Here is a 144,179-nt window from a genome sequence, read left to right on the forward strand (position 1 = left end):
TATGAACTGATGTAACCTTGTCCTGAAAAGGACTGGAATTACAATTAGTCTTTACTCCCACAACCTATCTATTTAAGAGCACAGACCTGCCTGATAAAAGTCGTAGGAAATGCTGTAACCTAGTCCTTAAAGGACTGCAATCACAACTATTCCCTACTCCCAAGCTATCTGTAGATTTGTGCGAAAATTGGCTTGAAATTAACAAGGTATAGCGCACACAGCAACAGTGGTGTCGTCTAACACGCAGCTGCAGCAGTGAGAAAATGGTGGCGACGGGGAAAATGGCTTGGTCTTATAGGGCAAGGACATGTGACATACACTGCCAATGACACATGCCCTTGCTTGTGTGAAAAAAAGCACTTCGCTCCGTGTGTGCGCTGCTGATAGGCTGACAGATTGCACCTCCCCACTGTAAATGCGGGAAAGAGAAAAAAAAATGGAGATCTTCATCATTCCTGCAGAGATCCATCCCCTGCCCCTCCCCCCGCCCCGCTGTACACTCAAACTGCGTATTAACATTAATTTTCATCATTACTGAGAAAAATCCAGTTATGATTTTGGTGCACGAACAGTTATCGAACATAACCTCGAACAGCCAAATTTTTCTCAAATCGTTCGTGTTTGCCGAACGGCTCGAACACCGCCCAACACAGCTCGAATTTGAGATTGGCGAACAGTTCGAGTCGAACAACGCTCATCTCTACTGAAGAGCCACAACGACTTGTAGTCAGAGGCAGAGTTGTGTTTCAGGATGCAGTTGTTGCCGTGCTTCCAGTACTACGTCTCTGTCCAGGAAGGCATAACCGAACCTCGTCGTCACTAGCATCCTCCTCCACCTTCTCTGCTGACCCCATCGACTGGCTGACTGTGGGTTGACAGTAAGTGGCATCTCCAACCTTGTCATCATCACCCTGTGTGTTCTCACACCCGTCGTCCTCAGAGCCAACCTCTTCCTGCCCTGACCGAAAACTCAAGTTGTCTCTCCAATCAGGTATTTGAGTCTCATCATCGTCTTCATCATTGTCTACACCAACAGGAGTTACAGTTTGGGAACGAGGGTTTACATTATGCTCAGAACGTTCTTCATCTGGTCCTGGATCCGACTCATAAAGATTCTGGGCATCAGTGCAGATCATTTCCTCGTCTGGATTCACAGAGGCTCTGGAGCAGACCTCTGATTCCCAGGCAGTAGTATGAGTAAACAGCTCTGCAGACTCAACCATCTATGCTACCCCATACTCAGACGGGCAGCTGGAGACTTGGGAGCTGCAAGGAAGCAAGTGCGATTAGGGTGACACCTCGGAGGACTGGAGTATTTGTGATGTTGAAGTTGAGGTGGAGGAGAGCCCACTTAAAGGAGCACTTGATATCCATTGAAGAACCTGCTGTTTTTGTGCCTCATCTGGAATTTGTAGCGATGGGCGTGGCCATAAGAAAGGGATCGGATCACATTGTCCATGAAAAGAAGTAGACATCTTAGTTTGGCTGGAAGATGGTCTTTCTTCGGCAGATGTTACTGTTGCTTTAACACCTCCCCCACGGACACAACCTTTTTTTCCCTTCCCAACATGCCTTTTCCCCTTTCCAACAACAGCAGGCTTTTTGCCACTCATTTTGATGGTTAACTAATTGACAACTCTGTAGTTGTTTGCACAAAAAACAATGGATGGAAACCGAGCAGAGCTGAGTGGCCAAACTGTGGTACTAGCCCAAAAGTATTGGCTGGTTTAGAAGCAGTAAAACAATTTTATTACATACACAGGTGGTGGAGCTTAGTATAGATGGCCTAATAGAATGAGGACCACACACTGCTACTATGCCCAAAATTATTTTCCGGGCTAGATGCAGCTAAAAATTATTATTAGTTTCAAAGCTGGTGGAGCTTAGTATAGATGGCCTAATAGAATGAGTGCCACACACTGCTACAGGCCCAAAAAAATTTTCCGGGCTAGATGCAGCTAAAAATTATTATTAATTTCAAAGCTGGTAGATCTTAGTATAGATGGCCTAACAGAATGAGTACCACACACTGCTACAGGCCCAAAATTATTTTCCGGGCTAGATGCAGCTAAAAATTATTATTAATTTCAAAGCTGGTGGAGCTTGGTATAGATGGCCTAATAGAATGAGTACCACACACTGCTACAGGCCCAAAATTATTTTCCGGCTGGATGCAGCTAAAAATTATTATGAATTTCAAAGCTGGTGGAGCTTAGTATAGATGGCCTAATAGAATGATTACCACACACTGCTACTATGCCCAAAATTATTTGCCGTGCTAGATGCAGCTAAAAATTATTATTAATTTCAAAGCTGGTGGAGCTTGGTATAGATGGTCTAATAGAATGAGTACCACACACTGCTACAATGCCCAAAATTATTTTCCGGGCTAGATGCAGCTAAAAATTATAATTAATTTCAAAGCTGGTGGAGCTTAGTATAGATGGCCTAATAGAATGAGTACCACACACTGCTACAGGCCCAAAATTATTTTCCGGGCTAGATGCAGCTAAAAATTGTCATTAATTTCAAAGCTGGTGGAGCTTAGTATAGATGGCCTAATAGAATGAGTACCACACACTGCTACAGGCCCAAAATTATTTTCCGGGCTAGATGCAGCTAAAAATTATTATTAATTTCAAAGTTGGTGGAGCTTAGTATAGAAGGCCTAATACAGTGAGTACCACACACTGCTACTATGCCCAAAATATTTTTCCGGGCTAGATGCAGCTAAAAGTTATTATTAATTTCAAAGCTGGTGGAGCTTAGTATAGATGGCCTAATAGAATGAGTACCACACCCTGCTACAGGCCCAAAATTATTTTCCGGGCTAGATGCAGCTAAAAATTATTAATTTCAAAGCTGGTGGAGCTTGGTATAGATGGCCTAATAGAATGAATACCGCACACTGCTACAGGCCCAAAATTATTCTCCGGGCTAGATGCAGCTAAAAATTATTATTAATTTCAAAGCTGGTGGAGCTTGCTATAGATGGCCTAATAGAATGAGGACCACACACTGCTACTATGCCCAAAATTATTTTCCGGGCTAGATGCAGCTAAAAATTATTATTAATTTCAAAGTTGGTGGAGCTTGGTATAGTTGGCCTAATACAATGAGTACCACACACTGCTTCTATGCCCAAAATTATTTTCCGGGCTAGATGCAGCTAAAAATTATTATTAATTTCAAAGCTGGTGGAGCTTAGTATAAATGGCCTAATAGAATGAGTACCACACACTGCTACAGACCCAAAATTATTTTCCGGGCTAGATGCAGCTAAAAATTATTATTAATTTCAAAGCTGGTGGAGTTTAGTATAGATGGCCAAATAGAATGAGTACCACACTCTGCTAAAGGCCCAAAATTATTTTCCGGGCTAGATGCAGTTAAAAGTTACTATTAATTTCAAAGCTGGTGGAGCTTGGTATAGATGGCCTAATACATTGAGTAACACACACTGCTACTATGCCCAAAAGGTTTTACTTGGCTAGGTGCAGTAAAAAATTTGTATTACATACACAGGTGGTATAGCTTGCAACACAGATAGGCTACTCCACTGACTAACACACACTGCAAGTGGCCCAAAAAGATTTGCTTAGCTAGATTTAGCCAAATGCTGTGAAAAACACTTGCACAGCACTAAAACAGATCTGCCTGGCAAAAAGTCCTAGGAAATGCTGTAACCTAGCCCTCAAAACGGCTGCAATTACAACTAGTCCCTACTCCCAACCTATATGTCTATTTAAGAGCAAATTCACTTGCAATTCACACATTTAGAAAGTATAGCGCCCACAGCAGCAGCGGTGCCGTCTAACACTCAGCTGCAGCAGTAAGAAAACGGTGGCGACGTGGAAAATGGCTAGGTCTTATAGGGCAAGGACTTGTGACATACACAGCCAATTACACATGCCCTTGCTTGTGTGAAAAAAAGCACTTTGCTCCGTGTGTGCGCTGCTGATAGGCTGACAGACTGCACCTCCCCACTGTAAATGCAGGAAAGAGAAAAAAAAATGGAGATCTTCATTATTTCTGCAGAGATCCATCCCCTGCCCCTCCCCCCGCCCCGCTGTACACTCAAACTGTGTATTAACATTGATTAACAGCATTACTGTTATCGAACATAACCTTGAACAGCCGGATTTTTTTCAAATCATTCGTGTCCGTTGAACGGCTCTAACACCGCCCAAAACAGCTCGAATTTGAGATTGGCGAACAGTTCGAGTCGAACACCGCTCATCTCTAGTTAACATGTTAAAATGGAGTCCGTTGTTTGACACATGGTCTGTGTGTGGAGGGAGAAGGTCTCCTGTGTGGTATATTCAGACTGAGCCGGTGTACTGGATGCTATCCTGCCTTTGTGACCAGAAGTGGCTACTTTGTTTTGCCTGCACTGAAGGCTGTTTATTTTTCTTTTGTATATGGCTGGCTTAGGAAACAGCAATAAACCAAAATGGACATTTAAATGGAAACGCTTCCTGTTTTGCCTCCGGACGTACCCAAGTGAGTAGCATTCCCTACAATACGGATTACAAGTGAGAAAAAAAATAATCACACTTTTTTGGATGAAAGTGAATGATTTTTTATACTCTCGTGTGATCCTACCCTTAGATGTAGTGAGCCGGCTAACCACTGACCATGAAACAGATGGTACTCATGTACACAAATATGCTGTTTTTTTTCAGATTATAAAACACACTTTTTTCCTCAAAATTCTTTAGGGAAAATGAAAGTGCACCTTATAATCCGATTGTAGCTTACTGGGGGCCGGCAGCTGCAGTGGAGCAGGGTCCCAGAAGGCAGGGTCACTGCAGCAGGAAGCTGGCAGCAGCTGGAATGTGGCAATGCTGAGAGCCCTGTGAAACCCATACCACGGCTAAGAATATGGGAGCCACTAGGAGAAGCAGAAGCAAGACCAGCCCTGGCACTTGCTGTCTAGGGAGTAGTACTACTAAATGCAGGCCACAATTGTCCTCCTTTGTCTCTAGCAAGGTTATTAGTGGAGAGGAAGCAGAGGGTATTATTAAATATATGTCACTTGTCACAGCAGAATGATGTTACCTCTGATAGCGACACCATCAATTTGATTCAGTGTTGTGCACAAAATAATATGCTGATCACAAATGACTAAAAGGGATACTTTTTGGACTGTTTTTAATTTAAAAAAAAATATGAAAAGTCTGTCATTGTAGTATTATATGGACTCTTGGTTACTACTAGTTATCATCTGATTCTGTGGTGAGGTCACTTTGACTTTACGAAGTCTATGTTTGTATGAAAGAACATGAATAGTGTTACATACATTCCTCTGAGATGTCAGAGTGTTGTCCATATCTTTTAAGGGCAATTGGAGGTTTTGCAGTATTGCAATTTATAGCGAATCGATTCTCTACTAATTTAATTTTTTTTAAACATTCTGAAAACTTGGCAAAATTTAATTTCAAAAGATTCTATAATCTCTCTACCTATAAAATAATAAAAATGTGTTCAGAAGTTTAGTTATACTTCAACATTTTACATTTTAGTGCAACTGTATTGTATATGAGGTGACCAGTGCAGGCACACAGGGGTCACAAATTGTTAAGTGACCCACTGCCAGCTTCAAAATAACTGCTGTCTATTAGACATACAGTGGGGAAAATAAGTATTTTATACACTGTCAAGTTGGTAAGTTTTCCCACCTAAAAATACTCGAGAGGTCTGTAATTTTTATTGTAGGTACACTTCAACTGTGAGAGACAAAACCTAAAAATAAAAAACAGAAAACTGCAGTGTATGATTTTTAAATAATTAAATTGCATTTTTTGCATGAAATAAGTATTTGATCACACACAAAACAGCATGAATTCTGGCTCTAACAGACCTGTTAGTTTTTCTTTAAGAAGCCTGCTTACTCTGCAGCACTTATTACTTGAATTAATTGCACCTGATTGAACTTGTTACCTGTAAAAAAGACAACTGACCACACACTCAATCAATCACACTCCAACCTCTCCACCTTAGCCAAGACCAAAGAGCTGTCTAAGGACACCAGGGAAGAAATTATAGACCTGCACAAAGCTTGGATGGGCTACAGGACAATAGGCAAACAGGTTAGTGAGAGGGCTCAATTGTTGACACAATTATTAAAAATTGAAAGAAACACAAGATGCCAATCTTCCGTGGTCTGGGGCTCCATGCAAGATCTTGCCTCGTGGCATAAGGATGATTCTGAGAGAGGTCAGGAATCAGCCCAGCTCAACATTGGAGGACCTGGTCAATGACCTGAAGAGAGGTGGGACCACAGTCTCAAACATTACCATTAGTAACACACTACACCATCACGGATTAAAATCCTCGCCGTGTTTGGAGGAAGAAGATGAATCAGCACAACCCCAAGAACACTGCCCCAACAGTGAAGCATGGTAGGGAAGCATCATACTTTGGGGTTGTTTTTCTGCAAAGGGGAAAGGACAACTACACCGTATTGAAAGGAGAATGGATGGGGTCATGTATTGCGAGATTTTGGCTAACAACCACCTTCCTTCAGTAAGATTGGTCAGGGCTGGGTCTTCCAGCATGACAATAACCCGAAATAAACAGCCAGGGAAACTAAGGAGTGGCTTCGTAAGAAGCATATCAAGGTCCTGGAGTGAGCTAGTCAGTCTCCAGACCTGAATTCAATAGAAAATCTTCGGAGGGAGCTGAAACTCAATGTTGCTCAGCGACAGCCCCGAAACCTGAAAGATATGGAGAAGATCTGTATGGAGGAGGGGGCCAAAATCCCTGCTGCAGTGTGTGCAAACTTGGTCAGAAACTACAGGAAATGTCTGACCTTTGTAATTACAAACAGAGGTTTCTGTACCAAATATTAAGTTCTGTTTTTCTATTGTATCAAATACTTATTTAATACAACAAAATGCAAATTAATTATGCAAAAATTGTACAATGTGATTTTCTGGATTTTTTTAATATTTTGTCTCACAGTTGAAGTGTACCTACGATTAAAATTACAGACCTCTCCATTCTTTGTAGGCGGAAAAACTTGAAAAATCGGCAGTGTATCAAATACTGATTCTCCCCACTGTAGTTGCCAATATTTCTTAGGGTGATTAATGCCTACCCCAACCCCGTCCCTGGCCACTCATGGAACACCCCATAACCAGCCAGGAACAACTACTTTTGGGTTGGGAGTTACATAAACCCTGCCAGATTTTAGCCAAGGCATCCATGGAAATCAGGGACAGTTGAAAATAATGCTATTAGGTTGCCTGTAAGGCATTGTGCTAAAGAGTGTGATGGCTGACAATTGATAGGGTATTATTAGCGATATAGAAGGGGGCTCTCTATGATGAGATAATGGAGAGCATGGGGACCTTATTCTCACAATAATAATAATTCTATTTAAAAAGCGCCAACAAATTCCGCAGCACTTTACAATTAAGTGGGGACATGTACAGACAAGAAAGATATTGCAAAGTAACACATTGTTCACCAGTTACAGGAGGAGTGAGAGCCCTGCTTGCAAGCTTACAATCTATTAGGTAAAAAGTACTTGTCATGTATGGTACAGCAATCATTATAATAAATATGGCAAGTCAAATATGCTGTGTGATCCGGTCATCAGCCAGTATCTGTCTCAGTACAGTAACCAAGTGATATTGTGTGCATGGAGGATGTGGAGACAGATGAGTATGAAGGGCCAATGTCTGAGGAAAATTTGGAAAGAGGGAACAGCAAAAAGTTAGATTAGTGAAATGAGATGGTAAGCTTATCTAAAAAGATGTGCTTTTAAAGCACGCTGAAAAATGTGGGGGCTAGATATTATATGTATCGTCTGAGATAGAGCATTCCAGAAAACTGTTCCAGCACAAGAGAAGTCTTGGAGATGTTCTTGAAAAGAGATGTTTGCCATCTGTGTTTGTCTTAAACCTTTAGAATAAAACTCTACCAAGAGCAACCAGAGAGTGGAGCCAAAAACATCTAAATGTTTGCAGCTTTAAAAAAATGAGAAAATCTGTCTAAACTAAGCAAACAGGACATCTACTTTGCTTGCTGTTCAGGACCTCATTTTCTGTAGTGTGGGTTTACTTTATTGGCTGGAGTCTTCGGTTAATCTGAAGATCATGTATACAATCATTACACCAAGCAAGCAGTTTGTACATGTGAACTTGTAACCCCATCACATTTCTGGCTCTAAAATACAAGGTAAAGATTTTGAAGTGGGTCAGGGCTTGAGTCCTACTAACCGCAACCTCTCAAAACATATAATGTTTCAATCCCGAAGTTTGTAATATTAAACAATGAAAACATGAATTGACTGCAGATGTGGAAACTGTCTGTGGCTTTTCGTCTCTCTATACCATATTTTTTTTCCCCTCATTTCATTCTTCAAACTTTAAACTTGAATCTACAAACTGAAAAAGCATGAAAAAGCCAGACAAATAAATGGAGATTGTTTTAGAAACCACTAAGTGATCTTCTGCGGTATGGCATTTCCTTTCACGTACGATGGAATGTTTAAAAGATTCTTGAAGGGATATTTGAGATAAAAATCAAGCCAAATATACAGTAACATATAAAGCAGAGTAGAAAATTCTGAACTTAATCCATTCCTTAATTAACTTCTCAACATAGTGTGCTAGAAATATTAGCTGTTTACTGCTCTTTCCAGGGTTGAGTAGAGTGTACATGTACGGTAATCAATTTTAATGTGTAGGGTTATTACTCTATTAATAAGAATATGTCATCAGAAAATAACCTACTGTGTAAATCGGGTTTAATGTTAAATGTTTTTTTTTTATTATTTGGTAGTGTTCGTTTTATTTTTCTTATTACAATTTGTATTATATAAAAATAATAGAAATCTTGCTATTTTCACACTGGACAGTGGGGCTATTATAGACTCATGCTTCTTGTTTTTTAAGAAATAGATTGAGTCTAACTCTATCTTTTGTATCCAAGTATCTAATGAGCGTGCGAATGTAATTTTTATTACATGTCCACATTTCTGATGCGTCAATTCGACCAACAATCATTGAAGTTAATTACAGCCGTATATTCTTCACAAATCACTATGTTGCCTCCCTGTCCATTTTTGGGCTAAATTAGCTGTCAAGGATTATATGATACCCATAACAACTAGTGGCCTAGATTCTCTACACAATTTACCAATAAGTCTTCCACTAAAAAATGAGAAGTAAATGCTCCAACATCTTGAGGAAGCCACTAGTCAAACTGACTGGTCAACTATTAGGTCTAAAGGAAGGTTATCATCTACTATGCAGCCACAAATGACTTAGATGAACATCACAGATGTGAAGAGTGACACGCCATACACCAAACTGTGGTCCAATTTACTAAATTATCTTTTTGTATTTTACAATCTAATCTTTCAGTGATTGACTTTAATGACTTCTCTTTAAGAAGTTATTCCAATCAATAAAAGAGATAGAAAATGGATAGGATACGCCATTCCATTTCAATCAGTGAGTGAGGACCAATTTCTGAGAGGCTCTCAAGCAATATAAAGTCAAGTTTGTTAAACCCAATGATTTCGATGAGGCCGCATGACTTTCTTCTGTGTATAAAAGCCTCTTGATTCTGCCCTAAAAGATGGTGTTGGAGGAAAAAGGGATTGTTAAATTTCCACATGCTCAAACCTTTGTTCTCACATGAGATAGACCACGACCAGAGGTGTCCGTCTGGTCGCAGGTTACTCCTGTATCCAATGCACAGTTCGTTATGACGAGCATGAATGTGTATAGGGAGTAAAGAGGAAAAGCTGTTCACCGAAAATGCAGTCAGCTATTGAAGGTGCATTGGTACCTTTAAGAAAAGTTGAAATGTAACAGAGAATTACAGTTTAAGCAGAAACACAAAGAAGTTTGAGTTCTTGAAATTGCCTTCACTTGCATTAAACATAATCTAATTATATATCACTAAGATTAGAAAAGAACAAGAACATTCCTAAGCTCACCAGGAGACTAGCCGTTCTACAGGCACAGTGCACGTACAACCCAACAACTCTCATTATGAGTCAACTAGATTATCAAATTTACTTTTAAAGGAAAAAAATATATAAAATGTCCCATTTCTAGAGGAAAATATATTTACTATAGTTTTTGGGGAAATGTTTAACTCAATAAATATCTTTGGAGGCATCTAGCTTTGACAGTTCAACTAAAGCATGTGTATGGATATTGAGGTTAAGATGGTGTCACGTGTAAAGATGTCAATGCTTTTGTTAACTGTGATAGCAGTTGTGTAAGTTATGGGCTGACATATTATATTTCCAACCTGTGCAGCTACTTTGAGCCTTTATAGAGATTTGAGGATCAGTGTTACTTTCATCCCATTAAGGAGACAAGTTGAGTATAGAATCTTGCTGCCAATGATCAATGGGACAAAAATTGCAAATTAGCTCTCTCCTAGAGGAAAGAAAAATATGCTACCTATTGAACATAACTACTCTATAAGTCAAAATTGGACACTTTACATATTAAAGGGAATCTGTCAGTTGGTTGAACCCTTGTAAGTCATCTGTATGGGAATTTTAGTAATAGGAAGCTGAGTAAAATGACACCTTTATATCTGCAATCCGATGTCTTATACCAGAGACAACCATGTTGTCCTTATATGTAAATGAGCTGTTTAGAACTATGGGCCCTGAGAATCTGCCTCCAGAGCTTATTTTTAATAAAAGGTGGTGTTACAAGTATGAGACATGTAGCTAACACAGAACAGTAAAATTGATTTTTGTTTCCTTACAAGCATATTTGATGCCGCTCTCACAGCTCTGCTGTATTGTAGCACTGTCTGCCTATGAGCTGGAAGCTGAAGCTGAGAGGAACCTGCAGATATGTCAGGTATAATTACACACAGCTCTGCAGTGAGATCAGAAGAGCAGAGGGCGGCCATTGCACATTACATAAGTAACTCACCCTTTCTTGTAAAACAATCTCTGGAGGCAGATTCTCAGGGAGATCTTGTCCTCCCAATATATTTTAACTGCTTATTTACATTGTTTTCTATTTCCCAATGATGCAGACCTTGAGCTCTTTAGCAAACATTACATTACAGTGTAAATTTAAAGGATTCATTATATATTAGATTAAAATTGCCCAATTTTTTTAGTTCAGTAACTCAATTGTTATGTTCTCCAGTAGATCTATAACATGCAAATACTTTTATGCCTCTGCCTTGGCGTAGCAGGGCTTCATCACCTTCCCTTATGACCACCACCCTCTGCTGTGCTCCATGCTTGATCCAGTGTGCTACTTTGTGATCATCTGCTAAGGACTATAGAAGGCCCGTCAAGATACACACTTGTGTCTTGGTATTAAGACTCTTAGTTTGAATGTGCACCACTTCTTGCTCCATACCTGCTTTCCAGCGTCCTGTATGCCTGCAGCCTGCAGTGCTTCAAGTCCTTGCTCCATACATACCTTTCTGCGGCTGCATCAATGCTCTGGATCCTTGTGCCCACCCGGACATGGGTTTAGAGGATCCACCTCACAAGGTGAGGCCATAACAAATACTCTACTGAGCTGAGCGTTAATCTGTTTGGGGGACTTGGGTAGAGATACCTTATCCCAAAACACATAACGTTTCAACCCTGTGTGGGTCTTTGTCAAGTAATTGACAAAGACCCACACAGGGTCGAAACGTTGTGTGTTTTGGGATGGCGGAATAAACACCTATTTTACAACTGAGCACCCTGGTATGGACGCTGTCTTTTACTTTTACATGTTGATATTTCCTCAAGTGGTTTCCTTGAGGATTATGGACGTGCGTCCCTTGCAGTGAGTGTTGCTGACCACCATCTTTCTTGGGTGGAGATACATGTCAGCCGAAAACAGCTGTCGCATGTATATGGCCAATTTATGTGTATTCCACTTTTAAATATTAATTAGCAATTATTTGTTCATATTTTAAAAGGCCATTGGATTATATTGAACTTTATTGGGATAATTTGATTATTATTTGGGGCCAATGTGCAAATTAAAGATTAAATGAATGTCAGGTAAACCATTGATTTTGACAAGATCGGGCAAGCATCTAATAGATATCAGGGTGTTCTGATTTTACCCCGATAGCATAATAATCATAATCATTCTATTTCTTGAATTTTCAGTTAACGATGGATGGGAAAAGCAGGTGTAGAGGGAGGTAGGAGTAGCAGTCACACTTCAGAACCGGTGCATACGGGACTCACAACCCTCTCTACCACGTAACTAAGGTCTAAGGGGTAACATTTCTCCTTGTGCAGAGTGACATACCAGTTCTGGCCTCAGTCCAGGGGCTCTCACCTAGCCAAATCAGTTCTTATACTTTGTACTGATGAGGGGCAATACCCAGGAACACCGTGTCTGCAAACTGAGATTCATATTTGTCTTTTATCCTAAGTCATATTGCAAGACGCGTGTAAGGGTTAATTGTGACTTATAGGATCACTGCTTCCGACAGGTGGCGCTATAGAGGTCAAGTCCTCTTCCTCTCTGAAGAGACAATTTGCATACCACATAACTATACGATAGTATTATAAATGGCACAGAGTTATTAGGGGGTATTAGAGTGGAACCTCATTCAAGTTTCCCATGGGCGCCATAACTTCTTGGAATATGTTTGATCCACGTCTTACATCATTAAGTGCTTCAGAAGCACTATACACCTTGATCTTTGGAATTATTTTAAGGCATATCTAAAAAAAATACGAACCTTCTTTAAACATCTCTTCAGTTTTATTCTCCATTTTTATAATTATTCCTTATACAGATGAAACATTTTCCACAGCATTTTACAGTTGAGTACAAATCATTACTGGAGTTGTCCAGAATAGAAAACATGGCGGTATACTTCCAAAAAACCTATTCACAGGTTGTGCATGAAAATGCAGGTCAGTCTCATCAAATAGAGCTACGCTGCAAAACAAGACACGATTAATGGACAGATACGGCACAAATTAGTAGCAATTCTACAGAAATAAAAGTATTGTGCTCCCAATTGTCTAAAGAATTATAAGAGCACTTAATTGGGTTCATTGTTACTATTTTCTCTTTCTTTGTTCCCGTCTGTGTTTACGGCACTGTCGTCCTTATACTGTTACGTGGAATCTTTTATTTTTCAATACTTTAACAAAAGAAACCCCAATGGCTCCTCCTGATGTTTTCAGTGAATACATTGCCCTTGTTAACAGCCCCATTTCTGGCCTGTTAATTAATTGTGTAATTATGCGGGGTTAAATTAATGAATCATGCATTCACTTATGTTAAATCAATATAAGGTTAATGACCTGGTTTTCATCATACTGAACAGTGGAGTTAGCAGGTTTGTGAAGTAGATAGATACAGTAGATAGATAGATAGATAGATAGATAGATAGATAGATAGATAGATAGATAGATAGATAGATAGATAGTGTATAGTTAATAGATAGATAGATAGATAGATAGATAGATATGGGATAGATAGAAAGATTAGATAGATAGATAGATAGATAGATAGATAGATAGATATGGGATAGATAGATAGATAGATAGATAGATAGATAATGGATAGTTAATAGATCGAGAGATAGATAGATATGGGATAGATAGATAGATTAGATAGATAGATAGATAATGGATAGTTAATAGATAGATAGATAGATAGATAGATATGGGATAGATAGATAGATAGATATGGGATAGAAAGATAGATATGGGATAGATAGATAGATAGATAGATAGATAGATAGATAGATAGATAGATAGATAGATAGATAGATAGATAGATAGATATGGGATAGATATGTAGATAGATAGATAGACAGCCTATCCCTTTAATTTTTCTTACACATAGTGAATGACTTTTTTGTCTTACATAATTGTTTGTAGGCTCCTTTCCTTATAGCCTTATACAGTACCTAGGCCCCAATTCATCAAACCATTTACACAAAACTTCTGGCATGAAAAGCTTTGAAAAGTCACAAAATGTTTGTGCAACATAGAGTTTAGCAAAATAATTGCTTCTTTTGACAAATTCAACCCAGTTTTGTCCAGCTTCACCCAAATGGGTAGAGGACAGGGTTGCGGTTGGGGCATGATTCCATAGAACATCTAATTCATGACGAGGTCTGCTGTTCCTTACACAAGAAATGTTACTCCAGTCCCTGATTAGTAAGATTAGTGGTAAACCCTTAATGAATCAGGAGCCTCTGGCTCCAGCATGCTGGTTATGCTAATGTCTAGTGTTGAGCGAGTATGTTCTATTAACCCTTTCACCGAGTATGCTCAGGCCGAGCTCCGAGTATTTATAGCTGTTCGGTGATGAGGCTAAATCGCTCCCGTGTGCATGATTTGCAACTGTTTGACAGCTTTATTACATGTGAGGAATGTCTATTTCTTACTAGGGTTGAGCAAGTATGTTCTGTCCGAGTATGCTCGGGCCGAGCTCCGAGTAGTTACAGCTGCTCGGTGATGTGTTTGAATCGCTCCCGTGTGCATGATTTGCAACTGTTTGACAGCTTTATTACATGTGAGGAATGTGTAAGAAATAGACATTCCTCCCATGTAATAAAACTGTCAAACAGTCACAAATCATGCACACGGGAGCGATTCAACCATATCACCGAGCAGCTGTAACTACTCGGAGCTCGGCCCGAGCATACTCGGACAGAACATACTCGCTCAACACTACTAATGTCTCATTATACATACCTATATAGTGGTACTATTTATATTCCTTTTTTTACTCTACCATATAGATGTTTTATAGAGTTTAGCCTCTTGGCACTAGTGTCCTTATTTAAGATGGCGCTGCTTATTTTATTTTATAGAATGCAGACACAGTGTGAGTGAGATGGATTTAAAATTGCGCTGACTTCTCTTCCTAGATGTGTATAGCCGAGCAGCCCTTTAGTGACCAGTCCATGTATTTCCTTTCTTCCCCCATCACTATGAAGTCTTTGTGTGCGCTCATTTGGGCGCTTGGAACGCTCAATATTGTTTGTATTTGTTGCATTAGGGATATAGGGGGCTTTTTTGGGGGAAAAAATTGTATTTTTTTAGGATATTAAATTATCATTATCCATTGATTTATTACTGTGTAATGATGGCTCACTTATTAATTAGCACTATAGATATGTGTTCCTTGCTGGAGAAGGGCTCATTATTTTTTGAGTTGAAAAGTAAAGGATAATAATGTTCACCTTTTTGGAAATAATTTCTGGATTAAAGAATGCAGATGTGAATACATCCTAAAATACTAAAATATTGTAAATGTTTTGGAAGGAAAGTCCGTTTTCTGTATGACACATACATTGACTGGTCCCAGCAGGCGGACATGCGGCATGTGACACAACGTGCAATCTAATGCAAAGGAAAAGTAATGAAAAACATCTCAGGATGTAGCTCAGCACGGCTTTTCTTGAAATGTGGAGATGCAGCTGTCCATGGGGACAGGGGACGCAGACAGAAAAATAAATAATCCTTACCTCTTTCAGCAGAAATTATGGGTTTGGAAACATCTCTGGAATCTGTAAATGTAAAATAAATCAAAGTCCTAAACAAAAACACACACAAGCCGCCAACATAACGTTACGTCTGATAAGATTCGTGATACTAATATACCCAAGTGGAATATAATTGTAGAACTGTGTGTAGTAGAGAGTATTTTAGTCTTGTGCTTATTATGTGCTGTATAGTTAAAGGAGTTTTTTCAACATCATAAATGGATAAAATTGCAAAGTGCTTCTTAAAAACAAGGAACTTTTCAATTTACCTTAAAAATCCTTTCTATTCTCAAAAACAGAGGGATTTTTATCTCTATTGTTTACTTTTCATTGCTTAGGCTACCAGCAGTCTCTACAGGCTATCAGATGTGGCCGGTCTCTTAGGCAAGGAAATGAGTGCAGCACTTACAAGCTAATTGCTAAAGCGCTCGTAGGCGCTGCTCTGAAGCTAGATGAATCTCTGGATCGGTCCAGCTTCAACGCCTATACGCTCCTCCGGAGCAAACCTGCAACTGCTTGCAGCAACGGATAGCGCACAAATTCAGCTAGCCTTGCAAACATGCCTCTGGTCCAAACTGCCGATCAGTCAGGAGCACACAGCTCCCATCCAGCAGGATCTGGGAGTCTGGGGGAAGATGCGCTACTGAAGATTTATGTTGCGACACACCCTTTAACGATAAGAAGTGGATGTGACGTTGTGCAATATGGACGACCATAAATTCCTTACTTTTACATTTTCTATTCACAGTGCATTCAGGTTTAACTTTTAGCACATACCCTGGAGAACTCTATAGTTGCATTCATCACACAGAAGCACCTAGATCAAAAACCACATACTGCCTGTATACTATTTTGTGTGATCCGCAGTATAGAAAAGCTCAGCAGAATACACTTTTCTATACAGTTAAATAAAGGTAAACTCACATATACTGGCCCCATGGATGAAAAAAGGACACTCATGATTCGGGTGTATGCAACACATACTCCACTCACATTCTGGACTCATGCCGCACAATTGCAACCCGAAGTCAGGACACAAAGCACACAAAGGCACCATACCCCCATGCTGGACACAAATAACACACACATAGGGCACATGCTATGAATGCACTCGCAGACAGCACACGTGATGCACATCACCAATCATACACAGGACACACACTGACTACTTGTGCTACACATCACTCACACTTAAGCCATGTTCACACATTCAGTATTTGGTCAGTATTTCATATCAGTATTTGTAAGCCAAAATCAGGAGTGGAAAAATCAGAGGAAAAGTATAATAGAAACACGTCACCACTTCTGTATTTTTAACCCACTCCTGATTTTGGCTTACACATACTGATAGGAAATAATCTCCAAATGGTCTTACCAAGTTTTATTTTTACACTTGCTTAACCCTAGTAAAATACCTACAGGATAAAAAAAGTTCTTAAAGGGGATATCCAGGACTTTGTAAAAAAAAAATTGCTTAAACATTAACAAGCAGGTAGTTGCCACCTACCTGCCTGTTGTGCCCGGAGCCATTCTTCGCCGGCACAGAGCAGTCATAGGCGGCAATTTAGCTACTTCTGCTGACATCATGTCGACAGAGTGGGGACTTCTTTTCCACTCTGCTCTGTTGATAGGATGGTACTGCCAATGTCACGCTGCTTAAATGGGGGAGCCGGCTGTCAATCAGCATTATGTCTGCAGTCAAGCCCCGTTGACAGAGCAGAGCAGAAAAGAAGCCGCTGCTCTGTCGACATGGCATCAGTAGAAGCTACGGAGTGTGATTTTTTTCACAAAGTCCCAAATAACCCCTTCAACCAATAACCTAGGTTAACTTTATATTTCAGCCATGCCACTGTCACGCAAGGTAAGGGAAAGACTAAGTGCACAACAACGGGAAGAGGGGAAGGGAGCCCAACAACTAGGGAAAAGGGGAATGGAGACCCCTAGGCAGATCTAATATCACCCTGCCTGCCCTATCGTCCCTATATAGGTATCACACCTATCGCCGAGAGTTTTTAACTACCAAGCAAGGGTGTGTCAATCAGCAGCAGAAGGTGGAAGTCGCTGCTGGGTCCTAAAGGACGAAGGATATAACTGCCCCACAGGGATGAGAGGATCAAGAAGGCATCTGCAATGCCAAGCGCAGTGATCTTCTACAGCCGGATCCAGAGCGACTGTCTGTCACACCTGACACACCCTGTGACAGCCACCTATGACATCATTAATTTTGGAGTTATTTTCTAGATAATCCTGTCAAGACTCCGAGTTAGCTCCCCCTCCCTAGTCTTAAGACCCCCATGCACATTAGACTAATGTCAGCTGAACCCGCCAATATTGAAAAATTTGGCAGATTGCCTAATGTGTATGGGGGTACCAGCCAACTGATGGTTGGGAGAGATGCTGATAGTAGATGTCCAATTTCAGACTGCTGAACACATAATTGTAATAGAAAGTAATTGCCCCCCACAGATCATTCCACCTCGATAAATTCCAGCTTCTGCTCATTTACCTTTGCCAATAAAGGAATGTAAATGAGATCCTAATGATATGAGGGAATGAGCTGTCAGTCAACCTCTGTTGCCTAAAGCTATCTGACTACTCTGAGTGATAATATTTTCAGCACATATATAATCTGGAGGCTTCATTGAGGGAACAGTCTATGTCCTGATGGAGTGGTGACAAGACAGACTGCAGTGGCATAGGAATCTGTATTTCTCACTATCACTTATATACAATGGTTGGGTTAGGTATTTATATACAATAGTTAGGTTAGGTATTCATATACAATAGTTGGGTTAGGTATTCATATACATTGGCTGGGTTAGGTATTTATATAAACAATGGTTGGGTTAGGTATTTATATACAATAGTTAGGTTAGGTATTTATATACAATGGTTGGGTTATTTATTTATATACAATAGTTGGGTTAGGTATTTATATACAATAGTTGGGTTAGGCATTTATGTACAATAGTTGGGTTAGGTATTCATATACAATGGCTGGGTTAGGTATTTATATATACAATGGTTGGGTTATTTATTTATATACAATAGTTAGGTTAGGTATTTATATACAATGGTTGGGTTAGGCATTTATATACAATAGTTGGGTTAGGTATTCATATACAATGGTTGGGTTAGATATTCATATACAATGGCTGGGTTAGGTATTTATATATACAATGGTTGGGTTAGGTATTTATATACAATGGGTGGGTTAGGTATTTATATATAATGGTTGGGTTATTTATTTATATACAATAGTTGTTTTAGGTATTCATATACAATGGTTGGTTTAGGTATGTATGTACAATGGTTGGGTTAGTTATTTACAGTATATACAATGGTTAGGTTAGGTTATTATGTACAATAGTTGGGTTAGGTATTTATGTAGAATGGTTTGGTTAGGTATTCATATACATTGGTTGGGTTAGGTATGTATGTACAATGGTTGGGTTAGGTATTTATATACAATGGTTGGGTTAGGTATTTGCATACAATAGTTGGGTTAGGTATTTATGTACAATGGTTGGATTAGGTATTCATATACATTGGATGGGTTAGGCATGTATGTATAATGGTTGGGTTAGGTATTTATATACACTGGTTGGGTTAGGCATTTATATATAATAGTTGGGTTAGGTATTCATATACAATGGTTGGGTTAGGTATTTGTATACAATGGTTGGGTTATTTATTTATATACAATAGTTGGGTTAGGTATTCATATACAAAGGTTGGGTTAGTATTTATATACAAAGGTCGGGTTAGGTTTTGCAACTCTTTCTACACAAAAATAATGGTCAGGTTTAGGATATACTGTATTCATAGATACTGGATTTTTTTAATGAAAATGTAGATGTTTTTTTAACAGAACTGTCACCCTGTAAATATGGATACAAATTGGGTGTTATGTGCGTAACTTCATACAGTATGAAAAGCCACTAATGTTACAGATATTGCCTTACCAATGGTTCTTTTAGATGAGTCCATCAAGTCACCATTAATGAGCTCCAGTCGATTATACACAAGTCAATCAGCTTGTGGTTACTCACAAGTTGAACAAATGAATCCTCATATAGCATCATGTTTTCGGCAACACATCCCCTGATTTTTGCCAGCATAACCGATCATGTGATGAACCAGCGTCTTGCTTGCTCACTGCTGGGTGATCGCTGGCATGTTTGCATGAGAACGCTGGTGAATACTGAGTTCTATAAATGCAGCATAAGGCTCTTTTCACATGATATAAACAGTGAATTTTTTCTATGTCTGTCGGGAAAGTTCCTGCTGAGAAGATTAAATGGATCATTAGGGCATCAATTGCCAGATGGATGTAAAAAGAGTGTCTGTTCTACATCTATCTGGCCAATACATGTTAGGGTCTCTGTCTGAGTTTTGTGACCTGTGTTGGTAGATATAGCTGCCTTTTTACTGCTATGTTTTTTGATTTTTTTTTGTCCCTTTGCGGTCTTCTTACTTTTAATTTTAGGGTAGGACCCTTGACTATACTGTATACATTTTACTGTACATCTTTTCATGTCTATGGTTTTGTTTCATTTTTTTATACTTTGAACAAACAGGGCATGGCTCCCCTTTTGGGCTGTCTATTTGGTTTATATAGCTTTCCCCGGACGGATGGCTGAACAGTCAGGACCCAGGTCCTGTTCTGTTCTTATCTATTTGGATGTCTGCTGACACATAGTGAGGTGAACTACAATAGTTAGGTACTGTCCCGATTGGGTACACCTTGTCATGAGGGGATGGCTTTTACATTTTTTTTTATCAAAATAGTGTTACTTAAGTGCCCTTTGTTATTTACATGTACTATTACTATTATTTTACTTACTGCAGGCTATTCGCTCATATTGTTTTTATCTTAGGTTCTGTCAATTAAATGGCCACAGTGTGAATGCACACCTATGCATTGCACTTGTACCAACATATGCTCTGGCTTATTGTTTTGGTTTTAGGCTAGGATTTCTGTCTGAGTTTTGTGACCTGTATTGGTAAATATGGCTGCCTTTTTTCTGCTATGTTTTTTGAAATTTTTGTGTCAGTTTGCTGTATTTTTGCTTTTAATTTTAGGGTAGGGACTTGGGTAGGCAGGACAATGAGGACCCTTGCCTTGGGTTTCGACCTTCCTACTAAATATATTTTACTGCACATTTTTTCATGTCTATGCAGGATGCAGTCAGGCCCATCAAGGTTGGCCTTGTAAATTAGGGGGTCTGTCCTTATGGGGTGTACTTATATAGTGCTGGGCTGCCCACCTCATCTTATATTATAGACATTACTAAGAGGTTTTAAGCCAGACACTGTGCGCTACCTTTCATTTTGTTATTTTAGAGCATTCAGAGTTGTTGTTTTTTATTTGGGGGAGGACCATTCCTTTAAGATATATGCATCTGTATTGTCCATAGCTGACAACAATCCTGAATTTCCTGGGGCAGTCAAGAGTTTTCAAATACAATTCCAGCAGATTCAGGGCCATTCCTGGCCCAAAAAGAAGAGTGGGGTTTACATAACTTTGTCCAAAAGTGAGTGTTCCTGGGCAGGTTGAGGACGTTCCCAGGCTCGACTTCTTAAGACTTAATTGTCCCTATGTTACCAACTCTAATATTGCTAAGTATGCATTGTCCAATCAATCATTTCACAGTCTCTGCTTTTTACAATTTAGAATATACAATTAACCCTCTTTTTAAATTCCCTTAGATCTTTGCATTTTACACAGTCGTAAAATGAAATGGCTCACCCCATACGTCTTATTAACAATGCAGTACAGTATGATTTGTTGATCAATGTAGAGACTTCCTGAATAATGATCCTCCAGAAGGCCGCCGCTGCGTTTATGAATTACCCTTCTCTGACACTTGATACTTGCCATTGTAAATTATTGGTGAGACCCCATGTGGTGAGCTGCAAATATAAAGTGTTTTATCGATGGCTCCTAAACGCTCCTCAGCCCCAGAGCCACACTAAGTAATGTATCTAAAAATGGAGAAAGCCGGGCAGGCACGGGGCCATAAAGGATGGGTGCCATGAAGTATCGCATGCTTTGGATTAATCACTGTATATGTAGCACCCTGAGGATTCGGCTGCTACAGGGGTATTGCACCTCAACCCAGAGGTGTGATATTCCACTCCCGGGTAAGGAAGGAGTGTGGATCTGAGCTCGGTAGGCTGCATGCACTACACACATCCCATTTCCGAGGAGCAGACCGACGGTACTCCCACTTAGAAATGTGCAGGTACGACCGAGTCTGTTCCTGGCTGGAGTGGGAGGGGGGTGGTACATCCCAAGTAGTGTAGGGGCAGATAGGGGGAGCAGCCTGGGTAAAGATAGGAGCTCATTGGGTGCTGGTCACCTGAGCTCACACATAGAGGGTGTATATAAGGTGGGCACCAACTAAGAACAGGGTCAGTTGCAGAGAGAAAGTCAGGAGCAGAGGAGAAGAGAGACCCAGAGTGAGAGAGGAGAAGAGAGAGAGAGACCCAGAGGGGGAAACAGCAGAAAAGGACTCCAAGATCCCAACTTAAATCCCCGGGTGAAGAGTCGGCACCAGGGTACCGGAACCCAAGCTGGTGGGGGTAAAAACACTCCCCAGCCAGAGACCGGAGACTGTGGGCAGCGTTTGCCACGGTCACCCACCACATCCACCACGAAGGCATACCACGAGGAGGGTCAGGGAACCCAAGGCCAAGGGTGTCCCAACAGAAGGCCCGAGGGAGCTGGACCTGGGTGGATCAATAGTGGGGACGGCCAGAGAAAGGACTGAAGGAGAGCTCAGGGTCACGCTCCGGACTTATTTGGGAGTTGGCTGGATCCAGAACCTGGTGGACGCAGCACGGCTCGGGAGGTCACTCGAAGCTGGAGTGACCAGAACATCAGCAGTGAGTAAAACATCCTAAACTGCATAACCCGACTCTGTCTCTGATTGCCGTCTACACTGCATCACCACAACTCCCATCCTCTGCACCTGATCCCCTGAGGCTATACCCCACCCGTTGGGGGTTATATCACCAAAGCTGCACCTACACCAACAGCCTCAGCGGACCCTGCTGCAGCGGCGGCCACAGTGACCGCAACACAACGGGTGGCGTAGTCGACAATAAAGAACTTATAACATCTGTAGGACTGCCACATACAACTCAGTTTGACACCCTGGGCACGGACCGGGTCACAGCCACTCGGAAGACTACAACCCCCATCTGATCCGGCTCCGGATATTCCCACTAACGAATATGGCCCAGGGGGCGCGTCATATACATTGAACATTGTACAACCGTCTAATATACTTTGTGTTTTAGTTCATCATCATGTCTATGAGAACTACAAGAGTTAGGGACTGTCCTGATAGGGTACACCATGTCATGATGGCTTTTACATTTTTTTGATCAAAAGTGTTTACTAAGTCCCCTATGTTATTTACATGTACTATTACTAGATACATACTTACTGCAGGGTATTTTTTTATATTGTTTTTAGCTTCGGTTCTCCCTGTTAAATGGCCATAGTATGAATGTGCACCTACTCATTGCACTTGTACCAACACATGTTCCGCCTCTCATATTTTTGGTCTTACCATGTCTATGGTGTCTATCTATCTATCTATCTATCTATCTATCTATCTATCTATCTGTCTATCTATCTATCCATCTATCTATCTATCTATCTATTATCTATCTATCTATCCATCCATCTATCTATCTATCTATCTATCTATCTATCTATCTATCTATCTATCTATCTATCCTCATATCTATCTATCTATCTATCTATCTATCTATCTATCTATCTATCTATCTATCTATCTATCTATCTATCTATCCTCATATCTATCTATCTATCTATCTATCTATCTATTGATCTACCTATCTATTTATTGATCTATCTAGCTATTTATCTATCTATCCATCCATCATCTATGTATCGATATATAAAGACTAGTGTTGAGCGAGCACTAAAATGCTCGGGTGCTCGAAGCTCGGGCCGAGCTCACTGTGATACTCGGGTGCTCGACCCGAGCAACGAGCCCAATGTTAGTCTATGGGAGACCCGAACATTTTTGCGGCGGCTCCCCCGGCAGTCTGTAGAAAGCCTAAAAAGTGCCCAAAACGATAGTGACAGTGCTCAAATGACATGGGGACAGCATGGGGATCGCCCCAGGAAGCATTTCTGACCCCCAGGTCACTGCTGTCAGCAACGTGGTCAGAGGTATTAAGCCACTTTTACAGGCTCACAATAAAACGTTCAAAAACGAAAGTGAAAGTGCTTTCCTGTGAAATATGTTAACCCCTTAACGACCATGGGTCTTTCTGTTTTTGTGCTTTCCTTTTTTGCTCCCCTTCTTCCCAGAGCCAGAACTTTTTTAATTTTCGTTCTATATGGCCATGTGAGGGCTTATTTTTTGCGGGACGAGTTGTACTTTTAAACACCCTCACTGGTTTTACCATATCGTGTGCTGGAAAATGGGAAAAAAATTCCAAGTGCAGTGAAACTGCAAAAAAAATGCAATTCCACAGTTGTTTTTTGGGTCCTTTTTTTACCACGTTCACAGATTGCTAAAACTGACCTGCCATCATTATTTTCCAGGTCATTAAAAGTTCATAGACATCAAACATGTATAGGTTCTTTTTTATTTAAGTGGTGAAAAAAAAATCCAAAGCTTGCTAAAAAAAAAGAAAAAAAATGACGCCATTTTCCGAGACCCTTAGCTTCTCCATTTTTCGGGATCTGGGGCCAGGTGAGGGCTTATTTTTTGCGTGCTGGGCTGACGTTTTTATTGATACCATTTTGGGGTAGATCTGATGTTTTGATCGCCCGTTATTGCATTTTATTGCAAAGTTGTAGCGACCAAAAAAACGTAATTCTGGCGTTTAAAATTTTTTTCTCGTTACGCCGTTTACTGATTGTATTAATTCTTCTTTTATATTGATAGATCGGGCGATTCTGAACGCGGCGTACCACAATGTGTGTATGTTTTTTTTTTTTATATATATATATTTTATTTTGAATGGGGCGAAAGGGGGGTGACTTAAACTTTTATATATTTTTAATTTTTTTTATTTTTTTAAAAACTTTTTTTTTACACTTTCTGCTTGCTTCTATAGTCTCCAGAGGAGACTAGAAGCAGCAGTTGTCTGATTGCTTCTACTGCATACAAGCGATGAGCAGATCGCTTGTATGCAGGAGAAATGCTCACTTGCTATGAGCGCTGACCACTAGGTGGCGCTCATAGCAATTGAGACATGACAACCACAGGCGTCTGCTGCAGACCCTGAGTTGTCATGCCCACCCACGTGACGGGGTCACTGATGGGCGGGGCTTAGGACTCCCGGAAGCGCGAGTTAAATGCCACTGTCAGAGATTTAACATGTCAACAGCCGCGGGTGGATTGCGATTCCAATAATCAGCTGACATGTGCTCGCTTCAGTGCGGGCTCACCGCCGGAGCCCCCGCTGAACCGGCCTTCCCGACCTGGTGCGTACTATTACTGACCAGGTCGGAAAGGGGTTAAGGAACATCCTTTCCAGGGTAAAGACTTGTGTATAAGGTAAAATAAATAACCAAAAACAAAAATACTCCTCCACACCTTGGGCTATGTTCACAAGTAGCATTTTTTATGCGTTTTTGCACGTTTGTATTGCTTTCAACCGTGACAAGTGCATTCACCGGGAAATGTAATTTTAACATTTTACAACCTTATCTGGCCATGTGCTGTGTGACACATGCATTCAGTGCTAAAAAGACATGGGAACAGCATGGGGAAGACCCCTGGAAGCATCCCTGACACCCAGGTCACTGCCTAAAAGTGTGCCCATCAGAAGTGATCCTTGCCGCATCAGAAGATGCAGACTTGCAACTATCCCGGTGCAAGTCCTTGTCCCAGGGCAGTGTTCAATTGTACCTCCCCCATAACTTGCAATACAAGCGCAAGTATGCAGCCTGCCACCCACCCACCCCCAGGCTGCAATACCATACTGCTAGCTTGCTTGCACTTGAAATTGGGCCTTTTAGGCATGTGGAGGTGGAATCTGGCCACCACGTCATGGCTGCGTTGGTAGCCTGGTATTCATACTCAGTCCCCAGCCGCCCCGCGGCCGGGTGACCACACACAGTCCCCAGCCGCGTGGGGGTGGCCGGGTGTCCATAAACGGATCCCAGCCGCCCCTATTTGTCCCGGTGCACCTTATACACAAGCGCGCATACCAAAACATTACCTGTGCCCTCCCCAGTGCATTTAGTGGGAAGGACAGCCTAACCACAAACACGTGGACAAGTGAATGTGGCCAGGAATGGTCCATCTCACTGATGACTTCACACTGGGTTAATATTGTGGAAGCCGGGACACAGTTGGACACTGGGATGCAACACGTCCTCCAGACATAGAGGATTGCGGGTCCTGGGTCAATCAGGCTTCAACACAAAGTTCAGAAGGTAGACAGCAGCAGTGGTCGGCCTCCTACACAACGAGTAAATTATTCATGATCATGAGGTCATCCACCTCCTTAGCTTTCTGTTCCTTGGAATGCAAGCGCATGTATGTAGTAGGCTAGGCCTGAGGTGGTCAGCGTTTTGGCGCATATTCTACCTCCTTTGAGGATTGCTGGATGTTTTCCTGCTACTATCCCAGTTCTATGACTCCCGTTAAAACAAAGCTTCAGGTGATAAATGATGGATGAGGTGGCGGCAAAGGAGAAAGAGCAGGAGGAACAGGGACCATTCACATCAATATCAGGCCAGTCAACCAGATATGTCTTGTAGGATATGTTTCTGTAACAAAAGGAGCGGTTCGGCTACACAGTTATAGGGCATACAGTGAGTGCAATGCCTACCAAAAATTTAAAACCACTCCAATGCCCCTTGGAAATGACATGGAGGTCAGAGGGCGTTAACTAAACCTTTTTTTCGATTTATAGCAACTGGGTCTCCCGTGCACTGTTGGCCTAAGCAGTGAATGGAAGGCTTTCCAAAAATTATGAGGAACTGCAATGCCCCTTACAAGAGCCATGTGCGGCACCCCAGGGGTCTGGTCACCACAGTAATAGAGATATTACGTCGGAGTGCAAGCGGGCGGTTTCCTGGTCAGGATCCCTTAAACATGCAACATCCTCCTGTCCCAGTCCTGGGAGGGGAGAATTCTGCCCTTATAAACTGGATCTGGGGTGGGGTTGAGTGAGTCAGAGAACAGTCAGAGTCAGGGTGAGAGCAAGGGAAAGTAACAGCAAGGAGCTCAGTAGGAGCTAGGAGCTAAGGACCAGGGGCTGGAAGCTGAGCAGAGCTCGCCCTGGCAGAAGACAATAGGAACCGGACACAGGAGTCCGAAGCTGTGAGGACTTATATATCCAGCAGCAGAAACCAGCCGACAGGGGATTTCAGGTCCTCTGGCCATAGAAGCCCGGAGGCTCAGTCACAAGCAAGGGACCAGCACCGCCGTCGTGGAGCGGAGGCTAACAGAAGGCCCCAAGTCACCAGCCATACGGGTGAGCACTACACGGTACACTCAGGGAGGTGGGCTACTTCTACCCGCTTACAGCAAGGTAGCCAGTAAGAGTGCAGACAGACGGGGAGGCCTACAACTCCACCTGGCCAGGGGAACTCCTGCTTGCTCACAGACTGACCAGGCCTCTTATGCTAGCCAGTACTCCCGGGAGGGTCTACCTTATAATCATCAGTAAAGACCCTGAACTGTACTGCAAAGACTCTGAGTAGTTCCTGCTGCGCTCGTGCACCATCACCCCCATCATCCACACTCACTGCCCTGAGGCTATACTCCTCCTGAGGGGAGTTATCCCATTCTATGCTGCGCACACAACACCAGCCTCAGCGGTCTGCCTCGCAGCGGTGGTACTCCCTGACCGCAATCCACGGGTGGCGCAGTCGGACAATTAACCTCAAAACCTAAGAAAGACTGCCACTGGTTTGACCAGCCTGAGCCACGGGACCGGGTCACCGCCACGGAGACTACAGACCCCAGAGACCCGGCACCGGGTATCCCACACACGTGTGTAACGGGTCTGGGAGGCGGAACCTCTGAGCTACTATACAAGGGGGCGGTCCTTGTAAGGGAGCGGGTGGCGACCAGGGAAGACGGGCAGGCAGTCACAGCAGGTGACCGGGACAGTCTCTGAGTGAACGGGCTGGAGGTCACGGCAAGTGACCCGGGCAGTCTCTGGATGAACGGGCAGGAAGTCACGGCAAGTGACCGGGGCAGTCTCTGGATGAACGGGCAGGAGGTCACGGCAAGTGACCGGGGCAGTCTCTGGGTAAAGGGTAGGTATGACCTGTGATGGCAGAACCTCCAGGTAGGCTAGCAGGCAGATGGTAGATGTGTGCTCCCAGGTGAGCAAGCGAGAGTCTCTGGAATGGCAGGTGGTCACAGCACGTGACGGCGGAGCCTCCAGGTAGGCTAGCAGGCAGGTAACAGGTGTGCGCTCCCAGGTGAGCGGGCAGGAGTCTCTGGAATGGCAGGTGGTCACAGCACGTGACGGCGGAGCCTCCAGGTAGGCTAGCAGGCAGGTAGCAGATGTGCGCTCCAAGGTGAGCGGGCAAGCTGGTCCATAGACAGACTGACAGGAGTTGGAGGGCAGACTGTCGGACCTCAGGCTAGCAGGCAGGTAGCAGAAGAGCGCTCCCAGGTGAGCGGGCAAGCTGGTCCTTAGACAGACTGACAGGAGTCGGTAGGCAGACCGTCGGACCTCAGGCTAGCAGGCAGGTAAGCGGAATATCTGGCAGGAATCAGACAGCGAACTGGCAGGAATCTGGCAGGTAACTGGCAACGGGACCTGAGGGCTGAAGCAGAGTAGTGAACAGTGCAACAACATTGCTCGGGCACCTCCATTTTGGAGGAGGTGCCTTATATATGGTGAAGTCCTCCGGCCATTGGCCGGGGACTCCTTAGGACGGCGCGCGCGGCCCCTTTAAGAGGGAAGGAGCGCGCGCGCCCTAAGCACAGTGGCCGGGAAGGAGCGCGCGCTGCCAGCAGAGCGGGAGGAGGACGCCGGGCTCGGAGCAGAGGGGTGAGGGGAACAGCGTCCCTGCCTAGCAGAGGGCAGGGACGCCGGCGCTACAACGTGTACACACGGCCCAGGAGGCGCGTCACATGCAGTACAGCATATTACAAACATAAGTCCCATAATTGGGGAGTGGGTGTCCCATAGTATTTGCTTATGCCTTGCAAGCAAAAGCTGCCAAAAATTAGGACGGAGCAACTTGCAATACCCCTTACAAGAGCCATGCAGTACAGCATATTACAAACATAAGTCCCATTATTGGGAAGTGGGTCTCCCATAGCATTTGCTTATGCTTTCCCAGCAAAAGCTGCCAAAAATTAGGACGGAGCAACTTGCAATGCCCCTTACAAGAGCCATGCAGTACAGCATATTAAAAACATAAGTCCCATTATTGGGGAGTGGGTCTCCCATAGTATTTGCTTATGCTTTCCCAGCAAAAGCTGCCCAAAATTAGGATGGAGCAACTTGCAATGCCCCTTACAAGAGCCATGCAGTACAGCATATTACAAACATAAGTCCCATTATTGGGGAGTGGTTCTCCCATAGTATTTGCTTATGCTTTGCAAGCAAAAGCTGCCAAAAATTAGGATGGAGCAACTTGCAATGCCCCTTACAAGAGCCATGCAGTACAGCATATTACAAACATAAGTCCCATTATTGGGGAGTGGGTCTCCCATAGTATTTGCTTATGCTTTCCCAGCAAAAGCTGCCAAAAATTAGGACGGAGCAACATGCAATGCCCCTTACAAGAGCCATGCAGTACAGCATATTACAAACATAAGTCCCATTATTGGGGAGTGGGTGTCCCATGGTATTTGCTTATTCTTTCCCAGCAAAAGCTGCCAAAAATTAGGACGGAGGAACTTGCAATGCTGGCACCCTGGTGGTATAGTGGTGGTGGAGGCTGAGGATAAGGAGAAGAAGATTAAACAGCCGAAACGAGGAAGCATATACCCATGTGTGGGTGTGAAGCGGTGCGTGTGAATACACCTCCCGAAATAACACAGTGGATTTGACTTTATGTTACTCTGCTGTCATTTAGTGGTGATGAGAAGTCTGGCCCAATCCAGCCCTTGTTCATTTTGATAAGGGTCATCTTGTCAGCATTGTCAGTTGACAGGCGAGTGCGCTTATCAGTTATAATTCCCCCAGCGGCACTAAAAACACGCTCCGATAACACGCTAGCGGCAGGGCAGGCCAGGACCTCCAAGGAGTACAGAGCGAGTTCATTCCAAGTGTCCAGCTTGGATACCCAATAATTAAAAGGCACAGAGGAATCACGGAGGACGCTGGTACGATCGGCAAGGTACTCCCTCACCATCTTTTGAAACTTTCCACTCCTTGTGAGAGTACCCCGCACCTCAGGGCCTGTAAGCTGGGCGAGTGTCAGAAAACTGTCCCAGAACGTTGACAGTGTTCCCCTGCCTCTGCTGGATTGGAGTTGCATCTCTCTCGCCTGTACGCCTTGGTTGGGCAACAAACTGTGACCTCTGCCGCTAGCGTGTTCAGATGGGAATTTTTTTAAGAGTTCTGCAGCAAGGGCCTTCTGGTATTGCCCCATTTTTGTAGACCTCTCCACCTCAGGAATAAGAGAGTGAAAGTTCTCCTTGTAGCGGGGGTCTACAAGTGTCACAAACCAGTAATGACTGTCACCCAACATTTTGACAACGCGAGGGTCACGGTTAAGGCAGCGTAACATAAAGTCAGCCATGCGTGCCAGACTGGTAACGGGCAAGATTTCCGTGTCCTCACCAAGATGACGACTGACCATGCTCTCCTCCTCCTCCTCTTCCTCCTCCCCCCTGTCCTCAGGCCACCCACGCTGAACCGACGGTATGACACTTGTACAGGTACTACCGTCTACAACGCATGATAGCAGCTCCTGTTCTTCCTCCTCCTCCTCCTCCTCCTCCTCTCCCTCATTGTCCCCCAATGCACGTTGGGATGAGATGAGGCTGGGCTGTGTGTAATCGCCCGCTACGGCTTCTTGATCCATCTCATCATACTCTGGCTGCAATGCCTCCTCTTTAATTCTCTGCAGAGAGCGTTGCAAAAGACAGACAAGTGGGATGCTGACACTAATGATGGCATCATCGCCACTCACCATCTTGGTGGCCTCCTCAAAGTTTGTCAGGATGGTACATATGTCAGACATCCAGGTCCACTTCTGAGGTCTTATGTGTGGAGTCTGACCTGAATATCGATGGCCTTGTTGCAGCTGGTACTCCACAACTGCTCTCTTATGCTCACAAATCCTTTGCAACATGTGGAGGGTAGAGTTCCAACATGTGGGGACATCACACACCAGTCGGTGTGCCGGAAGCTGCAAACGCTGCTGCAACACAGCAAGGGCGGCGGAAGCTGTAGCCGACTTGCGAAAATGAGCTGACAGGCGGCGTACTTTCACAAGCAGATCTGGCAACTCAGGGTACGATTTAAGAAACCACTAAACCACGAAGTTAAGCACATGATCCAGGCATGGTACGTGTGTGATCTCACCTCGCCTCAGAGCCGCCACCAGGTTACGGCCATTGTCACACACGACCATGCTGGGATGTAGGTTCAGCGGTCTCAGCCACAGATCTGCCTGCTCTTTCACAGCTGTCCACAACTCACAAGCAGTGTGAGGTTTATCACCTAAGCTTATGAGTTTCAGCACAGCCTGTTGCCGCTTGGCGGAGGCAGTACTGCAATGCTTCCAGCTTGTAACTGATGTGGTGATATCTGATATGGAGGCTGAACATGAGGAGGAGGAGGAGGAGGATGCGCAGGAGCTGTACATTGTGGGGGCAACTCTGACTGACATAGGGCCCGCAATCCTCGGTGTGGGGAGGATGTGTTCCGTCCCAAGGTCCGACTGGGTCCCGGCTTCCACTATGTTTACCCAGTGTGCCGTCAGAGAGATGTACCGTGCCAGGCCACAAGCACTTGTCCACGTGTCCGTTGTCAGGTGGACTCTCCCAGTAACTGCGTTGTTGAGGGCACGGCAGATGCTTTGGGACACGTGCTTGTGTAGTGCGGGGATGGCACACCGGGCAAAATAGTGTCGGCTGGGGACCGAGTACCGAGGGACGGCCACCGCCATAAGATTGCGGAAGGATTCCGTCTCCACCAGCCTAAAAGGCATCATTTCCAATGCAAGCAGTCGTGAAATGTGCGAATTTAGGACTGTGGCCTGTGGGGCGTTAGCTGCGAATTTTCGCTTTTGTTCAAAGGTCTGGGATATGGACAATTGAACTCTGCGGTGGGACGTGGACGTGGACGTTGATGCTGTTTCTTGAGAAACTGCCATAACAAGTGAAGACTGAGAGGAGGGGGCATCTTTACATGCAGTATGGACAGGGGATTGCCTTGCACACACAACAGGGGGTTCTATTGCACGCACAACAGTGGAAGAAGCAGTGGTGACACCCGCTGACACTGGTCGTGGACCCTGGGTTTCGCCCCACAAAGTCGGGTGCTTTGCTGCCATGTGCCTGATCATGCTGGTGGTGGTCAGGCTGGTAGTTTTGTCACCCCTGCTGATGCTGGCATGGCAGGTGGAACATATGGCCTTTTTGGGGTTATCAGCAGAGTCTTTAAAAAAATTCCAGACTCTTGAAGACCTACCGCTTGTACTGGCAACGTCCCTCGTGTTGGTGTTACGGGGAATGGTTGCCTGCCTTCTGTCTGCGGCCACCACACTGCTTCTTCCTGCCTGTTGGGGTACTCTGCCTCCCTCCCCCTGTGTGCTGCTGGCCTCACTCTGCATGTCCTCCTTCCACGTTGGGTCAGTTACAAGATCATCCACCACCTCCTCCTCTTCCACTTGCGCACCATGATCCTCCTCCTCACTTCCTGGCAATTGTGTCTCGTCATCGTCCACCTCTTGTGACAGATTGCCAACGTCGACTTCCTGTGGCCGTGGCTGTTCAAATATTTGGGCATCACAACATGGGATCTCCTCTTCCACCACTTCAAGCGTATCAGGCGAGGGGTCCAAATATGGAAATGGACCAGTGAACAGCTCTTCAGAGTGTCCAAGTGTGGGATCACTTGCTGTCTGACGACACTCGGCATGGTGGGAGGAAGGAGCATCAGGGTGAGGAGGAGTATGCGGTTGAGACTCACGGCTACTAAGAGTTGACCGTGTGGAAGACAGACCGGAGGTGGTGGTGCCCAGGTAACTGGAAGTATTGTCTGCTATCCAAATAATAACCTGTTCACACTGATCAGTTCTCAATACTGGTGTTGTTCTGTGCTTCCCTAGTAATTCGGTCAAGAAGTGGGAGCGAGAAGATGTGGCTGTTGGTTGTGGCACATTTTCACCTTGGCCACGGCCCCGTCCTCTGCACGAACCATCACCAGAATGTCCACTTCCACGTCCCTTGCCACGCGCCTTGCCCATTGTAAATGAAGTAAAATAGCTTACACTTGCACTATCAATGGAAAAAGGGTAATAAAGAGTAGATTAGAACCGTGGAAGAGGAAAACCACAGTAATTGTTTACTGGGGTATACCACACTTTTTTAAATAGAGATATTTGCGGCTGAACAGTGAGCGACACACTCAAACTGCTTTTTTTTAAGATACCAAAGGCCCAAAACTGTATAGTACAGCGATTTGACCCGTGGAACTGAGAAACCACACTGGGATGTCGGGCCTACACAAGACTATTTTCAACAGATATATTTTTGTGTCACAACAGTCAGGAGACACTACTGTTTTTCTTTATGGAAAAAACTACCAAAACCTGAATAATAGAGATTTTTTACCGTGGGATGGCAAAACCACAGTAATTGTTTATTGGGGTATACCACACATTTTTAAATAGAGATATTTGTGGCTGAACAGTGAGTGACACACTCAAACTGCTTTTTTTTTAGATACCAAAGGCCCAAAACTGGATAGTACAGCGATTTGACCCGTGGAACTGCGAAACCACACTGGGATGTCGGGCCTACACAAGACTATTTTCAACAGATATATTTTTGTGTCACAACAGTCAGGAGACACTACTGTTTTTCTTTACGGAAAAAACTACCAAAACCTGAATAATAGAGATTTTTTACTGTGGGATGGCAAAACCACAGTTATTGTTTACTGGGGTATACCACACCTTTTTAAATAGAGATATTTGCGGCTGAACAGTGAGCGACTCACTCAAACTGCTTTTTTTTAAGATACCAAAGGCCCAAAACTGGATAGTACAGCGATTTGACCCGTGGAACTGCGAAACCACACTGGGATGTCGGGCCTACACAAGACTATTTTCAACAGATATATTTTTGTGTCACAACAGTCAGGAGACACTACTGTTTTTCTTTACGGAAAAAACTACCAAAACCTGAATAATAGAGATTTTTTACCGTGGGATGGCAAAACCACAGTAATTGTTTACTGGGGTATACCACACATTTTTAAATAGAGATATTTGCGGCTGAAAAGTGAGCGACACACTCAAACTGCTTTTTTTTTAGATACCAAAGGCCCAAAACTGGATAGTACAGCGATTTGACCCGTGGAACTGCGAAACCACACTGGGATGTCGGGCCTACACAAGACTATTTTCAACAGATATATTTTTGTGTCACAACAGTCAGGAGACACTACTGTTTTTCTTTACGGAAAAAACTACCAAAACCTGAATAATAGAGATTTTTTACCGTGGGATGGCAAAACCACAGTTATGTTTACTGGGGTATACCACAGTTTTTTAAATAGAGATATTTGCGGCTGAACAGTGAGCGACACACTCAAACTGCTTTTTTTTTTAGATACCAAAGGCCCAAAACTGGATAGTACAGCGATTTGACCCGTGGAACTGCGAAACCACACTGGGATGTCGGGCCTACACAAGACTATTTTCAACAGATATATTTTTGTGTCACAACAGTCAGGAGACACTACTGTTTTTCTTTGCGGAAAAAACTACGAAAACCTGAATAATAGAGATTTTTTACTGTGGGATGGCAAAACCACAGTTATTGTTTACTGGGGTATACCACACTTTTTTAAATAGAGATATTTGCGGCTGAACAGTGAGCGACACACTCAAACTGTTTTTTTTAGATACAAATGGCCCAAAAGTGGATAATACAGAGGTTTGAACCATGAAACTGCAAAGCCACACTTGCATTTCTCGGGCCTACACCAGACTATTTTCAACAGATATATTTTTGTGTCACAACAGTCAGGAGACACTACTGTTTTTCTTTACGGAAAAAACTACCAAAACCTGAATAATAGAGATTTTTTACCGTGGGATGGCAAAACCACAGTTATTGTTTACTGGGGTATACCACACTTTTTTAAATAGAGATATTTGCGGATGAACAGTGAGCGACACACTCAAACTGCTTTTTTTTAGATACCAAAGGCCCAAAACTGGATAGTACAGCGATTTGACCTGTGGAACTGCGAAACCACACTGGGATGTCGGGCCTACACAAGACTATTTTCAACAGATATATTTTTGTGTCACAACAGTCAGGAGACACTACTGTTTTTCTTTACGGAAAAAACTACCAAAACCTGAATAATAGAGATTTTTTACCGTGGGATGGCAAAACCACAGTTATTGTTTATTGGGGTATACCACACTTTTTTAAATAGAGATATTTGCGGCTGGACAGTGAGTGACACACTCAAACTGTTTTTTTTAGATACAAATGGCCCAAAAGTGGATAATACAGAGGTTTTAACCGTGAAACTGCAAAGCCACACTTGTATTTCTCGGGCCTACACCAGACTATTTTCAACAGATATATTTGTGTCTGAACAATCAGGAGACGCTATTTATTTTTTACGGCAAAAAATACCAAAAGCAGGATAATAGAGATTTTTTACTCTGGAACAGCAAAACCACAGTTATAATTTACTGGTGTATACCAGGCTTTTTAAAATATATATATATTTGCGGCTGAACAGTGAGCGACACACTCAAACTGTTTTTTTTAGATACAAATGGCCCAAAAGTGGATAATACAGAGGTTTGTACCGTGGAACTGCAAAACCACACTTGTATTTCTCGGGCCTACACCAGACTATTTTCAACAGATATATTTGTGTCTGAAAAATCAGGGAGACACTATTATTTTTTTTTTTTACAGCAAAAAATGCAAAAAGCAGGATAATAGAGATTTTTTACCGTGGAACAGCAAAAGCACACTTCTGTCTCTCTGGCCTACACCAGACTATTTTCAACAGATATATTTGTGTCTGAAAAATCAGGGAGACACTATTATTATTTTTATACAGCAAAAAATGCCAAAAACAGGATAATAGAGATGTTTTACCGTGGAACATCAAAACCACAGTAATAATTTACTGGTGTATACCAGACTTTTTTAAATATTTATATTTGCGGCTGAACAGTGAGCGACACACTCAAACTGTTTTTTTTAGATACAAATGGCCCATAGAACTGCAAAACCACACTTCTATTTCTCTGGCCTAAACCAGACTATTTTCAACAGATATATTTGTGTCTGAAAAATCAGAGGCACACTTTTTTTTTTTTGGGGGGGGGGACACCAAAAGGTTAATAAGATGGGTATTTGTACATTGTGAAGGAGGAAAAAAAAAAGAGGATTTAGATAAAAAAAAAAGATTTTTCCTGGCCCCCGGGACCTGGAGCTAAGTCCAGCAATTTCAGCAACAGGAGCAGCACACAGGACTGTAATGCAGCGTTTGCTGGTATAACCACTGCGTCTCCTATACAGCCTGCCTGCCTGCCTGATATACCTGGGATGGATATTAGTCCTGAGAAGGACTGTTTGTTTGTTCTGGCAGCCTTTACAGACCCTACACTAACTATTTTGCAGGATATATCTCTCCCTAAATCAGCAGTGCTGTCCCTACACTGTCTGATCCGGAGCGACTGTGTCCAAGATGGCGGCGCCCGGTTTTAAAAACTCGAGGTGACGCTGTGCGGCCAGCCAATCACTGTAATGCCCACAAACAACATGGCTGCGGCATTACAGTGACTGGCTGGCAATCCCTGCTTGTTCATTGGCTCTGTAAAGAGCGCCAAACATACAGGGCGGAGACACGAGCTTCCGCCCGAGTAACCCGGAAATGCTCGGTGCTCGCCGAACATCCCGAGTAGCGTGATGCTCGGGCGAGTACCGAGCAGTGTCGAGCATGTTCGCTCAACACTAATAAAGACCAAAATAAGGGCAATACAGATGTATATTTATAGTTTTATGTACTTGACATATTTGACCAAAATATTTATGCTGGAGGGTTTGACCGCCACAGGGATGCTGCACCTCTTTAGTGGGGTGTGGTGTTCCTCCTTCGAGGTAAGAAGGGTGCAAAGGTCAGGACCCCACCTCCACATCTAACACCACACATCTTCCACCAGAGGGGGCTAGTAGGCACTAGTGTGCTGCCCCTACTGGAAAAAGGGAGACTGGGGAACCAAGAGATAGGGGGAACCATGTAGTGGGTGAGGGTGGAGGACTCACATTTTAGTGACACTTAATATTTCATATTTAATAAACAGCCATCTTGGCTCATGGTTCTTTGATTGTGATCTCCATCCCTGAACGTGGCTTCTGGGTGAACCTGCAGCGGATGGAGACACGGCCCTCGTACTCTGGCTTTGGGTCGAGGGGCAGGTTGGAGTTAACGTACAGTATGTCTCAACCCGGTCAAGGACCATGACCAAGAAGGTCCGGAGCTTAGGATTGTAGCTCCACCGCAAAAGGATCCCAGGGGGATGCAGACAGAGCGGTATACGCCACCTGTCCTCGCTATTCTGGCCTAGTCAGAGGGATTCCGGCTGCAAGAGGGGTACCGGCCCCCGACACCTGACTCTGCTACTCCACGTCCTAGTCAGGGAAGTCCGGTAGGCTCAGAGGATCCCAACAGGTAACGGAAAGAGCGGAGCTGCCACCCGTACCCTTTTTCTGAGCGAAGTCCAGAGGGAGACCCGGCCTATCTACACACACACAGACAGGAAAGGACTCGGTCTGAAGTCTAGGAACACTCTGGTGCGGGGTCCTGATTGAGCACCTGAATTCCTTGGAGGTTGTCGGACCCCCGTCCCTGGTGACCACAGAACTCCGCGAGGAGCAGGGAGAAGCCTTGCAACTGTACTCTCCACCATGAGTAAAAACACTGGGAGTCTACCCCTATGGCCTCCAGACTCTTTATTTCGGCATTGCACCGCACCACGTAGCACCAGACCTCCTACACTACAACCCCCTCCATCCTTCTCTTTGCCCTGAGGCCCTGCTCCGCCTGTGGGCTGCCACAACATCCCGCCCCAGAGGACTGAAGCAGCGCTGGTGGCCTTCACCAGGTACCACAGGTGGCGTAGTCGTTAGCAACCACTCAACCCTGAAAGCCCATTACACCCTTTTTAATGTGACGGCCCTGGGCACGGAGCAGATCCAGGCCACGACTGCTTCCCCCAACATCTGACCCGGCTCCGAGTACCCCCATATCCAAGGGTAGGGCTGTGAGCGTCTCAGGAGCATTTTGTATTTTCAGCGGTATTTCTATAGGTACTTTCTAATGTGGACAGTTACTACTTAGAGGTGTTGTCCTATGCTCCTTAAGAAAGGCCATCAATATCATTTTGGTGGGGGTGCAACCATTTAGTGGCAGCAGCAGGGTATTGCAGATCCTCACTTATTCATTTGAATAAAGGGGTATTTGCTGTACCCTAAATTGCAGTCACTATCAGTTGATGGAGATGTGACGTTCTGCTCCGCAACTGAGCATATCCTGCTGGCACTTGGAACAGATGATCGGTGATCAAATATGGCTGACCTATCCTAATGAAAAGTCATCAATATAAAGTACTGGACAACCCTTTTAATATGGCGCTAGTATCCTGGGCTTTAGTTGCATGCATATCCTCACATGCGAGCACTAGTAGATATCATTTCCATTTCTAATATGATGCTGACGCGCCCCCTGGGCCGTGTATGCACGTGTGTGGGTTACCCGGAGCCGGGTCTCTGGGGGTTGTAGTCTCCATGGCGGTGACCCGGTCCCGTAGCTCAGGGTGGTCAGACCAGTGGCCGTCTTTTATAGGGTTTTTATGATTTAATGTCCGACTACGCCACCCGTGGATTGCGGTCAGGGTGTACCGCCGCTGCGAGGTAGACCGCTGAGGCTGGTGTGGTGTGCGCAGCAGAGGATGGAACAATTCCCCACAGGAGGAGTATAGCCTCAGGGCAGTGAGTGTGGATGATGGGAATGATGGTGCACGGGTGAAGCAGGAATGACTCAGAGTCTTTGCAGCGCAGTTCAGGGTCTTTACTGATGATGATAAGGCAGACCCTTCCGGGAGTACTGGCTAGCATAAGGGGCCTGGTCAGTCTGTAAACAAACAGGAGTTCCCCTGGCCAGGTGGCGTTGTAGGCCTCCCCGTCTATCTGCACTCTTCCTGGCTACCTTGCTGTAAGCGAGTGGAAGTAGCCCATGTCCCTGAGTATACCGTGTGGTGCTCACCCGTATGGCTGGTGACTTGGACCCTCTGGTAGCTTCCGCTCCTCGATGGCAGTACCGGTCCCTTGTGTGTGTGACTGAGCCTCCGGGCTTCCTATGGCCAGAGGACCTGGAATCCCCTGCCGGCTGGTTTCAGCTGCTGGACTTAGAGATCCCCACAGCCTCGGACTCCGTTGTCCGGTCATAGTGTCTTCAGCCAGGATGAGCAATATCTGCTTCCAGTCCCTGGCACTCAGCTCCTGCTCCTACAGAGCCCCTAGCTGTTGCTTTCCCTGCGTCTGGAACTTCACTCCAGGCTCTAACTGAACTAACCCCGTCCCAGATCTAGTTTATATAGGGCAGGTTCCTCCCCTATCTGGGACAGGAGGTGTTGCATGTTCAAGGGCTCCTGACCAGTGAACCTCCCACTTGCTCTCAGACGTGATATTTCTATCACTGTGGCAACCAGACCCCTGGGGTGCCACATTCCACCCTAGTGAATTTTAGTACTCCGGGACTAAACACATTTTTGAAACATAATATAACAGGGTATAAACAATAACAGGAAAAAGTACATTTTGTCTTGATGGTCACGGCATTTCCGTAACCGGGTGTCCATATCACCCAAGGTGAAGTCTTAGAACAAAGTAGGGGACCTGTCCAAAGCGAACCCCAAACGTTGGCCCTGGGCGTGGCTGCAAGGCGAAGCGAACTACTTTGGACCACACGGGACCACGCCAGACAGGTTTTTCTTCCGTGGCCTTCTTCGCAAGAGGCACCAAGTGCAACTATTTACAATGTAGTTCCGGTTATTCAGCGTCCATGACCTGTCAGTCCATGAACTAGGAAAACTAGAAAGACATAATTAATAACCAGGTAACAAAAACATCAAACATTTTCAACTTTTACGTATGTACAGGTAGATATATACTTCGCATTAGATTCTCCAGCGAGCGGGCATCTGTCCTCTAGTGCTCCTGGTGGACCTACGTAACCCACTATCTGGCTCTGCACTACAAGGTGTAGGAGGTGTTGCGGGTAGGCCTGGCAGCTTCCTGCGTACTCTTTGGCTTACTAGGGGCACGACAGGCTCACTACTAGCAAAGGGTTGATTCTCCTGGGCTGCTTGTATGGATCCTTCTGCCTCCTGGGCTGGCTGCTCTTCTGACACTACCTGTTCTTCTGTAGGCCCTTGAGGGGCTGGCTGGAGAAAGGTGATGACAGGTACCACGACTGCGTTGTTAATCTGAGTCCAGGACCAGGGAAAGTCTCCGAGTACGGTACTGATCATTTCTTCCTTTTCCTCTGCGGGTTGAAGGATATCCTGGTCTTCTTCAGCACCTTGTAGCTGCTCGGGACACTTCTTCAGGTGGTCTCTGGAGACAGTGGCTGTGGTCTCTCCTCCATCCTTACTGATGACACATACTTTTGGGTTCTCATGGCTTGAGGGCAGTACGGTGTATGGGTCCTTCTCCCACTGGTCATCCAACTTGTGGAGCCGTCTCTTCCTCTTCAAGACCTGCTCTCCAGGTGCCAGGGGAACAGCGGGAGCATGTTGGATATAAGTCATCTCTTGCCTTCCTCTTGCTTGAGACAGACTTCGCTCCACGGTCTCCTGTACTTTCCGGTACTTCTGCTGCCGTTCCGTGTCCCAGTCTGCTTCTGGTGAAGTGTCCTCGGGTGTCAGGACTCCCATCTCCAGGTCAATTGGCAGCTTACCTGGTCTTGCGCGCATCAGGTAAGCCGTGGTGCAATTTGTAGCATTCACCGGGATATGGTTGTACAAGTCAATCAGGTCTGGCAGCTTCTCCGGCCACAGGCTGCGTTCTTCCAGGGGCAACGTCTTGAGGAGATCAATGATGATATTGTTCATTTTCTCACACAGCCCGTTGGTTTGGGGGTGGTAAGGCGTTGTCCTTATCTTCTTGCAGCCATACAAGTTGCAGAACTCCTGGAAGACCTCCGCTTCGAAGGCTGGACCTAGGTCAGTCAACACTTGCTCCGGATACCCGTGTGGATGGCAGAAGTGTTGCTGGAAGGCTCTAGCTGCTGTTTGAGCCGTTAAGTCCTTGACAGGGACCACCACCAGGAACTGGGAGCAGTGGTCTACGATGGTGAGGGCGTAGACGTACCCGGACCTACTCGGAGCCAGCTTCACATGGTCCAGGGCTACCAGTTCTAGTGGTTGCTTCGTGATGATGGGTAGAGATGAGCGGTGTTCGACTAGAACTGTTCGCCAATCTCAAATTCGAGCTGTTTTGGGCGGTGTTCGAGCCGTTCGACGAACCCGAACGATTTGCAAAAAATTCGGCTGTTCGAGGTTATGTTCGATAACTCTTCGTGCACCAAAAGCGTGTCCTGCATGTCTGGCGCTATTTAGAGCACCAATCATGCAGGGATTGTCTGCCACTCACTGTAATGCCACAGCCATGGTGGTTGTGGCATTACAGTGATTGCCCAAATCGATGGGAACAGTGCTCACAGTGAAACATGAAAAGCCGGCAATTCAGCAGCGGCATACACCGGTACCCGACAAATTAGAACCGAAAGAATAGAGCTTCACACATAGATTAGATAGATAGAAACATGTCAGTCACATATATATGAAGTACAGTGACAGTGTTGCTTACTGTACTTGTCATTTAGTGTAAAGGATTTATCAAAAAAAATAGTAGTGTTTTCATGCACCGTCTCTTTAAAAAAGCCGGCCGGCAATTCAGCATCTGTACCCGACAATTTAGAATAGAAGGAATAGAGAATCACACATAGATTAGATAGATAGAAACATGTCAGCCACATATATACGAAGTACAGTGACAGTGTTGCTTACTGTACTTGTCATTTAGTGTAAAGGATTTATTAAAAAATATAATAGTGTTTTCGTGCACCGTCTCTTTAAAAAAGCCGGCCGGCAATTCAGCAGCGGTACCCGACAATTTATAACAGAAAGAATAGAGAATCACACATAGATTAGGTAGATAGAAACATGTCAGTCACATATATATGAAGTACTGTGACAGTGTTGCTTACTGTACTTGTCATTTACTGCAAAGGATTTGTTAAAAAAAATAATAGTGTTTTCATGCACCGTCTCTTTAAAAAAGCCGGCCGGCAATTCAGCATCTGTACCCGACAATTTATAACAGACAGAATAGAGCTTCACACATAGATTAGATAGATAGAAACATGTCAGTCACATATATAATAAGTACAGTGACAGTGTTGGTTACTGTACTTGTCATTTAGTATTAAAATAAAGGATTTATTATTAAAAAAAATTGGCGTGGGGTTCCCTGTAATTTTAGTCTCTAGCGGAGGTTAAGCAGACAGCTGGGGCAGATGTTTGAAGCCTGGGAAGGGGGTAATACCCACGGAGCTTCCCAGGCTACTAATATCAGCCCCCAGCTGAATACCTAGCCTTTACTAGCTATTAAAATGGAGGACCCCCCCAAAAAAAATGACGTGGGGTCCCCCCTAATTTAATAGCTAGCAAAGGCTAGGCAGACAGCTGGGGGCTGATATTAATAGCCCAGGAAGGGAGCCATGAATATTGGCCCCCTCCCAGGCTAGAAACACCAGCCGTCAGCCGCCCCAGAAATGGCGCATCCATAGGATGCGCCAATTCTGGCACTTAGCCTCGCTCTTCCACGCTGCCCTGGTGCGGTGGCAGGGGGTAATAGGGCTGGGGTTGATGTCAGCTTATAATGCCAGCTGACATCAAGCCCAGGTTAGTAATGGAGAGGCGTCTATAAGACACCCCCATTACTAACCCCATAGTCAAAGTTAAAAGCAAACACAAACACCCAGAATAAAGTCCTTTAATTGAAATAAAGACACATTCCTTTATTGTTTTAAATTAAACCATACTTACCATCACGCCCATTCCAGCTGAAGCCAACGATCTCCTGCAATAAAAGAAAAATAATAAAGCAACCTCATCCTTACCTTTCCATGGTTCCCACGACAGCTTCAGCTCTGCTACATCGAGATGACAGGCTGGACCGCAGCAGAAAGCTGCCATCCAGCCTGTCATCCCGCAGACACTGAGAAGCGCAGGCATGCTTCCGCTCCTCAGTGTCAGGCTGTGACGGCATAAAGATGAGACAAGCTCATGTCCAATGAACTCGGCGCACCTCATGCACGTCACTGACAGCGTGGGAAAATTCTCCTGCACTCAGCGCTTCAGCGTGAGAATTTTCCCACGCTGTCAGTGACGTGCATGAGGTGAGCTCATTCATGTCCAATGAACTCAGCTGACCTCATGTACGTCACTGACAGCGTGGGAGAATTTTCACGCTGAAGTGCTGAGTGCAGGAGAATTCTCCCACGCTGTCAGTGACGTGCATGAGGTGAGCTGAGTTCATTGGACATGAGCTTGTCTCATCTTTATGCCGTCACAGCCAGACACTGAGGAGAGCAAGCATGCCTGCGCTTCTCAGTGTCTGCGGGATGACAGGCTGGATGGCAGCTTTCTGCTGCGGTCCAGCCTGTCATCTCGATGTAGCAGAGCTGAAGCTGTCGTGGGAACCATGGAAAGGTAAGGATGATGTTGCTTAATTATTTTACTTTTATTGCAGAAGACATTGGCTTCAGCTGGAATGGGCGTGACGGTAAGTATGGTTTAATTTAGAACAATAAAGAGTTGTGTGTTTATTTGAATTAAAGGACTTTATTCTGGGTGTTTGTGTTTTTTTAAATACTTTACTAGAAATTCATGGTGGTCATGTCTAATATTGGCGTGACCCCATGAATTTCGGGCTTAGGGCCAGCTGATAATGCCAAGCTGGCCTTAACCCCTTTATTACCCAGTGAGCCACCGCACCAGGGCCCTGGATGAGTTGGGTACAGCGCCAGAAGATGGCGCTTCTATGAACGCGCCATTTTCTGGGGCGGCTGCGGACTGCAATTTGCAGCGGGTGGGGCCCAGAAAGCTTGGGCCTCCCTGCGCTGCAGATTCCAGCTCCCAGCTGCCTAGTTGTACCTGGTTGGGCACAAAAATAGGGCGAAGCCCCACGCATTTTTTTTTAAAATTATTTCATGAAATTCATGGAATAATTAAGAAAAAAAGGGCTTCCCTATATTGTTGTGTCCAACCAGGTACAAATAGGCAGCTGGTGGTTGGGGGCAGCCCGTCCCTGCCTGCTGTACCTGGCTGGACACAAATATAGTGCGAAGCCCCACGTCAATTTTTTTTTAATTATTTCATGAAATACTTTTTTTAAAAAAGGGCTTCCCTATATTGTTGTGTCTGGCCAGGTACAAATAGGCAGCTGGTGGTTGGGGGCAGCCCGTTCCTGCCTGCTGTACCTGACTGGACACAAATATAGGGCGAAGCCCCACGTCAATTTTTTTTAAATTATTTCAGGAAATTCATGAAATAATGAAAAAAAAATTGATGTGGGGCTTCGCCCTGTATTTGTGTCCAGTCAGGTACAGCAGGCAGGAACGGGCTGCTCCCAACCACCAGCTGCCTATTTGTACCTAGCCGGACACAACAATATAGGGAAGCCCTTTTTTAAAAAAATTATTTCATGAAATAATTAAAAAAAAATTGACGTGGGGCTTCGCACTATATTTGTGTCCAGCCAGGTACAGCAGGCAGGGACGGGCTGCCCCCAACCACCAGCTGCCTATTTGTACCTAGCCGGACACAACAATATAGGGAAGCCCTTTTTTTCTTAATTATTCCATGAATTTCATGAATTTAAAAAAAAAATACGTGGAGCTTCGCCCTATTTTTGTGTCCAGCCAGGTACAACTAGGCAGCTGGGGGCTGGAATCTGCAGCGCAGGGAGGCCCAAGCTTTCTGGGCCCCACCCGCTGCAAATTGCAGTCCGCAGCCGCCCCGGAAAATGGCGCGTTCATAGAAGCGCCATCTTCTGGCGCTGTACCCAACTCATTCAGGGCCCTGGTGCGGTGGCTCACTGGGTAATAAAGGGGTTAAGGCCAGCTTGGCATTATCAGCTGGCCCTAAGCCCGAAATTCATGGGGTCACGCCAATATTAGACATGACCACCATGAATTTCTAGTAAAGTATTTAAAAAAAACACAAACACCCAGAAAAAAGTCCTTTAATTGAAATAAACACACAATTCTTTATTGTTCTAAATTAAACCATACTTACCGCCACGCCCATTCCAGCTGAAGCCAATGATCTCCTGCAATAAAAGTAAAATAATAAAGCAACATCATCCTTACCTTTCCATGGCTCCCACGACAGCTTCAGCTCTGCTACATCGAGATGACAGGCTGGACCGCAGCAGAACGCTGCCATCCAGCCTGTCATCCCGCAGACACTGAGAAGCGCAGGCATGCTTGCGCTACTCAGTGTCTGGCTGTGACGGCATCCAGATGAGCCGAGGTCATGTCCAATGAACTCGGCTCACCTCATGCACGTCACTGACAGCGTGGGAAAATTCTCACGCTGAAGCGCTGAGTGCAGGAGAATTTTCCCACGCTGTCAGTGATGTACATGAGGTGAGCCGAGTTCATTTTCGGCTCACCTGGATGCCGTCACAGTCAGACACTGAGGAGCGCAAGCATGCCTGCGCTTCTCAGTGTCTGCGGGATGACAGGCTGGATGGCAGCGTTCTGCTGCGGTCCAGCCTGTCATCTCGATGTAGCAGAGCTGAAGCTGTCCTGGGAACCTTGGAAAGGTAAGGATGAGGTTGCTTTATTATTTTTCTTTTATTGCAGGAGATCGTTGGCTTCAGATGGAATGGGCGTGATGGTAAGTATGGTTTAATTTAGAACAATAAAGAATTGTGTCTTTATTTCAATTAAAGGACTTTATTCTGGGTGTTTGTGTTTTCTTTTAACTTTGACTATGGGGTTAGTAATGGGGGTGTCTTATAGACGCCTCTCCATTACTAACCTGGGCTTGATGTCAGCTGGCATTATAAGCTGACATCAACCCCAACCCTATTACCCCCTGCCACCGCACCAGGGCAGCGTGGAAGAGCGAGGCTAAGTGCCAGAATTGGCGCATCCTATGGATGCGCCATTTCTGGGGCGGCTGACGGCTGGTGTTTCTATCCTGGGAGGGGGCCAATATTCATGGCTCCCTTCCTGGGCTATTAATATCAGCCCCCAGCTGTCTGCCTAGCCTTTGCTAGCTATTAAATTAGGGGGGACCCCACGTCATTTTTTTTGGGGGGTCCTCCATTTTAATAGCTAGTAAAGGCTAGGTATTCAGCTGGGGGCTGATATTAGTAGCCTGGGAAGCTCCGTGGGTATTACCCCCTTCCCAGGCTTCAAACATCTGCCCCAGCTGTCTGCTTAACCTCCGCTAGAGACTAAAATTACGGGGAACCCCACGCCAATTTTTTTTAATAATAAATCCTTTATTTTAATACTAAATGACAAGTACAGTAACCAACACTGTCACTGTACTTATTATATATGTGACTGACATGTTTCTATCTATCTAATCTATGTGTGAAGCTCTATTCTGTCTGTTATAAATTGTCGGGTACAGATGCTGAATTGCCGGCCGGCTTTTTTAAAGAGACGGTGCATGAAAACACTATTATTTTTTTTAATAAATCCTTTTCAGTAAATGACAAGTACAGTAAGCAACACTGTCACAATACTTCATATATATGTGACTGACATGTTTCTATCTATCTAATCTATGTGTGAAGCTCTATTCTGTCTGTTATAAATTGTCGGGTACAGATGCTGAATTGCCGGCCGGCTTTTTTAAAGAGACGGTGCACGAAAACACTATTATATTTTTTAATAAATCCTTTACACTAAATGACAAGTACAGTAAGCAACACTGTCACTGTACTTCGTATATATGTGGCTGACATGTTTCTATCTATCTAATCTATGTGTGATTCTCTATTCCTTCTATTCTAAATTGTCGGGTACAGATGCTGAATTGCCAGCCGGCTTTTTTAAAGAGACGGTGCATGAAAACACTATTATTTTTTTTAATAAATCCTTTACACTAAATGACAAGTACAGTAATCAACACTGTCACTGTACTTCATATATATGTGACTGACATGTTTCTATCTATCTAATCTATGTGTGAAGCTCTATTCTGTCTGTTATAAATTGTCGGGTACAGATGCTGAATTGCCGGCCGGCTTTTTTAAAGAGACGGTGCATGAAAACACTATTATTTTTTTTAATAAATCCTTTGCAGTAAATGACAAGTACAGTAAGCAACACTGTCACAGTACTTCATATATATGTGACTGACATGTTTCTATCTATCTAATCTATGTGTGAAGCTCTATTCTGTCTGTTATAAATTGTCGGGTACCGCTGCTGAATTGCCGGCCGGCTATTTTAAAGAGACGGTGCACGAAAACACTATTATGTTTTTTAATAAATCCTTTACACTAAATGACAAGTACAGTAAGCAACACTGTCACTGTACTTCATATATATGTGACTGACATGTTTCTATCTATCTAATCTATGTGTGATGCTCTATTCCTTCATGTCTAAATTGTCGGGTACCGGTGTATGCTGAATTGCCGGCCGGCTTTTTTAAAGAGAGTGTCTTCTGAGCAGTTTGTCAGCTTTTGGACACCTTTGAAGGTATTTTCTATGTGTTCCTATGTGTTTTTGTTTGCCTGCCATTGGTTTTAACGGTGTTCGACGAACAGTTCGACGAACAGTTCCTCGAACATACCGGTGTTCGACGAACCGAACCGAACCGAACCCGAACACTACGGGGGTGGCTCAACACTAATGATGGGCTGCAGGGGGGTCTTCTGGCTGGCATGGTCCTTCCTCCTCAGGTTGCACGGGCTGCAGTCTCTGCACCATCTCTCAATGGCCCCTCTCATGTTTACCCAGAAGAACCGTTCACACAACAGGAACTCCAGCTTCTTCCATCCGAAGTGCCCTGCTCCGTCGTGGTATGCCTCCAGGACCATAGCCGCGTCCCGTCTCGGGACCACTACCTGCCAGGTCAGCTCATGAGTCCGGGAGTTGACAGTTCTCCGGCACAGCTTCCCCTTGTAGAGAAACAGTTTACTCTTCTCCTTCCACAGCTGTTTGGTCTCCTCCGGGGCGTCTGGGTCAAGGCGGGTATCAGCCTGTGTCAGCATTTCCTTCACCAGACGGACTGCGGGGTCACTGTCTTGAGTCTCTGCCCAGCTGTAGTGGGGTAAGGGATTGAACATAGCAGAGTGACTGTCCCTTACACGGTGGGAATACTGGGTAATCCCATGACGGTGGAACGCAGGGAGTTTGATCTCTTCCTGTTCCTCTGGACCTTCCCCTCCGTCCAGTAAGTTCGGCATCCTGGACAGGTCGTATGCGTTGGCATTTGAGCGTCCCGCCCGGTATTTGATGGTGAATTCATAGTTGGACAGGCGAGCCATCCATCTCTGCTCCAGAGCACCAAGTTTTGCAGTGTCCAGATGTGTCAACGGGTTGTTGTCCGTGTACACGGTGAACTTGAAAGAGGCAAGGTAATGCTTGAAACGTTCGGTCACTGCCCACACCACTGCCCGGAACTCTAGCTTGAAGGAGCTATAATTCTCAGGGTTCCTTTCTGTGGGCCGTAGTTTCCGGCTGGCATAAGCGATTACCCGTTCTCTCCCCTGCTGGATCTGGGACAGTAAGGCTCCTAGCCCGATGTTGCTTGCGTCCGTGTGGAGGATAAAGGGCTGGCCGTAGTCAGGGTACGCCAGGATTTCATCCACCGTGAGGGCCATCTTCAGCTGGCGGAAGGACTCCTCTTACAGCTTTTCTACCTGAAGGGTGGCTTCTGGTTTTTGGCCTTCTTGGACTGGCCTATCAGGAGGTCCTGCATAGGAGCTGCCATTCTGGTGAAACCGGGAATGAATCTTCGGTAGTAGCCTACCAACCCGAGGAACTGCCGCACTTCCTTTACGCTGGAGGGGCTTGGCCAGTCCTTAATCACGGTGATCTTATCGGGGTCGGGAGCCACTCCGTCAGCACTCACCACGTGTCCCAGGTACTGTACTTTAGGTTTCAGTAGATGACACTTGGAGGGTTTCACTTTTAGGCCGTAGCTTGCCAGGGCGTCAAACACTTCTGCCAGGTGTTTCAGATGGTCCTCGTAGGTCTTGGAATAGACGATGACATCGTCCAGGTATAACAGGACCGTCTCGAAATTCCGGTGTCCCAGACAGCATTCCATCAACCGCTGGAAGGTTCCCGGTGCGTTGCAGAGCCCGAACGGCATACAGTTGAATTTGCTGAGACCCATCGGGGTGGTAAAAGCGGTCTTCTCCTTGTCCACCTCTGCTACAGGAACCTGCCAGTACCTGCTAGTAAGATCCAAAGTGGAGAAGAAGTTAGCAGATTTTAATGCAGCTAAAGAGTCTTCTATCCTAGGTAACGGGTACGCATCTTTGTGTGTGATTCGGTTGACCTTTCTGTAGTCTACACACATTCTCATGGTGTTGTCTTTCTTTTTCACTAGAACTAGTGGAGCTGCCCAGGGGCTACAGCTGTCCCTGATTACCCCAGCCTCCTTCATGTCTCGCAACATCCCCTTTGCATGCTGATAGTGTGCAGGGGGTACAGGTCGGTATCTTTCCTTTATGGGTGGATGGTCTCCTGTGGGGATGTGATGCTCTACCCCCTTTACTCGCCCGAAGTCTAGCGGGTGTTTACTAAAGACTCTTTCATACTCCTGAACAACCCGGTAGACTCCCTGTATTTGGTGTGAGGGAGTAGAGTCAGTACCCAAATGCAGCTGCTGACACCAGTCCTCCATTTGTTTCTTAGAGCCGTTACCTTCCTCTGGTTGAGATGGATGCAAGGGTTCTACAGCCTTTACAGAATTTTGGTTTATGGTGAACAATTTGGCTAGCGTGGCATACCGGGGCAAGTACACTTCTCTTTCCCCAATGTTTAGGATGCGGACCGGTACCCTCCCATGGCGGACATCAACCACCCCCCGTGCCATCAAAATGGTGGGCCTACTGTCTGAGTAAACGGGTTCTACCATAGCTTGGTAGTTTCTACCCCTCAGACCAATAGCTGCCCGACACCAGATCATCATCTCACTCTTTGTGGGCACTGCGATAGGGAACGGGTCACTCATCCTAACGCTACCAATCTCACCACCCGACAGTTCTACCTGTTGCCGTTTCATCAGTGCCCGGATCTCCTTTTGTAGGACCCGCTGCTGGCAGGAGCTGGCGTTCATGGCAACCGGCTGTAAAATGGCAATTACTTCTGAAAGGCAATTCTCAATAACGTTAGCACCCAAGGTTATTTTAGGGTGACTTTCACGACGATCAATGTCCACAATAATCAGTCTTTGTGCCGCCAGTTCGACCTTACCGATTTTAATGGTCACCTCTTTGAATCCCACCTGCGGCACGGGCTGACCATTGCTGGCGATGATACTCAGGTCGTCATCTGGGTAGCGGGTTATGTCCGAGTCATTCCAGTACCGCTTAAAGAGCACATAGGGGATGGTAGTTACCTGTGACCAGGTGTCTAGTAGGACACTCATAGGAATGCCATCCAGTACCACAGGCAAGACTGGACGTCCCCTTACGTATTTATCACGCCAGTTCGATGGGCCTGATGATTTTATGCCTAGGGATTGGCCCTCTGCCCCAGGTTGTGCCCGTTTAAATGACAGCACCTTGCCATATGTCCGGGTTGATTGCAGCGGCGGCAGATGGGTTGTGCGTCCTCGTTGTATCTGTCGCTGGGTCTTCCTCTGGACGATGGGATCCTCCTCTGTCGGCGCCACGGGACGTCCTCCAGAATGGTGGCCAGCTTGATCCTTCCTGGAGAGGATACCTGTAACGACTGCACAGTCCTGGTTAATGCGGCAACGCTTTTGGTCAGTTCTTGGACCTGATGGTGCAGGTCTGCAGCCGGGTCTTTATCCAAAGCCTGCGCACCAGCTCCCACAGGCTCTGCAGCCAAGGGCGCCGCCTCCTGGTGATAGGTAATAGCAGGGCACAGGTGGGTTACAGCGCTACCCGGTGCCGGTTCTCGGAGCACCCGGATGGCCCTGTCTTTGAACTTTGCAAAGTCTAACCCGGGGTTCTGCAAGGCCATTGCATGTAACTGGGTTCGGTGGGCGTTGGACAGCAGACCCTCAATGAATTGCTCAGTCAACAGTTCATCTGCGTTCCGCACACTGTCAGGGTCTGCCTGTTTAATGGCTCCGAGGGCCTCCTGCAAATTCAAAGCATAGTCTCTTATACTGTCTTGGGCCCGCTGCTTGCACCCATAAAATCTCATTTTGATCTCTGCTGAGGTATGGGTATCAAAAGTGTCCTTCAGATGGGCTAAGATCTCCTTCACAGTCTCCTTGTCCCTGACTGACCAGGACTTTACTTCACGTTGGGCTGTGCCGGTTAGCTGGCCTACCAATATGCTCACTTTTTGTCCCTCCGTCAGGGCGTACACTTTAAATAGGTTGTACAGTTTCTCTTTAAAGTCGCTTAGGGTATGCGACTCCCCTGAGTATTGGGGAAGCCAGGCCACTCCATGGATGTAAGGCATTGTAAATCATTACTGCGGCAGCGGCCGCACTGGCGGTGGGAGCTCCCTCCATTTCTGGTATCTTCCGCCCCCCTAGTTAACCGTGGCCTACCTTTTATTGCTCTTCCTCCGTATGCCGCGGCTCCGCTGGTGCTGCTTCGGGCGAGGACCTTGCGTCGTGTCCTGGTGACGTCAGCGCCGCTCTCTCTCCTTCCAGGACCTTGCACAGCGTCGGTGCGTAGGGCGGGGCTTCAAGTCTCCCGCGGTTTGGATGTCCACGCCCCTCTTCTTCCTGAAGATGGCGACCGATGGCGGGAAAACGGCTGAAGACGGCAGGAAACGACTGAAGATGGTGGGAGACGACTGAAGATGGCGGGAAACGGCTCCAGATGGCGGGAAACTTCACTCAGGTAAGTGCAAAGTCTTTTCCAGGCACACAATACCCGTTTGTGGCGGGTTGGTCACAATCCTGCCGACTACGCCAAAAAGTTGACGCGCCCCCTGGGCCGTGTATGCACGTGTGTGGGTTACCCGGAGCCGGGTCTCTGGGGGTTGTAGTCTCCGTTGCGGTGACCCGGTCCCGTAGCTCAGGGTGGTCAGACCAGTGGCCGTCTTTTATAGGGTTTTTATGATTTAATGTCCGACTACGCCACCCGTTGATTGCGGTCAGGGTGTACCGCCGCTATGAGGTAGACCGCTGAGGCTGGTGTGGTGTGCACAGCAGAGGATGGGACATCTCCCCACAGGAGGAGTATAGCCTCAGAGCAGTGAGTGTGGATGATGGGAGTGATGGTGCACGGGTGAAGCAGTAATGACTCAGAGTCTTTGCAGCGCAGTTCAGGGTCTTTACTGATGATGATAAGGCAGACCCTCCCGGGAGTACTGGCTAGCATATGGGGCCTGGTCAGTCTGTGAACAAACAGGAGTTCCCCTGGCCAGGTGGAGTTGTAGGCCTCTTCGTCTATCTGCACTCTTCCTGGCTACCTTGCTGTAAGCGAGTGGAAGTAGCCCACGTCCCTGAGTATACCGTGTGGTGCTCACCCGTATGGCTGCTGACTTGGACCCTCTGGTAGCTTCCGCTCCTCGATGGCGGTACCGGTCCCTTGTGTGTGTGACTGAGCCTCCGGGCTTCCTATGGCCAGAGGACCTGGAATCCCCTGCCGGCTGGTTTCTGCTGCTGGACTTAGAGAACCCCCACAGCCTCGGACTCCGTTGTCCGGTCGTAGTGTCTTCAGCCAGGACGAGCAATATCTTCTTCCAGTCCCTGGCACTCAGCTCCTGCTCCTACAGAGCACCTAGCTGTTGCTTTCCCTGTGTCTGGAACTTCACTCCAGGCTCTAACTGAACTAACCCCGCCCCAGATCAAGTTTATATAGGGCAGGTTCCTCCCCTATCTGGTCTGGGACAGAGGTGTTGCATGTTCAAGGGCTCCTGACCAGTGAACCTCCCACTTGCTCTCAGACGTGATATTTCTATCACTGTGGCAACCAGACCCCTGGGGTGCCACAATGCCATCAGGCTTCATCTCCCAAGTGTGTACACACGTGCACTCTAGTGAGTTTCTGACCTCTTACCTCGGATCTTCCTCTTATTTACTACTAGCTATTGAACCCTAAGCCCGGGTGGCGAGCATTTTTATTGGTATATGCTCCCCCATCCTGTTACGTGTCGCCCCCATCCTGTTACGTGCTGCCCCCATCCTGTTACGTGTCACCCCCATGCTGTTATGTGCAGCCCCATCCTGTGCCCCCATTCTGTTATGTGCAGCCCCCATCCTGCTATGTGCAGCCCCCATCCTGCTATGTGCAGCCCCCATCCTGTTACGTGCTGCCCCCAACCTGTTACGTGCCACCCCCATCCTTCTATGTGCAGCCCCCATCCTGTTATGTGCAGCCCCCATCCTGTTATGTGCAGCCCCATCCTGTTATGTGCTGCCCCCATCCTGTTATGTGCTGTCTCCATCCGGAGGCCGGGGGAGGAGTGTGGCGCCAGAGTACGCGTGTACCCATACCTCGCTGTCGGGCGCCAATGTGTCTTCAATAAAATGGTGCCGGATAGCGCATTATGCGCATGCGCCGATTCAGACGTATGCAAGGCCTCCCTCATCCCTATCCTGGTATGCATGGCACCCCTCATCCCCAATCCTGGTATGCATGGCCCCTCATCCATATCCTGGTATGCATGGCCCCTCATCCCGCAATCCTGGTATGTATGGCCCCACTCATCCATATCCTGGTAAGCAACGTATTCCTCATCCCCCAATCCTGATATGCATAGCCCCCCTCATCCCTATCCTGGTATGTATGGCCACTCATCCCTATCATGGTATGCATGGTACCCCCTCATCCCTATGCTGGTATGCATGGTACCCCCTCATTCCTATCCTGGTATGTATGACCCCTCATCCCTATCCTGGTAAGCATGGTACCCCTCATCCCCCAATCCTGGTATGTACGGTCTCCTCATCCCTATCCTGGTATGTATGGCCCCTCATCCGTATCCTAGTATGCATGGTACCCATCATTCCTATCCTGGTAAGCATGGTACCCCTCCTCCCTATCCTGATATGCATGGTACCCCCTCATCCCTATCCTGGTATGCATTGTACCCTCATCCCTATCCTGGTATGCATGGTACCCCCTCATCCCTATCCTGGTATGCATGATACCCCTCATCCCCAATCCGGGTATGCATGGTACCCCCTCATTCCTATCCTGGTATGCATGGCCCCTCATTCCCCAATCCTGGTATGTATGGCCCCATCATCGCTATCCTAGTATGTATAGCACCCCTCATCCCTATACTGGTATGTATGGGCTCCTCATTCCCCAATCCTGGTGTGCATGGCACCCCTCATCCCCAATCCTGGTATGTATGGCCCCCTCATCCCTATCCTAGTATGTATGGCACCGCTCATCTCTATCCTGGTATGTATGGGCTCCTCATCCCCTAATCCTGATATGTATGGCACCCCTCATCCCCAATCCTGATATGCATGGCCCCTCATCCATATCCTGGTATGCATGGCCCCTCATCCCCCAATCCTGGTATGTATGGCCCTCCTCATCCATATCCTGGTAAGCAAGGTATTTCTCATCCCCAATCCTGGTATGCATGGCCCCTCATCCGCATCATGCTGTACACACACAAAAAAACAAACACTTCTATTCACCTTTCTTCTCTGTGCTCCAGCGCTGCGTCCCGTTCTGCTGGAGGTCGGGGGAGGAGTGTGGCGCCGGAGTACGCGCATGCCCATACTGCGCTGTCTGGCGCCATTTTATTGAAGACACAATGCAAATGTGTCTTCAGTAAAATGGCGCCGGATAGCGAGCTATGCGCATGCGCTGATTTCGACACCACAGTCAGCCCCTGGTCTCCGGCCAGAACAGAGGAGCCGCGGCAACACTTCTCCATTACATATCTCACACTGATAATGCCTCCTTTCATTTAAAATAGGCTCTGGAGTCAGATACTCAGAGAGATGTGTCCTGCCCATAGATCTTAAAAGCATATTTACATATTAAGAAAAATGTGGATTTCTCTGGATTAAAACATTGGATCACTGATACCAAGGTATCATTTTATTTAACTTTCTACGACATTCCTTCCTCTGTAGATGGCTTAGTAGACTTGATCCTACTGGCAGATTCCCTGTAAGACAATTGTCACTCGGAAAATTAAGCATGTACATTTTAATACATTAGGAGTTGCAAATGACAAAAGAGAACATTCAAACTAGCTCTACTGGAATAGCATACATGTATTTAATCGTCAAAACTATCACCGGCTGTGGATGGATAACACATCATTCCAGCTTGTGAAGAGTCTGAATTATTCCTTAATATTCGTTATGCCCAGGTGAACCATCTGTACTGCAGTGTGATACATAAAAAATTACTATTACTTACCATCAGACACCATGTGCTTAAAATTAAGTTGCTTCCAACAGGCTAGTCCAATATTCTCTTTCAATTAAAAACAAGAACAATGATATCTGTCAGAACTAGCTCTCGGGTAAGGTTCCAGGCACATTTGCATCATTAATTTCTTTTGCAAATGGTGCAATACAAATACATATAGATCAGGACCGGACTGGCTGTTTGGCATTTCTGGTAAATGCCAGATAGGCCGGTGCCAGCTGTGTGCCGCATCTTCACTCCAGGGACGCAAATGTAAACCTTTCCCCTGGCGCCCTATTTCTTCTTTTTAGATTCCTGTACTGTGCAGCGATTAACTCCAATGCTGACCTGACCTCCACATCTTCCTATCCACGTTCAGTACATGAAGCAGCCAGTCAGCTTAATAATGTTTAGTGACACAGTCAGAAGAGCAAGCGCAGTCGAGGCATATACAGAAGAGTAGCAAGGTTGAAGATCCTGCTCAGGTTAGTTCTGCAGATTACATACCCTTCCCACATTCAGGCCTCTGATTTCTCTGAATGTAAAACAGTTGTACTCTGGCAGCTCCTTTGTTACAATACTGGCGTAATACTGCTGGGAAGCAGTGGCCGTAGGGGCAAAAGCAAGAGCAAGCAGTAGTAGAAGTTCTTGAAGTTAGCAAGGAGTTGTAATAAATAATCTGTGGATGAATTTAGAACAGTCTGAGTAAGAATGTTCAGGAGCTGGAAGCTGAAATTAAGCTAATAGCTAAACAAAATACCCAAGCAATGAGTGAGAGGTCCATGTGGCTTTAAGTAGGCCCAAACAGGAAACAAAATGTATTCCATAGATCCAGAACCCGCCATCTTGTTAAAGGGCAATTGCAGAACACAACAGCAGCCTCCAGTGGTAAGGAGTGAAACTGGAGCACAATTATCAAAGTCAACAATAGCGGCCACTAGGGGTCAAACTGTAGAAGGCAACAGATATCCTGACATTCTGTCTCTTTCATCTGCTGCTCCCCTCAGACTCCTCTTATCACTGTCCTGTGTTTATAGAAGCTGTCTGATAGGTAGCTGAAGGGTTAATCTTGTGCCTGGTGTAATTGGCTTTTACAAACTGAAGATAGTGATAATATGTGAATACACATTAAGGCTGTGTGCCCACGATGCGTTTTTTAAACGTTTCCGCAGCGGCATTTCCACTGCAGAAACGCTTAAAAAATGCTTGGTAGAAGGACTGCCATGTTCCCCAATGATAATCTGCAAGTGCTGTGCACATGCGCGGAAATTTCCACTGCGGATTATTATTGTAGAAAAAACGCAGCACTACCAATGATTTTGCGGAAGCGATGCGTTTTCGCCGCCATTGACTTGCATTGGACTGCATGACATCCGCATCACTGCATCTGGAGATGCGCATTCCATGCGTTTCAATGTGCGGATGGTACCCGGGTTTGGAGAAGAGGAGACTCTCCTCCGGACCCGGGTACCATAGAACCTGTAAAAAAAAAGAATAAAATAAAAAATAAATATTATACTTACCTTCTGATGGCCCGCGGTGTGCTTGTCTCTGCTTGCCGGCAGCTCGCGGTGGACTCAAGGACCTGCCATGACGTCATTTAGTCATGTGATGGGTCATGCGACTGCTGACGTCGGCAGGTCCTTCAGTGTACCGCGAGCTGCCGGCAAGCCGAGAAGCATCGCATAAAGACACCGGGGGCCATCAGAAGGTAAGTATGATATTTATTTTTTATTTTTTACCATTCTTTCGGTCACACTATATATGCCGTTTGCATGGATTTATATAGTGTGACCAAGTTGACAAGCATTTTCCAAGTGATGTTAAAATCGCTTGGAAAGCGCTTGTCAACCCGCATGCGGAAATGCATGTGAAGAACGCTTCACTTCCGCTTGTCCCTGCCAGGAAAAACGCATGTACAATCCACATGTACTATCCGCATGTACAATCCACATGTACAATCCGCATGTACAATCCACATGTACAATCCGCATGCGTTTTTTCTGCCAGGGAGATGCAGAAACGCTCAGGAAAACATCCGGAGCATTTCCGCATCGTGGGCACATAGCCTAAAGGGAATCTGACTGCTACCCTAGCCCACTAAACCAGCGTCACCACTGACTCTTTGCAAATTTTGCACATGCGGACAATATTCTACTTCCCTGGAAATGTGCAATAAAGTTAGGTCTACGTACCCTGATTTGATTGCCCTGCCAGAAAGGCAGCAATGATGCGGGACTCGGCCAGCTGCTAAGTTTGCAAAGAGGGGGCTGTAACGTTGCTTTTGAAAAACATGTCACCCATACCCACAGGGTGGTGCTTACACAACAAGAGGGAGGATTAGTCCAGGGAAATCAATGCCCCCTGATTAGTGACCCACTGATTTACATAGCTCAAAAACAGTTTTAACCCCTTCTCAATCCCTATGTTCCCCCTTGTAATATAATAACACCTATACTCACCTCGGCGGCAGGAGGCAGTTCCAGTGGTGTAAGCATTGGCTCTTCTGGCAATTGTGTAACATTGTTATATCATGCAATCCCTGTGGCCAATTATTGCTGACTTTACTCTCCTCACTTTTGGACAAATCTTGACATCCAGAGGAAGTGAGAGCTGAGGCTGCTTTCTTCCCATCCAACGGATGTCAGTTATATCCAAAGGAGGGGAGAGTGAAGCAGCCGCTGAATTACCACAGTGATTGCCTGGAACAGAGTCGGCACCAGAGGTGAGTATAAGTGTTATTGTTTTAATGGGAGGAAACATAGTGATTGAGACTGGGTTGTCGGAGTAATGGACAATCCCTTTAATTTTACATTTATCATCAATCACTGAGCAGCAAAAAGGGGCTAATGAAAATGTAGAAAAGGGGTGTTATACAGTCATTGTAGCAGTTTAGAGAGTTTGGGCAGCTGACAGGTTCTCTTTAATGGTACATTTAGGTGCAGTCAATGCACCTTAAAGGGGTGGTCCGAAGCTAGTAATGATTTTCAGCCTAAATTACTATTTATTGTAATAATCTAATAGCCTTTCTATTATGCTTTAATTAAAAAGTCCTTATCATTCCCTCTCTAATCTAACTCCTTTTTGATAATGATCCATTTGAGAATCCCCATTGCATGCTGGGATACTTAAACAAGTCATCATCAGGAGACAGAGGCTGAGGTCAGTACCGTAGCCTCTGTCCCCACCCTGGAATGAGGTGTCAGTCATCAGTGACCTTCGCTTCAGGGGCTGGGCTAGTCCCTGCCATACTGAGCATGCATTGGTTGTCAGTTACGACGTATGCTCAGTAGGATCTTGTCACTGTGCAATATTCTTCTCAGTGCACAGTGACAGTGCGCAACCTCTCCAGCTGTAATGAGAAGTGACGAGCCGGAAAGAGAGCGCACTGTTAGTGTCCCGGGTGCCACACTTTCAGTACAGCAGCCGGGCACCTTCATAATGCAAGTAATATGCAGATTAACCCTATATCTGCCGGTATCTCGAGCGATCCACAAAAATCGACGAACATATCACATTCACTTCATAGCAAATGGACTTGTGTGCTCTCAAATGCCAGGGATAGAATTTGTGTCCCAGTCCGACCCTGATATAGATACAGCTGTATATACAGCTGACTATCTGCATCGCTGTGTACATCTCAGTGTCAGTTTAAGGGCACAATAAAATAAAAATATAAAAGAAATTTATTTTGGTCTCCTGTTCAGATCGATCCCTCACCAACAAACTTTAAAAGCCAAGTTCCGGTTCTTCCAAATGGTCTTTTTTTGGGCAGCCTTTTGTACAAATCCAATTAAAATCCACAGGCCATAGTTTCATTTTGCGTCCTGAATTAGAGATTTTCCCAGGAAATTCAATTTGCAGAGACGTTATTCTTCAGGAATTTAATGTTCTTTATTCTGCTCTGGTATTTCTCCAGACCCCAGAGAATAATAAGCATATGATGTAAGAAATAAAGAAAAGTCCTTATACTCACATTACTGCTCAGTGCTCACCTCTCCGGCACCTCCGCTCCTCACCATCACCCATCCAGGCCTTGCTGTATCTTGCAGTCACCGTTGTTTGTACTGCAATCCCCTCTGATGAGGCCCAGGAGGGTTTTGTGCAAGCACGCTAAAGGTCGTGATGTCACTACATGTGCCATGTCCTTGCACAAAGGAATCGGATATCCCTGCCTAGCGTGATAGGGTGGGGATTTCAGCGCTCGTGGTGGGGATCAGAAGATGCATTGAGGACTGCACGGATAATGATGAGGTGCTAAGGGATCAGAGAGGTGAGAGGTTAAGTGAATGTAATTATTATTATTTTTTTAATCTTTTGATGGCCCATTACAATTCAGAAAATGGTGGCCTTGCTGAATCCACGAGGATATGAATTACAAAATATCTGCATTTTGGCGAATGCAGATTTTTATCAAATTCAAGCAGATTATAGTTTATCTCAAATATATTCGCTCATCTTTAGTCCTGATTTTTCTTTTTAGTGATTCAGAATTTATAAGGTAAACATGTGGCATGTTCTGTTATTACCGTATTAAAGGGGTATTCTGCGCCACTCAGAAACCCCCTGTAGAAGTGAGAACAGACTTGAATCATAGGTTTATCTGGATGGCTCTGATGTAATACTACGGCGCTCGCTGTTTGGCATAGAGGTTGTAACTGATAAGAAAACTCAGCCCTTGCTGTACACAAGAAATATAGAGCAGTTTACATATATAACATATGAATGCACAAGGAAAACAAGCAAATAATAGTCATGAGCTTACATTGCAATATACTGGTTCAGAAAGAGAGAACCTGCCCATGAGGACTCACAAACTTCAGTGTAATATGGAAATTTAGTCTCCTAAACTGAGGACTAATAAACCTGCTGCCAAATAGTCCTCCATATTTATGATCTCTGTTTAACCCCACCCCTACCACTGATTGGCAGCTTTCTGCCTATGCACAGTGTACACAGAAAGCTGCCAATCAGTGGTGTGGGGAGTTTGGGGTTATACAGATCTCGGCATTCAGAGAACTGGTAGATCTGTAGATGATACAACTGTGATTTTATCAAAACTGCAGAAAGCAGCCCAGTAAGTTATACATCACTGGAAACAGGGTCTGTGACCCTACATTATGCTGCTCTCAGATGAAGTACGAAGAACCTGGTGAAAGACTCCATTTAAAATAAGCCTGACCGACTATGTTTTCCACTTCATGCTATGTAGTTGACAGTGTGGAGGGCCAAAGTGAACCTGGCTCAGGGTAACCAAGGAAATAGTACCCAAGTGATAGTTTAGTACATCATGAAAAGTTATGAGGAGTGAGAAAGCCCATTACAGGAGCATATAGTATTCATCCCTCATACATTTAGGTGCTATAATCAGTGGATAACAGTTTGAGTTTCATGCGACAACCTTTACTACTCCTAGAATACAAACATATTGCAAAAAAATGTACTCCCAGTGTACCACACATACTTGTAAAAATTACTGTTATTGTGAACAGTTAAACAAGTTGAAGATGAAATGATCTCTAAAAGGCCTAAAGTTAAAGATGACACATTTGCTTTGTATTTTAAGCAAAAAAATATATATTAAAATTACAAACAGGAAAATGGGCCAATGCAAAAGATTGGGCACCCTTGTAGATTTGTGTGCTCAGATAACTTTGACTAAGGTTTCAGACCTTAATTAGACTGTTAGGTTCATGGCTTGTTCATTATCTTCATTATGAAAGGCTAGGTGATGCAAACTTCCCAACTTTATAAAAACCCAGCCTCCTTCAACCTTGTGCCAAAAAACAGCAGCCATGGGTTCTTCTAAGCAGTTACCTAGCACCCTGAAAATAGTAGAGGCCCACAAAGCAGGAGAAGGCTATAAGAAGAAAGCAAAGTGTTTTCAAGTTGCCTTTTCCTCAATTCAAAATGTACTTAAGAAATGGCAGTTATCAGGAACAGTGGAGATCAAGATAAATTCTGGAAGACAAAGCAAAATTTCAGTGAGAGCTGCTCGTAGGATTGCTAGAGAGGCAAATCAGAACAACCGCTTGACTGCAAAAGACCTTCAGAAGGATTTAGCAAACTCTGGAGTTGTAGTTCATTGTTCTACTGTTCAGACACCTGCACAAATATGTCCTTCATCAAAGGGTCATCAGAAGAAAAGAACTTCCGCATCCTCACCATAGAAATCAGTGTCAGAAGTATGCAAAATAACATCTAAGGAAGCCTGATGCATTTTGGAAACAAGTCCTGTGGACTGATGAGGGTAAAATAGAACTCTTTGGCCACAATGATCACAGGTATGTGTGGAGGAAAAAGGGCACAAAATTTCAGGAACAGAACATCTTGCCAACCATTAGTCATGGGGGTGGATCAAGCATGCTTTGGGGTTGTGTTCCAGCCAATATCACAAGGAACATTTCACCTGTAGAGGGAAGAAAGGATTCAATGAAATTTCAACAAATTATTGATGCAAACATAACATAATGTGTAAAAAAAGCTGAAGTTGAAAAGAGGATGGCTTCTACAAATGGATAATGATGATCCTAATAACACTTCAAAATCCACAATAGACTACCTCAAAAGGCACAAGCTGAAGGTTTTACAATGGCCCACACAGTCCCCTGACCTGAACATTGAAAATCTGTGGCTAGACCTCAAAATAGCAGTGCATGCAAGACGACCCAGAAATATCACAAAATTAGAAGAATTTTCCAAAGAAGAATTGATAAAATTCCCTTAAACAAGAATTGAAAGATTACTAACTGGCTACAAAAAGCGTTTACAATCTGTGATACTTGCAAAAGGGGGTGCTATTAGGTACTAACCATGCAGGGTGCCCAAACTTTTGCATCGGCCTATTTTCCTTTTTAAAATGTAAAAATTGACTATATATATATATATATATATATATACATACAGTACAGACCAAAAGTTTGGACACACCTTCTCCTTTAAAGATTTTCTGTATTTTCACGACTATGAAAATTGTACATTCACACTGAAGAAATCAAAACTACGAATTAACACATGTGGAATTATACACTTAACAAAAAAGTGTGAAATAACTGAAAATATGTCTTATATTCTAGTTTCTTCAAAGTAGCCACCTTTTGCTTTGATGACTGCTTTGCACACTCTTGGCATCCTCTTGATGAGCTTCAAGAGGTAGTCACCGTAAATGGTCTTCCAACAATCTTGAAGGAGTTCCCAGAGATGCTTAGCACTTGTTGGCCCTTTTGCCTTCACTCTGCGGTCCAGCTCACCCCAAACCATCTCGATTGGGTTCAGGTCTGGTGACTGTGGAGGCCAGGTCATCTGGCGTAGCACACCATCACTCTCCTTCTTGGTCAAATAGCCCTTACACAGCCTGGAGGTGTGTTTGGGGTCATTGTCCTGTTGAAAAATAAATGATGGTCCAACTAAACACAAACCGGATGGAATAGCATGCCGCTGCAAGATGCTGTGGTAGCCATGCTGGTTCAGTATGCCTTCAATTTTGAATAAATCCCCAACAGTGTCACCAGCAAAGCATACCCACACCATCACACCTCCTCCTCCATGCTTCACGGTGGGAACCAGGCATGTAGAGTCCATCCGTTCTCCTTTTCTGCGTCGCACAAAGACACGGTGGTTGGAACCAAAGATCTCAAATTTGGACTCATCAGACCAAAGCACAGATTTCCACTGGTCTAATGTCCATTCCTTGTGTTCTTTAGCCCAAACAAGTCTCTTCTGCTTGTTGCCTGTCCTTAGCAGTGGTTTCCTAGCAGCTATTTTACCATGAAGGCCTGCTGCACAAAGTCTCCTCTTAACAGTTGTTGTAGCGATGTGTCTGCTGCTAGAACTCTGTGTGGCATTGACCTGGTCTCTAATCTGAGCTGCTGTTAACCAGCAATTTCTGAGGCTAGTGACTCGGATAAACTTATCTGCAGAGGTGACTCTTGGTCTTCCTTTCCTGGGGCGGTCCTCATGTGAGCCAGTTTCTTTGTAGCGCTTGATGGTTTTTGCAACTGCACTTGGGGACACTTTCAAAGTTTTCCCAATTTTTCGCACTTACTGACCTTCATTTCTTAAAGCAATGATGGCCACTCGTTTTTCTTTACTTAGGTGCTTTTTTCTTGCCATAATACAAATTCTAACAGTCTATTCAGTAGGACTATCAGGTGTGTATCCACCAGACTTCTGCACAACACAACTGATGGTTCCAACACCATTTATAAGGCAAGAAATCCCACTTATTAAACCTGAGAGGGCACACCTGTGAAGTGAAAACCGTTTCCGGTGACTACCTCTTGAAGCTCATCAAGAGAATGCCAAGAGTGTGCAAAGCAGTCATCAAAGCAAAAGGTGGCTACTTTGAATAAAATAGAATATAAGACATATTTTCAGTTGTTTCACACTTTTTTGTTAAGTATATAATTCCACATGTGTTAATTCATAGTTTTGATGCCTTCAGTGTGAATGTACAATTTCCAAAGTCATGAAAATACAGAAAAATCTTTAAATGAGAAGGTGTGTCCAAACTTTTGGTCTGTACTGTATATATATATATATAGCCTAAAATACAAGGGAAATGTGTCATATTTAACTTTAGGTCTTTTAGAGATCATTTCATCTTTAACTTGCTTAACTGTTCACAATAACAGTAGTTTTGACCAGGGGTGCCCAAACTTTTACATGCTACTGTAGTGTATCTGGTTAATCTTAATGGGCAGACCAGAACCAAAAAGTTCAATATGTTCCAATGTCAAAGTAAGCTTTACTGCTCCCAGGCTCAGATGTGCCACATGTGATATATTGTCATCTCACTAAATGGAGGGTCATGGTAACTTGTATATATGGAACACAATGTGGGAATATTCCCAATGTTATGGGAAATTTATAAAAATTTACATAAACAAAATTTTCACATTTTTAAACCATCATTGGGAACATAAATTATGTTTTAAGGAGTACTCTAGAAACATTTGCGGTTTACCTTCGTGTTTGTGCATTTCTACTCCTGCACTCACTGGCCATTTTTATGTTTCATTTACTCCAGAAAGAGTGAATGAAGATCATTCACACCTTCCACAGTTACTAGTAATAGGGTCTTGCCACTTGCAGTTGATGGAAATTTATGTATGGAAATTTTCGTCTTCTTTTCATCATCTGTAAGTCAGAGTTCCTGACATTTAACTCACGTGCCATTATAACTAAATTTGCTTCTTAATGTGTAAAGTTCTTATTTATAGTGCTGGGTAAGAACCTCGGGGGATTGCCAGAAGCTAATAATATATATGGCCAATATAGCAGAGTTGAGTTATTTTACACCTGCTTTATTTGTGTCTCCCGTGTATATTCGAGATAACCCATTGTGGCAGAGTTGCCAACTGTCCAGCTGTAAAAACTGGAGACTTTTTTTTCATTGTCCATGAAAAAAAAAATACATGAATTTTGCAATTTTTTTCAAAGCTGGTGATATCTGAGCAAGGTATTATCACCTTCTAGAAGATGTCTAAACCAGAAACATAACCCCCACCCAAGGCTGACCCCTGTTACAAAAAGCACAAGAAAGATAATGTTATCTCTCAGTGCCAAAAAATAGGAAAAAAAAGTAGAAAGAAAAATATAGTTATTAGGTCAAGAGAGTAACTGTTTTTTTTCTTCCATAAATCGATATTAGACATGAAAATAAGCAACTTTATAATACATCTTATAAGAGAAAAATCGGTTTCTTTCACCTCCTGAACTGATCTTTGACTCAATGGGTAAAATTTGTAAAATCCGTCTTCAGTGAAGACAGATTTCACCATTATTGAGATAGATGACAGTTGGTGCTTTTAAAAATCAATGGGAAGGGAAGGGGGAGGTGGAAGGAGCTAGAGGCAGAAAGATATTTTACTGAAATGACAGTTACAGTTCTCCATAGCACTTTATGAGCACTAACTGTCATCTCCTATCTCAGTAAATCTGCAGTCATTGAAGAGAGATTATTTTACCCATAAATTGAGGATTTAGAGAATGAATGATCAGTCCAGGAGGAGAAAGAAGCAGATTTTGCTAGTAAGATATATTACAAAGTTTCTTATTTTTACATGTACTATGGATTTATAGGGAAAAAATGAAGAAGATGTAGTCATCAGCCGAACACTTGTTCCTGTGTTCTCTATGAGCCCCCTGGCAGCAGCTTATCTCCTGGAGAACAAAAACATAGGCTGTTGTAATTCAGAGACCAGATCACATGTTGGGGGAGAGTTGGGAAGGCACCAAATCCATTAGACTGTCATCAGTCCCTACTGAAAAAGCACATGTGTGAAAAACGCGTCGGGGTGCAGGTATTCATTGATTGATTTGGGGTAACTGTTTACTTACTTTATTGATTTTACAATGGACTTGATATGTATATGACGCGCCCCTGGGCCTGCTGTGTCGCGCAGCGTCTCGCGCTCGGGGGCTTACCCGGAACCGGATCAGATGAGGGTTGTAGTCTCCGAGTGGCGGGGACCCGGTCCGTGCCCAGGGAGTCAAACTCAGTGTGTGGCAGTCTTGATAGGTGTTATTTGAGTGTCGACTACGCCACCCGTTGATTTGCAGCTATGGAGCTGCCGCTGCAGGGCAGACCGCTGAGGCCGATGTAGAATTGTGCAGCGTGATAGTATAACCCCCAACGGGAGGGGTATGGCCTCAGGGCAGCCGACGTGGAAGATGGGGGTAGCAGGAACCACTCAGAGACGGTGCGGTGTAATTCAGGGTCTTTACTGGTAAGAACGATAGACCCTCCCGGAGTACTTGCTAGCGAACGGGGCCTGGTCAGTCCTTGAGCAGATGGGATCTCCCCTGGCCAGGCGGAGTTGTAGGCCTCCCAAACTGACTGTACTCTTCTGGCTACCTTGCTAGAAGCGGATATAAGTAGCCCACGTCCCTGAGTGTGCCGTGTGGTGCTCACCCGTATGGCCGGTGACTCGGGGCCTTCTAATGGCTTCCGCTCCACAATGGCGGTGCTGGTCCCACGCGTGTGACCTTGCCTTCGGGTTTCTGGGCCTGAGGACCTGAAATCCCCTGCCGGTCGGCTTCTGCTGCTGGGTAAGAGTTAGTCCCCACAGCCTCGGACGCCGGGTCCGGTAAGAAAGCTTTTCAGTCAGGGCGAGCTCTGCAGCTGCCAGCCCCTGACTCGTAGTAGTATTGCTCCCACTGAGCTTCTGCTGTTTCTTCCTATGACTGTTTCTTGTCTCTGCTTCTTCTCTACTCCTAACCCTGCCTCAGCCCCGGGTTTATATAGGGGAAGTTCTTCCCCTCCCAAGACTGGGCAGGAGGTGTGGCATGCACAGGATCCCTGACCAAAGGACCTCCCACCTGCTCTCAGACATAACATTACATTACTGTGGAAACCAGACCCCTGGGGTGCCACATTCCCCCCTAGTGAAATTTAGTACTCCGGGACTAAACATATTTTAGAAAAACATAACAAGATATAACAACAATAATAGTACAATAAGAAGAAACACATAAAGGTGGTCACGGATATCCGTAACCGGGTGCAGTCTTTGAAGAAAGCAAGGTGTCCATTTCACCAAAACAGGGAGACGTAACCAGGTAGGGGTCTGTTCTGCCCCGAGTCCTTAACAGTCTTTAGTCCGTCCTGGGTTACGCTCCAACTATGTACACAGGATTCCCGGTAAATCCACCAAAGACTCCTATAAACAACTAGAAACACATAATTATACACAAGCAATAAGAAAAATAGGTAACCACAAATAAAACAACTTATACATTTCAAATCCTCCAACGTGCGGGTAACTGGCCTCTAGTGGCCCTAGTGGACCTACGGAGCTGACTGTCTAGCCCTGAACTACAGGGTGTAGGAGCTGTCAAGGGTAAACTGGGCAGCTGTCTACCGGCTCTTTGGCTCACTAGGGGTACGGCAGGCTCACTATAAGCAGAGGGTTGATCCTCCTGTTCTGCTTGTGTGGAGTCTTCTGCCTCCTGGACCGGCTGCTCTTCCAGCTCTACCTGTCGCTCCGTAGGTGCTTGGGATGCGGGTTGGAGGAAGGTGAGTACGGGTACCACAACTGCGCCATTGACTTGAGTCCAAGACCGAGGGAAGTCTCCGAGCACAGTACTAACCATGTCTTCCCTTTCCTCTACGGGTCGAGGGTCTTCTTGTTCCTCTTCAGGGTTCCGTAGCTGTTCAGGACACTTCTTCAGGTGATCCCGGGATACAATGGTTGTGGTTTCCCCTCCGTCTTTACTGATGGTACAGACCTTTGGGTTGTCGTGGCTTGAGGGCAGTACGGTGTACGGGTCCTTCTCCCACTGGTCGTCCAACTTGTGGAGCCGTCTTTTTCTCTTCAAGACCTGCTCTCCGGGTACCAGGGGAACAGCGGGAGCATACTGGTTGTAAGTTTTCTCTTGTCTTTCCCTAGCCTGACAGAGACTTCGCTCCACGCTCTCCTGTACTCTCCGGTACTGCTGCTGCCTCTCTGTGTCCCAGTCTGCTTCTGGTGAAGTGTCCTCGGGTGTCAGGACTCCCATTTCCAGGTCAACAGGTAACTTACCAGGTCTCGCCCTCATTAGGTAAGCCGGGGTACAGTTGGTGGAACCTACCGGGATGTGGTTGTATAGGTCCACCAGATCGGGCAGCTTCTCAGGCCACAGACCGCGTTCTTCCAGGGGCAACGTTTTCAGAAGATCCATTACCACCTGGTTCATTTTCTCACAAAGTCCATTAGTTTGCGGATGATAGGGTGTCGTCCTTATCTTCCGGCAGCCATACAGAGTGCAGAATTCTTGGAAGACCTCCGCTTCAAAGGCAGGTCCCTGGTCTGTCAACACTTGGTCCGGGTACCCGTGTGGACGGCAGAAATGCTGCTGGAAGGCTCTAGCTGCTGTTCGAGCTGTTAAGTCCTTGACGGGGACGACAACCAAGAACCGGGAGTAGTGATCCACGATGGTTATTGCGTAGACGTAGCCACTTCTGCTTGGGGTCAGTTTTACATGATCCAAGGCTACCAGTTCCAACGGCTGCCGGGTGACGATGGACTGCAGGGGAGTCTTCTGGCTGGCACGGTCCTTCCTTCTTAGGTTGCACGGGCCACAATCTCTGCACCACCTCTCGATGGTTCCCCTCATGCCTACCCAGTGGAACCGCTCGCGCAGCAGGAACTCCAGCTTCTTCCATCCGAAGTGTCCAGCCCCGTCGTGGTATGCCTCCATCACCATGGCTGCGTCTCTTCGTGGCACCACTACTTGCCAGATTAGTTCATGCGTCCGGGAGTTAACCATTCTGCGGCACAACTTCCCCTTGTAAAGGAACAGTCTACTCTTTTCTGCCCACAGTTGCTTGGCTTCCTCCGGAGCGTCTGGGTCAAGGCGAGCCTCTGGCCGAGTCAGCATCTCCTTTACCAGCCGGACGGCAGGGTCGCTGTCTTGCGTTTCCGCCCAGTTGTAGTGAGGCAAGGGGTTAAACGTAGCGGCTTGCTTACTCCCTACCCAGTGGGAACACTGGATAGTCCCATGACGGTGGAACGCAGGGAGTTCGACTTCTTCCAGTTCCTCTGGATCTTCTCCTACGTCCGGTAGATTTGGCATCCTGGACAGGGCGTCCGCGTTGGTATTGGAGCGTCCTGCCCGGTATTTGATTGTGAACTCGTAGTTGGACAGACGAGCCATCCATCTCTGCTCTAGGGCACCGAGTCTTGCTGTGTCCAGGTGTGTCAACGGGTTGTTATCCGTGTACACGATGAACCGGGAAGAAGCGAGGTAGTGCTTAAAGCGTTTGGTGACTGCCCACACCACTGCCAGGAACTCTAGCTTAAAGGAGCTGTAATTCTAAGGGGTTTCTCTCGGTGGGTCGCAGTTTTCGGCTGGCGTAAGCGATTACTCGTTCTTTCCCCTGCTGGATCTGGGACAGCACAGCTCCTAGCCCGATGTTACTTGCGTCAGTGTAGAGGATAAAGGGCTGGCTGTAATCGGGGTACGCCAGGATTTCATCCCCCGTGAGGGCCATCTTCAGCTGGCGGAAGGACTCTTCTTCTAACTTCTCCCATCTGAAGGGCGGCTTCTGGTTCTTGGCCTTCCGGGACTGGCCTATCAGGAGGTCCTGCATGGGAGCTGCCTTTTTGGTGAAACCGGGGATGAATCTGCGGTAATAGCCTACCAACCCAAGGAACTGCCGCACTTCCTTTATACTGGAGGGACTTGGCCATTCCTTAATTGCGGTGATCTTATCAGGGTCGGGAGCCACTCCGTCAGCGCTCACCACGTGTCCCAGGTACTGCACCTTTGGCTTCAGGAGGTGACACTTAGAGGGTTTCACCTTCAGGCCGTAACTTGCCAGGGCTTCGAACACTTCCGCCAGATGTTTCAGGTGGTCTTCATAAGTCTTGGAATATACGATGACATCGTCCAGGTACAACAGGACCGTCTCGAAGTTTTTGTGTCCCAGACAGCACTCCATTAATCGTTGGAAGGTTCCGGGTGCGTTACAAAGTCCAAATGGCATACAGGTAAACTCGCTAAGTCCCATCGGGGTGGTGAATGCGGTCTTCTCCCGGTCCGCCTCTGCTACAGGAACCTGCCAGTACCCGCTAGTGAGATCCAAGGTAGAGAAGAAGTTAGCAGATCTTAAAGCAGCCAAAGACTCCTCTATCCTTGGTAAAGGGTACGCATCCTTGTGTGTGATGCGATTGATTTTCCGGTAATCTACATACATCCTCATAGTGTTGTCTTTCTTTTTGACTAAAACTAGTGGGGCTGCCCAGGGGCTACAGCTATCCCGGATTACCCCAGCCTCCTTCATGTCTCTAAGCATCCCCTTGGCGTGTTGGTAATGTGCAGGGGGTACGGGTCGATACCTCTCTTTTATGGGAGGATGATCTCCCGTGGGGATGCGGTGTTCTACCCCCTTAACTCGCCCGAAGTCTAACGGGTGTTTACTAAACACTCTCTCATACTCTTGAACCACCCGGTAGACCCCCTGTTTCTGGTGGGAGGGAGTGGAGTCAGTTCCCAAGTGTAGTTGCTGACACCAATCCTCCATTACTTTCTTAGAGCCGTTACCTTCCTCCGGGTGAGATGGAGGCAAGGGTTCCACAGACTGTATAGAGTTTTGGTTGATGGTATATAATTTGGCTAGCGTGGCATACCGGGGTAGGTATACTTCCCTCTTCCCGATATTTATTAGGCGAACGGGCACCCTCCCATGGCGTACATGAACCACCCCCCGTGCTGTCAAAATGGTGGGCCTACTGTCTGAGTAAACTGGTTCTACCATTGCCTGGTAATCCCTACCTCTCGGACCAATAGCTGCCCGGCACCAAATCATCATTTCACTTTTTGGGGGCATGGCAATAGGAAAAGGGTCACACATTCTTACGCTACCAATCTCACCGCCGGAGAGTTCCACCTGTTGCCGTCGCATCAGTGCCCGGATCTCTTTCTGGAGCACTCGCTGCTCGCCGGAGCTGGCGTTCTTGGCAACCTGTTGTAAAAGGAAAATCACCTCTGCAAGACAATTTTCAATTACATTAGTTCCTAGCGTTATCTTTGGGTGACTCTCGTGTTTGTCAATGTCTACAATAATCAGTCCCTGTGCTGCCAGTTCGACTCTACCAATTTTAATGGTCGCCTCTTTAAATCCGATCTGTGGCACGGGCTGACCATTGCTGGCGATGATACTCAAGTCGTCGTCAGGGTAGCGGGTTATATCCGAGTCATTCCAGTACTGCTTGAAGAGCACGTACGGGATGGTGGTGACCTGTGACCCGGTGTCCAGTAGGGCACTCATAGGGATGCCATCCAGTACCACAGGCAAGACTGGACGCCCTCCGACATATTTGTCGCGCCAGTTTGATGGGCCTGGTGGTCTTTTTCCTGGGGGTTGGCCCTCTACCCCCAGGTTGTGCCAGTTTAAAGGACAGTACCTTGCCATATGTCCGGGTTGATTGCAGCGGCGGCAGATGGGTCGTCCGTCCTCGTTGTACCGGTCACTGGGTCTTCCTCTGGCCGGTGGGGTCCTCCTTGGTCGACGCCACGGGATGTTCTCCGGTCCGGATGCCAGCTGGATCTTCCCTGGAGTGGAAGCCTGTAAAGACTGCACAGTTCGGGTTAACGCAGCAACGCTTTTAGCTAGCTCTTGGACCTGATGGTGCAGGTCTGGAGCCGGGTCATTGTTCAAAGCCTGCGCATCAGCCCCTACAGGCCCTGCCGACAAGGGTGCCGCCTCCTGGTGGTAAGTGATAGCTGGGCGCCTGTGGGTCACAACGCCATCCGGTGCCGGTTCTCGGAGCACCCGGATGGCTCTGTCCTTGAACTGTGCAAATCCCAGATGAGGGTCGTGTAGGGCCATTGCCCGCAACTGGGTTCGGTGGGCATTGCAATATAAACCCTCTATAAATTGTTCAGTCAACAGCCTGTCCTCGTCTCCCACGCCGTCAGGGTCGGTCTGCTTAACGGCTCTCAGGGCCTCTTGTAGGTTCAGGGCATAGTCCCTTATACTCTCATGGGCCCGCTGTTTGCACCCGTAGAATCTAAGCTTGATCTCGGCTGAGGTGCGGGTATCAAAGGTGTCCCTCAGCCGGGTTAGTATCCCTGCGACAATCCTCCCCCCAGGTGGCCAGGACTTTACCTCCCTTCGGGCTGCTCCGGTTAATTGGGCCACCAGGATGCTCACTTTTTGCTCTTCTGTGAGGGGGTACACCTGGAAGAGGCTATCCAGCCTTTCTCTAAAGTCCTGCAGGGTATGTGACTCCCCTGAGTACTGGGGTAGCCAGGCTGCCCCCGGGATATAGGGCATGGTGAAAGGCATGACCGCGACAGCGGTGGCGCTGGCGGGGGTTGAAGCGGTGAAGCTCTCCTCCGTATCCGACATCCTTCTCCCCCCTAGTGGACCGTGGCCTACCTTGCGATGATCCTCTTCCGTAGGCCGCGGCTCCGCAGTGGATCGTCAGGGTTGAGGACCTTCCGTCGCGCTCCGGTGACGTCGGCGTCTGCTGGGCTCCTTCCAGGACCTTACGCAACGTCCGGACGTGAGGCGGGGCTTCAGTTCTCGCGGGCTTTTCGGAGTCCACGCCCCTCTTCTTCCCGCGCGGCGTCCTCAAGATGGCGTCCAACGGTGGGAAAACTCCACGGATGGCGGGAAGAAGGCTGAAGATGGCGCCGGATGGCGGGAATCTTCACAGATGGCGGGAAGAAGGCTGAAAATGGCGCCGGATGGCGGGAATCTTCACCACAGGTGAGTTTGAAAGTCTCTTTTTCAGGCACGCAGTACCCGGTGGTTGCGGGCACGAAATCCTGCCGACTACGCCAAAGTTGACGCGCCCCTGGGCCTGCTGTGTCGCGCAGCGTCTCGCGCTCGGGGGCTTACCCGGAACCGGATCAGATGAGGGTTGTAGTCTCCGAGTGGCGGGGACCCGGTCCGTGCCCACGGAGTCAAACTCAGTGTGTGGCAGTCTTGATAGGTGTTATTTGAGTGTCGACTACGCCACCCGTTGATTTGCAGCTATGGAGCTGCCGCTGCAGGGCAGACCGCTGAGGCCGATGTAGAATTGTGCAGCGTGATAGTATAACCCCCAACGGGAGGGGTATGGCCTCAGGGCAGCCGACGTGGAAGATGGGGGTAGCAGGAACCACTCAGAGACGGTGCGGTGTAATTCAGGGTCTTTACTGGTAACAACGATAGACCCTCCCGGAGTACTTGCTAGCGAATGGGGCCTGGTCAGTCCTTGAGCAGATGGGATCTCCCCTGGCCAGGCGGAGTTGTAGGCCTCCCAAACTGACTGTACTCTTCTGGCTACCTTGCTAGAAGCGGATATAAGTAGCCCACGTCCCTGAGTGTGCCGTGTGGTGCTCACCCGTATGGCCGGTGACTCGGGGCCTTCTAATGGCTTCCGCTCCACGATGGCGGTGCTGGTCCCACGCGTGTGACCTTGCCTTCGGGTTTCTGGGCCTGAGGACCTGAAATCCCCTGCCGGTCGGCTTCTGCTGCTGGGTAAGAGTTAGTCCCCACAGCCTCGGACGCCGGGTCCGGTAAGAAAGCTTCTCAGTCAGGGCGAGCTCTGCAGCTGCCAGCCCCTGACTCGTAGTAGTATTGCTCCCACTGAGCTTCTGCTGTTTCTTCCTATGACTGTTTCTTGTCTCTGCTTCTTCTCTACTCCTAACCCTGCCTCAGCCCCGGGTTTATATAGGGGAAGTTCTTCCCCTCCCAAGACTGGGCAGGAGGTGTGGCATGCACAGGATCCCTGACCAAAGGACCTCCCACCTGCTCTCAGACATAACATTACATTACTGTGGAAAACAGACCCATGGGGTGCCACATATATCCTTTATTTTTACTCTTCACTGTTCAGTATGTCAACATAATAGCACTCTTCCATGCATCCATGTGAATGTTTTATATTAATCATGGTTACTTATTGAATAGCCATATGGCCCACAATGTTTCTACTTATTGTTGTATTCATTGATTTTATCATTGAATACATGTTTTTCATTGTAACTTAATATTATCACTATATACCCTCATCCCATTGATACCAGATTATTCTGCTTACTACTTCTTTGGAATTTATGTATATATACAATGATAAAATCTAAAATATGTATTTTAAGTTATATAATAAAGTATATATATTTTTCACTTTCTACCTAAGTGTGGTGTTTCTTTTTTGTAGGGCATATGATTGATTTTTCAGCACACAGGTACCATTGTATTTTGTGTAAATCGGTAATCTGTTGGCATATCAGGCCAATATTGTGAGGTTCAGCTGACTTTAATGTGTATGGGGGTCTTAAGGTGGGAACAAGATTATTTTTAAAATATCAGAATCCAGAACTAAAGGAAAGGAACCTGAATCAGAATGTGAGCAATATGACTGTACGTGAGTGAATGTAAGAGAAGTGTGGATACTCATATTTATGAACATAACTGTAGGCCTCTACCGATCCAAACAAAGGCTAAAAAAGTGTCATTTTAGACTCCATTAGGGTTGCACGTGCTGGTATACAATTTTTACTGTTTAGGAAAGAACAGCAGACTTTACATTTATACAACCCCTGGCAAAAATTATGGAATCACCGGGCTCGGAGGATGTTCATTCAGTTGTTTAATGTTGTTGAAAAAAAGCAGATCACAGACATGGCACAAAACTAAAGTCATTTCAAATGGCAACTTTAGGGCTTTAAGAAACACTAAAAGAAATCAAGATTAAAAATGTGGTACTCAGTAAGGGTAATTTTTTTCAGACCAAGTAGAGGGAAAAAATTATGGAATCACCCAATTCTGAGGAAAAAATTATGGAATCATGAAAAACAAACACACAAAAGAACACTCCAATACATCACTAGTATTTTGTTGCACCACCTCTGGCTTTAATAACAGCTTGCAGTCTCTGAGGCATGGACTTAATGAGTGACAAACAGTACTCTTCATCAATCTGGCTCCATCTTTCTCTGATTGCTGTTGCCAGATCAGCTTTGCAGGTTGGAGCCTTGTCATTGACCATTTTCTTCAACTTCCACCAAAGATTTTCAATTGGATTGAGATCCGGACTATTTGCAGGCCATGACATTGACCTTATGTGTCTTCTTTCAAGGAATGTTTTCACAGTTTTTGCTCTATGGCAGGATGCATTATCATCTTGAAAAATGATGCCATCATCCCCAAACATCCTTTCAATTGATGGGATAAGAAAACTGTCCAAAATATCAATGTAAACTTGGGCATTTATTGAAGATTTAATGACAGTCATCTCCCCAGTGCCTTTACCTGACATGCAGCTCCATATCATCAATGACTGTGGAAATTTGCATGTTCTCTTCATGCAGTCATCTTTATAAATCTCATTGGAACGGCACCAAACAAAAGTTCCAACATCATCACCTTGCCCAATGCAGATTAGCGATTCATCACTGAATATGACTTTCATCCAGTCATCCACAGTCCACGATTGCTTTTCCTTAGCCCATTGTAACCTTGTTTTTTTCTGTTAGGTTTTAATGATGGCTTATGTTTAGCTTTTCTGTATGTAAATCCCATTTCCTTTAGGCGGTTTCTTACAGTTCGGTCACAGACATTGACTCCAGTTTCCTCCCATTCGTTCCTCATTTGTTTTGTTGTGCATTTCCTTTTTTGGAGACATATTGCTTTAAATTTCCGGTCTTGACGCTCTGATGTCTTCCTTGGTCTACCAGTATGTTTGCCTTTAACAATCTTCCCATGTTGCTTGTATTTGGTCCAGATTTTAAACACAGTTGACTGTGAACAACCAACATCTTTTGCAACATTGTGTGATGATTTACCTTCTTTTAAGAGTTTGATAATCCTCTCCTTTGTTTCAATTGACATCTCTCGTGTTGGAGCCATGATTCATGTCAGTCCATTTGGTGCAACAGCTCTCCAAGGTGTGATCACTCCTTTTTAGATGCAGACTAACGAGCAGATCTAATTTGATGCAGGTGTTAGTTTTGGAAATTAAAATTTACAGGGTGATTCCATATTTTTTCCTCAGAATTGAGTGATTCCATAATTTTTTCCTTCTGCTTGGTCTGAAAAAATTACCCTTACTGAGTACCACATTTTTAATCTTGATTTCTTTTACTGTTTCTTAAAGCCCTAAAGTTGCCATTTGAAATTCCTTTAGTTTTGTGCCATGTCTGTGATCTGCTTTTTTTCAACAACATTAAACAACTGAATGAACATCCTCCGAGCCCTGTGATTCCATAATTTTTGCCAGGGGTTGTATATATATATATACACTACTGTTCAAAAGTTTGGGGTCATTTAGAAATTTCATTATTTTTGAAAGAAAAGCACATTTTTTTTCAATGAAGCTAACATTAAATGAGTCAGATATACACTCTATACATTGTTAATGTGGGAAATGACTATTCTAGCTGCAAACATCTTGTTTTTATTGCAATATCTACATAGATGTATAGAGGCCCATTTCCAACAACCACCACTCCAATGTTTTAATGGTACATTGTGTTTGCTAACTGTGTAAGAAGGCTAATAGATGTTTAGAAAACCCTAGAAAACCCTTGCACAAGTATGTTAGCCCAGCTGAAAACAGTTTGGCTGATTTGAGAAGCTATAAAATTGACCTTCCTTTGAGCTAGTTGAGAATCTGGAGCATTACATTTGTTTGTTCTATGAAACTCTCAAAATGGCCAGAAAAAGAGAACTTTCATGTGAAACTCAACAGTCTACTCTTGTTCTTAGAAATGAAGGCTATTCAATGCGAGAAATTGCCAAGAAACTGGAGATTTCCTACAACGGTGTGTACTACTCCCTTCAGGGGAGAGCGCAAACAGGCTCTAACCAGAGTAGAAAGAGAAGTGCGAGGCCCCGCTCCACAACTGAGCAACAAGACAAGTACATTAGAGTATCTAGTTTGAGAAATCGACGCCTTACAGCTCCTCAACTGGCAGCTTCATTAAATAGTACACGCAAAACGCAGTGTCAACTTCTACAGTGAAGAGGCGACTCCGGGATGCTGGCCTTCAGGGCAAAGTGGCAAAGAAAAAGCCATATCTGAGACTGGCTAATAAAAGGAAAAGATTAATATGGGCAAAAGAACACAGACGTTGGACAGAGGAAGATTGGAAAAAAGTTTTATGGACAGACGAATCATAGTTTGAGGTGTTTGGATCACACAGAAGAACATTTGTGAAATGCAGAACAACTGAAAAGATGCTGGAAGAGTGCCTGACGCCATCTGTCAAGCATGGTGGAGGTAATGTGATGGTCTGGGGTTGCTTTGGTGCTGGTAAAGTGGGAGATTTGTACAAGGTAAATGGGATTGTGAATAAGGAAGGCTATCACTCCATTTTGCAATGCCATGCCATACCCTGTGGACAGCGCTTGATTGAAGCCAATTTCATCCTACAACAGGACAATGACCCAAAGCACACCTCCAAATTATGCATGAACTATTTAGGGAAGAAGCAGGCAGCTGGTATTCTATCTATAATGGAGTGGCCAGCACAGTCACCAGATCTCAACCCCATTGAGCTGTTGTGGGAGCAGCTTGACTGTATGGTACGCAAAAAGTGCCCATCAAGCCAATCCAACTTGTGGGAGGGGCTTCAGGAAGCATGGGGTGAAATTTCTCAAGATTACCTCAGCAAATTAACAGCTAGAATGCCAAAGGTCTGCAATGCTGAAATTGCTGCAAAGGAGCATTCTGTGACGAAAGCAAAGTTTGAAGGAGAAAATTATTCTTTCAAATAAAAATTATTATTTCTAACCTTGTCAATGTCTGGACTATATTTTTTATTCATTTTGCAACTCATTTGATAAATAAAAGTAAGTAAAAATTGTCTGGGTGACCACAAACTTTTGAACGGTAGTGTATATATATATTTTTTTTTATGTTTTTGCTTACTATTACCATTGTATCCAAGGATAACATGGCAATTTAAGACTGCATAGTGAAACTTTGGAAATGCAGTATATAAATCTCTTAAAGGGAACGTGTCACCCCCCTGGGCGATATCAGACCTCTACTATTGGCATACAGGTAATGGAAAAGTAAATCTATACTTACCTGTATGGCCTATAGCAGAGGTCTGATTGCAGAGAAATCTGGTTTTATAAAGTCTGTTTTCCAGAGGCTTGGCTTCTGGGGGATGCCAAGCACACCCCTCCTATCTGCTTACTATTCCCTTAAATCAACACCTCTGTGCTAAATTACCATATTCCCCCCTCCCCTGCACGTCACAGGGCCCTATGACAGGTCTGTGACATGCCCTGCTCTGCCTCCCCTCCCGCGCATGCTCAAAGTGCCGCTCCGATGAAGTGCCATTTGTTTCCCTCTGGCCCCGTTTGGCTGCGTACTGCGCCACAGCCTTGTATTGCGCAAGTGACAATGAGTCACTGAGACTTCTGCTCTGCTGGCAGTACGCAGCCAAACGGGGCCGGAGGGAAACAAAGCGCGCTCCATGGGAGCGGTGCTTTGCGCATGCGCGGGAGGGGAGGCAGAGCAGGGCACGTCACAGGGCCTGTCACAGGGCCCTGTGACGTGCAGGAGAGGGGGGAATATGGTAATTTAGCACAGAGTTGGCGATTTAGGGGAATAGTAAGCAGATAGGAGGGGAGTGCTTGGCGTCCCCCAGATGCCAAGCCTCTGGAAAACAGACTTTATAAAACCAGATTTCTCTGCAATCAAACCTCTACTATGGGTCATACAGGTATGTATAGATTTATTTTTCTATCACCTGTATGACCATAGTAGAGGTCTGATATCGCCCAGGTGGTGATAGATTCCCTTTAAAGTATACCTCGGATAGCTTCACCATATGAGATGCGACCACAGCTTTAGTCCTTAATCATTGTCATGAATTCTATTTAATTTACAATTTTTAAAAATCTGCTGTGTATGAAGGTGATCGTTCCCCAATCGCTAAAAGTCCAGTTTGGCTGATCCTTTGTTCCCATTGGAATTATACGGTTCTACAAGTCAATCATCTATGTATATTGTTATGGAAGTTACGGTTAGGTGAAATAGCTGTCATCCAACAGATATACAGTACAGACCAAAAGTTTGGACACACCTTCTCATTTAAAGATTTTTCTGTATTTTCATGACTTTGAAAATTGTACATTCACACTGAAGGCATCAAAACTATGAATTGATCAAGTGGAATTATATACTTAACAAAAAAGTGTGAAACAGCTGAAAATATGTCTTATATTCTAGGTTCTTCAAAGTAGCCACCTTTTGCTTTGATGACTGCTTTGCACACTCTTGGCATTCTCTTGATGAGCTTCAAGTGGTAGTCACCGGAAATGGTCTTCCAAAAATCTTGAAGGAGTTCCCAGAGATGCTTAGCACTTGTTGGCCCTTTTGCCTTCACTCTGCAGTCCAGCTCACCCCAAACCATCTCGATTGGGTTCAGGTCTGGTGACTGTGGAGGCCAGGTCATCTGGCGTAGCACCCCATCACTCTCCTTCTTGGTCAAATAGCCCTTAGACAGTCTGGAGGTGTGTTTGGGGTCATTGTCCTGTTGAAAAATAAATGATGGTCCAACTAAACGCAAACCGGATGGAATAGCATGCCGCGACAAGATGCTGTGGTAGCCATGCTGGTTCAGTATGCCTTCAATTTTGAATAAATCCCCAACAGTGTCACCAGAAAAGCACCCCCACACCATCACACCTCCTACTCCATGCTTCACGGTGGGAACCAGGCATGTAGAGTCATTCCGTTCACCTTTTCTGCGTCGGACAAAGACACGGTGGTTGGAACCAAAGATCTCAAATTTGGACTCATCAGACCAAAGCACAGATGTCCAATGGTCTAATGTCCATTCCTTGTGTTCTTTAGCCCAAAGAAGTCTCTTCTGCTTGTTGCCTGTCCTTAGCAGTGGTTTCCTAGCAGCTATTTTACCACGAAGGCCTGCTGCACAAAGTCTCCTCTTAACAGTTGTTGTAGAGATGTGTCTGCTGCTAGAACTCTGTGTGGCATTGACCTGGTCTCTAATCTGAGCTGCTGTTAACCTGTGATTTCTGAGGCTGGTGACTCGGATAAACTTATCCTCAGAAGCAGAGGTGACTCTTGGTCTTCCTTTTCTGTGGTGGTCCTCGTGTGAGCCAGTTTCTTTGTAGCGCTTGATGGTTTTTGCAACTGCACTTGGGGACACTTTCAAAGTTTGCCCAATTTTTCGGACTGACTGACCTTCATTTCTTAAAGTAATGATGGCCACTCGTTTTTCTTTACTTAGCTGCTTTTTTCTTGCCATAATGCAAATTCTAACAGTCTATTCAGTAGGACTATCAGCTGTGTATCCAGCTGACTTCTGCACAACACAACTGATGGTCCCAACCCCATTTATAAGGCAAGAAATCCCACTTATTAAACCTGACAGGGCACACCTGTGAAGTGAAAAACATTTCCGGTGACTACCTCTTGAAGCTTATCAAGAGAATGCCAAGAGTGTGCAAAGCAGTCATCAAAGCAAAAGGTGGCTACTGTGAAGATCCTAGAATATAAGACATATTTTAAGTTGTTTCACACTTTTTTGCTAAGTATATAATTCCATATGTGTTAATTCATAGTTTTGATGCCTTCAGTGTGAATGTACAATTTTCAAAGTCATGAAAATACAGAAAAATCTTTAAATGAGAAGGTGTGTCCAAACTTTTGGTCTGTACTGTATGTGCAGCCTATTCGAGAACAAATGTGATTTCAGGGTAAGAGTGTACAATAGAACATCTACTGAATCCAGACTATACCAAAGAGCATTTAGGATACTAATCTTGAAAAAGAAATAGCAAGAACCTTTCCTATTTGGGGCTAAGAGTCAGAAATATTGTTAGATATTTTTTTATGGCTAGTGGAATATAATTCCTTTATGAAATCAACATGGGCATATTTGTAAAACTGATTATGCAACACTTGGCTTGAAAAATGAAATCTTGCACATTGCAGAAGAACATCTAACAAAAAGACATTAGGGCTTAGGAAGTCAAAATTATGGATAAAGTTTACTAGAGACTTAGGTAACCAACATGGCAAGAACCCCGACAGCCAAGAGTCCATTGAGTGAGCAGGAAATGGTTTTGAAGGCTGGCAAGACATGAGGACAGTATATAGAACAAACCTATCAATGCCTCTGGAATGTCAGAGAGGCAAAAAAGGGAGAACTACCGAGTTCCTAGAAGAGTTGGCAAATCTTCCAGGTGTTGATCCTCCAACATTTTCTTCTCCATGATGCCTTGGACATCTAGATGCACTTTCTGGGGCAGAAAGAGACTTTGGATGGAGTGTGACTTAAAAAGGAAAGTTGTATGTGAAAAGGGGACATGGCTATGCTAAAAAAGGAGCCAAGCATTTCACGTAACACCAACGAGATCTCCTACACAGTCATTTATCAAAGTTGTCAAGCCTCTTTTGCTAGGGTTGTTTTAAGCAGTAGGACTTGGTGCGTAATCAGAGGGTCTAAACCATATCGAATAAAGCAGAGTAATAACCTTTGTAGATGGGGGGCAAAACCACAGCACAATATCATTTATAAGTATAGAATAAAACCAATTTAACAGTTATGAGAGTTCTACATACATAAATTACCCATTTTTTTAAACATTTTTTTCACTTCCAAACACATACAATTTGTTTGCAGAGGATTATATCTTTTTTAGAATTAAAAAGCTCCAAACACCAACTGAGCATCAAACTGCATGTAATGTTCTTACCATACACAATCTTTTTCCACTTTCCAAGTGTCACAGTTGGTTGCATTTTAGAAACAGGTTTATAGCACATTTTCGAGATGTGCCTGCTGCTCTGCTGATGACAAACGTCATTGGAAATACAACCAGTAAACAGCAGGGAAAAAACAGCACATTTGAGCCATGTAGAAAAGTATTCTTCTTCTAAAAAGATAATCATGTATATGTTTTAGCAATTTTACATTAATTAAAATTGCTTGTATGGAGAAAAGTGATCAAATGTGTGGCCCCAGAAGCTGAGATCCACCTAACCAGCAAAGATTTTGGCATTTTTTTTTTATCTTTTCTGAAGACCAACACAAGAATCTAGAACCTGTTAGGTAGTCTTGACTTTCTTTTTAATAAAATTCCTTTCAACTGAGGAGCATCTGGGCTCAAAGTATTTGGTCCAATTTTTATATTCACTGGTAATCAGAGATGAAAGGATCTGACAAAATTCAAATTTGCCAAATAGCTTTTATTTCGATTAATGAAATTTGAGTTGCAGTGAAGTTAATCTACACAATTTGAATGTTTCCTATTATATGTCTGTCCAGACCATAGAGCATAATAAATGTACAAGATACCTCTCCGGAAGCCCTAGCTGCTCATTTCACCCTGTCCAGTACTTTGACCCTCCGCCATGCCGCATCTCCATCCCAGTATGCACTCTAGGTCAGGACTTCTGACCATGAGCACGCCCCACAAGGTCACTGCACATACACATTGAGCTCAGGGGTCTGATCATGGCCGGTGCTCACTCTACACCAGGATTTGAAGCCATGAGCAGGCCATGCATCCCCAAGAGGTCACTCTGTCAGGCCAGAGAATTGCATTTTTGTGAGATTTACATGAAAACTCCAACATAAGTGCTCAGCGTAGAACACAAAAATGTGATCCCAGCCTTATACTGGAAGCGATCAAAAAATGTTATGTACCCCAAAATTTTACCACTAAAAACCATAATTTATTCTGCCCAAAACTAGGCCCCACTCAGGTCCGTCATCTGTCAGTGGAAATATAGGGGTTCACATGTTACTGGTAGAGCAAAGACTCTGGAGAAGCGATGGCTCCCACCCCCTCAAATGCATTCTCCCAAATCCAAATGCCCCATCCTTCTGAGGCTTACTGTGCCTAAACCACAGTAATCAGCCACATATTTGGCATTACTGTAGCAGGGAGAGTCCAATTAACAATTTATAGAGTGCGTTTCACCAGAAGCACAAGCTGGGCACAATGTATGGGGGGGTGCTACAGTATATTGGGGCTCTGCACTGTATGGGGGCACAATGTATGGGTACAAAACTGGCATATTTGCAATTCTCCAGAATAAAGCCTGGCATGGATGTTACATAATAGTCACTGCAGACGTAGATTAATTTATTGAGAGGCGCAACTTCTAGAATGGTGTCAATTTTGGATTTTTCTGCTGTTCTGGCACCTTTGGGACTCCTCAAATGTCGCTCACAAACTATTCTAGCAAAATCTGTGCTCTAAAAGTCAAATAGTGCTCCTGCCTTCTCAGCCCTGACATGTGGCCTAACAGTAGCTTCTGGCAACATATGGAGCATCAAGTTCAGGAGAACTTGCGCAATAAATTGTAGAGTCCTGTTTCACCTATTAACCCTTCTGTAACTGCCACATTTGCAGCAAATACAAAAATAACATTTTAACACTAAAATGTTATATTTCCACGTTTCCACGTTACAAAATTCTGTGAGGCACCTGTGAGTTCAAAATACTCACTAGACTCTCAGATGAAATCCTTAGGGTATGTGCCCATGATGCAGAATTGTAGCAGAAAATTTCTGCAGCGTTTCTGCATGTTCTTGGCAGTAAAAAAAGCTTGCGGATTTTACACGTGTTTTTGCAGCGTTTTTGCAGCGTTTTTACATGCGGATTTGATTTGCGTTTTTCAAATGCATTGGGACCTCAAATCCGCATGTAGAAACACACAAATAATGGACATGCTGCGGATTTTTCCGCAAGGAAAATCCGCTGTGTAAAATTCCACAGCATGGGCACAGAACATGCAGGTTTTCTTTGGGGATCATGGGGCACAGATTACAAAGCGTTTTGAAAGCGTTTACACTGCGGAAATTCCGCAGCAAAAATGCTTGAAAAACGCATAGTGGGCACACAGCCTTTAGCTGTGAAGTTTCCAATATGGGGTCACTTGTTGGGGTTTCTGCTGTTCTGGCACCTCAGATTCTTGGCTAATGGAGCCCACAATCTATTCAAACGGAATCTGTGTTCTAAATGCCAAGTAGCGCTTCTTCCCATTCGAACCCGGCCGTGTGCTCAAACAGTAGTGTACAACCACATATGGGGTACTACCATGTTCATTAAAAATTGCATAACAAATTACCTTGTCCATTTTCTCCTATTAACCCTTGTGGAAATTATAAATTTGGTGCTAAAACAATATTTTAGTGGAAAAAAAGTATTTTTTTGAATCCCCATCTAAATGCTATACGTTTTGAGAATCACTTGTAGGTTAAAATTGCTCATTGCACCCCAATATGAATTCCTTGAGGGGTCTGGTTTCCAAAATGGGGTCACTTGTGAAGCGTTTCTGCTGTTTTTGCACCTCAAAGGCTCGGCTAATGGAGCCCACAATCTGTTCAAATAAAATCTGTGTTCTAAAAGCCAAGTAGCACTCCTTTCCATTCGATCCCAGCTGTGTGCTCAAACAGTAGTATACAACCACATGGGGTACTGCCACGTTTAGTACAAATTGCATCACAAACTATGAGGTCGATTTTTTCCTATTACCCCTCAGTGAAATTATAAATTTGGTGCTAAAACAGTATTTTAGTAAAAAAAAAATAAATAAAATTTTGGTTTCACATCTAAATGTTTTAGGCTGCATGCCCACATAGCGTTTTTCAAGCGTTTATGCTGCGGAATTTCTGCAGCGTAAACGCTTGTGAAACGCTAGGTAATCCGCACCCCATGGTCCCCAAGGGGATTCCGCATGTTCTATGCACATGCTGCGGATTTTTCCGCAGCGTTTATGCTGCGTACAAAAATCCGCAGCATGTTCATTAATTTTGCGGAAGCGCAGCGGAATGGCCACCATTGACTTGCATGGAGACGCATAGAAACCGCGACTGTACATTTGTACAAGCGGATTTTATGCATCTCTATGTGCGGATGGTACCCAAGTCTGGAGGAGAGGAGACTCTCATCCAGACCTGGGTACCATTGTACCGGTAAAAAAAAATAAAATAAAAAATAAAGTTTATACTCACCTTTCCGAAGGCTCTCTCTGCATGCCGGCAGCGCTGAAGGACCTTCGGTGACGTCACAGTCATGTGACCGCAGGCCCTTCACCGCTCTGTCTTGCGATATGCCGGCAGCCAGGAACCAGCGAGGAAGCAGCGCTGCCTCACACACCGGGGCCTCGGGGGTGAGTATAGCTTTATTTTTTTATTTTTACGGTCACACTATATAAATCCATGCCGTTTGCATGGATTTATATAGTGTGACCTAGTTGTCAAGCACTTTCCAAGTGATGCTATCGCCTGGAAAGCGCTTGTCAATCTGCATGCGGAAATGCATGTGAATCCGCATGTGGATCCGCATGTATTCTGCAGGAAAAACGCATGCACAATCTGCATGCGTTTTTTCTGCCAGGGAGATGCAGAAATGCTGCAGAAATTTTCTGCTTCATTTCTGCATCGTGGGCACATAGCCTTAAAGTTTCGTGAATCACCTGTAGGTTAAAAATGCTGAGCACACTCTGAAATGAATTCCTTGAGGGATCTAGTTTCCAAAACGGGGTCACTTGTGGGGGATTTCTGCTGTTTTGGCATGTCATGAGCTCTGCAAATGTGACACGGCATTCACAATCTATTCCAGAAAATTTATACTCCAAAAATCAAATAGTGCTCTTTACTTTCCGAGCCCTGCCATGTGCCCAAACAGCTGTCTTTAAATACATATGGGGTTCGTTTTATCATATCACCAATTGTAAAAATTATAAATTTGTAATTAAAACATTTTAGCAGAAAAAAAACATAATTTTCGTTTTCACATCCACTTTTTAAAAAGTTCTGTGAAGCACCTACGGGTTCAACAGGCTCAATACCCCCTTAGATGAATTCCTTGATGGGTGTAGTTTCCAAAATGGGGTCACTTGTGGGGGGTTCTGCTATTTTGGTACCTCAGGGGCTCCGCAAATGAAACATGGTGTCTGCAATCTATTTCAACCTTTTTCATGTTCTCTTGAAAAAGTGAAAAATTTGTTGAAAAAGCAATATTTTCGTGAAGAAAATGACAATTTTCAATATGACAACCTAATATTATCAAATTCTGTGTAGTACCTGTGGGTTCAAAATGCTCATTATACCACTGGATAAAATCCTTGAGGGGAATAGTTTCCAAAATGGGGTCACTTGTGGAGGTTTTCTGCTGTTTGGGTGCCTTAGGGGGCATGCAAATGCAACTAGGTGCCAGCAATCTATTTTAGCCAAATTTATGTTCTAAAATTCAAATGGTAATCCTTCACTTCCAAGCCCTACCATGTGTTTAAACAGAATTTTTTGACTACATGTGGGGTATCGTCATGCTCAGAAGAAGTTTGCTATGACCATCCTTGATTTCAGCTTGTGTTCAGACTATTCTACTACCTTACGATTTTGCTCCTGATCTTGACATATTGGTATTGACCCGGCTTTCTGATTATCTTCTGCCAGCCTGCTCTACCGGCCAGCAGCCACTCTGTGAACTTCAGCCTGGTATCCCTGAGTAAGTCAAGATCCATGTACAGGGTTTAAAGGGTGTAAGCCAGGGTTCCTCTGGGCCATGCTAGACAGAGGACATAGTGGCTTGTGTATAGACTGTCTTGGTAAGCCCTTTTGAGTGCTGCCAGGCTTCACACCAATCCTTTGTTTCCATCGAAAATATGCCAGTGCAGAAGTATTTTGCATGATGATCAGCAAAGCTTGGCATCTATGATTTGTTGGAGTAAGATAGACTTGAATGTTTTCATATGGCGGTTATTACAAGTTTATGGCCAACTTTATGATGGTTAACATATGTTTTATTACTTCTCTTTGTTACCCTGGATTAAGTAGTAATATATATTCAAACCCAAAAGTTGAAGATGTTAAGTAGCTTTCAAGAGCATTTCTGGACTAGGTGGAGCTTTACTATGAATTCTTGACAGATTTCCTTCATTATAAACCCTGAGATTATAGACTACTTCACATCCCTCCCTTTATTAAGTCGCCTTCCTGTTTCTATTTTATCACTTTTCTTCTGTGGTTCCAGTTTCCATCTCACAATATTTTGAACCTTGAGCAAAATATATTTCATCCATTGAAAAAAAAATTGGCCTTTTTGATATAAAGGAAGAAATTTGGAACTGATCTCCAGTAAAGTCCTTCCACCTTCTGGTTATGTAATCCTATATTTGTTAACACTGGCTCTTTCGCATTTTAAGTTTTTGTAGATCTTTTTTGTATTGGCCAAGTGTTCAGCTGCTTCCTGTGAATTGTCTGCTGGCAATGGATTTTGGAACTGGATTTTTGGAAAGTTCATGTGTATAAATTCTATAACTAAATAAAGTTTTACATTTCCATGTATCAGCAGTCTTTCATATTTCCTTTGGACGACACTAGTCATTTCCTAAAGAACAAATGAGAAGCAGACGGCAAAAATGTTTAATGTAAAGCTTTCCAGAGACGTTTTATAAAACCTGGACGTGGGACTCTTCATCTCTCAGTCACGTAGTGTCTACATGATATTCGCTGTATGCACAGTACCTCGTGGATAGATGAGACTTCTGCTGCACACTGCTTTCTAGTTCAACAAAGTGACAATGTGATATTTGTGTTACATTGTTACAATCAGAGGTGTAAAGACCTCAGTTGCAGAGGTTGCGACCACGAACCGGCCTGTGAGAGTGAGGGGCCCACCAACACCAGCACAAACTTCAACTGGATGTGCGTCCTCGGACGCACATTCAGCTGAAGCATATTGCAGCGCACAGACCCGTTGAGTCCATGCTCAGCAATACACGCTGCAGACCAATCAGATACCAGCAGCTGACAATGACATACGTGTGACTGGGGTGTGCATGGCAGTGACGTCTTGCACGCTGAAACGCTGAAGTCAGCTGTCAGCTTTAGAAGATGACGCAGCACGGCGTGGGAGCAGAGGGAAGGTGAGTATAATGGTTTATTATTTTCTATGCATTGATGAACAGTGGCAGAACGAGGGATATTTACACCAGGATGGGGGATATATATACCAGGATGGGGCCAAGGATAAGGGACATATACAGTATATCAGGATGGGGGATATATATATCGGGATGGGGGATATGCGTTTACCAGGATGGAACCCTGGATAAGGGACATATGTACCAGGATGGGGGATATACACTGTGTTCCAAATTATTATGCAAATAATTGTAGCACCCCGAGGGCTCGGCTGCTACAGGGGTATTGCACCTCAAACCAGAGGTGTGATATTCCACTCCCGGGTAAGGATGGAGTGTGGACTAGGGCTCGTTAGGCTGCATGCACCACACACACACCATTTCCGAGGGACAGCTCAACGGTGCTCCCACAGAAGTGCAGGCACGACAGCTTCTGTCCCTGGCTGGAGTGGGGAGGGGGAGGAAAACCCAGTGGTGTAGGAGCAGATAGGGGAGGGTTTCTGGGCATAGGTAGGAGCCCATTGGTTGCTAGTCACCTGGGCTCGGGTGCTAGAGGGAGGTATAAAAGGTGGGCACCATCTTAGGACATTGTTGAGTTCGGTGAGTTCAGAGAGGAGTTCAGTCTGAGGAGGAGTGACAAGGAGCAGAGCTGCGGCATGGGCTCTGCTCCCCAGGCAGGCCTTGTCAGGAGGCCGGGGCCTGAGAGAGAGAGAGAGAAGAAGGAACAGAAAGGAAAGTAAGAAAGGAACAAGAACATCAAGAAAGGCCCAGAGACACGAGGACAGAGGGAACCCCAAAGGCCCAGGAGATTGCGGGTGAAGGGTTGGCAGAGCAGGGTACCGGGACCCAAATAGGTGGAGGCAACAGATTCCTCAGCCAAAGACCGGAGGTTGTGACCACATCTTGGTGCGACCCCTCACTACATCCACCAGGAAAGCATACCATATAGGGTCAGGGAAACCGGAGATAGGTTTCGCCAATAGAAGGCCTGAGGAAGCTGGACAAAGGTGGGTCACTGGTGAGGACCGCCAGAGAAGGGAAGAGAAGGGAGCCCTGTGCCATGCTCTGGAATTGCCTGGGAGTTGGTCGAGTCCCCTGCCTGGTGGACGCAGCACGGCTTGGGCAGTCATCGCCTGCAGGATTGACACGAATAACAACTGTGAGTAAAGCATTGGAAACTGCAACCCTACGTCTCTGTGTTTCATCGCCACACCAGCACCATCAGTACTGGGACGCTCACACCATCACTCCCATCATCCATACTAGCTGCCCTGAGGCAATACTTCTCCCGTGGGGAGTTATCCCATACTTGGCTGCGCTTACAAAATCAGCCTCAGCGGTCTGCAGCGCAGCGGCGGTCCCCATTGACCGCAATCCACGGGTGGCGTAGACGGACATTTGTTATTACGCTAAGACTGCCACTGGTTTGACCACCCTGAGCCATGGACCGGGTCGCCGCCACACTGAGACTACCACCCCCAGCATCCCACCAGAGGCCCGGTTCCGGGTTCCCCACGCGGCCCAGGGGGCGAGTCATAATATTTTCTCACATTTTCCCAAATTACCTATATGAACTGCAGTCATTGTAATTTTCCAGTCAAATAACTATTAGAGTACAATTGAAAGGTTTTTGTACAAACTGCCTATGATAACAGTATATTTTTTAAAAAATAAAAAACTCAAACTGCACTCAAAATGCATGTTCCAAATTATTATGCACAGCAGAGTTTTCAACCTTTTCATTTTAATAAAGAACAAAAAAATGGTCATTTTTGAAATTATAAGCATTAGCAGGTTATTACAAACTGAAATAAAACAGTTTTCAACTCAAAACTTTATTCTAGGTGAAGTTACATTTGCACATAGGACCGCTTGTTCGAAAGGAGCTTCTGAACTCTCTCGTCCATTGAATTTGTCAGGTTTTGGATGGTTTCTGCTTCAATTGTTTTGCATGAGGACAGAATACCCTCCCAGAGCTGTTGCTTAGATGTGAACTGCCTCCCGCCATCATAGACACTCCTTTTGATGATGCTCCAGAGGTTCTCAATGGGGTAGAGGTCAGGGGAGCATGGGTGCCACACCATAAGTTTGTCCCCTTTTATGCCCATAGCAGCCAGAGATGCAGATGTGTTATGTGCAGCATCTGTTATTATCAGGTTCTATGACCACTAGAAATAGCACAGCTCCAGACTATGTGTGGCTTAACTTTTATTACAGGAGGTCATTAAAAAAACAATATATCCCCAAATTGAGCCGCTATGATTTGCTGGCCTTTAACCATTTCCCAACATAGGACATATTTATGTATCCAATGACAGCTGATCCTGCTCCACACATAGCTGTGATGGATGTGTTAAACAGTTGGCACCTCTCTCTAACAGCAGCAACCAAAGCTAGCTTCAATCGCTGCTCTTTAACCTCTTAAATCCTGCTATCAATCACTGAGAATGGCATTTAAGGTGTGTGATCCTGCCCATGGGTCTGTTCAGGTGCCCACTGCCACCCCATGATCATTGCTCCTCTTGACAGTCACAATACCTGAGTACCCTTATAACAATAATGCTTTTTGAGTACCTATTTAACATTCTATAATGTCTCCTCAGTCCCTCACACGTACAGTAGCAATGTCCCCGTATGTACAGTAATACTAACCCGAGTCCCCCTTTGTACAGCTCCTCTATATAAACAGTATATTTCCCCACAGCTCTCTGGAACATAATATGATGTTCCACAACTTCCCTATGCACAGTATTGTTAGCCATTTATGACAAGTATGATGAGCCATAAGCTCCCTTATGCACAGTATGATGCCATCACAGCTCCCCTATACACAGTATAATGCACCCCAGCTCCCATATACACAGTATGATGAGCCCACAGCTCGCCATTGCATAGTATCATGCCCCCACAGCTCCCCTATACAGTATAATGCTCCACGGGTCCCTTATACACAGTATGATGGACTCACAGTTCCCCAATACATAGTATAGATGTCCCCACAGTTCCTGTATACACATTATGAGGGGTCCACAACTCCCTCAACACATTATGATGGCTCCCAAAGCCACCATCTATATGATGTTCCCAATGCTCCCCTATACAATGTAAGGTGGTCCCCACTGCTCCCCTTTATATACAATAATGTCCCAATAAGTCCCTTATACGCAGTATAATAGCCCTCAAAGCCCCCTATACACAGTATGATGCCCCCAAAGCCCCCCTATAATTAGTATAATGATGCCCCTACACTGTATGATGGCCTTAACAGTAGTCCTCAAACAGTGTAATGCCTCCAAATGCCCCCTATATACAATATAATGTCCTACCAGTAGACCTCACAAATATACAGCTCCAAAAAAAAACTATACAAAGAATTATGTCCACAAAGCCCCTTTATACACAGTATAACACCCAAAAGCCCCCTATGTACAGTATGATGGCCCCACAAAAGACATCACACAGTATAATGCCCCCAAAACCACTGTGGTAGAGCGGCTCATTCACTCTCAGCTGTACATAGAGGTAGAAACTGGAACACTGTCTCTTTATATTCTTTGCAGGTTTATTAGACAGGCAGCATAAACTGTGGTGAAGTAAAAATAAACACGGCCCGTTGGGAAAAAACAGGAAAACAAACAAAACTAAGGGATAATACCCAGCACAGTCCTTTTGGTAGCCCCGATCCACCCACTCAGGGTTCATCAAACACACTGTTCAGGTTTAGCTCAAAACAAACATCTCCTGTCTGAAGTTAGCCTCTCCTGACCTACTGAACAACTGATGCCTCAGCAGGCCATCTATTTAAACCACAGACCACACCCTGGGGTGGAGATATGGTGAACGACCATCCACCCGCTCTATGGTCTTTCACAAAAACCCAGCCCTTTTAAAATGGCTGCTTAACCCCTTGCACCACTTAGTGTGCTGGAGCAAACTTCTGGGTTTCAAATCACTGAAGCTAATAGCCTCAGGGAAACATATCTCCCCTCCAGCACTTTGCCAGTGACTTTGTCACATCACCTAAACACAGAATCACAGAATAAATCCCCACACACTTTATGATGCCCTCCCCACCTTTCTGTACACAGTATAATTGCACCTACATGTATAATAGCAACATACAATAGTCCTCACATATACCCCCTGTGTGCACAGTATAATGCCACCTACTCCAATAAACACAGTATAACGCCCCCCTTACACACAGTATGATGCCCCTATAGCTCTCCTATACAAAGTAATTCCCCCATACACATAATGATGCCCCCAAAGCTTCCAACACACAGAATAATGCCCCCCACAAAAAACGATGACCTCCACAGTAGTTTTTACACAGTTGAAAGGCCCCATAGTTGTCCCCACAGTGTACGATGCCCCCACAATCTACCTACAAGTACAATTAAAATAAAAAATGAACATCACATACTCACTAGTGATGAGCGAGCATGCTCGTTACTCGAGATTTACGAGCATGCTTGGGTGTTTTTCTAGTATCTTTAGCGTGCTCAGGTGTTATGTTTCCGGTGACGTGCTCATGATTTGCGACTGTTTGACAGCTTTAATACATGTGAGGAATGTCTGTTTCTTAGGCATTCCTAACATGTATTAAAGCTGTCAAACAGTCGCAAATCATGAGCAGGGCGTGACGAAAACTTAACACCCGGGCTCACCGAAAGGGTTAACAGGACATACTTGCTCATCACTAATTCTCACCTAACCCCGGATGCTGGTGAGACCACCTGCAGACAGCGCAAGGAACGGCAGACCAACATGGCAGTGTTATCATGCCAGGGTGTCGCAGGTCTAAAATTACAGTGCCTTGTAGGTAATGATCACATCTCCCTTCTCTACTGGAGAGTTTAACTTTATCGACATGCTCCACACATTGCTGCCCTTTTCCGGATTGCCACACTATTGAGTAAAATGGATGGTGCGATTCAAAACTAGAATTCATCCCATCAGCAATTAGACTTTGTATGGCTATGTTGACAGAAGAAAAAAAAGTTATTATAACTTTTGGATGAGTAAGGGAGGTAAAAATAAAAGCACAAAAATGACAGGAAGGGATAAGGGTGACTACTGAGTGATAAAACTTATTAACAGTTTCAACTAAAACCATTTATTGCACATTCTCTTTGAATGATGTAAGATACATAAGCTACATAAGATATACTAAGGAAATAAAGAAGGAAATAGCCTTTAACCACAACATTTATATGACCAGTAAAATTACCATTAAATAATAATTGTGACATAAACTCTTCAGTCTTTATTTGAAATTCATTGGATCGTCAGTGTGTAATTATGGCTCAGGACACTGACTATTTATACATTCATCTCCCAGTATTGATTTTATATCACAAAATAATTTACCGCCCTTCTCCTGCTAGGCATTTTAGATAATAGCCTAGAACGATACCATGAAGGTTAAGCTGCTCCTCCGCAGCTCTGGCGGCTCAAGCTATGCTATAAAAAGATTGGAATTTATTTCAATAAAAATGCAGTAAGAAGTCATTTATCTGCTTATTGTGGGAATTTTATAGATGGATGGGGAATTCTTATAAAAAATCAGATATAACTCACTGAGGTGTCATTATTACCACGTTTACATTGCATTGTGCACTTGGGGATATGTGTACATGAATCACTCCTGAGGATTGTGCATTATGGGGCACACCTGCTTTAAATTCATGGAAAATTTCCTAACATATATGTAGAACATATAGCTCGTTATGTATGGGCATTCCAGTTTTCGCAAATAAATGTTATTCTTTGTATCATGACAGTTCCGCAACCTTTCAATATATTTACTGCAAATAATGCTCACAATTTTTAAAATGTGTGATTGCTGTCATTCAGTAAGAATGCATGCGGGAGGATGGCCCGCCGACGCCAGCACATATTTCAGATGGATATGCACCCGAGGACACACATTCAACTATAATGTATTGCGGCGCAGAGACCCGCAGGGTTCCTGCACCACAATACAAGCTGCCGGCAGTCAGAGGCTGGTCGCTGATGCCAGCATGCAAGTCACTGGTGACACATGGCAGTGACGTCATGTGCTGCCCGTCTCTTGCACGCTGAAGTCAGCTGCTGGCTTCTGCGCCAGGTACAGAAGAGGATGCCGCACAGCGTGGGAGAGGGGGAAAGGTGAGTAGAATTGTTTATTTTTTAAGTTAAAGAACAGCAGCAGGACAGGTGCTTCTCACAAAATTAGAATATCATCAAAAAGTTAATTTATTTCAGTTCTTCAATACAAAAAGTGAAACTCGTATATTATATAGAGTCATTACATATATTATATAGAGTCATTACAAACAGAGTGATTTATTTCAAGTGTTTATTTCTGTTAATGTTGATGACTATGGCTTACAGCCAATGAAAACACAAAAGTCATTATCTCAGTAAATTGGAATAATTAACAAAAACAAAAAACACCTGCAAAGGCTTCATACGCGTTAAAAAAGGTCCATTAGTCTGTCTCAGTAGGCTCCATAATCATGGGGAAGACTGCTGACTTGACAGATGTCCAGAAGGCAGTCATTGACACACTCCACAAGGAGGGTAAGCCACAAAAGGTCATTGCTAAAGAAGCTGGCTGTTCACAGAGTGCTGTATCCAAGCATATTAATGGAAAGTTGAGTGGAAGGAAAAAGTGTGGTAGAAAAAGGTGCACAAGCAACCGGGATAACCGCAGCCTTGAAAGGATTGTTAAGAAAAGGCCATTCAAATATTTGTGGGAGATTCACAAGGAGTGGACTGATGCTGGAGTCATTGCTTCAAGAGCCACCACACACAGACGTGTCGAGGACAGTGTCGCATTCCTTGTGTCAAGCCACTCATGACCAATAGACAACGCCCGAAGCATCTTACCTGGGCCAAGGAGAAAAAGACCTGGACTGTTGCTCAGTGGTCCAAGGTGATGCTTTTCAGATGAAAGTAAATTTTGCATTTCATTTGGAAATCAAGGTCCCAGAGTCTGGTGGAAGAGTGGAGAGGCCACAATCCAAGTTGCTTGAGGTCTAGTGTGAAGTTTCCACAATCAGTGATGGTTTGGGGAGCCATGTCATCTGCTGGTGTAGGTCCACTGTGTTTTATCAAGACCAAAGTCAGCGCAGCCGTCTACCAGGAAATTTTAGAACACGTCATGCTTCCTTCTGCTGACAAGCTTTTTGGAGATAGAAATTTAATTCTCCAGCAGGACTTGGCACCTGTCCACACTGCCAAAAGTACCAATACCTGGTTTAAATGCAACAATATGACTGTGCTTGATTTGCCAGCAATCTCGCCTGACCTTAACCCTATGGAGAATCTATGGAGTATTATCAAGAGGAAGATGAGAGACACCAGACCCAACAATGCAGACGAGCTGAAGGCTGCTATCAAAGCAACCTGGGCTTTCATAACACCTCAGCAGTGCCACAAGCTGATCGCCTCCATGCCACACACCGCATTGATGCAGTAATTGATGCAAAGGGAGCCCCGACCAAGCATTGAGGGCATTTACTGAAGATACATTTCAGTAGACCAACATTACGGATTTTTAAAACATTTTTCAAGCTGTTGTTATAAAGTATTCTAATTTACTGAGATAATGACTTTTGTGTTTTCATTGGCTGTAAGCCGTAATCATCAACATTAACAGAAATAAACACGTGAAATAGATCACTCTGTTTGTAATGACTCTGTATAATATATGAGTTTCACTTTTTGTATTGAAGAACTGAAATAAATTAACTTTTTGATGATATTCTAATTTTGTGAGAAGCACCTATACATTAGTATGGGAGACATATATACCAGGATGGTTCGTGGATAGGGGACATTATACTAGGATAGGGGACATATAAACCAGAATACAAAGGTTTGATTACAGTACAGTGGCATTTGTTGGCTATTGACTCCTATAAATTTGCAGAAACCTTATCCAGCAGTCAGGTCAGCATTCTGTGATGACGACGAAAACTCTGCAGACCTTCTCCTATATGCCGACATCCCCGGCTCTTCTTTTGATTAGCCAGCCTGGTGCAACATTGTGTGTGCATCATGCAGCAATGATGATTTCAGGCAAGCTAATCATAAGAGAAGCAGGGGATGCTGGGAAGTAGGAGGAGTTTCACAAGGTTCCCATCAAATACTGATCCGGCTGCTGGACTAGGGTCCTGAGAATCAATTAGTTCATCTCTATTTCCATGGTACAATTATGTTTACTGAGCTCCACTGAAGAGAAAAGCATGTCTGGGCACTCTTTTCTACATTGAATCTATTCTTGAATTATTCAGTATTGGGTATGAGCACCATGTGGAGAAATCCCAGCACTTATAGCCTTGGCTGACATCAATAAGTTTATAAATGGTTTTCTGAGTGTCATTCTGCCATGCTGAGTGCACTTGGCCAAGCAAACATGAAAATCAGCAGCTGGCAGCTCAATGTGCAATAGCCAACCAATGATGTCCCAGATGTGCACGATGGGAGACAAGTCTGGGGACGCTGGAGGCCATGGTAGAACGTTTAGACCACACAGGCTGCACACAGTAGCATGAGCAACATGCGGCCTGGAGTTGTGTTCAAACAAGGCTCCTGAGATACTTTGGAGAAATAGCCGTACCACTGTTTCCACTACCAAATCAACTTAACGCTGAGTTGTTAGTGTATCTGGAATGAAGACTAGAGGGGTCTAGTCTTACAAGTACTTCTCTAGAGATCTTCATGCTCCTTTGTCCACAGTGTGCAACATAACACCTCTCCACAGATGCTCAGTGGGATTTAGATCCGCACTCATTGCTGCCACTTCAGAACTCTCCAGCACTTTCTTTCCATCTATTTCTAGTACTTCGTGAAATATACTTGGGGTTATTGTCCTGCTGGAAGACCCAAGAGTTAGTACTCAAACCCAACTTTCTGACACTACACTAGGCACTACATTGTGACCAGGGCCGGCTCCAGGTTTTTCTGGGCCCCGGGCGAAAGAGTCTCAGTGGGCCCTTTTAACACATACACGATTCATGATGCACAGATACGGCGGAGAAATAAATATATAAATATATATATATATATATATATATTTATTTATTTATTTATTACACATGGCCCAGCCTGCCCCCTCATCCTTCACATACGCAGACATATGCGCGCGCACACACGGTACGCAGACATATGCACGCACACACGGTACGCAGACATATGCGTGCGCACACACGGTACGCAGACATATGCACGCACACACGGTACGCAGACATATGCACGCACACACGGTACGCAGACATATGCACGCACACGGTACGCAGACATATGCGTGCGCACACACGGTAGGCAGACATATGCGTGCGCACACACGGTACGCAGACATATGCGTGCGCACACACGGTACGCAGACATATGCACGCACACACACGGTACGCAGACATATGTACACATACAGACATACACATAGATAAAACAGACAAATATATATACACAGTCATATACACTGACATTCACATACATGCACTCACACAGACCCATTACTAATATTTTTAATATGGGGATTGGGGAAGCCTCACTCACCTGTCCCCGGTCAGTGTCCTGTCCAGCAGCTCCTCGGGTATGGGGCAGTGCAGGGCCCCCGGCGTGTCACAGACTTCATGGCACTTACCCGGGTACGCCGGGTGCTGACGCCCGCCCTGATTGTGACCCACAATCCTTTGATAATTTTCAGATTTCATGATGCACACAGTCATGACACCCAGTGCCAGAGGCAGCTGAACAACCCCAAAACATCTTTGAACCTCCACCATATTTGACTGTAGGTACTGTGTTCTTTTGTTTGTAGGCCTCATTCCATTTTTAGCAAACAGTAGAATGATGTGCTTTATAAAAAAAAAGCTCTATTTTGGTCTAATCTGTCCACAAGATGCTTTCCCAGAAGGATTTTGGCTTACTGACACACATTTTGGCAAACTGCAGTCTAACTTTTTTATGTCTCTATGTCAGCAGTGGGGTCCTCCTACATCTCCTGCCATAAATTTTAATTTTATTCAAATGTCGACAGATAGTTTACGCTGACAGTGATGCACCCTGAGCCTGCAGGACAGCTTGAATTTCTTTGGAACTTAATTGGGGTTGCTTATCCTCCATGCAAACTATCCTGCGTAGCAACCTTTCATCAATTTTTCTCTGCCATCCATGTCTAGGGAGATTAGCTACAGTGCCATGGGTTGTAAACTTCTTGATTATGTTGTGCACCGTGGACAAAGAAACATCAAGATCTCTAGAGATGGATTTGTAACCTTGATATTTTTCAACAATTTTGGTTCTCAAGTCCTCAGACAGTTCTTTTCTCCTTTTTCTGTTCTCCGTGCTTAATGTGGCACACACAGACTGTAATATTATTGCCAGCGCCCCTGCATGGCAGGGCCTCACAGCTCTGGCCCCACTGCATGGTCCCCTTTTTTTCTGGCATGTCATCTGCTTGTGTATGTGGCACTTCCTGGCAGCATCCCTAGTGAGCCTGCGAAGCGCTCCCCCGGTCTAAAAGGGGAAGCGGGCGCACATAGTAAAATGCTCTGCAAACCTTCTACTTCTCGCTTCATCCCAGGTTATTCTTCTTAATAATAGACCTATCGATGTCATTATGTTGCAGAGCGAAGCATTCATGACATCTTTTTGCTCAACTTTAGTCATTAATATCTTTGTAGGGTAAAACTCCTTTAATCATTCATAGCAGTTGCAAAATCTCTATTTGCTGACACCTATCCCTCCTGACTTCCATATGCATATGCATGCTTGACTTAATCAAGCATGCATGAGTTCTGCATTTGGTGAGGAGAAAGGAACACTACCAGACACCTCTAGTGTGAGGTTGTCTTTGAAAAGGATCGGTTAGTGAAATTTATTTTTCTTCCTCCCAACATCATGTGTCAGAATTAATGGTTGGGAAGCCACCTTATGACCTTACACATTATATAGTTAGCTTTTGTCACCGAAATCAGTGGGCTTGGCAGAGTTTATTCTTATGCAGACCATACAGATGAGATAGAAGTCATCTGAGATTTAATTTGGGTGGCAGCTACAACATCTCTGCCATATACATGAGCGGACAGCTCGGGCAAGCGTTCATGTGTTTTCATGGGGAGAAAAGAATGGGCTGCTGCAAGACTCTTCTGGCACTGAAAAAAAAGGGGCAGATGTTAAAATTCCAACTGTTTGTTCCCTCTCACCCCCAATATCATCTGTTGGGGAAGAGTAAAGAGGACCTTAAAGACACCAGATGGTCATCTGGTCCCACCAAAATTGACAAGTTTATCTGACTTTCATATCATATGTATGGAGGGGGAACCTTTAGATTCCCTAAGTGTCCTTACTTAAAAAGTAATTATTCCACTACTGAAGAAGGCTACTGTGAAGAATGGCACCAGAGAGATCCCGCAGAATCGCACCGCTTCCACCACTTGTGATGAACGGCACCAGAGAGATCCTGCAGAATCCACCTCGTCACACGCCTGACGTCACAATTACGTCAGACGGATCACGTGATACAGATCTGCCCTTTGCACCAACGTGACATTCCACACCCCCTCGGGGACGTGTAAGGTCAGATTGGTACAGTTCTACACAGACACCCCCTGTCCACACGGGTACAAGAAGGCACCAGGAGTGAGAAGAGGTGGCCCACTCAGTCACTGACGTGGCACCACACTCACTCACACCCCTGACAGGCTGAGAGGCCCCTTCACTAGCCCCAGTGAAGCAGAACCTTGTCAGCCTGGTAGAGCTGCCACCAGTTTCTATTAGATATAAGTCCCTGGACCGCTAACGGGAATTATATCGGGCCAGAAACCAACCCCGGTAGCATGAGGTCTGAGACAAACAACGGATGTGAGGGTTCGTGGATTGAGATAAAAGAGCAGCCCAAGGTTAAATTGTATATTTAATCGCCTTAAGGGCACACTAGACAATACACTATATACATAAGGGTCTTACATACATAATGGTCAGAGATGCAAATGACGCGCCCCCTGGGCCATATTCTTTAGGCGAATACCCGGAGCCGGATCAGATGGGAGTTGTAGTCTTCCGAGTGGCTGTGACCCGGTCCGTGCCCAGGGTGTCAAACTCAGTTGTATGTGGCAGTCCTACAGATGTTATAAAGTTCTTAATGTCGACTACGCCACCCGTTGTATTGCGGTCACTATGGCCGCCGCTGCAGCAGGGTCCGCTGAGGCTGATGGTGTTGGTGCAACTTTTGGTAGTATAACCCCCAATGGGTGGGGTATAGCCTCAGGGGGTCAGGTGCAGAGGATGGGGGTTGTGGTGGTGCAGCATAGATGTTAAATGAAGACAGAGTCGGGTTGTGCAGTTTAGGGTATTTACTCACTGCTGATGTTCCGGTCACTCCAGCTTCAAGTGACCACCCGAGCCGTGCTGCGTCCACCAGGTCCTGGATTCAGCAAACCCCCAAACAAGTCCGGAGCGTGACCCTGAGCTCTCCTTCTGTCCTTTCCTCTGGCCGTCCCCACTAGTGATCCACCTAGGTCCAGCTCCCTCGGGCCTTCTGTTGGGACACCCTTGGCCTTGGGTTCCCTGACCCTCCACGTGGTATGCCTTCGGGGTGGATGTGGTGGGTGGCCGTGGCAGACGCTGCCCACGGCCTCCGGTCTCTGGCTAGGGTGTGCTTTTGCCCCCACCAGTTTGGGATCCGGTACCCTATTGCCGACTCTTCACCCGTGGATTGAATTTGGGTTCTCAGAGTCCTCTCTTTATCTCCTCTGGGTCTTTCCTTCTCTGCTCCACTCTCTCTCTCTCTGGGGCTTCTCTGCTCCTCTTCCTCCTCTGACTTCTCTCTGCAAAAGGCTGGCAGACTGACTGACTCCTCTGCAAAGACTGACCCTGTTCTTTGATGGTGCCCACCTTATATACACCCTCTATGTGTGAACTCAGGCGACCAGCACCCAATGAGCTCCTATCTTTACCCAGGCTGCTCCCCCTATCTGCCCCTACACTACTTGGGATGTACCACCCCCCTCCCACTCCAGCCAGGAACAGACTCGGTCGTACCTGCACATTTCTAAGTGGGAGTACCGTCGGCCTGTTCCTCGGAAATGGGATGTATGTAGTGCATGCAGCCTACCGAGCTCAGGTCCACACTCCATCCTTACCCGGGAGTGGAATACCACACCTCTGGTTGAGGTGCAATACCCCTGTAGCAGCCGAATCCTCAGGGTGCTACATTCCCCCCTGGTAAATCACAGCACGTCCTCGGGCTGTAAGAACAAAACACCACAAAACATACAAATTTGTGCATAAACATATAAAACATATAAAACAACATATATTAGCATAAAACTTTTCATATAAAACATTCTCGTCGCCTCTGGCTCCTCCTCCGGTCACTGTGCAACGTGTGACCAGGTAAAGTGCGACAGTCTTTTCTTGAAAAATGGTTTTCCTATAAAACCGGTAGGGGGCGCTTTAGGAAGCGCAACTATATACAAAAGGGGTAGTGGCCGCTCTCAGTCCTCGGTCAGTGGGATTTAAGGGTTAAACGGGTAAACAGTTCACACTTGCTGGTCCCAACGGGGACTATATTAGCAGTAACAGTTACAGTTCACGGTGCCCCGACGGGCAACTATATACAGCTTGTACTCTGCTGTACTTAACGACGGCGTCCTCCTGCTCTTTCTTTATGGTTACCTTTGGCTTCAGACCCGTCCGGGTCCTCTTGCTCTTCCTCCTCACACCGCAGCTCTTCCTCCGTCAGGCGATGCACATGGAGGGCGTAGGGTCCTTTGGCACACTTGTGCCGGGTGAAGGTGACCTCGTCCCCGATGTAAAGGTCACGACCTCTGTGTCCCTCCGGTAGGTGGGACTCAACGTCTCTCCTGGTCACGAAGACGTCGCCTAGGGTGCGGTGGTCTCGGATGAAGCCCCACCCATGCTGCATGTTAAACTTTATCACAGTCCCGGTGGTGCGGGGACTATGCGCTGCACGGGGGTCTCTCCTGGCCCGGCTCTTCTGCTCCGCGCTCCTTATCTGAGCTTGCTGTTCCCGGACCCGCCTCTCTCTCCGCTCCCTCTCGAAGACCTCGAGTTGTTGGCGGCAGCACTCAGCACGCTCCGCTGCAGCTGCCCGAGTCTCCTGAGTGAACCCCATGAGATCTTCTCCGGTGGGGTCCCACTCAAACTGGGTCTCTTCTAGCGGGGGCGAGATCCTCTTTACGGGCTTTGGAGCCGGGATCAGGGGTGCACACATGGCCCCAGCCTTCCTCTGCCGTTCCAGTTCATGATATTCCTGGGGCCAGATGAAAGGCTGTCCATCCGGGCACGTGTGTTGGTTAAACAGGTCCTCTCCCAGATGTGGCACTCTTGGTCTTATGGGCGCGGTGGTGTTAGCGCCCGGGTTGCCCGGGCCTTGCGGCCAGGCCTGGGGTATCTGGAAGGTGAAGGGCACCGTAAGGACGGCGGCGCCCTGGGCTACTTGGACCTGCGACCAGGCCGGGGGCTCCGCGGAGGTAGGGGGCGCTGTTGGTATTGCGGCGCCCGGGGGTACTAGGCCTTGCGACCAGGCTGGTGGTACTTCCTGCTTGGTCACGCTCGGGGTCGAGGCGTGTGACGTCACAGGGGTCGCGGCTCCCGTTTGAGGCCTAGTCTGCGGCGGTGACGTTGCAGCGACGGGCACGGCAGGATAGACTTCGGGCTCTGCGACGGGGAGCTGGGGCAGGTACGCGGTTTCCCGGTTTGGGGTATAGACGTCCCCTTTACCTGCCTCCACTCGTTCGGCTCCCTTCTCGGCGCCGTCTCCGGCCTTCAGTCCTCCCGCGCCATCCTCAGAGGCGGTCTGTCTCCTCGTCTCGGGTGGCGTGCTCCGCTGACGGGTCTCGGTCTGCTGGGCCATCTCTCGGCTCCACTGCGCCAACGTCTCTCGCTGCACCCGGGCCATCCTCCTTGCGAGGCCCTCCAGAGCGGTCTGTGCACACTCCCGGTCTCGGGGGAGCTGTGCTAGGACCTCCACTAGGCCTAGTGGGGTCGTTGTTTCCAGCAGGCTCCTGACCAACGGGTCGGTGCTGCTCTGCTCTCCTACAGTTGTCTCCAGCAGGCTCCTGGCCAGCGGGCCGGTGCTGCTCTGCTTTCTCGCCATCTCCGGGTAAGCTCCTCCGATACTCTTCTCCAGGCTTCTTGCCTCCGGGTGCGCTCGCTCCAGACTGCTCCAAGCGACACCCATCTTTGTTCTCTTCTCCTCAGTCCTCCCACTTCGAGGGCGGTCCCGGGGCCACTTGGTGATTGTCAGCTCCAGGGGCAGTTCTTTCACGCTGACAGACACCCCTAGCATCACAGTCTCTGTTGGTGGGGGCGGTTTCCACTTTTGGCGCCATTTTCGGTCCTGGCCCACGATGGGAGGTGGCCTCTCGCCACCCTCTGGCACGCCCATAATGGCGTCCGCTCTTCCAAGGCGGGAAACCTTTGGAAATGGCGGGAATCGTCTCCCAGTGGCGGGAAACTCTGCAGATGGCGGGAAAACGCTGTTAATGGCGGACAACCGGCTGGAATCGACCTGTGATGGGGTCCGATGGCGGGGACCCTCCGGAACCGGCAGGAGACTTCTTTTTGAGGTAAACTCGTTCTTTTCTTCAGGCACGCAGTACCCGGTTGTTGTGGGCACGTAATCCTGCCGACTACGCCAAAGTTGACGCGCCCCCTGGGCCATATTCTTTAGGGGAATACCCGGAGCCGGATCAGATGGGAGTTGTAGTCTTCCGAGTGGCTGTGACCCGGTCCGTGCCCAGGGTGTCAAACTCAGTTGTATGTGGCAGTCCTACAGATGTTATAAAGTTCTTAATGTCGACTACGCCACCCGTTGTATTGCGGTCACTATGGCCGCCGCTGCAGCAGGGTCCGCTGAGGCTGATGGTGTTGGTGCAGCTTTTGGTAGTATAACCCCCAACGGGTGGGGTATAGCCTCAGGGGGTCAGGTGCAGAGGATGGGGGTTGTGGTGGTGCAGCATAGATGTTAAATGAAGACAGAGTCGGGTTGTGCAGTTTAGGGTATTTACTCACTGCTGATGTTCCGGTCACTCCAGCTTCAAGTGACCACCCGAGCCGTGCTGCGTCCACCAGGTCCTGGATTCAGCAAACCCCCAAACACGTCCGGAGCGTGACCCTGAGCTCTCCTTCTGTCCTTTCCTCTGGCCGTCCCCACTAGTGATCCACCTAGGTCCAGCTCCCTCGGGCCTTCTGTTGGGACACCCTTGGCCTTGGGTTCCCTGACCCTCCACGTGGTATGCCTTCGGGGTGGATGTGGTGGGTGGCCGTGGCAGACGCTGCCCACGGCCTCCGGTCTCTGGCTAGGGTGTGCTTTTGCCCCCACCAGTTTGGGATCCGGTACCCTATTGCCGACTCTTCACCCGTGGATTGAATTTGGGTTCTCAGAGTCCTCTCTTTATCTCCTCTGGGTCTTTCCTTCTCTGCTCCACTCTCTCTCTCTCTGGGGCTTCTCTGCTCCTCTTCCTCCTCTGACTTCTCTCTGCAAAAGGCTGGCAGACTGACTGACTCCTCTGCAAAGACTGACCCTGTTCTTTGATGGTGCCCACCTTATATACACCCTCTATGTGTGAGCTCAGGTGACCAGCACCCAATGAGCTCCTATCTTTACCCAGGCTGCTCCCCCTATCTGCCCCTACACTACTTGGGATGGACCACCCCCCTCCCACTCCAGCCAGGAACAGACTCGGTCGTACCTGCACATTTCTAAGTGGGAGTACCGTCGGCCTGTTCCTCGGAAATGGGATGTATGTAGTGCATGCAGCCTACCGAGCTCAGGTCCACACTCCATCCTTACCCGGGAGTGGAATACCACACCTCTGGTTGAGGTGCAATACCCCTGTAGCAGCCGAATCCTCAGGGTGCTACACAAACACAATAGTAGTGGTACAAAAGATATTAGCAGTTAATGAGAATCAGTTATCAGTCAAATGGAAGGCCTGGCTTGCGGGAGAGGGGCTGCCACATCGGAGGCTTGTGGTCCCCTTTGTTGCTCGACTTCTCCCACACAACGTATCATCGCAACCTCCCAGGAAAAAGACACTGAACCATGGCTGCTGGAGCTCTTAACCCCTCTGGGTCACTCTCCCTCCTGCCCCCTGTCTGGACCTAAATCTCCACCCCTGGTCTCTCTCAGCTAAAAACTCCAAAAACTAAAATGGGCTATACTTCCTTAATGTAAGGTCCTAGGGAGCCAGTTCTGGTGTCATCGGATCCAGTCGGGCGCCTGCTACATGGGGAGACCAAACACAGTGGCCCTAGGGGCTTCCGAAAGTCTGTGCTGTGTATCTCCCTATCCCTACGTGCTAGACTGTGCTGGAAGCATGGGTGACATTTCCCATTCTCTTGGGATCTCGAAAATGTAGGTTATGAATAACTGGGACACATGGTATTCCCATAACTCCGTATTGAATTATAATTGTCTGACACAAAGGGATGACCGCATGGCTGGGATCTCCAGGTGGTCTTCCTGTAGCAACTCACAGCTAGCTGGTGGGGGTTTTGTCACTCACTGTTCCTCAGCCCCCTCCCTTCTTCTTTAGCTGCAGAAGTGTTGAATTACAGCTATATACTGTAGATCTGCATAATCCCCCACCAAACAGGGCACAATGATTGACATGGGATTATATTTTCAATATTCTTCACAGCTACCAAGAAATGTAACACATTTTTGTACAATTATGGTCTTCTGAAAACAATTTCCCCAGACTTTCTACTACATACTGTAAGTATATAGGGGAATACCTACAGGGGGTTCAGATGTAGCAGATGCTCTCAACCCTTGGTGCTACATGACACATAGCAGGTAGGGGGTTTTGTTACAGTTTTGCATTGAGGCTTCAAGTTATGCCTCTGTATATAGGGTATAGGGTAAAGCTCCAGAAACTGAGAAACATAATTGCTAGACGTTGACCGCCATGTACTAGAAAAATATGTAAAATTAACCCTTATATCTGAAAAAGAGAAACAATATGGATTGAACATTCGGTTTATAGGCTGTGTCTGGTACTGCAGATTATTTTCATTTACGCCATTTATGCCAATGGCGATGGGATTAAATACCGGACACAGCCAATAGGCAAAAGTGGCTTTGTTCCTGGAAAGATGTGTACCTTGTTTTTCAATATTTCTTTAAATTCTCTTCCCTGCTCTTGTGGGAAAATCAGACGAGGAGGATAAATTATTTGCCAAAACCTAGAACGCAGACAGTTGTGTGCTAACGAGAAATTCCTGGTCTCAGAGAGATAATAGGAGCTGGAAGTATAAATTTATTACAGCCATTGACACAGTGAAAATAAGGAAGGACTTGTCATGCTGATTTATGCAATTTTATGACTCTTGGGAAATCTGCCTGTGGGGTCATCACATCTAGGGATCAAATCATAATTTAACAGCCATAAATGTTCATGCCGCTTATCTTGAGAATAACCCTCAACATCGCTCTGATCCATCATTTCAGACACTTTCCTTGAAATTTATGACTAGGCTTCATGTGTTTTTTAATTGCCTAAATTTTAGAATATTTAAAGAGATTTTGATGTATCTTGTATATGAATATATTCATAGAGGTTTCAATATAATATAGATATAAAGTTTAAAATTGCGCCAGCGATAGTGGAATAGATTGGGGAGACAGGCTAATTAGTTAAAATTCATTTATTGGGTTACAATTTGTTATAAAAATGTGTAAAATTGGAATAGAGTAGGATAAAAGGTAGTCCGTAAAAAGTACACTGGGTCCGGGTGTGTACGGTAAATATTCAATAGATAAAATAAAGTAAATAAAGTGCATAAAATTCAATACATGAGTATCAATCAATAGGCCAGCAGGTAGTTCAATTGGACTGGGTCAATGCTGGCATATGGTTCCGGTTTTCCTTGATGGAGGTATTGGTGCGGAGACCTGGTCAGACGTGGTGATTGTTCCTCAGCGTGGAGGGGTTTGTTGCTCCTTTTGGATTAAGCTAGCGAGGAGGAGGAGGGAAAGAAAATTTTAGTATAGAGTTGTGTATGCAGTTGGGTGATCAGGAATGTGATCACGTACCTTCTGCTGGATGTGATTGGCCCACTTTTATCGTTGATCCTGTCTGTGGGATCTGTAGGGCCTGTAGACTTCACAGTGTATTAGTCATATTCAATCGCTGGATCAGATTCGAACATGGTCAATGTCCTGAGGAGGAAGAAGCGGGGTAAGTGGGATCCTGCCTGGGGACCCTGTTTAAGTGGGGTCTGACCTAGGTGGGGTACCCATCCTTTTGGACGTGCTTTAGTGTGTAAGTTCACTGACCTGTGATGGGTCCAGTGGGTGGGTGTCCTTACTGGAAGTCACCTGGGTTTGAGCGTGGTGGGTGCAGCAGGAGGCTCTGGCTGAGCTGTCCGTGGCGGCTGCGATGGAGGTTAGCGTCCTGAGGGGATGAGCAAAAGTGAGCAATGAGGGTGGTCCCAGAGTGATGCAAAGCAAACACAGAGTGGTTTCTGTAGTGCAAGGAGTACTTACACCGAGTGGTTGTGCCTTTTGTAAGCCAAGGGGCTTAGTGGTGGTCCAGAGAGGTGGTAGTAGAATATTATGGAGAAGCGCTCGGTGTCATACAGTCAGGTACGGCAGAAGATGCACTGGGTTTCCCAGGGTCACATGTAGCAGGAGGCTCTGGCTGCCCTATAGGGGAACAATGGTAGGCAGTCAGGAGGTTGCCACAGGGTGATGTAGGCTTATGTGGAGTGGTTAATATAGTGCAGGAAGTACCTTATATGAGCTGCAAGGCGTATTGGTGGTCCAGAGGAGTGTCAGAGTTCAGTGCAGGGACACTGGGTCTCATACGGTTAGGAAAGCCACCTGGTCTCGTGCGGTCAGATGCAGCAGGAGGCCCTGGCTGCACTATGGGGAGCAGTGGTAGGTAGTTAGAGAGTAGTTTTACATAGGAATAGATTGTATATGCTAGGGGTCTAAGCCCATTGGTACTCACGGTCCTGGTGGTCCTGGGGTTTGGTCGTGACGTCCGGTAGCCGGAGCGGGTGCGGTGTCCCGGCCGGTGACTGCCGCAACTCGCGTAGTTCCGGTGTGAGGAGGTGGAGAGGAGGAGATCAGGACGCGCGCTTCCTGCAGAGAAGCGCGCGAGATGCTGGGCGTGTGACGCGGCGTCACGTGGTGCACGGAGTGACCGAGGTACGGAAGCCTGGGTGTGCTTCCTGGTCTGAGTTAGGGACAGTCCGTCCAACGCGTTTCAACAGCAGCGGCTGTCTTCATCAGGTATAGCCCTACCCAGTAGTATGGTGCCCTTATATACCTTGTGATGGTATAGTATACATGATCCACCTGTCAATCATTAAAGGCGAATAGCTCCAATTCAGTGTTCAGTCCCTTTGGTTTTAGTGTATTTAATTTGAAAATCCATTCACTTTCTTTTCTTTTATGACTCTTGGGAAATCTGCCTGTGGGGTCATCACATCTAGGGATCAAATCATAATTTAACAGCCATAAATGTTCATGCCGCTTATCTTGAGAATAACCCTCAACATCGCTCTGATCCATCATTTCAGACACTTTCCTTGAAATTTATGACTAGGCTTCATGTGTTTTTTAATTGCCTAAATTTTAGAATATTTAAAGAGATTTTGATGTATCTTGTATATGAATATATTCATAGAGGTTTCAATATAAAGATGACAGAGTTCTGGATAACTCGCCAGTTTTTGTGTCTCTGTTACTTAAATGGAAATTGGCTGAAAACTTACGACCAACATTTCAACAAAAACAGGTGAAAGTCTTAGATATTGGTGTTGTGTCTAGTGGTGGAATATCCATGAAAACACTATTATGACATATGCTGTCACTGGTTAGTAATGTTGACTTGTCCCACTGGGAGTCTGGGTTTAGATTTAGTCCACAGCAACAAGCAACATCTGTATAGAGTTTATATGTTCTCCTAGTGTTTGCATGGGGGTTCTTCTGATAGTCCAAAAACATAGGGGTGCTTTTAAACGTAGCATTTTTTCAGAAAAAGTATGTAATTTTGAGCCATTTTTTCCCAGTATTGTTTGTAGCATTATTTTTTTTTTGTCAGCAAAAATCTTTTCTGCAAGATGTTAGCACATTCTCAGACTCAACCAGAACAACCACAAACTGAGCAGAATTGTAAATGGAGTTTGTGCAAAGGCAATGCCCTTTTGGCCCAGGACAGTCTTAAATTCTCCTGGACTCTACTTGGAACATCAGGATAGCTTGGGAAAAATTGGAACCGCTGATAACTATGCATTAAGCAATACTTCAAAAGAAGAGAAGATATAAGGTTACAACTTCAGTGAGTGAAGGGACTTCTCTGATTCTGCACTATTCACCCTCCTCATGCACCACGGTTACAATGAAGTGCCGAACGTTCTGGAATTCTATACTCCAAAAGAATACTCAAAATTCAAAACCATTGTAAAATAGAAAACATATAGAAAAAAAAATAAAAAAAATACCTAGAATATTTTGAAAAAAATAAATATAGGAAAAGAGCTCAAAAAATGGACCCACGTTGATAATAAAAAAAAAACAGCCGGAAAAACCTGCACAGTTTGGAATTTGCCTGTTGGTTGTAGGGAACACTTGCATCTTTATCTCTTTGGAGAATAACTTTGGAATGGAGGGACATAGAATCAGTAGAGCAACAAGGCTATGTTCACACATTGCGTTTTGCTACAGTTTTTTATGCAAATAAAAGTGGTTTGTTTTTTGCACTACCAGTACATGCTATGAGATTTCAGAAATCTCATGCACACACTTGGTGTTTTTTTCCTGACTGAATTGGAAAACTATTGTGTTTTTGTATACTGCAGCATGTAAATTCTTTCAGCATTTTTTCATCCATAGAAAGCAATGATTTAGTGCAAAAATGCTATCAGCTTTTGCAGGCTTTTTGGTGAAAAAAACACAGGTACAGCAGGATGTGAAACACATTTATTTTTTCAGATTTTCCCAAATTCAAATTTTACCATAATGTATTGTTGTCCTCACATGAGCCTGGTTGTTAGTATTAGTACAGTTTCATTACATTAGTGATATGGGATATATGCCTGACCAACTCAATGCCCTACTAATGTGTTAGATAAACATTGATTTACCAATTCAATGCCCTACCAATGTGTTAGGTAAATAGTGCCTTATCAACTCAATGCCCTACCAATGTGTTAGGTAAATAGTGCCTGACCAACTCAATGCCCTACCAATGTGTTAGGTAAATAGTGGCTTATCAACTCAATGCCCTACCAATGTGTTAGGTAAATAGTGCCTGACCAACTCAATGCCCTACCAATGTGTTAGGTAAATAGTGGCTTATCAACTCAATGCCCTACCAATGTGTTAGGTAAATAGTGCCTGACCAACTCAATGCCCTACCAATAGATAAGTAAAGAATACCTGACCAAGTCAACTTCCCCACTGTTTTTACATTTGCAATTGTGTATTTTTTCATAAATTCACATGACCTTAGTTCACGGCTGCGCTTCATACATGAATCCAGCTTTTCATTCAGAGTAGTCACTATTTTTCAGATGTAAAAAAAACTTTTTCCCCTAAATAATTTGATCAAATTGCTCTTTATTTTTCAAAAATGTGCTATGGTTTTAACTACATCTTGCATTGGTGGCCTAACACCTTGTTTTGTTCATGTTTGCAAGGTGGAAGCAATGCAGAACTTTGAGATCCGGAAAAACGCACCAAAAAATGCACCAAAAATGCAACAAGAAAAGCAGTAAAAACCAGTGTTTTGGCTGCAGCTTTTTTACTGCTAAGAGATCATGTTTTGGCTGCAGAAAAAAAAGCAGCATACAAGAAGCATGTGAACATAGCCTATTAAGGGAGGGACTCAATTTCAATAAAAAAAAATCCAGTGAAATTTCCTTTTTAAATTTCTAAGATCATAATGTTCCTTTAAGAAGTCTATTAATAAAAATAAAAATTCTGCTCTGGTCTGTAGTATGAAAGCTTTCAAACAGGTGTGTGGAAGATAGCTCATGTCTCTGTATTCATGTGCATTATTAAATTGCATTTTCGAGATGCATAATGTCAGTTATTTGAGAAATCCGAGTACACGGCTCACTGTAGATCTAATGGAGTAATTGTTAAAGCAGCAGATGCAAAGCATGACATGATTAATTCATCTCCACATCTGTTTTTCCTTTTTTTTCGAAAAGGAATCACCGTGTATAGCTGTAACATGGACATCTGCATTCATCTGGACTGGTTCCAGCTTCATACATAGTAATGTTTGGCATGTCCTCCACACCTGTAGCCATGTTATTGTCCCAAGTTTTTGAGATATTATGTGGGTTATAACATTAACTGGTGATAATTGTATATGTCATCCATAGGAAGTAGTGTGTGCTGATTACTCACGTATTCTACACCTCCTGAATATTTTAGCTGAAAGCCTAATTCCGCAGACAGTAATGTTCTACCACTTCCTTTCTCAGGAAGCTCTAAATTACGATGGATGGTCATCTAATTGTAGAGCCTTCAGTGCAGTAAACAACAAAAAATGCAAATTAGTAATATCGAAAATCCGTTAAAAAACATCTGCTTGGTTTGATCAAGAAGGTGTTCCAAGTAAATGTATAATTTCAGCTTCAATAGAAATGGTAGAATAAACAGACTATAATAAAGTAGCAAGTAAAATAGAACAAATGTTTTTAAAAGGATATTACAGCTATATATTTATTTTACTCATTCACTGTATATAGCACCATTAATTCCACAGCACTTTGCAGACATCATCATCACTGTCCCCATATACAGCTCTGGCAAAAATTAAGAGACCACTGCACAGTTTTCTAAAAATCACCATCTCTACATGTCTGACAGCCATTCCATTCCAGCATCAGTTGAATTCCAACCAAAGTACACCTCATTCTACTTGATGTGCTTCTGATTAGGTGATCACCTGAACCAAAACTTATGTAACGAGGCAAAAAACACTGCTGTGGTCTTCACAATCCTCTTGAAATAGGACAAGCTGGATGGCAAAACAAGTGCTAGGAATAGCTCAAAAGTAATTTGAATGAAAAAATAACTTTTAACCATGCCAAAGGAGTTGAAAAGTCTTGAGTGAGGAAAAGAAGGGCTCAATTTTGGCTTTACTAGCAGAGGGATACAGTGAGCGTCATGTTGCCTTCATCCTTAAAATTTCGAAGACGGCAGTCCATTACAACAAGGTCAAGCAGCAGACATTGGGGACAACAAAGCAATAGACCAGCAGAGGGCAAAAGTGACTCTCCACTGACCGGGATGACCGTCATCTTATTCGAATGTCAGTCAGCAACCGCAGGATGACATCAAGTGACCTACAAAAGGAATGGCAAATGGCAGCTGGGGTGAAGTGCATGGCAAGAACAGTTTGTAACAGGCTCCTAGAGGCAGGCGTCAAGTCATATAAAGCTAGAAAAAAGCCTTTCATCAATGAGAAGCAAAGGAGAGCCAGGCTGAAGTTTGCCAAAGACCATAAGGATTGAACCATAGAGGACTGGGGTAAGGTAATCTTCTCTGATGAGTCTAATTTTCAGCTTTGCCCAACACCTGGTCATCTAATGGTTAGACAGAGACCTGGAGAGGCATACAAGCCACAGTGTCTTGCACCCACCGTGAAATTTGGTGGAGGATCGGTGATGATCTGGGGATGCTTCAGCAAAGCTGGAATTGGGCAGGTTAATCTTTGCGAAGGATGTATGAATCAAGCCGCATACAAGGTTATCCTTGAAAAACACTTGCTTCCTTCTGCTCAGGCATTGTTCCCCAACTCTGAGGACTGTTTTTTCCAGCATGACAATGCCCCATGCGACACAGCTAGGTCAATCAATGTGTGGATGAAGGAGCACTACATCAAGACCCTGCCATGGCCAGCCCAATCTCCAGACCTGAATGTTATGTTCTGCAACTTAGAACTAAGGAATAGGAGGGAAAAGCTGTCCCTGCACTGAGACTCAGCTTAAAACCCTACGCTGGGGTGGGTGCCCTATTTCTTGTGAATAGCCCCACCGACACTCCTGCACTGAACTCGAAGACCGAAGGAAGGGGAAATGGTGTCCCTAAAACATCTAAGGACTGGGAGCAAAAACAGGAGACCTCCTCAAAGAAAAGTAAGTTGCAGAAACGAAGATAAAAGGAAACGAAACTGGTGGAACAAGAAGTCCCAGGATATCAATTGTCCTAAGCACAAAGAACTAACAAGGCAACTTAGCCAGAGCACAAGTGAAACAACACTGATGTCCAGCGGGGAATGGGAGACAGGTGCTGAGTAATAAAGAATGAGATCATGTGACCAAGACACCTAGCACCAGAGGAAAGACTAGAAGCCAGCAAACCACAAAAAGATGGCCAAAAAGTAAAACAACATAGATTCTAACAGTACCTCCCCTTTTACGAGGATCCTCCGGATCCTCTAGGCTGAGCATTACCAGGAAATCTCCTGTGAAAAGCCTTAATTAGCCTTGAGGCCGAAACCTCTACAGGACACAAGATACTGTAATCTCCCTCTATGCCACCTAGAATCCAAAATGCGAGAAAACTCAAATTGACCGTCCTCACCAACAGGAGGAACAGTAGGCTTCGCCTACTTATCAGGCGTGTCGGCCTTCTTAAGTAACGACATATGACACACAGAATTAATCCTCCAGGATGAGGGAATGCCCAACCTCACCGCTGCCAAGTTGAGAATCTGAAGCACTTTGAAAGGACCCACAAATTTAGGCCCCAGTTTTTTAGAAGGAATTTTCAAACGAAGATTCCTAGAGGACAACCAAACCATGTCCCCAAAAGCAAACAAGGACTCCTTTCTTTTTTTGTCAAAATACCTTTTTGATCTTCTGTTAGCCTCTTTAAGATTCAGGCGTACACTGGTCCAAACCCTCTCCAAATCACCAGAAAAATTGTCCTTTTCCGGTACAGCAACCCCAACTTTGGAAAATGGACCAAAAGATGGATGCCTGCCAGTACAACAAAAAATAAAGGAGAACACCCAGCCGAGGAAGAATTATGATTATTAAGGGCAAACTCCGCAAGTGGTAGAAATTCTGACCACATTTCCTGATTGTATGCCACAAAACATCTCAAAAACTGCTCGACATCCTGGTTCTTCCTTTCAGTCTGTCCATTGGACTGATACCCCGACGAGAATGACAAATGAATTTTCAATTCTTATTAAACCGGTCCACAACAACCCAGATGACAGAAAAACCCTCCGATACAGGCAGATCGGTGATAAAATCCATGGCAAGGTGCGTCCATGGCGAACTAGGAACTTCCAAGGGGCACAGCAACCCCGCAGCCGGAGCATGAGAGGCCTTCGACCTAGCACACAAAGAACACTGACGCACCCACTTGATAACTTCCCTTTGCCACCCTAGCCACCAGAAACTCCGACCGATAGACTTCCCAGTTTCCGAAATCCCTGGGTGACCTGCCAACCTAGACTCATGACATTCAACAAACAACGCTCTCCTCAAGGCTCTAGGCACAAACAGTTTACCACATGGAGTGTTAGTTAGTGCTCCTGAGCTCTTGGATGCTATTCTCCAACTCAGAATCCAATGCGGTCACCACCACCCCTCTCTGCAAAATACACTCCTCCCTCTCATCATTCACTGCTGGAGAGAAACTACGAGACAAAGGTTACGGAAAAATTGAACCGGGCAAAAAACAGTGCCCACCTAGCCTTACGGGCATTCAAACGTTTAGCGGCGTCCAGACAAATCAAATTCTTATGATCAGTGAAAACCTGTATAGGATGTCGAGCCCCCTCCAAAAAATGTCGCCAATGCTCGAATGCGAGTTTAATAGCCAACAACTCACGATTCCCAACATCATAGTTGAACTCTGTCTCAGAAATTTTTTTTGAAAAGAAAGCACAGGGATGCGCCCCATCCTCACCCTCCTGGGACAGAACTGCCCCTACGCCTATAGATGAGGCATCCACCTCAACCAAAAATGGCTTGGTCTCATCCATCTAGATAAGAACAAGAGCAGAGCTGAACTTCTCCTTGAGATACTCAAAAGCTTCAATAGCCTCAGTGGACCATTGGACTGTATTAGCACACATCTTAGTGAGATCAGTAATGGGTTTAGCGATGACAGAGAAATTCTTTATGAATTTCCTGTAATAATCGGCAAACCCCAAAAACCTCTGTACGGACTTCAAACCCTCAGGCCTCGGCCACTCCAGCACAGCCTGAACTTTCACCGGGTCCATCTCAAAACCATCACAAGAGACAAAGTAACCCAAAAAACTAATTTTCTGGACAGCAAACTGGCACTTCTCCAATTTAGGAGAGAGAGTGTGTTATCTCTCAGTATCTGAAGAACTTTGCGGACTCTCTGCCAATGAGACTCAAGATCCGATGAATAAATCAAAATGTCATCCAGATAAACAATAACACTCCTGTCGATCAAGGGTCTCAGAATGTCATTGATGAAATTTTGAAAAAATGCAGGAAAGTTAGTAAGACCAAAAGGCATCACCAAACACTCAAAATGACCTTCCAGGGTGTTAAAAGCTGTCTTCCATTCATCTCCGTCCTTCACCGCAGCAAATTATATGCCCCACGAAGGTCAATCTTAATTGGTTAAACAAATCCGGAATAAGTGGTAACGGGTAAGGATTGCGCACAGTGATCTTATTAATCTCCCGAAAATCCAGACATGGCCTAAGACCCCCATCCTTCTTTTTGACAAAAAAAAAACCAACCACCACAGGAGACAGGAGATGGTCTTATGTGACCTGCAGCTAAACTAGTCTGAAGGTATTCTTTCAAAGCCTCCCTCTCGGAAATTGTCAGATTAAACAACAGACTCTTAAGGGGCTTTGCATCAGGGACGAAGTCAATAGCGCAATCGTAATCTCTATGCGGTGGTAAAGCTTTCGACTTCACCTCTGAAAAAACGCTCCAAAAATCCTATATGTGTTCAGGTAACTCCCCCTTCACAACAGCCGCAATGTGAACTTTACAACACTTACCATAACACCCCTGACCCCAGGATCTTATGGAACCAGATGACCAGTCCAGCAAATGATTATGCACTTTTAACCAGGGCAACCCCAGGACAACCGGTGAAGACAATTTAGCATGTACAAATAAGTCAATCTGCTCCTGATGTTTCATATTCATAGTAAGTGGAAACCCAGTGACCTTTCGAAGAATGCTCCCATGCTCCAGGGGAGTATCATCAATCGCCACTACAGGAAAAGGAGACGACAAAGGTTCAGAGCTGAACTTATACTTTTCAAGAAATTGTTGATCAGTCAAATTAAGTGCAGAACCACAATCCACCATAACCTGAAACTCAATCAAACGACCCTGACAGGTGGTATTACCAGGAAAAAACACCCCAGCAGAACGTAAAAACGCAATGCGAATGGGAGTGTTATTTCTACTGACAATTTTTTTTTCTTTCCTTAAGTGAACCTCGCATTGCTTTAAAAAATAATCAGCCTTACCGCAATACAAGCAAAGTCCCTCAGAGAACCTCCTGTCCCTCTCCTTGGAACGGGTTGACATTGCCCCCACCGGCATAGGTTCCCCAGTGTCGGCAGGAATATCGTGAGAAACAGAATCCAGCAATACAGGAAACTTCTCATTCTGTCTGGCCCTCAACCTTCTATCCACTTGGATAGCTACAGTGCTGGCCAAAAGTATTGGCACCCCTGCAATTCTGTCAGATAATACTCAGTTTCTTCCTGAAAATGATTGCAATCACAAATTCTTTGGTATTATTCTCTTCATTTAATTTGTCTTCAATGAAAAAACACAAAAAGAATTGTCCTAAAGCCAAATTGGATATAATTCCACACCAAACCTAAAAAAGGGGGTGGACAAAACTATTGGCACTGTTTGAAAACTCATGTGATGCTTCTCTAATTCGTGCAATTAACAGCACCTGTAACTTACCTGTGGCACCTAACAGGTGTTGGCAATAACTAAATCACACTTGCAGCCAGTTAACATGGATTAAAGTTAACTCAACCTCTGTTCTGTGTCCTTGTGTGTACCACATTGAGCATGGAGAAAAGAAAGAAGACCAAAGAACTGTCTGAGGACTTGAGAAACCAAATTGTGAGGAAGCATGAGCAATCTCAAGGCTACAAGTCCATCTCCAAAGACCTGAATGTTCCTGTGTCTTCCGTGCTCAGTGTCATAAAGAAGTTTAAAGCCCATGGCACTGTGGCTAACCTCCCTAGATGTGAACGGAAAAGAAAAATTGACGAGAGATTTCAATGCAAGATTGTGCGGATGGTGGATAAAGAACCTCGACTAACATTCAAACAAGTTCAAGCTGCCCTGCAGTTTGAGGGTACAACAGTGTCAACCCGTACTATCCGTCGGCGTCTGAATGAAAAAGGACTGTATGGTAGGATACCCAGGAAGACCCCACTTCTTACCCCGAGACATAAAAAAGCCAGGCTGGAGTTTGCCAAAACTTACCTGAGAAAGCCTAAAACGTTTTGGAAGAATGTTCTCTGGTCAGATGAGACAAAAGTAGAGCTTTTTGGGAAAAAGCATCAACATAGAGTGTACAGGGAAAAAAGAGGCATTCAAAGAAAAGAACATGGTCCCTACAGTCAAACATGGTGGAGGTTCCCTGATGTTTTGGGGTTGCTTTGCTGCCTCTGGCACTGGACTGCTTGACCGTGTGCATGGCATTATGAAGTCTGAAGACTACCAACAAATTTTGCAGCAGAATGTAGGGCCCAGTGTGAGAAAGCTGGGTCTCCCTCAGAGGTCATGGGTCTTCCAGCAGGACAATGACCCAAAACACACTTCCAAAAGCACTATAAAATGGTTTGAGAGAAAGCACTGGAGACTTCTAAGGTGGCCAGCAATGAGCCCAGACCTGAATCCCATAGAACACCTGTGGAGAGATCTCAAAATGGCAGTTTGGAGAAGGCACCCTTCAAATATCAGGGACCTGGAGCAGTTTGCCAAAGAAGAATGGTCTACAATTCCAGCAGAGCATTGTAAGAAACTCATTGATGGTTACCAGAAGCGGTTGCTCGCAGTTATTTTGGCTAAAGGTTGTGCAACCAAGTATTAGGCTGAGGGTGCCAATACTTTTGTCTGGCCCATTTTTGGAATTTTGTGTGAAATGATCAATGATTTGATTTTTGCTTCATTCTCTTTTGTGTTTTTTCCTTGCAAGCAAATTAAATGAAGAGAATAATACCAAAGAATTTGTGATTGCAATCATTTTCAGGAAGAAACTGAGTATTATCTGACAGAATTGCAGGGGTGCCAATTCTTTTGGCCATTACTGTAACTGCATGGCAACTTGCAAAGTATCAGGTGCAGGGAATGCAATGAGCAAATCTTTAACCCTTTCACTCAAGCCTGCCATAAACTGAAACTTGAGTGCAGGGTCGTTCCAACTGACCTCTGAAGACCATTGTCTGAACAGGGTGCAATAACTCTCAGCATCAAGAGAACTCTGTTTGAGACGACTGAGCTCTGCCTCAGCTGATGTAACCCGATCGGGATCATCATACAGCAAACCCATGGCATCAAAAAATGCCTCCACAGACCTCAAACAATGATCATTAGGAGACAAGGAAAACACCCAGATTTGAGGTTCTTTACGCAATAGAGACATAATAATCCCTACATGCAGTAGTTCACTCCCAGAAGATCTAGGTCTGAGCCGAAAATACAACAAACAAACATTTTTAAATGAAAAAAAATCCTGTCATTTCCCCGAGAAACATTCAGGTAATCCTACCTTAGGTTCCTCATAGCGTTCCGCAGGGTATTTACTCACGTACTGCTGAAGACCGGAAACCCCCAGAGTCAACCCTTGCAAGCGTTGAGCAAGCTCCTGGATGGTACTCATACTGAAGTAAACCCAGGAAGAGGAGAGAAGAAAAAAAAGGAAAACAAAAAACTTTTTTTTTTTTTTTTTTAAAACGGGGCTGGAAATACTGCTATGTTCTGCAACTTAGAACTAAGGAATATGAGGGAAAAGCTGTCCCTGCACTGAGACTCAGCTTAGCCCTATGCTGGGGTGGGTGCCATATTCCTTGTGAATAGCCCCACCGACACTCCTGCACTGAACTCAAACGAAGACCTGAAAGAAGGGGAAAGGGTGTCCCTAAAACATCTAAGGACTGGGAGCAAAAACAGGAGACCTCCTCAAAGAAAAGTAAGTCGCAGAAACGAAGATAAAAGGAAACAAAACTGGTGGAACAAGAAGTACCAGAATATCAACTGTCCTAAGCACAAAGAACTAACAAGGCAACTTAGCCAGAGCACAATCGAGACAACACTGATGTCCAGTGGGGAATGGGAGACAGGTGCTGAGTAATAAAGAGTGAGGAGATCACGTGATCTAGACACCAAGCACCAGAGAAAAAGACTAGAAGCCAGCAAACCACAAAAAGATGAAAGAAAAGTAAAACAACATAGATTCTAACACTGAACCCCATTGAAAACCTCTGGAATGTAATCAAGAGGAAGATGGATAGTCACTAGCCATCAAACAAAGAAGAACTGCTTAAATTTTTGTGCCAGGAGTGCCATAAGGTCACCCAAAAGAAGTGCGAAAGACTGGTGGAAACATGCCAAGACGCATGAAAGCTGTGATTAAAAATCATGGTTAATCCACCAAATATTGATTTCTGAACTGTTCCTGAGTTAAAACATGAGTATTGTTGTTTCTAAATGAATAAGAGCTTGTTTTCTTTACATTATTTGAGGTTTGAGAGCACTGTTTCTTTTTTATTATTTTGACGATTTCTCATTTGCTGCAAATAAACACAAAATTTATAGCTTTGAATTTCGGAGACATGTTGTCAGCAGTTTAGAGAATAAAACAACAATGTACATTTTTCTCAAAAATATACAGTACAGACCAAAAGTTTGGACACACCTTCTCATTTAAAGATTTTTCAGTATTTTCATGACTATGAAAATTGTACATTCACACTGAAGGCATCAAAACTATAAATTAACACATGTGGAATTATATACTTAACAAAAATGTGTGAAACAACTGAAAATATGTGTTATATTCTAGGTTCTTCAAAGTAGCCACCTTTTGCTTTGATGACTGCTTTGCACACTCTTGGCATTCTCTTGATGAGCTTCAAGAGGTAGTCACCGGAAATGGTTTTCACTTCACAGGTGTGCCCTGTCAGGTTTAATAAGTGAGATTTCTTGCCTTATAAATGGGGTTGGGACCATCAGTTGTGTTGTGCAGAAGTCTGGTGGACACAGCTGATAGTCCTACTGAATAGACTGTTAGAATTTGTATTATGGCAAGAAAAAAGCAGCTAAGTAAAGAAAAACGAGTGGCCATCATTACTTTAAGAAATGAAGGTCAGTCAGTGCGAAAAATTGGGAAAACTTTGAAAGTGTCCCCAAATACAGTTGCAAAAACCATCAAGCGCTACAAAGAAACTGGCTCACATGAGGACCGCCCAAGGAAAGGAAGACCAAGAGTCACCTCTGCTTCTGAGGATAAGTTTATCCGAGTCACCAGCCTCAGAAATCGCAGGTTAACAGCAGCTCAGATTAGAGACCAGGTCAATGCCACACAGAGTTCTAGCAGCAGACACATCTCTTCAACAACTGTTAAGAGGAGACTTTGTGCAGCAGGCCTTCATGGTAAAATAGCTGCTAGGAAACCACTGCTAAGGACAGGCAACAAGCAGAAGAGACTTGTTTGGGCTAAAGAACACAAGGAATGGACATTAGACCACTGGAAATCTGTGCTTTGGTCTGATGAGTCCAAATTTGAGATCTTTGGTTCCAACTACCATGTCTTTGTGCAACGCAGAAAAGGTGAACGGATGGACTCTACATGCCTGGTTCCCACCGTGAAGCATGGAGGAGGAGGTGTGATGGTGTGACGGTGCTTTGCTGGTGACACTGTTGGGGATTTATTCAAAATTGAAGGCATACTGAACCAGCATGGCATCCACAGCATCTTGCAGCGGCATGCTATTCCATCCGCTTTGCGTTTAGTTGGACCATCATTTATTTTTCAACAGGACAATGACCCCAAACACACCTCCAGGCTGTGTAAGGGCTATCTGACCAAGAGGGAGAGTGATGGGGTGCTACGCCAGATGACCTTGCCTCCACAGTCACCTGACCTGAACCCAATCAAGATTTTTTGGGGTGAGCTGGACAGCATTGTGACGGCAAAAGGGCCAACAAGTGCTAAGCATATCTGGGAACTCCTTCAAGATTGTTGGAAGACCATTTCCGGTAACTACCTCTTGAAGCTCATCAAGAGAATGCCAAGAGTGTGCAAAGCAGTCATCAAAGCAAAAGGTGGCTACTTTGAAGAACCTAGAATATAAGACATATTTTTAGTTGTTGCACACTTTTTTGTTAAGTATATAATTCCACATGTGTTAATTCATAGTTTTGATGCCTTCAGTGTGAATGTACAATTTTCATAGTCATGAAAATACAGAAAAATCTTTAAATGAGATGTGTCCAAACTTTTGGTCTGCACTGTACCTATAAAGAGAAAAATCAGAGAAAATGAAAATTTTGCAGTGGTCTTTTAATTTTTGCCAGAGCTGTATTGTCCTTGGTGGGATTTGAATCTGGGACTCCAGTGCTGCACAGTAACAATGCTAACCACTAGGCCACCATGCTGCCCATATCAAGACCCCTGCTAGTAGTTATCTAGTAGAATCCTTCATTTCTCACTTCTGGAGGATGACAAACTATCCTTGATCCAGGGGCATTCATCAATGGTGCAAATAGATGAGAGATGGCAAATAGGTCCCCTAGTTTGTGTCAGAATTTGCCACCTAGAACAAAAAAGAGTCTGGTGTTTGTTTCCAGCTTCACACATTTTCCATGAGCCATGGGCATCATGTCTTGGGTGGAAAATTGTGAAGAGGCTCTTACCAAAGATGTGACTAATTAGCGTTGGGTTCCTTCTATCCAAGAGCCCAATAGCAGCTACGTGGTACGTATGGCTTTAAGGTGCCCATACACCCGTTAACTAAATAGTTACTGTATGTTTCTCACCTCCCACAAATACATAAACATTCAGCTAAGAGTTCCTGGAAACAAAGTAGGCTGCTAAAAGGTATCTCCCAAAGAGGCTTATCTACCTGGAGAAAAAAAGGATCAAACTGTCCAATCCTTCTCCCTCCTGACATCATCTATCAGAAGACAGTCAGGAGAACCCTATACACGCAAGTGTTTTTGTCTTCATCAATTAGGTTGCACTTTTTAAAGTACTCCAGGGTCTCAGCTTTAGACATGTCTGCTTGACCCCATCACAATCTGATGGCCATTTTGTTAAAGAGTTATTACAAAATATTAAGTTACCTCCTATTTATAGGAAATAACTTACTGATCTCAGGGGGTCCATCCGCTGGGACCATCAGAGCCCCAATCACTGGAATGCGGGGGGTCCAAACAATGGGACCCCTATTGATCAGAAACTTATCCCTTATCCTATGTTAACAATGCAATTCCTCTTGGGAGGGGAGTCCAATAAAAACTCTCATCACCTAGTAGAAAAGACTCATTGCAGCTGCATAGTCTTTCTTTAAGTAATGAACGGCCTTGATGACCAAATATGATAAATTATTTAAGCTTTTCATTATCAATCCCTGAAAGTCAGTGAGTAAGGATTAAGGGTGTAAAAGTTGCAGTCGCAGCTGGGCCCTTGCCATCAGTATTATCAATGGTATATGGCAGCCAATTAGATTTTTAATTTTCTCTATATGCAAATTGCCTCTTCAAAGAGGCAGAAGACTTGACCTCTAGTGTCACCTATTTGAAGTTCAAGTCCTCTTCCTCTCTCAAGAGACAATTTGCATATTTAAGTCTCCAGAGGAGCATTGCATGTATTATAAGCCTCCTCACACTGACATGCCAGGCCAGGCATCTCACTCTCCAGAAGGAAAAATGTTACCCCATAAATTCTAATTTTATTCTGGACAGACAACTTTTTTTATGGACACATTAGATGACCATTATAAATCATTCTCATTATAAATGATATACGTCTACAGACCATGAATACTATATGAAGACATTAGCTGCATTTACTGTGAACTGTAAAAGGGTGATAAATACAGTCATAATAATCTGTACAAGTCTCTCCAGTTTCAAAAAAATCATGAACGCATCAAATTTTTTTTACGGACAGGGCAAAAAAGTGCCCAACTTTTACAGATGGTTCAGGAATTTCTGGATGCTTAGCAACTCTGCCTGGTAAATGAGGGCCTGTTTAAAAATATTTGCACCGCGCTTCTACCCATTATCATGAATAGGGTGAATTTAGTTTTCTAAGTTGCAGCCTTAGGTCTCCATGAAATAACTTTTCCTCTACACTGTTTCTCTTATAAAGTTTTCCTTCACATTTCAGAATCTAAACCTACGGAGTTATTCCATTCTTAATACATCAAAATCTCAAGAGGATTAGGCAAACGCTTAAATGGTTTGTAAAGTCTCTTCCTGTTAACCAACCATAAGATATTTATTCAATGTATGCTCCTCAACGGACACAACATTCCCGGCAGATGAGTCATTATGACGGCTACGTGTTTTCATTGTTCAAAGAAGCCCAGGTTCCTCTTTCTACTTGTATCTCCTTCCTGATGTGAGGTTTGTGTTATCGCAGGGGAAAAGAACGGGTTTTATGGCAAACAGGAATTTCAATTATAAGGAGAAAAAGTGCATGTATACACTGTCAGAATGTATGTGCAGTATCTATCTACAAGGATGGTATAGAGAGGCGAGACACTGTGCCAGGTAGCTCCTTCTGACCAGGGTGCGAGCAGGCTTTTCGACAAGACACTGACAGACACCGTCACTTAAAAACAATTTACATTTATTTCAAGGTCTTCCAATATAGAAGCAATACAATCATGGACAATGCAGAGCTTGAACAGGAAACAACAGCACCATCTGACACCGTTTCCCCACCCAACACTGACCACAGTGTGCTTCTGCCAGCACTATTGTCTGCACCCTGCTGAGATCCAATCTATTGCAACCTTCACACTAGTGTAACTGAGGCCCAGTTCTCTCTTCAGGGGTCACTATTACTCTGTCATACAGACCACACTTCACCCCTCCTCTTAAGGTATCACATACTGGAGCCCACCCACTCTGTCTCAGGATGGCCCTATCTTGGTCACTGTCTCCTACCAGATTCTGGTCTAACTTCAATGCCTTCTCTCAGGTTGTCCACCTTTCAGTACATTTTTTTTTCACTTAAATGCATTTATCTGAAGCTGAAAATAATTTTTTCAATTGGGTTTCATAAAAAATTTTGCACCATTTGCCTTCTATGTTGTCATGTCTATTGCTGGATTCAGAAGGAGTTATCTATCTATCTGTCTATCTATCTATATATCTATCCATCTATATGTCTGTCTATCTATAACATATCTATTTATCACATATCTATCTATTGTGGTGGATCGGTTCACTCGGTTGCTCATAGAGGTAGACACAGGAATGCAGTCTCTTTAAAATAAATTTTCCACTGGTTTATTTAGGTACAGCATAAACCAGAGCAGGGTTAGCCTTTCTGACATAATGGGAAAAGAAAGATAATGTGTAGCACAGTCCATTTGCTTGCAGGGATCTGTTGGAGTAAACTTATTAGTTTCAAATCACTGAAGCTAATAGCCTCAGTGAAACATATCTCCCCTCAAGTACTTTGTCAGTGACTTTGTCACATATCCCCCTCCTCTGCTGGGGTTTTGACACCTTCAGTCACCAAACAGGGAAATCTAGACAGGACATCTGCATTACTGTGTAGCTTCCCGGGCCTGTGCTCCACATGAAAGCTGAAGTCCTGGAGCCCTAGAAACCACCTAGTCACCCAGGCATTCTTCCCCTTCCTTTCCCTCATCCATCTCATGGGTGCATGATCTGACACTAGCCTGAACTTCCAGCCTAACAGGTAGTATCTCAGTGTGTCAATTGCCCATTTGATGGCCAAGCACTCTTTTTCCACAATAGCGTAGTTTTTTTCACAGGCAGAGAGTTTTCTGCTTAGATGAAGGATGGGATGTTCCTTCCCATTTATTTCTTGGGACAACACGGCTCCTAACCCAACCTCTGAGGCGTCCGTCTGGACTATGAACTCCTTACTGAAGTCAGGTGCGATCAAGTCTGGCTGCTTACACAGGGCGAGCTTCAACTCTTGGAATGCCATTTCTGCTTCAGAAGACCATTTGGCCATCGAAGTCTTCGTGCCTTTAAGAAGGTCATTCCGGGGTGCTTATATCATTGCAAAATTCGAGATAAATCGCCGATAGTATCCCACAATTCCCAGAAATGCATGAACCTGTTTCTTCAAGACCGGTTGAGGCCAATTTTGGATTGCCTTAACCTTATTCAATTGTGGCTTTATTTCACCCATTCCGGTGATGTAGCCCAAGTATTTTGCCTCTTCTTTCTCCATGGTGTACTTCTTCGGGTTTATGGCAAACCATGCCTTCCTCAGCGCATCTAATACCGCCTGGACCTTCTGTAGATGACTTTCCCAATCTGGACTAAAGATCACAATATTGTCCAGGTAAGCTGCAGCATACTTTTTGTGAGGGACTAGGATCCGAGGGGCTAGGATAGCTCAAATGGCATCCTGGTAAACTCGAATCAACCATTAAGTGTCTCTTCTCCTTAGCACTTTGAGACAGGAGGATTTGCCAGTACCCATTTGTTAGGTCAAGGGTGGTGATGTATCTGACTGATGCAAGCCTCTCAATAAGTACATCATCGCGGGGCATCAGATATTCGTCGAACTTGGACACCTCATTTTGCTTCCTGTAATAGTTACAAAAACGCCATTCTCCATCAGGCTTCAGCACCAGGACAATGGGGCTGGACCAGCTGGACTTTGATTCCTCGATGACGCCCAGGCTCAACATCCTCCTCACCTCTTTTGATATCACTTTTCGGTGGGCTTCGGGAATCCGGACTATATACCTCTTCATCTAACATCACCCCCACTGTAATACAAAATATCAGGGATTGTCTTTCTGCTGTATCTAAAATCATGTCCTCCCGCTATTTGAAACTGAATATCTCCAAAACTGAACTCCTTGTATTTCCTCCCTCTACTAACCTACCAATACCTGAGTTTGCAATTTCCTTAGGTGGTACAACCATAACTCCCAAGCAGCAAGCTCACTGTCTTGGGGTCATATTTGACACACATCTTTCCTTTATTCCCATATACAATCACTCACTCACTCGCTAGTGTCACCTGCACCTTAAAAACATCTCCAGAATCTAAAATTTTCTCACCTTTGAAACGGCAAAAAACTCTTTCTGTCGCTCTTATTCACTCTCATCTGGACTACTGCAACTCTCCTCTAATCGGTCTCCGTCTAACCAAACTCTCTCCTCTCCAATCCACCCTGAATGCAGCAGCCAGGGTCATATTTCTATCAGGCCGCTTCACCAATGCCTCTACCTTGTGCCAGTGATTGCACTGGTTACTAATTTGCTACAGAATACAATACAAACTCATCTCTCTCACGCACAAAGCTCTCCTTAATTCTGCATCGCCCTATATCTCATCCCTCATTTCTGTTTATCACCCCCCCATGCCCTCCATTCTGCAACTAGTTTAATACTAACATGCTCCAATTATCCAAACCAGGCACTTCCATCTCCAAAGCCTCCCTGTCCAATTGTAGACCCTTGCCTGGGCCTCTTGTGCTTGAAGGAGGCTCTCCTTCACAATCGGCATCATCTTCGCGATTCGGTCCTGCATCTGGGCCACCTACTCAATGATGTTCCGGTGGGGTTTAACCTTTGCTTTGCAATATCTAGAAATCCAGAGGGTGCCATCCGTAAAGCAGCTCGAATGGTGAGAACCCCGTAGAGGCCTGTGGGACTTCCCTGATAGAGAACAGCAGGTATGGTGGTAGGCAATCCCAATCTCGGCCATACTTCTGCACGACCTTCTTAAGCATGGATTTTAAAGTCTTGTTGAACCTTTCCAATAGGCTGTCTGTCTACGGATAGTACACCGATGTCCTGAGCTGTGTAATCTGGAGAGCCTTATACAACTCACTAATCATTTTGGACAAGCAGTGGGGAAATAAAGTATTTAGTCAGCCACCAATTGTGCAAGTTCTCCCATTTAAAAACATGAGAGAGGCCTGTAATTGACAAATTGACATCATAGGTAGACCTCAACTATGAGAGACAAAATGAGAAAACAAATCCTGAAAATCACATTGTCTGATTTGGAAAGAAATTTTCTCAAATTTTGGTGGAAAATAAGTATTTGGTCAATTACAAATACGCAAGATTTCTGGCTCTCACAGACCTTTAACTTCTTCTTTAAGAGGCTCCTCTGTTCTCCACTCATTACCTGTAGTACTGGCACCTGTTTGAACTTGTTATCAGTATAAAAGACACCTTTCCGCAACCTCAAACAGTCACACTCCAAACTCCACTATGGTGAAGACCAAAGAGCTGTTGAAGGACATCAGAAACAAAATTGCAGCCCTGCACCAGGCTGAGAAGACTGAATCTGCAATAGGCAAGCAGCTTGGTGTGAAGAAATCAACTGTGGTTGCAATAATTAGAAAATGGAACATATACAAGACCACTGATAATCTCCCTCGATCTGGAGCTCCACACAAGATCTCACCTCGTGGGGTTAAAATGATCTCAAGAACGGTGAGCAAAAATCCCCGAACCACACTGGGGGACCTAGTGAATGACCTGCAGAGAGCTGGGACCAACGTTACACAGGCTACCATCAGTTACACACTACGCCGCCAGGGACTCAGATCCTGCAGTGCCAGACGTGTCCCCCTGCTTAAGCCATTACATGTCTGGGCCCATCTGAAGTTTTCTAGAGAGCATTTGGATGATCCAGAAGAGTATTGGGAGAATGTCATATGGTCAGATGAAAACAAAGTTGAACTGTTTGGTAGAAACACAACTCGTCGTGTTTGGAGGAGAAAGAATGCTGAATTGCATCCAAAGAACACCATACCTACTGTGAAGCATGGGGGTGGCAACATCATGCTCTGGGGCTGTTTCTCTGCTAAGGGACCAGGACGACTGATCCGTGTACATGAAAGAATGAATGGGGCCATGTATCGTGAGATTTTGAGTGCAAACCTTGAAGAACATCACTGCTCTAGAGGTGATCTGCTTGGAGGAATGGGCCAATATACCAGCAACCGTGTGTGCCAACCTTGTGAACACTTACAGAAAACGTTTGACTTCTGTCATTGCCAACAAAGGATATATAACAAAGTATTGAGATGAACTTTTATAATTGACCAAATACTTATTTTCCACCAAAATTTGAAAAAAAAATTCTTTCCAAATCAGACAATGTGATTTTCAGGATTTGTTTTCTCATTTTGTCTCTCATAGTTGAGGTCTACCTATGATGTCAATTACAGGCCTCTCTCATCTTTTTAAGTGGGAGAACTTGCACAATTGTTGGCTGACTAAATATTTTTTTTCCCCACTGTAAAAGAAGTTCCTTGGTCTGTCAGGATCTCCTTTGGCAGACCTGTCTGAGAGAAAACATGGACTAGCTCTCGGGCTATACTCCTGGCGGAGGCGTTTCTTAGCGGTATCGCCTCCAGGTACCATGTTGCATAGTCCATCACCACCAGGATGTATTCGTGTTCCATGGCGGACTTAATTAGGGTCCCAACAGAGCCCATAGCAATCCATTCAAATGAGGTCCTTTTTAACCCCTTTCCGGCCCAATGCGTACTAATATGTATCTGTGCCCTGAGCCTTATGGGCCATATACGTATTAGTACGCCCTGGCGATTTCGCCCGCACATAGGTTGTGCGGGCGCGATCGCCGGCAGGTGTCAGCTGATTGTCACAGCTGACACACGGTGCTATGTGCTGGGTGCGGTCCCACACCTCTCCCAGCACATTAACCCCCGAAATGCTGCGATCAAGTCAATCGCAGCAATCCAGTGGCAAGAGAAGGTAAGCGCCGGTACTCACCTCCTCTCCGGCGTCCCGCGGTGTCTGCGGCCGGGTCCTGTGGTTGCAATGTGACCCGGATGTCGTCATGACGACATCCAGGTCACCAGACAGCAGAAAGATACTTTGATCAAGCGCAGTGCACGATCAAAGTATCTTCTGCTTGTGCAGCGCTGACAAGCTGTATAGCAAAGGGATGGCGCTGCATTCCTGTACTATACAGCTGAACAGAATGTAAAAAGTGAAAGTCCCATAGTGGGACAAAGGGTAAAAGTAAAAAAAGTGTCAGAAAGGGAAAAAAAAAATAATAATAATTCCCCAAAAATAAAAATATAATGTACTCATCAATAAATATTATTATGGAAAAAAAAAAAAGTACACATATTTGGTATCGCCGCGTCCGGAACGACCTGACCTATAAAACTGTCACACTAGTTATCCCCTTTAGTGAACATGGTAAAATAAAATGAAGCAAAAAACTATGCTTTATCATCATACCGCCAAACAAAAACTGGAATAAAACGCGATCAAAAAGACGAATGTAAATATTATTATTATTATTATAGCGCCATATATATAAAACCGCCAAAACATAAAAAACTATATAAATGTGGTACTGCTGTAAACATACTGACCCGAAGAAGACTACTGACAACTTATTCAATATGATGACCTAATGTTATCAATTTCTGTGTGGTACCAAAGGGTTCAAAATGTTCACTATACCCCTTGATAAAATCCTTGAAGGGTCTAGTTTCCAAAATAGGGTCACTTGTGGGGGGTTTCCACTATTTAGGCACATTAGGGGACTCTCCAAACGCGACATGGTGTCCGCTCTCAATTCCAGCCAATTTTGCGTTCAAAAAGTCACAAAGTGCTCCTTCCCTTCTGAACCCTACCGTGCACCCAAAAAGTGTATTTTCCCTACAAATGGGGTATCGGCGTACTCAGAAGAAATTGCACAAAAGTTTTTGGGGTCAATTTTCTCCTCTTACCGTTGTTAAAATAAAAAATTTGGGGCTAAAACGTCATTTTTATGGAAAAAGTTAGATTTTTTTATTTTCACAGCTCCATGTTATAAACTTCTGTGAAGCAGCTGGGGGTTCAGGGTGCTCACCACACATCTAGATAAGTTCCCTGAGGGGTCTAGTTTCCAAAATGGTGTCACTTGTGGGGGGCTTCCACTGTTTAGGCACATCAGGGGCTCTCCAAATGCTACATGGCGTCCGCTAATTATTCAAGCAAATTTTACATGCAAAAAGTCAATTGGCGCTCTTTCCCTTCCAAACCCTGCCGTGCTCCCAAACAGTGGTTTCCCCCTACATATGGGCATCAACGTGCTCAGGAGAAATTGCACAACAAATTTTGGGGTCCATTTTTCCTCTTACCCTTCCAAAAATAAAAGAATTGGGGTCTAAAATAACATTTTGGTGAAAAAATTAAATGTTCATTTTTTTCTTCCACTTTCCAAAAATTCCTGTGAAGTACCTGAAGTGTTAATAAACTTCTTGATTTTGAGCACCTTGAGGCGTGCAGTTTTTAGAATGGTGTCACTTTTGGGTATTTTCTGTCATAAAAGCCCCTCAAAGTCACTTCTTTTGCATCACCCGAACCCAGAGTGTGCGGTGAATCTATACGTACAAGTAAGACAGGATTGACAGACATTAACAATCTCTCGGTGACATCCCAGCCAGTAGAACCTCTGAAGGACCTACTCTTGAGTTTTATCTACTCCCAGATGCCCACCCAAGACATGAGAATGGGCCAGGTCTAGTACCATATGTACACTACCGTTGAAAAGTTTGGGGTCACCCAGACAATTTTGTGTTTTCCATGAAAATTCATACTTATATTTATCAAATGAGCTGCAAAATGAATAGAAAATATAGTCCAGACATTGACAAGGTTAGAAATAATGATTTTTATTTGAAAGAATAATTTTCTCCTTCAAACTTTGCTTTCGTCAAAGAATGCTCCCTTCGCAGCAATTACAGCATTGCAGACCTTTGGCATTCTAGCTGTTAATTTGCTGAGGTAATCTTGAGAAATGTCACCCCATGCTTCCTGAAGCCCCTCCCACAAGTTGGATTGGCTTGATGGGCACTTTTTGCGCACCATACGGTCAAGCTGCTCCCACAACAGCTCAATTGGGTTGAGATCTGGTGACTGCGCTGGCCACTCCAATACAGATAGAATACCAGCTGCCTGCTTCTTCCCTAAATAGTTCATGCAGAATTTGGAGGTGTGCTTTAGGTCATTGTCCGGTTGTAGGATGAAACTGGCTCCAATCAAGCCCTGTCCACAGGGTATGGCATGGCGTTGCAAATGGAGTGATAGCCTTCCTTACTCAAAATCCCATTTACCTTGTACAAATCTCCCACTTTACCAGCACCAAAGCAACCCCAGACCATCACATTACCTCCACCATGCTTGACAGATGGTGTTAGGCACTCTTCCAGCATCTTTTCAGTTGTTCTGCATCTCACAAATGTTCTTCTGTGTGATCCAAACACCTCAAACTTTGATTCGTCTGTCCATAAAAATTTTTTCCAATCTTCCTCTGTCCAATGTCTGTGTTCTTTTGCCCATATTAATCTTTTCCTTTTATTAGCCAGTCTCAGATATGGCTTTTTCTTTGCCACTCTGCCCTGAAGGCCATCATCCCGGAGTCGCCTCTTCACTGTAGACATTGATACTGGCATTTTGCGTGTACTATTTAATGAAGCTGCCAGTTGAGGAGCTGTGAGGCGTCGATTTCTCAAACTAGAGACTCTAATGTACTTTTCTTGTTTCTCAGTTGTGCAGTGGAGCCTCCCACTTCTCTTTCTACTCTGGTTAGAGTCTGTTTGTGCTCTCCTCTGAAAAGAGTAGTACACACCGTTGTAGGAAATCTTCAGTTTCTGGGCAAATTCTCGCATGGAATAGCCTTCATTTCTAAGAACAAGAATAGACTGTCGAGTTTCACATGAAATTTCTATTTTTCTGGCCATTTTGAGAGTTTCATAGAACAAACAAATGTAATGCTCCAGATTCTCAACTAGCTCAAAGAAAGGTCAATTTTATAGCTTCTCAAATCAGCCAAACCGTTTTCACCTGGGCTAACATACTTATGCAAGAGTTTTCTAGGGTTTTCTAAACATCCATTAGCCTTCTTACACAGTTAGCAAACACAATGTACCATTAAAACACTTGAGTGGTGATTGTTGGAAATGGGCCTCTATACAACTATGTAGATATTGCAATAAAAACAAGACGTTTGCAGCTAGAATAGTCATTTACCACATTAACAATGTATAGAGTGTATATCTGATTCATGTAATGTTAGCTTCATTGAAAAAAATTGAGCTTTTCTTTCAAAAATAATGAAATTTCTAAATGACCCCAAACTTTTGAACGGTAGTGTATATAGGAACCTGGTACTAACAACTGCTCTATCACTTCCTCTCTCAGTTTAGTGACCCAATATAGCTGCTCCTCATTTAATGTGAAATGTGGAAACCTCGTGTCGGCCCCCGACTCTTGAGCAACCCCATTTATCACAGTCACATTGTCAAATGCCCCTTTTATAGTAAGATCCCGCAGTCCCAAAATTTCCCCCAGAAACACCCTAATTCGGGAATCTCAGCCTCATCAGTCATCATCTCGTCATCACCAGCATGGACTCACAGGGGGAACTCAACCACCTCCGACTACGATAAAGATTCATTATGGTTGAGCCGGCTCCTGTCTGACTCATTTGGCACCCCCGCCTTCTACCATAAGTCCCAGAACAAGTTAAAGTCCCACCCCATTATCACAAGGTGTAGCAGATCTTTAACCACTCCAACCTCATGGGACACAGATTATTTTTACAGTCACTCTGGCAACGGGCTAGTCCTTGGCATCCCTGTGAATACAGTGAATGCCCACGTGTATTCTGGGGATCAACTGTTGGGGTAGTGTGGCCCTTACCAAGATCAATAAACTTCCTGAGTCCAAGAGTCCCATCACCAGTACCCCATTTATTGTTATGGACATGCCTGTGGTCCCTCACCGGGCTGATAGTCCACACAGCAGGCTGGATAGGAATTATATGAACTGCGCCTCCTCATGCTGCATTCCATATGTTCAGAGGACATAGGACAACAGGATGCTATGCGTATAGGACTGTGACATCTCCAACAGGTCAAGTCTTTACCAGCGGCTTTTGACAACCCCTCAGCAACCTATTGGGACCTCAAACTCCCCCCAGTTGTGGCTCTACCTCTCTTTTGACGATCGGGCACCTTCTGGGTACCCCTGTACGGGGATACAACAACACCCGGCTTCCTTATGGACCTCGTACCTTTCCACTAGGCCAACCAGGTAGTCCACATTTCGGGGGTCCCCCTGGGCACCCCGGGTCTGCACCAGCCTGGGAAGGGAGTGGATAAATCTGTCCATCATGACCAGCTCTACCAAATGGGCTGGGGTGGAGGACTCCAGCTGCAACCACTTCCATACCAGATGCAGAAGGTTGAACATTTGGGAGCAAGGGGGTTTATCACCAAAATATGCCCAGTGGTGGACCCTTTGAGCTCAAACAGCCTTAGTCACCCCTGAGCGTTCAAGTATCTCAGTTTTAGTTTAGAATATTCATGGGCATCCTGTAAGGCCAGGTCATAATAAGCCTTCTGGGGCTCACCAGTTAGATAGGGAGCCAGCACCTCCAACCACTGCTCTGGCAGCAGCTTCTCCCACTCTGCTACCCTTTCAAACACAGTAAAAAAGCTTCCAAGTTATCGCCCGGGGTCTTTTTTCTCATCGCTCGTCTTACCGCCTTTTGGACGTATGTGTTGTCACTTGGACTTGGGGTAGGGGGCTGCTGGCCTCCCACAAACCGTCTCTGTGAGCAATTCAATCTGCTGCTGCTATTGTCGGTACTGGTCCTGTTGCTTCTGCTGCAGGTGCTGCTGCTGCTGTTGTTGGATCTTCTGTATAAGCAGCTTACTGGTCTCCTGATGTGCCAGCTGTTGCTACTGTTGGGCCAGCTGTTGCTGCTGTTGGGCTTTCACAAGGTGCTTAATCAGGTCCTCAATGCTGTCTGACTTCACTTCCTGGCTCACAGCTGACTTCACTCAAGATATGCAGGTTATCTACAGCTCCCTGTGGAAATTGCCTGCACTTTTAGCGCCAACTGTGGTGGATCAGTTCACTCGGTGGCTCTTAGAGGTAGACACAGGAACGCTGTCTCTTTAAATTTTCCACTGGTTTATTTAGGTACAGCATAAACCAGGGCAGGGTTAGCAACTTAAACACAGTCTTTCTGGCATAACGGGAAACAAAAGATAATGTGTGGCACAGTTCATTCAGTTTGCGGGGATCCGCCCGCTCAGGGTACAACAACGGGGTTCAGCACAGTTTAAGGGCTCTTTCACACATTAGTATGTCCAGTCCATGTGGTGACAGTTTCAACACATACTGGAGACACTGACAAACGCATACCCATTCAAATGTATGGGTCTGCGCACAAGTTAGTGTGGTTCCACAGATCGTATTTTTGCACGCTGCATGATCCGCAAAATGTCCCACTTTGAACACACACAGATAACATCCATGTTTCATCAGTGTGACACATACTGGCACCTGGGAATTAGTGTACAGTTAGCACTGTTCCCAAGCGCCAGGTGCTGAACGCTGCCCTCATCATTGTCCCTTGCTCAGGCTGATCCCAGCATGAGCAAGGGACAATGTTGGAAAAAGTATTCTGCTTCCGCAGTGTCCATGTGTAAAAATAAGAATAAAATAATAAAATCCTTAAACTCACCTGTCCCGAGATATCCCACGCTGTAATCCTCTGACCGCTGACGCCGAGGAGCCAGGGAGAATAAGCTGCTTCAGCGAGCAGGGCCCTGCACTGAGCGGAGCTCACTGAATGACAGGACATTGCTCCTGAGCTCAGTGCAGCTCTGGGGCCCGCTTGATGGAGCAGCTCATTCTCCTCGGCTCTTCGGCATCAGCGGTCAGAGGATTACAGTGGGGGACATCTCTGTACAGGTGTGTATAAGGATTTTATTATATTATTCTTATTTTTACATATGGACACGGCAGGAGCAGAATACTACTCCCAACATTGTCCCTGCTGGTGCTGATCACAGCACCGGCAGGGAACCATGATGAGGGCAGCGTTCAGCACCCGGTGCTTGGGAACAGCGCTAACTGTACACTGATTCACAGGCACCTATACGTGTGCTCCTTATGCGGCATACGGGTGGCACATGCTTGCCACAACGCGGACACGGATATCTCCAGTACTGGTTTTTCCGGAACCGGAAAAATCAGGACGTGTGAAACCGGCCTAACACAAACACTTCTCTGAAGCTGTCTCCTCCAGACGCACCAAACACCTAATGACTCAAAAGGCTGGCTATTTATCCTCTAGACTCTAAAGATAGAGATATGTTGAACAGACTCCCACACGCTCTACAGCAGTTCACATAAAACCTAGCGCATTAAAAATGGCCGATTAACCCCTATCAGCACTTAGCGTGCTGGAGAAAACTTTTAGGTTTCAAATCACTGAAGCTAATTGCCTCAGTTAAATATACCTCCCCTCCAGTACTTTGCCAGTGACTTTGTCACACTATCTATCTGTCTGTTGATTTATCTCACATCTATCTATCTAATATTTGTAACATCCCTGGCGGCGTGCAAGACCGCCAACTTACCTATCAGTCAAGGCCATGCACTTTACTCCTTTACTTGCAGTGTGCATGTCTCTTGTCTGCTGGCTTTGGGCAGCAGCGCTGGTAATTCCTGATTCTTAAAGTTACAGTGTGCGCAGTCCTAATGCATCCCCAGCCTATTGCTCTGAGTCACTGGATACTTAAACCTCCCCCACCCAGTGGGAGGGACCTGAGCAACACTTTCAGTGTGTTCTGTGCAACTGAGGTGCCAGGTCCTGTCCTGTATCTTGTCTGTTTCTGCCACCCTGGGGGCTGAGTACCCAGGCTCGTTATCTGTATCTGTGACTTCTAGTCTTTTCCTGCCACCCTGGGGGCTGAGTACCCAGGCTCGTTCCTGTATCTCTTTTCAGTGTCAGTTCCTGTCTGAACTGTGTCCTAGCCCGTTAACTGTTTGTCTCTATGTCCGATCCTTCCCTTTTCCTGCAGTGCCTGAACCAGTACCTAACTCCAACTCGTTGTCTCTGTACTTCTGTTTGTGAGTTTTGTGTCCACTCGCTACTTCATTGCAAGTACCTTGTGTGTACCTGGTTCTGCTTGTCCCATTTCCCTGCCTCTGTTTCTACCTCCTGTGTTCTAGTTATCTTCCTGTGTTTCCCAGTCTGTTCCATGTGAACAGAGCCCTTTCCTGTTAGCCTGAACCAGCGGCTCTGCTCTGCTCGGCTTGCCCTCCGCACCTGCAGCTTTGCTCTGCTCTACCCTGCTCTGCTTGTCCTCCACACCTGCGGCTCTGCTCTGCCCTGCTTGTCCTCCGCATCTGCGGTTCTGCTCTGCTCTGCTTGTCCTCTGCACCTGCGGTTCTGCTCTGCTTTGTTCCGCTTGTCCTCTGCACCTGCGGTTCTGCTCTGCTCTGTTCCGCTTGTCCTCCGCACCTGCAGTTCTGCTCTGCTCTGCTCCGCTTGTTCTCCGCACCTGTCGTTCTGCTCTGCTCCGCTTGTCCTCTGCACCTGCGGTTCAGCTCTGCTCTGCTTGTCCTCCGCACCTGCGGCTCTGTTCCTGTATCCCAGTCTGTACTGGTCCTTATCCAGCCGGTTTTCCTACCTGCCAGTACTGGCCTGTCTGCATACCAGCCGTGCCTGCCAGTACCCACCTGTCTGCATACCAGCCATGCCTGCCAGTACCCACCTGTCTGCATACCAGCCAAACCTGCCCGTTCCTGCATTCCCCAGTGTGGGTCAACAGCTGTGACTGGGGTCTGACCTGGAGTAGCACCTGGGCCACCTCCCAGGTCCCACCTCAGACCACGGAATCGATTTAGCCGCCGTGTGTTCATGGTCGGATCTGGTGAGGCCCCTAGTCACACCCCTCCAGGCACTCCTCGGTCCGTGGCCCAGTGGGACCACTAACCATGCTCACTCCAGCCAGTCCGGGCGTGAGCGTAACAATATTTATCTTTATATTTTTTCAAATCTCAGCACTCTCAAATAAGAAAGTTTTATCAGCAGGAGATTATCACTAGAGGACTAGTAAACTTGCTGCCAGGTAGCCCAAGCACACCTCCAGCTCGGATTGGCAGTTTTCTGCGTATTCACAGTGCACACAGAAACCTACCAATCAGCTGTGTGGGCGGGGTTATACAGAGCTCAACATTCAGAGAACTGGTATATCTACAGCACATAAAACTGTGATTGTATCGAAATGAAAGCAAGCAGCCCAGTAAATGACATATTGTTGGAATCAGGGTCTCTTCCCCTACATTATGCTGCTCTCAAATAGGGTAACAAAAACCTGTTAACAGATTGCCTTTAAACACAAACTAATAAAAAGTTTCACTTATAAGGGGCTAGCTCACTCTCCAATGTCTGCGGTGAGACAACCCCTTTAACATAATAGAGCTGATTTCCCATTTTAGTAGTATAGTTAGTGACATTTAAAAAAAGGATAGCTCCATTTAGTTAAATCTATTTTTCTGGCAATGTTGATCACTGTTGAGGGACAACCGGGTGAGACAGAAGTTAATTTCCTTTTTACATATGAGGTGACCCATCTCCCATGTAATGAAAATATAAAGGAGTAATGATTAATCTAGTACAGTAATGTAAGTAATGTAGTACAACATGTAGTGTAGTACGAACTTCTGATCATACATGCCTTAACAGCAGCCATCTGGCATTGGTTGCCATGTTTCAGTTTATTATCCACAGTTTCTATCTCTGTATTAATCAGTGTTTACCCTATAATGTGTATTGGCAACATGTATTTTCCCTTGTCAGGTCTATAACCTTGCATTTATAGGTGTTAGATGCTCGTTTGTCAAGCATCTATCTTATTATACCGTATTTTTTGGACTACAAGATGCACCGAACCATAAGACGCACCCACCTAGGTTTTAGTGGAGGAAAATAGAAAAAAAAATTAAGCAAAAAATGTGGTCATGATGCACTGTTAAGGGGGAGGGATTCTGCTGCTGACACTGTTATAGGGCTAATGTCCCCCAACTCTGTTAATATCCCCCATTCTGGTATATATGGCCCCCTCCTTCCTGTTATACGTAGCCCTCATCCCCATCCTGATATGCATGGCACCCCAATCACCCCTCCTGGTATGCATGGCACCCCAATCACCCATCCTGGTATTCATGGCACCCTAATCATCCATCCTGGTATGCATGGCACCCCTTGATCCCCATCCTGGTATGCATGGCACCCCTTGATCCCCATCCTGGTATGCATGGCACCCCTTGATCCCAATCCTGGTATGCAAGGCACCCCTCATCCTGGAATGCATGACACCCCTCAACCTTCATCCTGGTATGCATGGCACCCCTCATCCCTCATTGAAGTATGCATGGCCCCCCTCATCCTGGTATGCATGGCACTCCTCATCCCAGGATGCATGGCCCCCCTCATCCCGGTATGCATGGCACCCCTCATCCTGGTATGCATGGCCCCCTCATCCCGGTATGCATGGCCCCCCTCATCCCTCTTCCTGGTATGTATAGCACCCTTCATCCCTCTTCCTGGTATGTATGGCACCCTTCATCCCTCATCCTTGTATGTATGGCACCCCTCATCCCTCATCCTGGTATGTATGACACCTTCATCCCTCTTCCTGGTATGTATGACACCCCTTGATCCCCATCCTGGTATGCATGGCACCCCTTATCCCTCATCCTGGTATGCATGACACCCTTCATCCCCCTTCCTGGTAAGCTTGGCACCCCTCCATCCTGGTATGCTTGGCACCCCCTGATCCCCATCACGCTGCACACAAAAAAAAACAATCCTACTCACCTCGTCTCTGCTCCAGCGCTGCGTACTGCTCTGCTGCCGACACGGTTCTTACTGTGTGAACCGCGCATGGCGTCACTGCCATGCGCCCTCACATAGTGAGATGCTGTGCCAGAATAGTCATTGCTCCCCATGCCAGAACTGTGTGCGTGGGGAGCAGTGACCATTCACTCACCTTAATAGCGCGCACACTGTAGCCGCAGCGTGGCTCCTGCTGCGGACGGCGGTCTGTGTGCCCGCTATTAAAGACCATGCATATTCACTACAACCCATAGGAGTGGATTGTAGTGAATATTCATGGTCTTTAATAGCGAGCACACATGACTGCGGCTACAGTGTGCGTGCTATTAAGGAAAATTAATATTTATGGGAGTGTAGGCTGCAGCAGGCGGCTGCTGCCTCCTGTGCCCCGCTCATCCCCCACTGCCGCTACCCCCACACACCCCACCATATGTTCGGATTATAAGACGCACCCCCCACTTTCCTCCAAAATTTTGTAGGAAAAAAGTGCGTCTTATAGTCCGAAAAGTGAGGTAATATAATAATATTAATTTCTGTGTTAATTACATCATTTAGAATCCATCTGCAAACATTGCCTATGAGTCCTTCCTAACGGGAATCTTTCCCTGCGTTACATCTAACAGTGATAGATAGTCATATCTGTCAAGCCATCAGAATGTCTCACAAAACCTAAAAAGTGGCACGTACTGTTTGTATATATGTACGAAACCTACGTAATTGACCATTTAAAGTCATCACATCTTAAACCAGGTCAATCAATTTATCATATAAGTATAAAGTCCAGCAATGGTGAAAAAGACTTTACTTAAACGACTAGAGGAAAAAGAATATAATAATTGAATAATGAAGAGGAAATTCTATAAGTCATTATATCTGGCTAAACAGTCCGCAGCGATGCCGCAGTCCATAGAATTGTAGCAACAGATGAAGCAGATGGATTAAAACATCCCACTGGGTCTCATTAACACCATATCTGGAAAACAAGAAAACAACAGTTGCCGACATCAAAGAAAGCAGGTCAATGTGTGCAGGGAAAAATGAAAGAAAAAGTTCATAGAACTAAAAATGAATAATGTAAAGTTTATCCGGAAGTTTGTAATCTCTCCGTACCCGCACCTGCTATGTGCATAAACACCGCCAGGAGCTCACACAGATGGCCATGCACCACTGAACTCATAGCTGCCGGAAGATCAATATGATTGTTAGGAAGGGGTTAATTAAATGTACATTTTTTTTGTGTAATGCATGGGAAGCATAAAAAATGGGGACATGTTCTGGACTCTCGGAAGGTACACAAGTATCCCGCCTATTAAACAGGATCATTGACTGCACTGTTTATGGGGGCACTTTCTGCCCTGCACTGTTTATAGGGTCATTCTATGATTCTATGGTTGCAAGGGAGGACTCTTTGAATGTGCTGTTATTGGGTTTGTTTCAGTTGGACTATTTATAGTGGCAATCAAAAATGTCACAGCCCAGAGCCTCTCATCTAGCCAAATCATACTTTGCATGATGAGGGCAAATAGCCCAAAACACTGAAAATTGAGATTCTGATTTGGCTATTATCCTAAGTCATATTGCAAAACTCGTTAAAGAATCTATTTCGACTTGTAGGATTGCTGCTTCCAATAGGTGGAAGTCCTCTCCATCTCTGAAGAGACAATTTGCATACTGTTTATAGGGGCTCTTTCCGCTGAACACTGTTTATAAAGTCAACCTATGGTGCACTATAGAAGAGGGCACTGCATGAATGCGTTGTTTATAGGGAACTCTTTAGCTGCACTATTTATGGGAGCACTGTATCTTTTCACTGCTTATGGGGGTACACTTTGGTTACAGTATTTGTGAGGACACTCTTTACATTATTTATGGGAGCATTCAATAGTTTCAGTGATTATAGCGGCATGGTCTGTCCAGCACTGATCATAGGGTCACGCTAGGTGGCACTATTTATGGGAGCACTTTATGTTTTCACTGTTTATGGGGGTACACTTTGGTTACAGTATTTGTGAGGACACTCTGCATTATTTATGGGAGCATTCAATAGTTTCAGTGAATATAGTGCACGTTCTGTCCAGCACTGTTCATAGGGTCATTTTAGGCAGCACTTTTATGGGAACACCGTATGTTTTCACTGTTTATGGGGGTACACTTTGATTGCACTCTTTATGAGTGTAGTCTTTGATGGCAATATATGGTTGCACTGTTTATGGGTGCCCTTTCTGACCAGCACTGTTTATAGGGTCATTATATGGTTGTACTATTTATGAGGGTACTGTATGATTACACTGTTTATGGGGGTGCGCTTTAGTTGCATTATTTATGACAGACAGACAATAATTGCATTTAAGCATTCTATGGTTGCAATATTCATAGGTGCCCTATATGATTTCACTTTTTGCAGGAGCACTGTATAATTGTTCTCTTTATGGTGGCAGTCTATGGTTGCACTGTTTGTGGGGGCACCTTTAACAGGTTCTCAATCATAAATGTAGATTTTTGGGATAATTATATTCCTGAAAGTGTAGACATATTAGACAGGATGACAGGGGCACTCTATGGCTGTGTTACGTATACTGTAGGTGTACTTTCTGCCTGGCACTATTTGTATGGTTGCACTGTTTGCGGGGGCACTTTGTGGCCATCTGGGGCTGGCGATGTTTGTGCAGACATTATTGCTTACACTAATTATGGAGGAACTCTGACAGTTTTTGGGGGGGCTTACTCTGATTGACAATGTATGTAAGGAAAGTCTCTTGTTGGTATTGTGAACGGTAGCATTCTGGCACAGCTACTATGGATGTCCCCTCTCGCAATGTGCACACGGGCTCGTGGATAATCATCATAGGGGTATGGCAACTATGTAAGAGCATAGCTTATATACTTCTTTGCTAAGGGTGCTTAAAACTCTTCAACCCCTTCTTACTGAAGCCAACTTTTTATTTTTGAGCTTTCGTTTATTTTTTCTCCCCTTCTTCCAAGAGCCTTAAAGACAGATCAGTCTTGTTCTTTTTCTGGGATGAGATTTAGCTTTGAACCATACTTTTCTTTTTACCATATAACAAAATGAAAAACAGGAAAAATTTCAAGGGCAGCTAAATTGTGTAAGGGTATGTGCACACGATGCAGAAATGCTCAGGATTTTTTCTTGAGCGTTTCTGCATCTCCCTGGCAGGAAAAAACACATGCAGATTGTACATGCATTTTCCTGCCAGGGACATGCGGATGTGAAGCGGTCTTCACTTTCATTTCCGCATGCGGGTTGACAAGCGCTTTCCAATCGATTTTAGCATCACTTGGAAAGTGCTTGTCAACTTCACACTATATAAATCCATGCAACCGGCATGGATTTATATAGTGTGTGAATGTCAAAAAAAAAAAATATATATATATATCCTACCCTCCGATGGCCCCCGGTGTCCTGCTTCCCTCCGTCCCGGCTGCCGGCAGTGTAAGACTGAAAGACCTGCCGACGTCAGCGTCATGAGACCCGTCACATGACTCTGACGTCAGCGTAGGTCCTTCATTCAACCGCGAAGTGCCCGGGAAGCCATGAGGACGCAGCGCGGGATACCGGAAGGTAAGTATATATATATTTTTTACTTTATTCTTTTTTTTTTAATGGTTCCTGAGTCTGGATGAGAGTCCTCTCATCCGCACCCGGGTACCATCCGCACATTAGACCGCATGGAATGCGCATCTACATATACAGTGATGCGGATTCCATGCGTTCTAATGCAAGTCAATGGCGGCGAAAAAGCAGCGTTTCTGCAAAATTAATGGACATGCTGCGGATCTTTGATCGCAGCGTTTACGCTGCGGAAAAATTCGCATCATGGGCACAGCACATGCGGATTTCCATTGGGGAACATTGCTGCCCTTCTACCATGCGTTTTTAATGCATTTCCGCAGCTGCAGAAACGCCGCGGAAACACATTAAAAACGCATCGTGTGCACACAGCCTTAAAGAAAAACAACAAAATTCCACCATCGCTTTTTGAGTTTTGTTTTTATAACATTCATTGTGTGGTAAAAATGACCTGGCAATGTGATTCTGCCGGTCAGTATGATTACTGCAATATTATACTTATATACTTTTTACTATTATTTTATCGGTGAAATTTAAAAAAAAAAGAAATTAGTGAAAAAAAAAATAGTTTTTGATATAGGGAAAATATATATTCTTGTATCGTGTTAGCCAATAGATAGAAAAATATTTAGATTTGAGAGTCCTCATTGTTTGATACCTTTTAATGGCTAACTGAAAAGATGGTAACAAATTGCAAGCTTTCGAGACAACGCAGGTCTCTTAATCAGGCATAGTATAACACAAAATCTGAAGAGTCACATTTTTATACACAATTTGTTACCATCTTTTCAGTTAGCCATTAAAAGGTATCAACCATTGAGGACTCTCAAATATCTAAGTCGCTAGTCTCCACAACAAAAATTTGACCTCTAGAATGTATTGAATGCGGTAAATCTGCATGGTTCAGTGAATGTGGATTTACCTGCGTTCAAAAGTACGTAGCGTTTTGGACTCAGCAAAAATATGCTGTGTCCAAAGCGTTGCTACATCCAGATCGTGGGCATATAGCCTAAAATGAAAAAAAAAATGGCGTGGGCTACCGCATCATTTTCATAACCAGTAGAGGGAAAGCCGACCGCTGTGAACTGATATTACTAGCCAGGGAAGGGGCCATTAGCCAAAAATTTTCCCTGGCTATTAATAACAGCCCACAGCTGTTTGCTTAGCCTTTACTGACTAAATTACAGGGGGACCCCAGAAAAAATTGAAGTTGAGTCCTCCAATAAAATCTAACCAGCAAAGGCTAGGCAGATATCTGCGGGCTGATATTAATAGTTGGAGAAGGGGGCATAGATACTAGCCCCCTCCGAGGCCAATAATATCAGCTCTCAGCAGTCCCAGAACTGGCGCATTCATAAGATGCACCAAATCTGGCAGTTAGCCTCCGCTCTTCCCACTCCCAATTCTCACGCAGGACCGATGCCATAAGTGAGGTCTCCGGTGAATTCAGTCCCAGCAGCTCTGCTTTATATACTGCCGGGAGCGATCATGCTCCCGTCAGTGTATTGCTGCTGCCGGTTGATCGGATCGCTGTGGGTCACTCGGGAAACGGTGGACAGGTGAGAATAAGGTGTTTTTTTATTTTAATATTGATTTTTTTTTTTACACCACGCACAGATGCCGGCTGAGGGGACTACTCCTCCCCTTAGCCACGGCTGCTTCCGCTACGCTATTGTTAGTGAGAGCGGCCGTCAGATGATGGGAGGAGTAGTCTCCCACGGGCAATTCTTTGTGCATTTTTGTGGCGTTTTGGATTCATAGACTTGAATTGACTCAGTCAAATATGCAGCAAACATCCACAGCAAATCCACAAATATTTTTATACCTGCGTTTTTGCTGCGGATTTGATTGACTCAATTCAAGTCTATGGATGAAAAACGCTGCATAAGCGCACAAAGTATTAACATGATGCGGATTTAAATGCAATGACAATTCTGAAGGGAAAATTCCTGATCATGTGCCCAGCACTTCAGGATTGTCATTGCATTAGCTGGCACACGGATTATCTAGCATTTTTGGTGCATTTCCGCGCGGAAAAAAAGCAGCGAAAATGCACCAAAAACACACAGTGTGAACATAGA

This window comes from Phyllobates terribilis, unplaced genomic scaffold, assembly GCF_046119375.1.
Source record: "Phyllobates terribilis strain yellow unplaced genomic scaffold, ASM4611937v1 Scaffold_3__8_contigs__length_932513732, whole genome shotgun sequence".
Taxonomy (NCBI): domain Eukaryota; kingdom Metazoa; phylum Chordata; class Amphibia; order Anura; family Dendrobatidae; genus Phyllobates; species Phyllobates terribilis.